Source organism: Scylla paramamosain, chromosome 41 (genome assembly GCF_035594125.1).
Source record: "Scylla paramamosain isolate STU-SP2022 chromosome 41, ASM3559412v1, whole genome shotgun sequence".
Classification (NCBI taxonomy): domain Eukaryota; kingdom Metazoa; phylum Arthropoda; class Malacostraca; order Decapoda; family Portunidae; genus Scylla; species Scylla paramamosain.
Genome location: NC_087191.1, coordinates 4,991,967 through 5,101,966, shown reverse-complemented (window position 1 = coordinate 5,101,966; position 110,000 = coordinate 4,991,967). Strand labels below are relative to the sequence as shown.

Below are 110,000 nucleotides of genomic sequence, written 5' to 3'. Positions count from 1 at the left end.
TTTTCCTAGCCTCCAATCCTTCTGCTTATGCTGTTACACTCTCTTCTTCGTTGGGCTCCTCCGATCACAATCTCATATTTGTATCTTGTCCTATCGTTCCAATCCCTCCTCAGGGTCCCCATAAGCGGAGGTGCCTCTGGCGCTTTTGCCTTTGCTAGTTGGGGGACCTGAGGAGGTATTTTGTTCATTTTCCTTGAAATGACTACTGCTTCCATCTCAGAGATCCGTCTCTGTGTGCCGAGCGCATAAAAGAGGTGATAGTGTCTAGCATGGAGGCGTTCATCCCTCACTCTTTTTCTCGATCTAAACTTTCCAAACATTGGTTTAACACAGCCTGTTCTCATGTTATACATGAAAAAAGAAGTGGCCCACAAAAGATACTTCTGCTTTCTATCATCAGAATTTCATGCACTTGATATTTCTGCCCAGAATCATGCCAAGTCGGTTCTCCAACTACCCAAAAACTCCTTCTTTAATAGAAATTGTCAAAATCTTTCAATATATAACTCCCCCTCGTGACTTATGTCATCTAGCCAAAAACATCTCCAATAACTTTGTTTTTTTTCCTTCCTTTATTTCAATCAGATGGCACCACTACTATCACACCTATCTCTAATGCTGAACTCTTCGCTGAAACCTTTGGACGATTCAGGGCTTGTTTCTCCCTCTCCTCCATCCTCTGACTATTTCATGCTACCTATTAAAATTCTTTGCAATGATATTTTCCATGCCTTCGCTGGCCTAAACTCTCGGAAGATTATAAACTTGATAGGGTCCCTCCTATTGTTCTCCGAAACTGTGCCTCCGTGCTTGCACCCTGCCTAGTCAAACTCTTTCAACTTTGTCTGTCAGCATCTACCTTTCCTTCTTGCTGGAAGTTTGCATACATTCAGCCTGTTCCTAGAAAGGGTGACCGTTCAGATCCCTCAAACTACCGTCCTACTGTATTTTTTTGCTGCTTATCTAAAGGTTTGGAACCTATCCTCAACAGGAAGATTCTCAAACATCTATCGATTGACAACCTTCTATCTGATCGCCAGTATGGGTTCCGTCAAGGCGGCTCTACTGATGATCTTTTTTTTTTTTCATGTAGGAGGGTCACTGGCCAAGGGGAACAAAAATCCAATAAAATAAAAATGCCCACTAAAATGCCAGTCCAATAAAAGGGTCAAAGCAGTATTAAAAAACTGATGGATAATTGTCTTGAAACCTCCCTCTTGAAGGAATTCAAGTCATAGGAAGATGGAAATACAGAAGCAGGCAGGGAGTTCCAGAGTTTATCAGAGAAAGGGATGAATGATTGAGAATACTGGTTAACTCTTGCGTTAGAGAGGTGGACAGAATAGGGATGAGAAAAAGAAGAAAGTCTTGTGCAGCGAGGCCGCGGGAGGAGGGGAGTCATGCAGTTAGCAAGATCAGAAGAGCAGTAGCATGAAAATAGCGGTAGAAGACAGCTAGAGATGCAACATTGCGGTGGTGAGAGAGAGGCTGAAGACAGTCAGTTAGAGGAGAGGAGTTGATGAGACGAAAAGCTTTTGATTCCACCCTGTCTAGAAGAGCAGTATGAGTGGAACCCCCCAGACATGTGAAGCATACTCCATACATGGACGGATAAGGCCCTTGTACAGAGTTAGTAGCTGGGGAGGTGAGAAAAACTGGCGGAGACGTCTCAAAACACCTAACATCAAAGAAGCTGTCTTAGCTAGAGATGAGATGTGAAGTTTCCAGTTCAGATTATAAGTAAAGGGCAGACCGAGGATGTTTAGTGTAGAAGAGAAGAGGGGGACAGTTGAGTGTCATTGAAGAAGAGGGGATAGTTGTCTGGAAGGTTGTGTCGAGTTGATAGATGGAGGAACTGAATTTTTGAGGCATTGAACAATACCAAGATTGCTTTGCCTCAGAAATTTTACAAAGATCAGAAGTCAAGCGTTCTGTGGCTTCCCTGTGTGAAATGTTTACCTCCTGAAGGATTGGACGTCTATGAAAAGACATGGAAAAGTGCAGGGTGGTATCATCAGCGTAGGAGTGGATAGGACAAGAAGTTTGGTTTAGAAGATCATTAATGAATAATAAGAAGAGAGTGGGTGACAGGACAGAACCCTGAGGACCTCCACTGTTAATAGATTTAGGAGAAGAACAGTGACCGTCTACCATAGCAGCAATAGAACGGTCAGAAAGGAAACTTGAGATGAAGTTACAGAGAGAAGGATAGAAGCCGTAGGAGGGTAGTTTGGAAATCAAAGCTTTGTGCCAGACTCTATCAAAAGCTTTTGATATGTCCAAGGCAACAGCAAAAGTTTCAACAAAATCTCTAAAAGAGGATGACCAAGACTCAGTAAGGAAAGGCAGGAGATCACCAGTAGAGCGGCCTTGACGGAATCCATAGTGGCGATCAGATAGAAGGTTGTGAAGTGATAGATATTTAAGAATCTTCCTGTTGAGGATAGATTCGAAAACTTTAGATAGGTAGGAAATTAAAGCAATAGGACGGTAGATTGAGGGATTAGAACGGTCACCCTTTTTAGGAACAGGTTGAATGTAGGCAAACTTCCAGCAAGAAGGAAAGGTAGACGTTGACAGACTGAAAGAGTTTGACTAGGCAAGGTGCAAGCACGGAGGCACAGTTTCGGAGAACAATAGGAGGGACCCCATGAGGTCCATATGCCTTCCGAGGGTTTAAGCCAGCGAGGACATGGAAAACATCAATGCGAAGAATTTTAATTGGTGGCATGAAGTAGTCAGAGGGTGGAGGAGAGGGAGGAACAAGCCCAGAATCGTCCAAGGTAGAGTTTTTTTAGCAAAGGTTTGAGCAAAGAGTTCAGCTTTAGAAATAGATGTGATAGCAGTGGTTTCATCTAGTTGAAATAGAGGAGGGAAAGAAGAACCAAAGTTATAGCAGATATTTTTGGCTAGATGCCAGAAGTCACGAGGGGAGTTAGATCATAAGAACATAAGAATATAAGAAATAAGGGAAGCTGCAAGAAGCGACCAGGCTTACACGTGACAGTCCCTGTATGAAACACACCTACCTATTTCCATCTGCTATCGCCATCCATAAACTTGTCTAATCTTCTCTTAAAGCTCTCTAGTGTCCTAGCACTAACAACATGATTACTGAGTCCGTTCCACTCATCTACCACTCTATTTGACAACCAATTTTTTCCTATCTCCTTCCTAAACCTAAATTTTTCAAGCTTGAACCCGTTATTTCTTGTTCTACCCTGGTTGCTGATCCTAAGAATTTTGCTTACATCTCCCTTGTTATAACCCTTATACCACTTAAAGACTTCTATCAGGTCCCCTCTTAACCTACATCTCTCTAAAGAATGTAAATTTAACAGCTTCAACCTCGCCTCGTAAGGAATACTCCTCATCCCTGTATCCTTTTAGTCATTCTCCTCTGTACTGATTCTAATAGACCTATATCTTTCCTGTAATGTGGGGACCAGAACTGCACTGCGTAGTCTAGATGAGGTCTGACCAGCGCCAAGTCTAACTTTAATATTACTCCCGGCCTTCTACTTTTAACACTCCTAAACATGAATCCTAGTACCCTATTTGCCTTGTTTCTGGCTTCTATGCATTGTTTCCCTAGACGGAGTTCAGAGCTAACTATAACTCCTAAATCTTTCTCGTACCCTGTACCTACCAGAGTTTGGTTGTCTAATGTGTACCTATTGTGTGGGTTTCCTCTACCTACGCTAAGCACTTTGCATTTATTGATATTAAATTGCATTTGCCATCTCTCAGTCCATTCATTCATTCTATCTAAGTCTGCCTGCAAGGCGATGGCATCCGATTCTGACCTAATTAATCTACCTATCTTTGTGTAATCCGCAAATTTACTAACATCACTACTAATTCCACTATCCAAGTCATTGATATACTCGTACATTAGAAATAACAATGGCCCTAATACTGATCCCTGTGGCACCCCACTAATTACATGACCCCACTTGAATTTCGAGCCGTTTATTACCACTCTCTGTCGCCTGTCACTAAGCCATGACCCTATCCAGCCTAACACCTTCCCATCTATCCCGTGTGCCCTAACCTTTCTCAGGAGCCTTTGATGGGCTACCTTGTCAAATGCTTTACTAAAGTCCAGATATAAGATATCATAACTATCACCATTATCTACTGCCTCGTACACCTTACTGTAAAAACTTAACAAGTTTGTCAGGCAAGACTTCCCCTTCGTGAAGCCATGCTGCGACTGATTTATCAAGTTATGTTTGTCTAAATGTTCCCTAATGTTCCTCGCTATTATTGACTCTAACATTTTACCTACAACTGAAGTTAAGCTGACAGGTCTATAATTAGACGCTAAAGTTTTATCTCCTTTCTTAAAGATGGGTACTACATTAGCCTGTCTCCACATTACTGGTACCTCACCCGACTCCAGTGATTTCCTAAAGACAGAAACTAACGGCTCACTAATAATCTCTTTACATTCCTTAAGTACTCTGGGGTATATTTCATCAGGTCCTGGTGACTTGAACTTTTTTAGCCTATCTATCTCCTGTTCCACTATCTCCCTAGTTATGGAAATATCTGTCAGCTTTTCATTCTCATCTGCTCTAAACACCTGTTCACTATCTGGCATATCCTGCATGTTTTCCTGGGTGAAGACAGTTAAAAAATAATCATTCAGAAGTTTACTAATCTCCTCCTCAGAACTAACCAGCTCCCCATCTGCTGCCTTTAATGGACCTACAGTATCCATATTCTTCGTCCTGTATACCTGATAAAATCCCTTGGGGTCCGTCTTCGCCTGGCTGGCTACCTTTAATTCATAATTGTCCTTAGCTTTCCTCGTTAACTTTCTGACTGTTCTAACTAATTCATTATATTGTGTCCTTAAAACTTCTTCACCTGCCCTTAATCTCCTATATATACTTCTCTTACGCCCTATATAATGCTTTAACCTAGCAGTCATCCATTTAGGGTCATTTTTTGTGATCTTATTGTTCTATACGGGATATTTGCTAACTGACCTGTATGAACTTTATCTACGAAATATTTATACAATTCATCTACATTAACTTCACCTAGTCCCCTCATCTCGTCCCCTACCATTCTCTCCACTCCCTCATCTACTCCCCTCGACCTCACCTCTCTCATTTCAGCATGACCTGACAAATCCAACATACTCACACCTAGCTCCCCCCTTCCTCTTTCCTCCTCCCTTCCGGACACATCTTCCCTCCTCTTGTCCTACACCCTCCCACCTCACCTCACCTCTCTCATCCTGCCTTATCTCTCTGAACTCCGTCCCTAACCTGACCTCACCCTGCATCCTTTGCCAGTCCACTCCTTGGAGGTACCTTTTTAATTCTTCAAAATCTCCTCTCCTAAAGTCAGGTATTTTACTAGTGTTTTTGTTTCTAACTGTTTCTTCCCATTCTAAATTGTACCTAATTTCCCTATGGTCACTGTTACCTAGCTGTCCTCCAACCTCTACCTGCGTGACTGCTTCCTCCCTGCTAGTAAGAGTTAAATCTAGAATATTATTCCCCCTTGTGGGTTCTACGACTACCTGTTTTAAAAAATTATCCTGAATTACCTTAAGAAATTCCTCTGCTTCCTTGTTACCCACCATCAGACTCCAGTCGATATTAATCTCCTACCACACATACCTGACTGTACCTGCCTGCTCTATTTAATTCCTGCCACAGTGAGGTGTTAATTTCCTCTGTACTGGTCGGTGGTCTGTAAACTACCCCTAGTACTACTGACTGCGATCCTTCTTTAATATCTACCCATATCGACTCTGCTTTGTTATCTGTTTTAATTCTACTGTTGATACAACACTGTAATGTGTCCCTAACGTATAACGCGACGCCTCCTCCTCTCCTGTTTTCCCTATCTTTATAGAACATTGTATACCCATCTATCTTAACCTCTGGATTAAATACTTTTCCTGACATATCTAACCAAGTTTCAGTTAAAGATCTTGAAAGATTTTGACACTTTCTGTTAATGAAGGAGATTTTGGCTAGTTGAAGAACAGACTTGGCATGGTTCCGGGCAGAAATATAAAGTGCATGAGATTCTGGTGATGGAAGGCTTAAGTACCTTTTGTGGGCCACCTCTCTATCATGTATAGCACGAGAACAAGCTGTGTTAAACCAAGGTTTAGAAGGTTTAGGACGAGAAAAAGAGTGAGGAATGTACGCCTCCATGCCAGACACTATCACCTCTGTTATGCGTTCAGCACACAAAGACGGGTCTCTGACACGGAAGCAGTGGTCATTCCAAGGAAAATCAGCAAAATACCTCCTCAGGTCCCCCCCAACTAGCAGAGGCAAAACGCCAGAGGCACCTTCGCTTAGGGGAATCCTGAGGAGGGATTGGAGCGATAGGACAAGATACAGATATGAGATTGTGATCGGAGGAGCCCAACGGAGAAAAAAGGATGACAGCATAAGCAGAAGGATTAGAGGTCAGGGAAAGATCAAGAATGTTGGGCGTATCTCCAAGACGGTCAGGAATACGAGTAGGGTGTTGCACCAATTGCTCTAGGTCATGGAGGATAGCAAAGTTGTAGGCTAGTTCACCAGGATGGTCAGTGAAGGGAGAGGAAAACCAAAGCTGGGGGTGAACATTGAAGTCTCCAAGAATGGAGATCTCTGCAAAAGGGAAGAGGGTCAGAATGTGCTCCACTTTGGAAGTTAAGAAGTCAAAGAATTTCTTATAGTCAGAGGAGTTAGGTGAGAGGTATACAGCACAGATAAAATTTAGTTTGAGAGTGACTCTGTAGTCGTAGCCAGATGGAGGAAAACTCGGAAGATTCAATAGCGTGGGCAAGAGAGCAGGTTAAGTCATTGCGCACATAAACGTAGCATCCAGCTTTGGATCGAAAATGAGGATAGAGAAAGTAGGAGGGAACAGAAAAGGGGCTACCTGACACCTGAGTTTCAGTGAGGAAAAGAAGATGAGGTTTAGAAGAAGAGAGGTGGTGTTCTACAGATTGAAAATTAGATCTTAGACCGTGAATGTTGCAGAAGTTAATGAAGAAAAAGTTGAGTGGGGTGTCAAGGCACTTAGGGTCGTCGACAGAAAGGCAGTCCGACCTGGGGACATTTATGGTCCCCTCCCCAGATGGGGACTCCGAGGCTGGTGTAGGAGTCGCCATGATGATTTTAAAATTTTTGAGTGAAGGGTGTATGTGTTATTAGGTGCATGTAGTTTTGTGTGGAGGAAGAGAGTTGTCTTTAGAGGGCAGGCTGTGACTGCCCCCTTGTGTTGTGAGACACAAAGGGAAACGTTCAGTGAGGTCACAGCTGGGTTTAATGATAAGTTCACAGCACCCCATGAACAGTGCCTTAGACCTCACTGGGAGTAATTATCGTTTCAACAGATGTCTACTGCCTCCTCCTCTTCCTATATATATATATATATATATATATATATATATATATATATATATATATATATATATATATATATATATATATATATATATATATATATATATATATACTCGTATATATATAGGAGGAGGAGGAGGCAGTAGACATCTGTTGAAACGATAATTACTCCTAGTGAGGTCTAAGGCACTGTTCAGGGGGTGCTGTGAACTTATCATTAAACCCAGCTGTGACCTCACTGTATATATATATATATATATATATATATATATATATATATATATATATATATATATATATATATATATATATATATATATATATATATATATATATATATATATATATATATATATATATACATACATATGTATATATATATATATATACTCGTATATACATACATATGTATATATATATATATATATATATATATATATATATATATATATATATATATATATATATATATATATATATATATATATATATATATATATATATATATATATATATATATTTCATTAAATGTGATTGCTAGTTTAGCATTTAATATTTTCTTTAAAAATATTTTCTTAATGTCTTATAAAAGTCTTGCTCTCTTTTGAAATTTGGTTGATGTCTTTGCCGTAGCTAGTCATGCTTGCTATATCGCAATTTTGAGTTCAGTAGCTGTGGAATGACTGGACACAGTAGCTTCTTTGATTGATTCGTGAGATACATGGACCCACACAAGCTATAAGTGGCCCATCTCTTGTGCTATTTCTGTGTGTCACTGCCATCGACACGTGCACACCCCAATTTTGGGCACCCACCAGATTGGTGGTATGGAAAGTGAAAGAAGGAAGTCGTAGAGTAACAGTGTTTTGAGCATTTATTAAAGAGTGGAAAGTACTTCATAGAGCGGAGGGACCTACAGGTTAATGTGAAATCCGAACTACCAGATAGTTCAAGGAAGCGAGTGGAACGAAAGGGTTTGTTGGAGGTGGCAAGTTTTATAGCAGTTGTAAAGTTCAAAAATACCTTTGTAGAGCAGATGGGAAATTTTTATTATAGTGTCCTCATCCGAACCATGGCAGAATAGTTATAGTGTAAGATAAAAAGGAATGTGCTGGAACGGAGTGGATTGTCAAAGTGCAAAGGGTCATAGTGGTGTCAGCAGAAGAGCAGCTCTGGAAAGCAGAGGAGCCATTTGTTTATAGTGACCTCATCCAAACAACTGTGAAAACTTTAGTCAGTGTGGGAAGAAGAGGGGAATGGAGTAGATTATAAGAGTGAAAGTTTGGCAGCAGGGCAATTGGAAGGAGGTCATCGAGTTATTGTGGCCTCATCCGAACCACGTAAGAAAAGTCTTAGATTGTGGAAAAAAAAAAAAGGGGGAACAGTGTGACAGCTGTACTTCCCTTTGAAGGGCGCAGTACACATCGGTATTGACCCCCGCAGCAGTGACCCCTGATAATTCATTCCTGACGTTGGTCACATACTAACGGGGCCCCAGCTGATCACAGCCCATCAGAGGTTGAAAGTAGGAGTAGTGACGTTAACTCTGGGTATTCTGAGTCCGGTCTATGTCTGTGTGCTACCTGGAGAGTTCGTACCTACGTGTGTACTGCGGTAATGTCTCGTAGTCATCGGTTACGTACCTCACCAGTCTCGCTGCGGATGTCCATCTGTCGCTGCTGTCTGCGTACCCATGCCTCGCTTCCAGCGTTCTGAGTAGGCCCATTGCTTCGCTGTTCAGTAGATAGTGGACGAGAGGTTTCTACATGCTGGAAGTTTGCCTACATACAGAGTGTTCCTAAAAAAGGGTGACCGTTCTAATCCCTTAAACTATTGTCCTATTGTTTTAATTTCCTACCTATCTAAAGTTTTAAATCTATCCTGAAGAGAAGGCAATAGGCATCTGCTAAAACGATAATTACTCACAATGAGGTCTATAGCAATGGATCAAGGAATGCTGTGAACTTATCATTAAAAACAGATATGACCTCACTGAACGTTTACCTTTGTGTCTCACAACACAAGGGGGGCAGTCAAAGACTGAACTCTAAAGACAACTTTCTTCCTTCACACAAAACTACAAACACCTAATTATGCACATACCCTTTACTCAGAATTAAAAATTATCATGGTGACTCCTACTCCAGCCTCGGAGTCCCCATCTGGGGAGAGGACCACAAATGTCTCCAGGACCACTGCTTTTCTGGTATTGACCCTAAAGTGTCTTGACAAAACCCCCCATAACCTTTTCTTCATTAACTTCTGGTCTTAGATCTAATTTTCAATCTGTAGAACACCACCTCTCCTCTACTAAACTTCATTATCTTTTCCTCACCGAAACACAGGTGTCTGAGGTAACTGATAATAGCCATTTTTCTGTTCCCTCCTACTTTCTTTATCCTCCTCTACAATCCAAAGCCGGATGTTGCGTGTATGTGCACAACGATTTAACCTGCTCTCGTGCCCACGCTCTTGTATCTTACAAGTTTTCCACCATCTGGCTATGACTACAGAGTCACTCTCAAACTAAATCTATCTGTGCTGTATACTTCTCACATAACTCCTCTTACTATAAGAATTTTTTTGACTACTTAACTTCCAAAGTGGAGCACATTCTGACTCTTTTCCCTTTTGCAGAGATCTCCATTCTTGGAGAATACAATGTTCACCACCAGTTTTGGCTTTCCTTTCCTTTCATTGACCATCTTGGTGAACTAGCCTTCAACTTTGCTCTCCTCCACGACCTAGAGCAATTGGTAAAACACCTTACTGCTATTCTTGACTGTCATGGAGATTCGCCCAACATTCTTGACATTTTCTTAGCCTCTAATCCATCTGGTTATGTTGTTACCCTCTCTTCTCCGTTGGGCTGCTCCGATCACAATCTCTTATCTGTATCTTGTCTTATCACTCCAATCCCTCCTCAGGATCCCTTTAAGTGGAGGTGCCTTTAGCATTTTGCTTCTGCTAGTTGGCGGGACCAGAGGAGGTATTATGCTGATTTTCCTTGGAATGACTGCTGCATCTGTGTTAGAGACCCGTCTCTTTTTGCTCCAAATGCATAACAGAGCTGATAGTGTCTGGCATGGAGATGTACTTTCCTCACTCTTTCTCTCGACCTAAACCTTCCAAACCTTGGTTTAACACACCCTGTTCTTGTGCTATATGTGATAGTCAACCTTAGTCAAACTCTTTCAACTTTGTCAACATCTGCCTTTCTTTCTTGCTGGAAGTTTGGAAACATCCTGTTCCTAAAGAGGGTGATTGCTCTAATCCCTCATACTACTGCCCTATTGCTTTAATTTCCTACCTACCTAATTTTTTTTTTTTTCTATCTTCAACAGGATGATTCTTAAACATCTATCACTTCACAACCTTCTATCTGATCACCAGTATGGGTTCTGTCAAGGCCGCTCTACTTGTGATCTTCTGGCTTTCCTTACTGAGTCTTGGTCATCCTCTTCTAGAGATTCTAGTGAAACTTTTGCTATTGCCTTAGACATATCAAAAAGCTTTTGATAGAGTCTGGAACAAACCTTTGATTTACCAACTACCCTCCTATGGCTTCAATCTTTCTCTCAGTGACTTCATCTTAAGTTTCCTTTCTGACCGTTCTATTGCTGCTGTGATAGACGGTCACTGTTCTTCTCATAAATCTATTAACAGTGATGTTCCTCAGGTTTCTGATCTGTCACCCACTCTCTTTTTAATATTCATCAATGATCTTCTAAAGTAGATTTCATACTGGATAATTATTGTAAGAGAGACAAGCAGCATAGAAATTAAAGTAAGTAGGAAATTTTGTACAAATCTTGTACATCTTCAATTTTCTTCAATTTTAGCTGCGTCCTCCTAAATTCAAGCTCTTCCCTTACAATAAAAACATTTCTGCTACTCCAACCACTACTCCATCTTTTAACTCCCACGCTGATGATACCACCCTGCACTTTTCCACGTCTTTTTGTTGACGTCCAATCCTTTAGGAAGTAAACAGTTCACGCAGGGAAGCCACAGAATGCCTGACTTCTGATCTCTCTAAAATTTCTGATTGGGACAGACCAAACTTAGTATTGTTCAATGCCTCAAAAACTCAGTTTCTCCATCCTTCAACTCAACACAGTCTTCCAGACAACTACTCCCTCTCCTTCAGTGACACTCAACTGTCTCTCTCTTCTACACTGAACATCCTTGGTGTGTCCTTTACTTATAATCTAAACTGGAAACTCCACATTTCAATTTTAGTTAAAGCAGCTCCTATGAAGTTAGGTGTTCTGAGACGTCTCAGCCAGTTTTCCTCATCCTTCCAGCTGCTAACTCTGTACAGGAGCCTTATCCGTCCATGTATGGAGTATGCTTCACATGTCTGGTTTCCACTCATGCCACTCTTCTAGACAAGATGGAATCAAAAGCTTTTCGTCTAATCAGCTCCTCTCCTCTAATTCACTGTCTTCAGCCTCTTTCCCATCTCCGCAGTGTTGCATCTCTTGCTATCTTCTACCGCTATTTTCATCCTAACTGCTCTCACTCTTCTGATCTTGCTAACTGCATACCTCACATCCTCCTGCAGCCTCGCTGCATAAGACTTTCTTCTCTCTCCCCTATTCTGTCCATCTCTCTAACGCAAGAGTTAACCAGCATTCTCAGTCATTCATCCCAAACTCTGGAACTCCCTGCCTGCTTTTGCGTTCCCACCTTCCTATGACTTGAATTCCTTCAAGAGGGAGGTTTCAAGGCACTTATCCTTCAATTTTTGACTGCCGCTTTGAACCCTATTCGGGCACCGGCATATCAGTGGGCTTTTTTTTCTTTTTTTTAATTGGATTTTTGTTTCCCTTGGCTGGTGTCCCTCCTGCATAAAAAAAAAAAAAAATAAGATAAATAAATAAATAAATAAATAAATAAATAAAAAATACCTAAAAGAATTCAACCCCAAGCTCAATGTACAGGCCGAGGATTTACAGGCCCTGCCGAACATGAGAAGAGACCAAACACCGCCGACACAGAGTAAGCCCACCATCCAACCGGAACCAACCAATCAGAGCCTCCCATCGCCCCCACATAACCTGCTTACCAGTCGCGCTGCACAAACCTATCAGCGCCTCTTACGGCCCAGAACGACGCCTCGACTCACGGCATAAATACCAGCCTCCCCAGCGTGTCCAGTCATTCCACAGCTGCTGAGAGAGAGTTAAGGAACCTGCAATCGTGTGTGTGTGTGTGTGTGTGTGTGTGCGTGTGTGTGTGTGTGTGCTGTAGAGGAAAGTGTAGACGCATTGATAAAAAATAAATAAATAAATAAATAAATAAACAGTTGATTAAAGAGTCCCAGACGTTACCAGTGAAAGGGGTGAAATGTGATATTACTGTATAATTATTGTAAGAGAGACAAGCAGCATAGAAATTAAAGTAAGTAGGAAATTTTGTACAAATCTTGTACATCTTCAATTTTCTTTAATTTTAGCTGCGTCCTCCTAAATTCAAGCTCTTCCCTTACAATAAAAACATTTCTGCTACTCCAAGCACTACTCCATCTTTTAACTCAAGACAATTTTCGGTGTCAGCTCTTCGGAGGTTGAAATATTTTTAGTGTGGTTGCTTCATATCAAGACTTTGGAGCTTCAGTAAAGGTTTTCCTAATGCGAGAGTTGCTTTTGGATGCAGTGATGCATTGCTTCAAAGCGATGAGGTGGAGCATCTGCCAAATCATTGCTTACAACGATGTTGTCATGGGCTTGTGCAGGCAGAAACCGACTGATTGCTGTACCTGGGTTACTTCACTAAACTTGTGTTTCCTCCTTGCCAGGAGGTGACTTGTGGATTTACCATAGGTATAGGGCGTTGTCTGCCCCTGTACTGCCACTTCCCAACGCTGGCAGTCCTTTGTTGGAGAGCCTAGTGTTGTCATCCATCACGGTCGCTCGCTTTCCTAATTTGTATCGGTAATGAAATTGTTTCAGTGGTATGAAGAAAATGAAAATATTTCATTATTTCTTTTTTTTTTTTTTTGCTTCTTAAATAATGTTATTAATGCCTGTCAAAAAGTCCTATATATATTGTTTTAAAAAGAGAATCCTCTTGGCGTTCCTTGAGTCCCACCAACCTTAAACATCATCTAAAAGTCCCTTCTCTCCTATGATTGGCCACATTGATCTATTGAACTGCTGGATCTGAACTTTTTTTTTTCTTCTTTAGGTTGTTCGCCAAGTACTCTTTGTTTTGAACGAAGAAAAAGGAAAATGTTCTTCTTAAAAAAAAAAATAAAAGGAAAGAAAAAACGGGTATTGAAAGCTGTTCCTCTTTTATTAAATAAATCTTTTTTTTCTTTTTCTTTTTTTTCTTTATAATGATCAGTATGATGCAAGTAAAAGTTTAAAGTCGTGTCACTTGATGTTTATTTACTTTCTTATTTCTTTTTATTTCTTATAATCTTCATGTATGTGTAACGCGTTGTCAAAGGCCGGTATTGAGAAACGTTTTGCTCTCTCACCACCACTATTTTCAAAGGCTACTTACCGGGGTAGATGATTACCCAAATTCTCAAAAATGTTTCTCCGGTTAATGATATACAAATATTATTGATATGTTACTACAATCATGTAAACACCCCTGAAAACCAGTGTAACTTCAACTAAAGGCTTTTGAATGTAGTGGAGGTACGGAATTGAAGAGTTTCGAAATATGGGCCTTAGTCTCACATGGATTCCACGATGGCGGCGAGGGCGGCAGTAAAGGCAGCATTGTAGTCACAAGCCACCTCGTTCTTCACGTAGTCGTGGCGGTCATCGTTGTAGCTACCATCCTGAGGAGCAAGGTTGTAGAGTAGAAATGTTACATCTTATCCACAGAAACAATGAACGCAGTCTGCTGCTTAATTAACTAACAATAAGGAACAATGTGTTTTACTCTTCTCTTCTGACATAATTTTGTGTAACAATATGCCAGTGTACCAGTAAGGTTGAAAGGATGATGAAAGAATAAGGCTGTAGAGTAGAAATGTTCAATCCCACCCACAGCAACAATGGATACAAACTGCTGCCTAATCAGCTAACACTGAGGGACATTGCTTCATACTCCTCTCTTCTGATACACTTACCAGTGTGACAGTGAGCCAGTAATATTGCAAGAATGGTAAAGGAGCAAAGTTATTAAACTGAAATAATGTTACATTCCATCCAGAGAAGCGATATACGAGTACACAGCCTGTTGTCTGTTTAACTAACACAGGGAGGGACACCGTTTCGTATTCTTTTCTATTGATACACTTCTTTTGCGTGCAGGAGGGACACTGGCTTACGACAACAAAAGGGAAAAAAAAAAAAAAAACTGAGGTACCAGTCCCAAAAGAAAACTAGCAATATACCGGTGTGGCAATAAGGTTCAGAAAAGTGGTACAGCGAAATACAAAGCGAATGACATACCTGGCCAGGACCTCCCACAAGGGCACCATACAGCGTCTGGGGATTGGGGCCACCCTGGTTCATAGCCCAGTTTCCGTCACAATACTCAGGCATGTTTGGGCACGAGCTGGGCAGGGAGGCATGGGCAGAGAGATCAGGATATGGAAGGCAGGGTTCAGAGGACGTAAGTGAGAGCTGCTATGTTATCATTAATCCTATTACTGCTAAATAACTTCCTTTTAATCACATCCCACTTCATCATCCAGGCGTCTGAAGTCTTTACACCCGACCAGAGGCAAAAATATTAATAAAAATAACAAGCACTTGACTTGAGGTTACTAGAAGAGGATGTCTTTGTAGGTTTTAGTTTTCTGAAATCTTTCATCTCATGGTGGTAAGCATTAGTATGTGTTGTAATGGTAGCAAAGTGAAATAAACAAGTAAGTTTATCACTACCAATTTCCTATCCTATTACCTTTTTTTCTTAATCACCTCTAACTGTTTAGAGTTATTTTAGAATTATTTTTTTTAGTATTTTCTCATAAGCAGCCTCTGTAACACAGAATAGACAGAACTTGCTTTCTATTCTCTTATTGTGTGTGTCTATGCAAAAATAACAGTGTTCTGAATTTTATCAAAGGACAGTCTTGGCAGTAAAACAAGTCATCTTTTATGTGATAACGAAATGAAAATGCAAGAACTTACTCATAATCAATTACATAGTTTTGAATCATAAAACACAATTTCAGTGAAAATCAAGATAAATTTGATGTCGTTCACATTGATCTCTCTCTCTCTCTCTCTCTCTCTCTCTCTCTCTCTCTCTCTCTCTCTCTCTCTCTCTCTCTCTCTCTCTCTCTCTCTCTCTCTCGTAACTCACCTAGAGCGGTGGTGGGGCCTCTGTGGACCGTTATTGTACCCTACCACGAAGGAGCGGCCGTAGGTGCCAATGATGTAATCTATCTGTCCCTTCCCCCAGCCATAGTTGGTGCCCGGATCGACTCCCAGCTTGTTTGCCTGAACAGATAAAGTGTCAAGGAGGCATAAAACATAATGAAATTAAATATAACTTATTAAAGCAGAGGAAGGAAGGCCTGCAGTTACCAAGAGGAAGCAATAGACATCTGTCGAAACGATAATTATTCCCAGTGAGATCTATAGCACTGGACAACATTAAGCCCAGCTTTGACCTCACTTAACGTTTTCCTTTGTGTCTCACAACACAAGCGGGCAGTCACAGCCTCACCTCTCAACATAACTCTCTTCCTTCACACAAAACTACATGCACCTAGTACTATACACACACACCGTTCACTCAAAATTAAAAATCAATATGGCGACTCCTACACCAGCCTCGGAGATCCCATCTGGGGAGGTGACCACAAATGTCTCCAGGTCGAACTGCTCTTCTGGTATCGACCTTAAGTGTCTTGACACCATCCCCCTCAACTTTTTCTTCGTTAACTTCTACAACATTCACGGTCCTAGATCTAATTTTCAATTTGTAGAACACCACCTTTCCTTTACTAAACCTCATCTTCTTTTCCTCACCGAAACACAGGTGTCTTAGGCAACTGACAATAGCCCCTTTTTTTGTTCCCTCATACTTTATCTATCCTCATTTTCAATCCAAAGCTGGATGTTGCATCTGTGTGCACAACGATTTAACCTGCTCTCATGCCCACGCTCTTGAATCTTCTGAGTTTTCCAGAGTCACTCAAACAAAACTTTTCTGTGCTGTATATCTCTTATCTAACTCTTCTAACGATAAGAGATTCTTTGAATACTTAACTTCCAAAGCACAGCATATTTTGACTCTTCCTTTTTGCGGAGATCTCCATTCTTAGAGATTTCAATGTTCATCACCAGCTTTAGCTTCCCTATCCCTTCACTGACCATCCTGGTGATCTAGCCTTTAATTTTGCTATCCTCTACGACCTAGAGCAATTGGTGCAACACCCTACTCGTATTCCTGACCGTCTTTAAGATATTCCCAACATTCTTGACGTTTTTCTAACCTCTAATCCTTCTGCTTATGTTGTTATCTGTCTTCTCCGTTGAGCTCCTCTGATCACAATCTCATAACTGTTTCTTGTCTTATCGTTCTAATCCTTCCTCAGAATCCCCTAAAGCGGAGGTGTCTCTGGCGTTTTGCCTGTTAATTGGGGGAACCTGAGGAAGTATTATGCTGATTTTTCTTGGAATGACTACTGCTTCCATGTCAGGGACCCATCTCTGTGTGTTGAGCACATAAGAGAGGTAATAGGGTCTGGCATGGAGGCGTGCATTCCTCATGCTTTCTCTCGACCTAAACCTTCCAAACCTTTGTTTAACATAGCCATGCTATACATAAAAGAGATGTGGCTCACAAAGGGTACTTGAACCTTCCATCACCTGAATTTCATGCGCTTTATATTTCTGCTCGGAATCATGCCAAATCTCTTCTCCAACTAGCCAAAAACACCTTCAAGATCTAACTCCCCTCATGACTTCTGGCACTTAACCAAAAACATCTCCAATAACTTTGCTTCTTCATGTTTCCCTCCTTTATTTCAACTTGAAGTCACCACTGCTATCTCATCTATTTCTAAAGCTGAACTCTTCATTCAAACCTTTTTCTAATTCAGGGCTAGTTCTTCCCTCTCCTCCACCCTCTGACTACTTTATGCCTCCCATTAAAATCTTTCACAGCGATGTTTTCCATTCCCTCACTGCCCTAAACCCTCAGAAGGCTTATGGACCTGATGGGGTCCCTCCTAATGTTCTCCGAAACTGTGCCTACGTGCTTGCACCTTGCCTAGTCGAATTCTTTCAACTCTGTCTGTCAGCATCTACCCTTCCTTCTTGTTGGAAGTTTGCTTATATTCAGCCTATTCCTAAAAAGGGTGACCGTTCTAATTCCCCAAACTACCGTCTTATTGCTTTAATTTCCTTGCCTCTCCAATTTTTTTTATCTATCTTCAACAGGAAGATTCTTAAACATCTATCACTTCACAATCTTCCATCTGATCACCAGTATGGATTCCGTCAAGGGCGCTCTACTGGTGATCTTCTGGCTTTCCTTACTGAGTCTTGGTCATCCTCTTTTAGAGATATGGGTGAAACTTTTGCTGTTGCCTTAGACATATCAAAAAACTTTTTGATAGTCTGGTACAAATTTTTGATTTCCAAACTTTCCTCCTATGGCTTCTATCTTTTTCTCTGTAACTTCATCCCAAGTTTCCTTTTCTGACCGTATATTGCTGTTCTGGTAGACGGTCACTGTTCTTCTAAATTTATTAACAGTTGTGTTCCTCAGGGGTCCTGTCACCCACTCTCCTCCTATTATTCATCAATGATCTTTTAAATCAAACTTCTTGTCCTATCCACTCCTACGCTTATGATACCACCCTGCAGTTTTCCACGTCTTTTCATAACCCTTCAGGAAGTAAACAGTTCACGCAGGAAAGTCGCAGAATACATGATCCCTCTAAAATTTATGATTGGGGCAGGGCAAAGTTAGTATTATTCAATGCTTCAAAGACTCAATTCCTCCATCTTTCAACTCAACACAACCTTACAGACAACTATCCCCTCTTTTCATTGACACTCAACTGTCTCTCTCTTCTACACTTAACATCCTCTGTCTGTCCTTTACTTATGAACTAAAACAGGAAACTCCACATCTCATCTCTAGCTAAAACAACTTCTATGAAGTGAGGCATTTTGAGTCGTCTCCTCAAGCTTTTCTCACCCCCATTCCCCACACCAGCTGCTAACTCTGTACAGGAGCCATCCATATATGGAGTATGCTTCACATGTATGGTGGGTGGGGTTCCACTCATACCGCTATTTTAGATAGGGTGGAATCAAAAGCTTTTCATCTTATCAACTCCTCTCCTCTGACTGACTGTCTTCAACCTATTTCTTATCGCTGCAATGTTGCATCTCATGCTATCTTTTACCGTTATTTTCATGCTAACTGCTCTTCTGATCTTGCTAACTGCATGCCTTCATGCAACTCTTTCAAGAGGGAGGTTTCAAGACACATACCCTTCAATTTTCGATGATTCTCTTGACATCTATATTGGATTTTTTTTTTTTTTTGTTTCTCTCGGCCAGTGACCCTCTTACGTAAGAAAAAAAAGATAAAAAAAAGAAGAAAAAAAAAATATATATATATATATATATATATATATATATATATATATATATATATATATATATATATATATATATATATATATATATATATATAGATATAGATATAGATATAGATATAGATATAGATAGATAGATAGATAGATAGATAGATAGATAGATAGATATCAGAAGAGAAGATAGCGTGAAAATAACGGTAAAAGATAACAAGAAACACACCAAAGAATAAAGTAATAAATGACACAAAATTTGTTCTGGACAGTTGATTTAGTGGTTTCTCTTCGTGAATTATTAAATTCTTGTTGAATTGGTTGCCCAACAAATTACGAAGAAAAATTAAAGGTAGGACTGTATTTTAAAACACTTCTGCGCTGCACCTCCACTACTTTCAAAAGGCTTTACTTAAAGCTAATCGGATTTTAAGTTTTTTTTTTTTTTTGTTCTAGTGACAAATTAACAAAATTTCTACATTATTAATAGGAAAAACACCCTTAGGAACCTGGCTAATCATCTCTGTGGTCTTTGAAAATAGTCGTAGTGAGAAAGCAGAGTTTCTGAATAAAAACCAATGTCAATCATCAGCATGAAACTATAGAAAAGTCTTGGCTGAGAAAATTATTTACGAGGAGTAGGAAAAAAGGCATGTGGCAGATCTCTGTAGAAACTCTGTGTTAATGTGATCGGAAGATCAGTGGTCATCTAGAACTGCAGCAACAGAACGATCAGAACGAGACTTGGGATAATATGCAGGGAGACAGATAGATGGATATAGAAAAGTGTATGAAGGTAAAAGATCGAAACCATGGTAATAAAAAGTACAAATTTTCGTTCATTGATACCAACTGTTAAACTTGTATTTGCCTGAACGGTAACTCTCTCTCTCTCTCTCTCTCTCTCTCTCTCTCTCTCTCTCTCTCTCTCTCTCTCTCTCTCTCTCTCTCTCTCTCTCTCTCTCTCTCTGGACAATTTTCTGAAACACTTCTGTCCGCACCTTCACTACTTTCAAAAGGCTCTACTTGAAGTGATAAGGGTTTTTAAGAGTGTTTTTAAAGTCCTGTCTCACCATGAGGGCAATGAAGGCTGCATTGGCTGCCTGTCTTGTGGAGCCCCACTCACTGATGAACACCATGCCGCCAGGAGTGTACGGGTTGTTATTCCTGATGTTGCTGAGGAAGGTGTTGAGGGCGCCCGAGTACTTGCCGTCCCCGTCCAGCATTGTGAAGAGCGCCTGCGCAAGAGTATACAAATGTAGCGATAAACAAGACGTGATACTGTTCGCCTGCGTGATACATGCAAGTACAGATGACTCTCAGCTCACACAATACATAGGAACTTGTAGGCATCGCGTAAACAGAAATCGTTAAAAAAAAAAAAAAAAAAAAGTAATGGGAAGAGGGAATTAGGGGATTTTGAGCTGTTAAATTCCACTATTTTGTCCTTAAATCTATTTACGTGTATGAAAAATTAATAATACTAATCCCTATAACTTATTCTTGTTTGTCAATAAAATTTTGGATATAAAAGCGAAAACAATAGAAATGCATGAGAAAAAGCTGGGAAATATTTACGTATGTACAGCGTGAATGAGCTGTTGGGTTGGATTATGTATATTCAATTGAATCTAATATATTTCAAGTCGTGTTAACCAAAGTTTGTGTAAAAAAAAATCGCATAAGACGAGTCACCTCTATAAGGATGAGCAAAACGTGATGTTTTTGCCTTGGTGTATGTACAGTTGTGTGTAATGTAGTGTTCAATAATTGCAAGCACAGAGTGTGTATGCGAGATTTCATTAGCTGAGTTCTTGTGTAATCCTACACTTCAGCATGGTGATCATATTCTTAGTATCATAAAATGTAGAAAGATGGAAAGTTTCGACACACGGAGTGGTGAAAGTGTTTTCTTTGCTTTGCATGCATGTGAGACGAAGACAGTTGGAGTTTCATATGACAGAAATAAGAATTATGAATAAAAAGAGAGCTCCAATAATTAAGTAGTGCGTACGAATTTGATCACGATAATCAGATTTTTATGATTGTAAAGCTTTAAAAGATTGACAGTTGTGTTAAATGCTGTGATGAAAATTGTTTCTTTGTTTTGCATATCTGTAAGACAAAGAAAAATCTTATGAGATATAAAGATAAGAAATGTGAAAAAAAAAAAAGACTCCACGAGTAGTATGAACTCCATCATTGTTGATGACAAAGGCCATATGTAATGAAATATGTGATAATAATCAATAGTTACAAGAAATGTTGAAATATGAAATGTAGTGATCATGCAGTAATCTGTACTGTCTGAAAAATAAAACTGTCATCATAGGAGGATGAGTGATCAAGTCTATGGTAGAACGCACACACTCTCTCTCTCTCTCTCTCTCTCTCTCTCTCTCTCTCTCTCTCTCTCTCTCTCTCTCTCTCTCTCTCTCTCTCTCTTACATAGGCTCCGGCGTTCTTGTTGTCCCAGGAGAATTCGCCAGGAACGTTGCCGATGCCGAACTCATCCCAGAACTGTTTGGCCTTGTCCAGGTACTGTTGCTCGTTGGTGGCGCGGTACAGCCACAGCGCAGACCAGCACAGCTCGTCCCCATAACCACTCCACGACCTGACCATCGGGCGCGGGGCAAATAATAATAATGATAATAATAAGGTAATTAGGTTCAGGTGGCATAGGGGGCATAAGAAAGGTGGCGTAAGCAAAATTCTCGGGATCTGTAACTAGGACAGAACAAGAAATAATGGGTTCAAACTTTAAAATTTAAATTAAAAAATAAAGTGAAGGAAGTGGTTCTCAAATACAGTGGTGGGTGAATGGAATGGATTCAGTAATCAGGTTGTTTGTGCTGCGTCATTAGGAAATTAAAAGAAAAAGATTAAACATATTTATGGATGGAGATGATAGGTGGAAACAGATAACTAGTTAGATTTAATACAGGGATTGCCGCGTGTAGGCCTGACTTGCACCTTCCCTTATATTCTGATGTTCTTGTGTCCTTAATAATAAAACGCTCATGAACGTTGTGGGTGGAGGTCAAGAGAGATAGACAGGAGTGTTGCTAGGCAAGTTTATTCTTTATTAGTTTCGCACTTGACTTTTCCATTGGAACTCCCTCTGAAGAAGGCAAGAGCGAAGCTAGTCTGGAATAATTTCGCCTCAACTAACCTTTTTGTCTCTGACTTGACACTTTATTCTGCGTACGGTACATAATTTTTAGTATGGCCTTTATACATAACACAAAAATAGTATCCTTAAAATTTAAATATAGCGCACTTATGTGGTAAAATAAGTATCGTATATGCATATTTTAAGGGAAAAGTGCATATTGAAATCTATAGGGTAAATATGAATGGATAGAATATAATAACATAAGAAAAGTGCATAATGAATTTGAGGAGATAGATATGTATGTATAGAACATAAGAGCATAACATGCACCATCCCTAACAAGGGATGGTGCAAGAAGCTACCAGGCCTACTCGTGGTAGTCCCTGCATGAAACATGCCTACCTTTTTCCACCTGTCATCCTCATCCATATATTTGTCTAGTCTTTTGAAGTCCCCTAATGACCCAGCACTAACAACTTGATTACTGAGTCCATTTCATTCATCGTCACTCTATTTAAAAAAATCTCTTTTTTAAATCTAACTTTATCAAGCTTGAAACCATTATTTCCTATCCTATCCTGATTTTACTGATGCTGATAATTTTGCTTATGTCACCCAGCACCCTAGCACACTACGTCATCAAGGATTGTAGTACAACCACGACCTTCATATACAGTAAACTTGTGACAACTATTCTGCCCTGTAAGGTTGTACGATTACGAAAATGTTTTAATAGACTGAAGTTTATATATATATATATATATATATATATATATATATATATATATATATATATATATATATATATATATATATATATATATATATATACATATATATATACATATTCTTTTTACTGCGTGAAAAATTCTTAAAAATTGCATTATCTAGAATTTTTTAAAGGATTGTTTTGTATATATATATATATATATATATATATATATATATATATATATATATATATATATATATATATATATATATATATATATATATATATATATATATATATATATATAAGGGCAACAGCCTTGGGAAACTATGGAAAAGAAAAAAAAAAAAAACACACTGAGGTGCCAGTCCCTAAATAAGGCCAAATGGGTTATCCAAAGCTGGAAGTTGTGACAGGAGAGAATAAACACTTGGAGGCTTCAAGGGAATTAAAAGTACAAATACAAGTGACTGATAAGGACAAACGTTCCTCAGGCTGTGGTTTTCTCTCACCTGTAGAAGTCTGCTGCCTGTGGGATCGAGTTATGGTACAAATCCCTGTTCTGATCAGCGAAATCGAAGAGCTGTCTGGCGTGGGTGAGCAGAGTGCTGGAGTAGCCGTCGTCCACGTTCTGCAAAAGAGAGAGAGAGAGAGAGAGAGAGAGAGAGAGAGAGAGAGAGAGAGAGAGAGAGAGAGAGAGAGAGAGAGAGAGAGAGAGAGAGAGAGAGAGAGTTGTTAGGCATCGGTATGTTTCTTTCTACATATTCATTAGTGTAACAGGTGCAGGATGTCAGTATCTCGGGTGAAGGGAAGCCATTCACTGCCGTAAGGATGAAACTTACCTTGAAAACAATGGACGCGGCGGCCATGGCGGCGGCTGTCTCTCCGGCCAAATCAGATCCTGAGGGGCGGAAATGTTCAGTATTGCCTTTAACTCTGCTATCATCATCATCATCAACATCTTCATTCTCCAGTTTATTCTGTTTCGTGTTTTATTACAGACCACACCTCAATCTAATTCATCTGCTACATTTTGTCTTGCTACCATCTTCGCCAAGCTTCCTTCCTCTGTTCATATTCTCTTCACTAACGTTTACAGTGAGATATATATATTTTTTTCTTTTTTTGTATGTGTGCGTAGAATGGTGCAGACTGAATTTACTTTCATCTACTTTATTTATGATTATAAGTTTATTTCTTTCATATCTGAGTCTTTCTTGCGTGTTATAAAATTTTGCACATAATAGTTTTAATCAGATTTGCAAAAATGATGGGCCGTATTCTTCATAAAGTTATGACATGTGTCATAGCTATGGCAGATACGTATCATAACTAGGAACGTCTATCATAAGTCGCACGTATGTCATGAGCTATGACTTGGGTCTGTCTTGAACGTCTACAATATGTAACGCTTATTTGGTTTCAGATATTAAAAGGCGAAGCAAAAGCTGCCGTTTATTACTGATACATAGTTTCTATAAATATTTCCCTCGTTTTTATGTATTGGGAGAAGAGACACAGTGGGAAATGTGATCCTGTAGGAGCACCTCAATGTAAACAAACAGTTTTCAGATGGTTTGCTGTCAAGGATGGATCTCTAGAGGATCCCCAAAACCATCACTGCTGCACAACTGCATTTTCCCAGTAGTTTTTTTTTTTTTTTTTCAGCAGTAGGATATCTAAATGTTATAATAGGGGGTAAAGGGATTTCTCCTTTCTGTGTTATTCTGCAAGGCTTCCCACACTAGATTACTGACAAAGAGAATACCTGCATGATCTAAAGTTGAGATAATATCTTCTGATGAATTTCGCCTAAATAATTCCTGAGCTGGAGATGTGGGGCGGCCATCTTGACAGTGGAAGCATCTTTCATAACCCGCTAAGGCAGGGTTGACCCAGTCGTAGCATCCCCCCGTGCGGATTTGTGACAAGCGAGCGCAGTTTATGACAAGAATGAGCCATTTTATCCTAGTTATGACACGTTTTATAGCTAAAACTCGCTAGCACCGCTTCATGAATACGTGCCCTGGTTATAAATTGTAATTATAGCCAGTGATCGACAGAAGTTATATTTGTCATCGAATTCAATCTGGTTTGAGTGAGGACATACTATCAGACACTATCACAGAGGTGATAGTGTCTGGCATGGAGGCGTACATTCCTCACTCCTTTCTCGACCTAAACCTTTCAAAACCTGGCTTAACACAGCCTGTTCTTCTGCTATACATGATAGAGAGGTGGCCCACAAAAGGTGCTTCAGCCTTCCATCACCAGAATCTCATGGGCTTTATATTTCTGCTCGGAACCATTCCATGTTTGTTCTCCAACTAGCCAAAAACTCCTTCATTAATAGAAAGTATCAAAATCTTTCAAGATCTAACTTCCCTCGTGACTTCTGACACCTAGCCGAAAACATCTATAACTTTGCTTCTTCTTCTTCTTTCCCTCCTTTATTTCAACCAGATGGCACCACTGCTATCACATCTATCTCTAAAACTGAACTATTCGCTGAAACCTTTGATAAAGAAAAAAAAAAACTCTACATTGGAAAATTCAGGTCTTGTTCCTCCCTCTCCTCCACCCTCTGACTACTTCATGCTACCTATTAAAACTCTTCGCAATGATGTTTTCCATGCCCTCGCTGGCCAATAGGAAGGACCTCATGATGTCCCTCCCATTGTTCTTCGAAACTGTGCCACCGTGCTTGCACCTTGATTAGTCAAATTCTTTCAACTCTGTCAATCAACATCTACCTTTCCTTCTTTGCTGGAAGTTTGCCTACATTCCTAAAACAGGTGACTGTTCAAATCCCTCAAACTACTGTCCTATTGCTTTAATTTCTTGCCTATCAAAAGTTTTTAATCTCTCCTAAACAGGAAGACTCTTAAACATCCATCATTTCACAACCTTCCTTCTGATCAGCAGCATGGGTTTCCTTAAGGCTGCTCTACTTTTGATCTTCTGGCTTTCCTTAGTGAGTCTTTGTCATCCTCTTTTAAAGATTTTAGTTAAACTTTTGCTGTTGCCTTAGACATATCAAAAGCTTCTGAGAGAATCTGGAACAAAGCTTTGATTTCCAAACTTCCCTCCTACAGCTTCTATCCTTCTCTATGTGACTTCATCTCAAGTTTCCTTACTGACAGTTTTATTTCTGCTGCGGTAGACTGTCACTATTCTTCTCCAAAATCTTTTAACTGGTGTTCCTCAGGCTTCTGCCCTGTCACTGCCTCTTCCCATTATTCATCAATGATCTTCTAAACCAAACTTCTATGCCTATCCTCTCCTACGCTGATGATACCACCCTGCACTTTTTCACGTCTTTTTGTAGATGTCCAACACTTCAGGAAGTAAACAGTTCACGCAGGGAAGCCACAGAACACCTGACTTCTTATCTCTCTAAAATTTATGATTGGAGCAAAGCAAACTTGGTATTCAATGCCTCAAAAACTTATTTCCTCCATCTATCAACTTGACACAACTTTCCAGACAACTATCCCCTCTTCTTCAATGACATTCAACTGTCCCCCTCTTCTACACTGAACATCCTCAGTCCGCCCTTTTCTTATAATATAAACTGGAAACTTCACGTCTTATCTCTAGCTAAAACAGCTTATACGAAGTTATGCGTTCTGAGACGTCTCCGCCAGTTTTCTCACCCTTCCAACTGCTAATTCTGTACAAGGGCCTTATCCGTCCATGTATGGAGCATGCTTCACATGTCTGAGAGGGTTCCACTCATACCGCTCTTCTGGACAAGGTGGAATCAAAAGTTTTTCATCTCTTCAACTCCTCTCTTCTAACTGACTGTCTTCAGCCTCTTTCTCATCGTCGCAATGTTGTATTTCTTGCTATCTTCTACCGCTATTTTCATATTAACTGCTCTTCTGACCTTGCTAACTGCATGCCTCCCCTCCTTTCGTCGCCTCACTGCATAAGACTTTCTTCTTTCTCTCACCCTTATTCTGTCCACCTCTCTAATGCAAGAGTTAACCAGTATTCTCAATTATTCATCCCTTTCCCTGGTAAAATCTGGAACTCCCTGCCTGCTTCTGTATTTCCACCTTCCTATGACTTGAACTCCTTGAAGTGGAAGGTTTCATGACACTTATCCTTAAATTTTTGAGAATTTTTCGGTCCTTATTCGGGGACCAGCATCTCAGTGGACTTTTTTTTCCTTTTTTTGGATTTTTTTGCCTTTGACTGGTGTCCCTCCTAGATAAAAAATAAATAAATAAATAAATAAATAAAAATAAATAAATAAATAAATAAATAGATAAATAAATAAATAAATAAAAATCTGCCTCTCCACTTGTTCATCTCTCAGCATGTCTGCAGGGCAGTGCATCAGAATCTAACTTGATTAATTTACCTATCTTCTTGTCGTTTCCAAATTTACTAATATCGCTACTAATTCCATAATCTAAATGTATATTATAAATAATAGTGTTCCCAAAATTTATTTCTGTGGCATTCCACTAATTACTTGTGGCGATGGGATTTACAGATATTCGTAGTAGTTTCTGTTGGCTGCAGCTCCTTTAATGTAAGTAGGGCACTGGTTAAGGGGCAACAAAAAGGGAGAGAGAGAAAAAAAATGCCCCACTGAGGTGCCAGCCCCTAATGAAAAAGTCAGAGTGATTATCCACAAGTGAAGGATAAATGCCTTGAGCCCTCTTTCCTGAAAGAGTTCAAGTCACAGGAAGAGGGAAATATAGAAGCCAGCAGGGAGTACTAGAGTTTAACCATGACCTGACTTAGACTAGAACTTTACCATCCATCCTGTGTCTTAATTTTGTTCAAGAGTCTTTCCTGGAACCCCTTATAAATTACTTTGCTAGCAGTTGTTAGCAGCGAATTATTGATTATGTATGGTGGTAGTCCATATTAATTATCCCGTCCATACCATGTGTCCTAATATTGTTCAAGAACCTCTGTTGGAGTACGTCATAAAATGTCTTGCTTACAGTTCTTAGCGGATGGTTACTGTTGTTTGATAGTGGTGGATATTGATCTATAACGCACCTGGAGCTCCTTGGTGGATCTTGAAAGCGGGACGATACATAGTCATATCCTCAGGGCGTCCCCAGAAGCCGTGGTCCGCGTAGCCGTCCCCAACCTGGCCATAGAACTCTCTCTCGGCTGTGTGGCATTTGATGAAGTAGTCAGTGGCCCAACGCACAGCGGCGCGCCCATAGTCCAACTGTCCTACAGGGAGAACGTGAGGGGTCCAAGGACCGTATTCTGGAACAGTTCTATCCGCACCTCCACAACTTTCAAGAGGTGACACGTGTTTCTAAGGGTGTCTTTACGGTTAACAAGATTTCTACAAATGAACAGGAGAAACTCTTGAAACCCGGCTAATCATCTCTGTACCCTATGAAAATATTCGTGATGAGAGTAAGGCGTTTCAGGGTATGGGCCTCTCTCTCTCTCTCTCTCTCTCTCTCTCTCTCTCTCTCTCTCTCTCTCTCTCTCTCTCTCTCTCTCTCTCTCTTGTAGAAGGATATAGTTGGCGATCTCAAGACGCCATTCTAAATACTGTGGTACGTGCACAAAAGAAAACAAAGGAAGTTGCAAGAAACCATAAAGCCTGGACGTGATAGTCTTTATATAAAACATACCTACCTATATTCACAAACCATCTCTGTCCATAAATTTGTCTAATCTTCTTTTAAAGCCCCCTAATGGCTCAATAGTAACAACCTGATTACTGAGACCATTACATTCAATCTACCACTCTATTTGAGAACCAGTTCCTATCTGTCTTTTTTTACACACACACACACACACACACACACACACACACACAACTCTCAGTGGTAGCAGCAATCTTACCAGCCTTGATGTGTCCCTCCGTGAAGTCAATGAGACCCCAGGACAAGACGGTGGTAGTGTACGCCATTGGGAATCCAAACTTGACGTGATCACCAGCTGTAGTGATGAGAAAAGAGAAATAATGAAGCTGTGATTTTGAACATTGTTTTTAAAAAAATAATAATATTAAATAAATAAATAAATAAAATTAAAAAATTAAAAATAATAAACAAACAAGTAATTAACAAATGAGTAAAAATACATAATTGCGAGTCCGTAGCTACAAGATGATATGAAGTAATGTCTTTAATCTACTTAAAACTTAGCCCATTACATTAGATGGATGTATAAATCTTCGACACTTTTCTTAAAGTGAAGGAAAAAAGAAAACAACGATAAATAGATAATAAATTAATCAATAAAATTAAATAAATGAAAGTCTGTACAAAGCCATATGAAGTAATGTTTGTTCTGTTTAACACGCTGTCTGTTGTTATGATGAATATATAAATTATCAGCAGATGCCTCAGTCAATTGCGAGATTACACGTACAGTACGTAACTTTCATCAGTTAAAACAAAAGAGAAACAACTGTAAGAATACAATGAATAGGTCTTGAGAGAGAAGAAAGAGTTCCACTAACCCTCCACACCCGTCTCTCTCTCTCTCTCTCTCTCTCTCTCTCTCTCTCTCTCTCTCTCTCTCTCTCTCTCTCTCTCTCACCGTCATAGTAGCCACCAGTCAGGTCCCTGCCCACGTCATTACCGTCGCCGAGCCCTGAGTTGCCGCGCCAGGTAACACGTTGATCGGGCGGGAGGTAGCCGGAGCGCTCCGCCTCATAGAATAGATAGGACATACACAGCACCTGAAAGAGGCGGTCAAAAGTGAAGTGCGTAGTCTGGAGCAGGTGATCTGAAGAAAGGTATGATAGTCCAGCTTTAGAGATAGAAGGAGCAAGTTCATTAGAGAAAAAAAACACTGCTGGGTCCGTTGGGCTCCTCCGATCACAATCTCATATCTTTATCTTGTCCTATCACTCCAATCCCTCCTCAGGATCCACCTAAGCGAAGGTGCCTCTGGCGTTTTGCCTCTGCTAGTTGGGGGGACCTGAGGAGGTATTTTGCTGATTTTCCTTGGAATGACTACTGCTTCCTTGTCAGAGACCCGTCTTTGGGTGCTGAGCGCATAACAGAGGTGATAGTGTCTGGCATGGAGGCATACATTCATCATTCTTTTTCTTGTCCTAAACCTTCTAAACTTTGGTTTAACACAGCTTGTTCTCGTGCTATACATGATAGAGAGGTGGCCCACAAAAGGTACTTAAGCCTTCCATCACCAGAATCTCATGCACTTTATATTTCTGCCCAGAACCAAGCCAAGTCTGTTCTCCAACTAGCCAAAAACTCCTTCATTAACAGAAAATGTCAAAACCTTTCAAGATCTAACTCCCCTCGTGATTTCTGGCATCTAGCCAAAAATATCTCCAATAACTTTGCTTCTTCTTCTTTCCCTCCTCTACTTCAACCAGATGGCACCACTGCTATCACATCTATTTCTAAAACTGAACTCTTTGCTCAAACCTTTGCTAAAAACTCTACCTTGGACGATTCTGGGCTTGTTCCTCCCTCTCCTCCACCCTCTGACTACTTCATGCCACCTGTTAAAATTCTTCGCAATGATGTTTTCCATTCCCTCGCTGGCCTAAACCCTCGGAAGGCTTATGGACCTGATGGGGTCCCTCCTATTGTTCTCCGAAACTGTGCCTCCGTGCTTGCACCTTGCCTAGTCAAAGTCTTTCAGCTCTGTCTGTCAACATCTACCTTTCCTTCTTGCTGGAAGTTTGCCTACATTCAACCTGTTCCTATAAAGGGTGACCGTTCTAATCCCTCAAACTACCGTCCTATTGCTTTAATTTCCTGCCTATCTAAAGTTTTTTAATCTATCCTCAACAGGAAGATTCTTAAACATCTATCACTTCACAACCTTCTATCTGATCGCCAGTATGGGTTCCGTCAAGGCCGCTCTACTGGTGATCTTCTGGCTTTCCTTACTGAGTCTTGGTCATCCTCTTTTAGAAATTTTGGTGAAACTTTTGCTGTTGCCTTGGACATATCAAAAGCTTTTGATAGAGTCTGGCACAAAGCTTTGATTTCCAAACTACCCTCCTACGGTTTCTATCCTTCTCTCTGTAACTTCATCTCAAGTTTCCTTTCTGACCGTTCTATTGCTGCTGTGGTAGACGGTCACTGTTCTTCTCCTAAATCTATTAACAGTGGTGTTCCTCAGGGTTCTGTCCTGTCACCCACTCTCTTCTTATTATTCATTAATGATCTTCTAAACCAAACTTCTTGTCCTATCCACTCCTACGCTGATGATACCACCTTCCACTTTTCCACGTCTTTTCATAGACGTCCAACCCTTCAAGAGGTAAACATATCACGCAGGGAAGCCACAGAACGCCTGACTTCTGATATTTCTAAAATTCTGATTGGGGCAGAGCAAACTTGATATTGTTCAATGCCTCAAAAACTCAATTCCTCCATCTACCAACTCGACACAACCTTCCAGACAACTATCCCCTCTTCTTCAATGACACTCAACTCTCTCTTCTACACTGAACATCCTCGGTCTGTCCTTTACTTATAATCTGAACTGGAAACTTCACATCTCATCTCTAGCTAAAACAGCTTCTATGAAGTTAGGTGTTCTGAGACATCTCCGCCAGTTTTTCTCACCCTCCCAGCTGCTAACTCCGTACAAGGGCCTTATCCGTCCATGTATGGAGTATGCTTCACATGTCTTGGCGGGGTTCCACTCATACTGCTCTTCTAGACAGGGTGGAATCAAAAGCTTTTCATCTCATCAACTCCTCTCCTCTAACTGACTGTCTTCAGCCTCTCTCTCACCGCCGCAATGTTGCATATCTAGCTGTCTTCTACCGCTATTTTCATGCTAACTGCTCTTCTGATCTTGCTAACTGCATGCCTCCCCTCCTTCCGCGGCCTCGCTGCACAAGACTTACTTCTTTCTCTCACCCCTATTCTGTCCACCTCTCTAACGCAAGAGTTAACCAGTATTCTCAGTCATTCATCCCTTTCTCTGGTAAACTCTGGAACTCCCTGCCTGCTTCTGTATTTCCACCTTCCTATGACTTGAATTCCTTCAAGAGGGAGGTTTCAAGACACTTATCCACCAATTTTTGACCACTGCTTTGACCCTTTTATGGGACTGGCATTTTAGTGGGCATTTTATTATTAGATTTTTGTTGCCCTTGGCCAGTGTCCTTCCTACATAAGAAAAAAAAAAAATATATATATATATATATATATATATATATATATATATATATATATATATATATATATATATATATATATATATATATATATATATATATATATATATATATATATATATATATATATATATAGCAAGGGCGTGAGGGCTCAGCTTTAGAAATGGAAATGAGGTTCGCAATAAGGAGGTAGCCACTCCGAAGAAAATACTTGGGAATGTCCAGAAAAGGTATGAAAATTCAGCTTTAGAGGTAGATGTGAGGTTCACAATATGGAAAAGCAGAGGTCTGTGAGAAAAACCATGCTCTAGAGATGGCACTGGTATGTTGCCTGGATGCAACAAGGGAGGGAAAGATGGAGAAGACATATTTTTTGACATGTTACTAAGTGTCAAAAGTTACAATCGAGAAGTGGATCAGGTAAGATTTAAATATTTCTGATTGAGTAAAGATATATGAAATTTTTTTTTCTCTGTAATGTATTAAAAAGAGCAGTCAAGAGCAAAAAAAAAAAATAATAATAATAATAATAATAATTAATTAATTTATTGATTGATTCATTAGATTAAAGAAACCGAACTTGAGTTTGGTTAATGCCGTGGTCGGTAGAATAAAGTTTTTAAAACTTCTACAGCGTCACGAAAGAAACAGTCATATGTTATTTGGGATACACGTACGTACATAAATCTAACACGAACTAAAATGTGATTAACAGAAAACACGAAAATGATGCAGTTAAATAAAATAGTTTGGTTCATTACTTAATGATACTCCACCCCTATTTTGTACACTTCCCTAATGTCAGTATTATCAATTTTTTATCCCTTTTTACTGATAAACACTTGAACTTTCTGCCTCCTTCTGTATTTTGTCTTTTTCTATGACTTGAACTCTTTCAAAAGGGAAGTATGAAGACACTTATTCTCTAATTTTTGCTAATCCATGTTTTTTTTTTGTTTATTTACTCATCTTTATTTATTTATTCATTTATTTTCTTTCATTTTATTTATTTTATTTACTTATTTATTTATTTTTATTTATTTTTTTTTCAGGGGGGGAGGGACTAGCACCTCAGTGGACCCTAATTTTCTTCTCCTTTTTGTTGCCTTATGCCAGTATTCTTCTAACGTAAATTACAATTATCTTTTCAGATAGAGGAAATGTTTGTACTAAAGTCATTATGAACTACAGTCTGTCTGAACTACAATAGAGAAGGAGCATATACTTACTTGCGTCACGCTGATAGGGAGCAAGTTGCGATGTTCTATGTGTTCAGCAGTCGTGGATGTTAATGTTGGTAATCGACAGAATGGTCTATTGTCATGTTAATGTGCTACGATAGAGGACAATGTGTTAAAATTATTCCCCTCAGGAAGAAATATGATAATTTTCAGAATTTGTACATATGACAACCCGTTGTGGGGTGGGAGGATAATAAATAAGGCTGGGGAGAGGAGACTGAGATGGTGCGGCCACATCCTGAGGAAGAGGACCGCGTTGGAAAGAAGACAACAGAAGCAAAAGTACATGGAAGAAGAAAGAGATGAACATCTAAAATAAAGAGGTATATCGACCGATAAATGAAGGAGGGGTGTAAGATAAAAAGGGATCGACAAAGCAGAAGCATACAATATAACCAAGAAGAAAGTTCATCCCAAATCCGAAACAGTGGTGGCAGGAGTTCCCGCCAACCAGCTTCCTACGCTGAGGAACACCGCCCACGTGACTTACCTGCGAGTAGCTTGATCCACCACAGGGGTTGGGGATGTTCTGCTCCTCAGGGTCCAGCGCGGACCCTGCGTCAGAAAAAAAAAAATATATATATATATATATATATATATATATATATATATATATATATATATATATATATATATATATATATATATATATATATATATATATATATATATATATATATATATATATATATATATGACAGGTGTCAGAAAAAACATATGTAAATTTGACAATAACAATAATGATAATGATAATAATATTATTATTTTTAAAAGTATATAAAAGGTCTTTAGTCCATACGCTTATAAATATTTTCATGAGCTTGCATGAATCCACTGCGATTAAGTACCCAACTCCAGTTCTAAATATAATGCATTTTCTGAAGCATGCTTGCTTCAGTAATGTACAAACCAGCGTGCAGGACAGCCAGACACAGCAACAGTATTTTCATTATGAAGCCCACCACATAATGCCACCTAGTCCTCCACGCTCCCTTTTATACCTGTAGGCCCTGATGATGCGGCACTTTTTGCGGGCTGAGAGTCACTAAGCGTTGATAAGAGGGTGGGAATGACGCCGATGGTGGACCATTTTTCTTTCCCTGTTTTATATACTAAACTTCTCTTTTATTTTGACAATACTTAAGTGTACATGAGCATAGTGAAAGACTGGAAGGGCACTTGGATGTTAGAACAGGTCGAGGCAGTACATGTAAGACAAAAGGTGCTGGTGTAGGTCTATGAACAACCGAAGTAGGAAGACTTAAACTAGAAGACATGGAGGCTCTTCTGCCAAGGCCATCTCTTTAGATGCTGTCTTCAATAGACATGAAACATCAAAAGAGAGAGAGAGAGAGAGAGAGAGAGAGAGAGAGAGAGAGAGAGAGAGAGAGAGAGAGAGAGAGAGAGAGAGAGAGAAAGAGAGAGACATTGACAGAGAGAGCCTATGAAAACATTTTCGTTGACAGCCCTGCAGCGAGCCAGTCTAGCTTGAATGCCTCTTCTATATTCTTAAGTTTCGGGGTTATCATCAAGTAGTGGCTCTTTCATGGGGATTCTTCTTTGGATGCACATGTTGTGCAACTGCATACATGTAACTGCTTTATGAGCAATTTTAACTGGGTGATACTGCAGTACCACCTGACTTAAACAGAAAGCGGAATCTGGATTCGTGTCCCACATATCTGCTGTATCATCACACGTGTCTTTGTGTGGCTGTTGAAGGCGTGCTTGCCTGCAGTTTTTAGCTGGCTCAGGAGTCATTAGAAAAGGGCTCTAGAGGATAAAGGAATCAGCTGCAATGATAAAAGCACGTGTAAAGGATTAATCAAAGCAAAAAAATAACTTTAAAAATCTTGTTCATAAACAATTAACCATCACATTATTCTAATACCCATTTTTTCTTCATGAAATTAATTTTCACTTCACTTTCCAATCTACATACTTTTTATATAGATTACCCTTTTTCCCCTCATAAGAAAAAAATTCATATTATACAGAAACAATTTAGCTTTTCAAGTACACTTGCTCAATAACTTTTATATTTACTAGAGACAGACTTAAAATATAGTGTGATAAAAAAAAAAAGTTCTTCATAGGTGACACTGGTATGCTGACAATTACTTCCAAAATTTTTGCTGAGATTTTTTTTGCACCAATTTCGTAATGCATTATCACTAAAACTAAACTGGTTATATAATTTGATAACTAAAGAACATAGTAGTTACTTTCAAAGTTTCATACACATCAAGTGAAAATGAATAAACAGAAACAAATGAAAGGTTACTCACCAAGGAGTCAAAAGATGCAGGATTTCATGGTGAGGTAGATATTCAGTGGATCAAACCAATCTCTGAAGATTCTTTCCCTGCACACCCTGTTGTGTTCTATGGCCCACAGGAATTCTATGAAGGTTGAAAAAGTTTGTTTTATCAACAAGAATGTTCTTATTTTATCTATACTTTTAGCTGATAGTAATGTTTATCATAAGCACAAAAAATTATATATGATTAAAGTCAGTTTAAAATGCAATGTTAGTTACAAAAGCTTTAGTAACTTGTAAAGAAACAATAACTTTTGTCAGGAGTAATGCAGCTTAAGTAATATTGTTCATTACTATATTTTGATTTTAATTAATCCAGAACCATCAGTGCATCCAACTTATAATCATTCCTTTTTCATCTCTGGCTTCATACATGTTAACTTATAATTATACCTTTTCAATCATTGGCTTCATACACATTAACATAAGCAGCCTCACTTATCTATCCTTTGTTGTTCCTACCACACACCACTACAAAATTCTGTCATCACAATCGCATACCATCTCCATCATCACCACCACAAAATTATGTCTTACTCTTGCTACCCAAACCACACACCATCATCACACTTACTTCTACAAAGGTTTCTCAATAAATAATGAACATCACAATACATACACTATCACACTTGCTGTTTCTCACTCCATATATATATATATATATATATATATATATATATATATATATATATATATATATATATATATATATATATATATATATATATATATATATATATATATATATATATATATATATATATATATTATTATTATTATTATTATTATTATTATTATTATTAATTAATTAATTAATTAATTAATTAATTAATTAATCACTACTACACCTGCCTGCTTTGACTCGACAAGTCAAAGTTAATTATATATATATATATATATATATATATATATATATATATATATATATATATATATATATATATATATATACTGTTACGATTCGCTCACGATCACTTACGATCCCGGTTATCTTTCCAGGAAAGTGGCCGTTACACTGATCCCGGAAAGTTTTAAAGGTCTGGACTTTTAAAAGATTCGAGCGCCTACCCTACCTATCCGAAATCGCCAGAATTACACCCTTTCACTGTACCCTTACCTTGACACAGCACACCAGGAATCACCTCAAATACCAGATCAATGTTGGGGGAGTAAAAAACACGATTATTCTATGTTACAACATTATATATTAATACTAATTATAATTCACAAACAAAAAGGTAGTACACATTAATATATGCCGTTTTCGTCACTACACACAACATCAGAACCCGTTTACACCTCCACCGGCACTGAAATATTTTTCTCTGCGGCAGGAATTTACCCAGACGCCATCGCCGCATCCCCAAACAATAATTCCCGTGTTTCCTCACCTCACACCTCGCAAGACATCATCATGATCAACAAAAATCACCTACAACACCATAACACCACCCCCAAATTCACCAATACACCACAACACCAGCCTCCAAGGACAACGCCAGCTTCCAAGGACAACACCACAGCCTCCACTCACAAAATGGCGGCCGGTTTCACCTATGCTCCCCTCAAGCCAGCGTCACTGGCACAATTCACCAACCGAATTTCAGCGGACAAGAGCTCTTGGTACCACAAAAGATTAACTAACCTGATCCTGGATAACATCACTAATACTTCCATATACTCACTTCATCACCATTCCACATCAAAATTTCCTCCTGGGAGACGCCTCATTTCTGTTCTACCTCAAGACCTCAGGACGCTCTGTTTTCCCCTCTCCGGAATGTGTTGTTGCCCACTCAAGCTCCCCTCATTTCAACATATTTCCACCTCAATTACACTTCCTCCCTTACACATACAAACATATGGGGGACTTAAATTATGAAGAGAATAGTATCTCATGATATAAAATGAGTAAATAAGCCTTATACTAACTTATCACTAAGAATCAGGATAATGTCTGAAAGGCAGGTAAACGGAACATGGGGTACACTAAGAAAACGTGTTCCTTTTCAAGGTAAACTCGGCCAATAACATGACAATAAATAAATATATATATATATATATATATATATATATATATATATATATATATATATATATATATATATATATATATATATATATATATATATATATATATATTAATTGAGTGATTAAATAAATAAATAAATAAATAAATAAATATCCCCTGCCTCCCTATACATTTGGCGCGCGCGCACGCACACACACACACACACACACACTTTAAAAAATAGCAATGTGGTCTGCCCACAATCTTTAATCTACTACTTTCCTTCAATGTCCTTCCTTTTACTTCTTCTGTCCAAACTCTTCAATATTCTCAATCTTTCTATAAGCAAAGCAAAAACAAAAGCAAAACCTATATATCTTGCAGCCTGTTCCCCGCATCACCATACACACCCTCACACATCTGCTGGTTATTTAAGTGTTACTTTCATCTCAAGGTCTGGACCAGTGTAATGAGAGTGATTAATAACAATAAAAGCCACAAGACAAGGGATAACACGGATAGCGCTGATGACCTGTGACTGCTGCCTCTGTTGTCTTCATAACAATGTACTACGTACACACATTGCTTTTGTTTGTCAGATGTACTCAATACTGAACTCATCCAACGGTCTTTTCTACCTAAGTAATGTTAAAACAGTCACGATCCCGGTTATCTTTCCAAGAAAGTGGTCGGTACACTGATCTCAGAAAGTTTTAAAGGTCTGGATTTTAAAAGGCCTTGAATACCCGACCTATCCGAAATCGTCAGCTATTAAACCCTCTCACAAAACCATTACCTTGGCACAGCACGCCAGGAATCACTTCAATACCAGATCAGTGTTGGGTTAGAAAACACAATTATTCTATATAATAACAGAAAATATTAATGATAATGTTAACTTACAAATAAATTGAGGTAGTACACATTAAATGAAATTAGGGAGCAAATTTCTACCCTAGACCAACAAAGGATAATTCTTACACTCAATTACCATACGTATCTCTTATTATATGCCTCCCTTATTGCTTAAAGGTTTTGCACACCAATATATGACATTCCCATCACTTCACAAAGCACTAAAACCCTTTTACTCCTTCATAGGCAGCTGAAATATTTTCCCCGGCTTTAGGAATTTCCCTAGACGCTGTCATTGTGTCACTAAATAACAATTCCCGTATTTTACCTCCTCAAACCTCACAAGACATCACCACCATCACCATAGATCACCTATCACCACCCCCAAAGACACCAATAACACCACAACACCACCACAACCCCAACCACAAAATGGCTCCCTCTCAGCCCCAATACTGCCTCTCAGCGTTAAGTCACTGACACAACTCACCAACCAAATTTCAGCGGACAAGAGATCTTAGTATTATAAAAGACTCCCCAACTTGATCCTGGATATCAGGATTATACCACCACATCACTAATACCTCCACACACCCACCCAATCACCACACCACCACCGAAATTTATCCTGTGAGGATGCCACCCTTCTGTTCCCTCTCAGGGCCTCTTGCGTTCTGAAATTCTGCTGACTCAGACATGAAACACAAATTCGGATCGCCCCTCGCCTTCAAACATCTCACCCAAAATACACCTTTTCCTAACATATACATACATATAAATTATGAAGAGAATAATACTACATGATATAAAATGAGTAAATAAACCTTATACTAACTTATAACTAAGAATAAAGATATGTTTTGAAGGAAAACGAAACACGGGGGACACTGACAAAACGTATTCCTTTTCAGGGTAAACTCGGCCAATAACATGACAACACCTAAAAGCAGTAGACACCTGCCGAAACGATAATTACTCCCAGTGAGGTCTAAAGCACTGTTCAGAGGGTGCTGTGGACTTATCATTAAACCCAGCTGTGACCTCACTGAACGTTTCCCTTTGTGTCTCACAACACAAGGGGGCAGTCACAGCCTGCCCTCTAAAGACAACTCTCTTCCTCCACACAAAACTACAAACACCTAATAACACACACACCATTCACTCAAAAATCTCAAAATTATCATGGTGACTCCTACACCAGCCTCGAAGTCCCCATATAGGGAGGGGACCATAAATGTCTCCAGGTCGGACTGCCTTTATGTCGACGACCCTAAGTGTCTTGACACCGCCCTCAACTTTTTCTTTATTAACTTCTGCAACATTAGCGGTCTAAGATCTAATTTTCAATTTGTAGAACACCACCTCTCCTCTTCTAAACCTCATCTTCTTTTCCTCACTGAAACTCAGGTGGCTAAGGAAACTGACAGTAGCCCCTTTTCTGTTCCCTCCTACTTTTTCTATCCTCATTTTCGATCCAAAGCTGGATGTTGCATTTATGTGCGCAATGACTATAACCTGCTCTCGTGCCCACGCTCTTGAATCTTCCGAGTTTTCCACCATCAGTAGTTGGGAAATTGCCATGGGGGTCGCCCCCCCTGAAAAGGCTTGCCATGGAGTCCCCATTTCATGGGGTCTCCCATGGCAAGCCTTTTCCGGGGGGTCGACCCCCCTGGCAATTACCCGGAGTGGCGATCCATTTCAGGATGGAGACCCTGGCTGTAAATAGGGTGTTGGGGGATGGGAGAGGGGAGGGGGGAGGGGGGAGGATGGGGATCCCACCCCCACCCCCAGGAGCGACTCTGATGGCATGTCATATTGCGAATGGGGACCTGATCAAGTTGCAAATGGGGAACCTGGCAGCAATTTTCCGTAGACTTCAGTGGCAGTCCATTTCAGGATGGAGACCCAGGCTTGGGAAGGGGAGGGGGGTGATTCACGACGGACACACGGGGGGGGGGACGGTGACGGTGACACTGTCGGAGAGGTGGGGGGCGTGTGTCCTTATCCTTCGGCGACGATGGAATGACTAAATGAATCAAATGATGGTGGCGGAAAATAATTGAATGAAGAGGGGGGTGGACTGGCGGCCAGACGTGGAAGCCACCCACCACACACATGTGGTTTAGGGGACCCTCTTGGCAAGCCATGTAGGTTGCCTTTTCACTCACGTGAATCCTGGAGGGTGGGATGACTGAGTGTTGCCATCGCGTGTTCCCTCCGACACCTCAGTACATTCCAAGGTCGTCACCGCTGGATGGTCAAGGTCGGGCGAAAAGGGAATGGGGTGGGGGAGGCCTGCACGTGTCAGAAAAGTGGCAGGTGACGCCGCCAGGCCCCATGCGGCCTTACGCCGCCAGGAACCATGCGGGCTCTTTTTCTTTTTTTTTTTGGGGGGGCGGGAACGGGAAGTTGAGGGCTATAGAATGGACCGCCGCGTGGACGTCACGCGCTAGCTGCCCACGCGGATCCTGGACGGCCTGGGTGGCGAGACTTGCCATCACGCGTTCCCTCCGACATCTCAGTACATCCCCTATGGTCAAGGTCATCGCGACTGCCCCACGTGGTCCCGTTACCTGCCCATCCTTTTTACCTGGAGGAAGTGTCTGTGATGGCCGGGGCGGAGCGGTTGCCTCCTCCACTTTCACCGACCACCAGCGGCGTGGCTGACGTAATACTTATGCCGGATGGCCTTATTATTATTATTATTATTATTATTATTATTATTATTATTATTATTACTATTATTATTATTAGAAAGGTTATGCAGAGTCGATGGGACATTTTATTTTTATTAGGACAAATACGGCTCATTGCCTTATTAGGGCAAATACATCTCTTTCATTCAAAACATTTGCGAATTGAAGGCGAAGAGATCATCGTCATCGCTTTCAATGACAGGCGTAGTTTTAATAACTCTAGGAATCAGCTTCTTACGAGGGGCGGCTGGAGCAGCAGGGAGTTTTGGTGTGCTGTCATCCTCTGGCGTGTTAGGGGGAATTATTATTTTTTTTTTTTTCTGTTTTCCTGCAACTTCTTCACCTCCTGACCCTCTTTGCCGCCTACTGCCGACTCATCTGACCGCCGCGGCTGTGTTTTGGTCGGAGGCGGCATCAGCGACTCCTGAGATGGCGGCATCGACTGCTGAGCTGGCTGCTGCTGTTGCGACTCCTGTCCTGATGGAGCATCAGGAGGTGGGCTGACCGGCAGCAGCGACATGTCGTCATCACTAAAGATCAATTTCTTCTTTGCAGGTTCTGACATTTTCTCCACATTGACATCCTCATGATCGGCACGGTTTTGCTTACCCCCAGCATCGCCCAGATAGATATCAAAGCGGAAAGAGATGCGTTCTGTAACAGACAAAAATTAAAAAAAGGATGAGAACAATGGAAAAGTTTTTATTTTCCCCTTCCCCTCTCCCTCTTCTTATTCATTGGCAAAGAACGTTAATGTAATTTACAATGGTGAAGATGCGAGATGGCATGCAAGGCAATGGTGTACTCACCCGCAGTTCCCAAGATGAAACGTTTGTCAGCTTGCTCCATTCTTGGAGATGAGGCTTTGACGTCCGACTGGGTTGAGAGGTGATGGCGAAGTGACGCTTATCCGTCAGCAATTACCCCATATTGACCCCCTTTCCCACCCCCTCACAATCTACCTTATTACCGTTTTACAGATGTTACGACATCTCGCTCGGCTGCTGGCTGGGCAAAACGTAGGCATGCAATGGGGCATTTTACAAAATATTACGAAAGCCATACGAGTAATTTTTTTGTCATTATATAGATATTGATGCTTTTTGAAGGTGACGTGAATAATACACATTGCACGTTTTAATGTATGTCAACTCAGTAGAAGGCAAAAGAACATGCAATAAATGCCGCACATGAGGGAATGCAACCCCTGAAGTCGATAATTTAATGTGCTAATTTTCATATGTGGACGAGTTTGCATAAAATAATGTAAGACAGCGGAATTGTATTTGGGGTGCAAGTTATAGCTATCATAATAGCCTATAGTCTGACTTTGAAAATTAAGATAAACAGTAATCCAGTGGCCCATGGTCTTTGAGTCACTCAATGTATTTAGAATGAAAACGCATGGCTTCGCCTGTTTTCTGGCAAGATTTATCAGATCTGTCACACGGCGATGGTCGTGACAGCCTAAAAAATAAACTCGATCGCCCAAGATGCCTGCTAGACCGGCCTGTATTTCACGTGCATTCATGACAGCTTATGCGCAGACAATGCAGTGAATGTGACGATAATGATCAATTTCTATGACGCCAGTAGTGTTGGTGAAAAACATGATGACGTAGTTGTGATTATGTCCCTTAGCAAAAGACAGATTAATTCTTAGATTTCCTGATTTATCCAGAGGGATGGCATTGTGCACGTCCTCCATCACAAAGTTAAAGAAACATACTGTCCGACCTTTATTAAAAGCATCAAATGTTAGGGAATTACGTGTGTCCAATCCTAGTGACTCAAGGGTCATGTAAAACAATTTTGACGCGTGATGCAGGAAAGAGCTGCGAACGTTATAAATGGTCGCCCCGTTCACGGTGATATGTACATGTGACAGATCGGCGTGTTGAAAATATAAACCATTCTTATCAATTACGCCTTGTAAGCTGTCCATATCAACTATTACCATGGTCAAATTTTGAGGTATGATTTGCGCGAAAGGTAGGGAGCCGCCGTGGTACAGTGGTCCCGCGTGCGCTTTGGGGGCCAAGTGGTCATCAGGTGCACGGGTTCGAATCCTGGCTACGGTCCGAGGGTAGGAAGGGCATCCACTCGGGGTAACGGTTTCCAAATGCCAAATCCAAAAGTCCTTCATCAGGAGGCACCGTCTCAGCCCTAACAGACTAGGGAAAACTAGACGTTAAGAAAAAAAAAAAAAAAAAAAAAAATTTGCGCGAAAGGTAATTCGGCAATCAAAGACATTTGATTGGCGGCTAACACATACGTTTTATTGAGCGTTCTATTAAAAGTGTATTGCATTGGATTTAGAGTCAAGGAGTTATTTAACGATTCTAAGGCGGGCGGATGTGGCGTGACGTGGTCAACCCATAACTTAGCCATCTCGAGCTTAAATTTGAAACTGCTGGCATCTTGGTGTAAATTAAGAATCCATGTTTTGTTACCCAATTCTAATCGAATTCTCACATCAACAGAGTCAAGCAGATAAGCGTCCAGACTTGATATATCCGAAAACAAAGGTGCAGTCATCGAAATGCCGTGCGTTTTACAATCTTTTATCATTTGCTTCTCGTCTTTATTCCCCCCCGTGAAATAGTCTTCATCAAATTTATTGATTATGCCTTTTGATTCATCATAATCGCAGTGGTAGAAGGCGACGCGACCGATAGAGTCAATTTTATCCTAAGGGATTGTTGTAATCATTTTAATGAAGGCATGGTAGTTGAACAAAGAGGATGACTTCACAAGCTGTTCGTTAAAATAACAAGCGCATGACTTAAACATCATATTATTCAAACCATTACTAAAAACGACGTGATCATCATCGTCTAGTGGCGCGCCATCTGCCTTCGTCGCGCTAACTCGCAATTCTAGAGACAGCGTTGATAGATCCAAAAATTGCCCTGGAATACCAGGCAGTCTAAATTCAATGTAAGGATCGTTAATCCCCGCATGATTATTAGCATTAGCGTCTAAATTAACAGGTAATACGTCCAACTTTCCCGTCGCAGCGACTGACGATTCGATGGTATGCAGGCGATTCACCCGCGGAAAATTCTCACTCACGGCCGTCAGATAATTGCTCAGGGGGTTGGAGGTCGCTCCACCCTGCACATCCGGTCCGTAATGAGTCATCTTCGCGACTAAGCTAAATATTGGAGATATCTGCTTTATAGCAAGTCTTTCTTTTCAGTTGCCTGGTTGGTGGTTTTCTCATTTTTTTTTTTTCCCGACTCCAACTTTCCTCTTTTCATTACTCGTCCGCCTCGAACTATCCTTTCCCCCACGCCCTTCACAGCTGCAACACCTCTATTTCTTAATGATCCGCGAAGTCGCTTTCCCTCTAAAACATCTGTTAATAAACCTTTTACCATTTGGAGCACTTCGGGTGCCACAGTGCACATGAGAAAGGGAATTGGTCTTTTAGCAAAGCCACTCAAAACAGAAAATAGGCCGCCACCTCTTCTTAAATGGGTGGAATAAAAACCCGGATGTCATCTAAACCTCCACCTTTGCTTTGCATAAAAAGCAAATCGTATTCCGCTCGAGTGGGAGGTGTGAACGCTCTTGTCATGATGGATGTCACGTCATGAATAAGACATCGAGCATAATCACCGGCTATTTATTTCTGTCTGATATGCAGCAAGAGTGTAATCGATTTACCCCTCCCAAAGTGAATGGCTCGGCCAACTTGATCCGCGAGTTGACTCGCAATCTAATCGATAATAGTTTTACTGAGCGATTTATACGCAGTCTTTAGCGTTGCCCAGACTCGTCAAATACGGATAATGCTCCGCTCCCGCCATGACCAAAATAAATAATAACGGCCACCCCAATTAAGGAATACATTTATACTCGATTCGTCAAACACACATCAACTTTATTTTAAAATTTACATGATATAGTTATTCAGACTTCCTCACCAGAATAGTTTCAACTCCAAAAGGTTGAAGTCGCTGCGCCAGCCCTTCCACCATAGGCAGGTAATTATTCCTCCACTCATCCTGGCAGCGACCTCTTCATCCCAGTCCTTCCGGGATAATAATTTGCTCTACTTCAGCGTTCGCCATGGCTAGCAGGGCAATCTTTTTCAGACAATTCTGGAAGTGTTGGCGTCAGTTCACGCTTGTATCCATCTTGAGTCCTTCCACGTAAGGCAAATCCTTCGACGTCGCGATTGCCTGTCGTGCCTTCTCGTTACCCTCGACGGCCTCGTCCCAACCATACTGAGTCACGCAGGCCACCAGGTGAGGGAGATTTATGCTTCCTGTGGGAGGCGCGTGGATAATGATACGTCCTGGGTCATCTCTCGTGTCTGCCGTGGCCCGATGAAGCGAGTAGAGTCTCTTTCTAGCTGCATGTGTATTCTTGTATGAGTAAATCGTTTTGAGATCCCGCGCAATCCCGCTCGGTTTGGTGGAGACAGTATTTACTGAGTAAATGATATAACAGCGGCAGTCGCGGAAGATGCCATCGGTCAGCTTGCCCTCAACCACCTTCATCTTGACGAGTAATTGGAGGGCTGATCCACACGTTGAACCCTCTGTGAGAGGAGTGAGGGGGAAATGTGACATCGCGGACCTTTATTCGCACGTATTGGTCGATATTACACCTCTTGCGTAGTAGAATTTATTCATTCAAATTGACACAGGTGTTATTTTTTTTTCCTTTGTTGGTGGGAAGGGATGGAGGGCGGGGAACGTATTATTTATTAGGGGATGTGGGTGATGGGGGCGAACCTTTTTTGAACATAACCCTTATCAATTATCCATCCGTGGGCCTGCACCTCTGACGTGCCTAACACGTGCTCTCATGTATTATTGATGTACTTACTCGTTTACAGAGTAAGACGGGGGCCTTCTCATTTAATATGCTTCCCAGATGTTACCGACCCCGCCGCCTATCAGTTTACTTCGTTGAGTCATATTTCTGATGGCATCCACGGGGAGTTGCGCCATGCGAAGTAGCAGTGATAATTTTTTTTTATTTTTTTTTTTTTTTTTTATGTAGGAAGGATACTGGCCAAGGGCAACAAAAATCTAATAAAAAAAAATGCCCACTGAAATGCCAGTCCCTAAAAGGGTCAAAGCAGTGGTCAAAAATTGGTGGATAAGTGTCTTGAAACCTCCCTCTTGAAGGAATTCAAGTCATAGGAAGGTGGAAATACAGAAGCAGGCAAGGAGTTCCAGAGTTTACCAGAGAAAGGGATGAATGATTGAGAATACTGGTTAACTCTTGCGTTAGAGAGGTGGACAGAATAGGAGTGAGAGAAAGAAGAAAGTCTTGTGCAGCGAGGCCGCGGAAGGAGGGGAGGCATGCAGTTAGCAAGATCAGAAGAGCAGTTAGCATGAAAATAGCGGTAGAAGACAGCAAGAGATGCAACATTGCGGCGGTGAGAGAGAGGCTGAAGACAGTCAGTTAGAGGAGAGGAGTTGATGAGACGAAAAGCTTTTGATTCCACCCTGTCTAGAACAGCAGTATGAGTGGAACCCCCCCAGACATGTGAAGCATACTCCATACATGGACGGATAAGGCCCTTGTACAGAGTTAGCAGCTGGGGGGGTGAGAAAAACTGGCGGAGACGTCTCAGAACACCTAACTTCATAGAAGCCGTTTTAGCTAGAGATGAGATGTGAAGTTTCCAGTTCAGATTATAAGTAAAGGACAGACCGAGGATGTTCAGAAGAGGGGGACAGTTGAGTGTCATTGAAGAAGAGGGGATAGTTGTCTGGAAGATTGTGTCGAGTTGATAGATGGAGGAATTGAGTTTTTGAGGCATTGAACAATACCAAGTTTGCTCTGCCCCAATCAGAAATTTTAGAAAGATCACAAGTCAGGCGTTCTGTGGCTTCCCTGCGTGATATGTTTACCTCCTGAAGGGTTGGACGTCTATGAAAAGACGTGGAAAAGTGCAGGGTGGTATCATCAGCATAGGAGTGGATAGGACAAGAAGTTTGGTTTAGAGGATCATTAATGAATAATAAGAAGAGAGTGGGTGACAGGACAGAACCCTGAGGAACACCACTGTTAATAGATTTAGGAGAAGGGTGAAAGTCTTTTCGCGACCGAGTACTCATATGAGATCAAACATGCTTATGCCCGAAAATGGCGGAAGTAAGTTACCGCGATCATCCCATGAAATCCCAGGTTTACCCTCCAATAATTTCAAGAGAGATAAACCATATTCTCTAAAGGAAGGAGGAACAGCAACTCGAATCCAATCATCCAAGGGCGGATTGACAGGCGCACGTGGTAGTGGTGCCACGGTGGTTGTGTCGGGGAGGGCGGTGGTCGGCGGCGGAAGTGAAGTTTTTTTTTTTTCTTGACTTGTTTTGACGTGAATCGGTGCTGAGTTGCGCTGTCGGCCGGTTTAAATTTACACCTCTCAGCAAGTGAGACAGGAACTAAACAATATTCTTTCATCTCTGTAGTAAACTTGTTATTGCCGACACAGCTATCGGGAGTAATGCGGCCAATATGCTGCCACCTTGTTTGGAGATTAGAATGGCTTTCTTCTTGTACACGGGCGTCTTCTTCAAGGCTACAGTGCGAATATCACTCTTGAATTTTTTCAGGCGGTTAATGATGGTATCGTCGTCCGTCAGGCGTTTCTTCAAAAAGTTGGCGAATATTTCCGAGATGCAATTGACTTCGTGCTTATTCAAACTCTGCAAGACCTGCTTCCGCAATTTAGGGGTGACGTGCGAGAGGAGGAAAACCAAATCCTTGTTCTTCAATATCAATGGTTTTTCCTCATCCATATCTTACTAAGTCGTCCGCATCTATCCAGCTGTCAAATTTATCTGGATACCCACGCCAGTGGACGAAGTACTTTTTCTTACCTCGCTCGACCTTCGATCGTAATATATCGACCTGGTAATGTGAAGGAAGAGAGGACTTGATTAATTCTTCCCTGTAGAAAGCGCCAGTCACGTCCTGCCCCGCCAAATCCCTTATGTAATAAATAGGGATTTTATGTGAGTAATCCACACGACTTATCTTAAAAAGCTCCTCGGTATTGTTGACGGTATGACCCTTATTGAATTTAAATTGCGTTCGGGAAGCATGTTGCAAGCGTACAATGTCTCCCACGTCTAATTTATGACTGACAACTTTCTTTCCCCTTGGCCGATTTAAATACATTCGTTTAAATTGGCTCCTGACTTGTGACAGCTCGCGGAAGCGGTGAACCTGGGCTGGCGTTTGGTTGCCGCCCAAACCGCGGTGTGGGGTGTGATTGTACGTGTTTATTAGGGTGGGCAAGACGTTAATATACGTCAGTGTATTGTTCTGCGTGAGATATTTATATATTTTTGCCTTTATGGTTCGGATGACCCTTTCTGCCAAACTCACCTTTGTTTCACGCTAGTAATTGGAATACAAGGTAATACCTTTCAAAGTTAGATATTTTTTCACTGCTTGATTATAAAATTCGGATCCCTGATCGGTAAAAAGACGCGACACACCTGTAAAACTCCCCGACTCTAAAACTTTTTTCAGCGCTTGCAAGCTACTGCGTCCGGGTTTACTTGTCAGCGTTGCCACTTTCAAGTACCTGCTGAAGACGTCCAGGCAAAACATGACGTATCGGACGCCGCCATTGTGTCTGTGCAGCCTCGCAAAATCAGCCAAATCGCAAGTTAAAATGACGGACGGTTTAGGAGCGAGAATTTTTCGTCGCGGAAAACGTTTCAGCATCGGCTTGTGAAGCATATAAGTGCGGTTGCCCTGCAAAAATGCCCTCACATCGCGGAGTGTTAGATTCTTATCCCTTTTCTTCCCCTCTCTGTAGAGTGCTTGCACACCTCCTAAAGCCGCAGGATTCGTCATATCCCGGTAAAGTTCGTCCAAAACGGCGTTCATAGCAAATAGACTTTCTCACAGGGTAGCTCATCCACAATATTCGTGCGCAGTTGAATTTCTTCGGGTGCATTCGGGGATAAATCACACAACAAATAACCGTGATCTCGTCTAAGCACGACATTTTTATAAATTTACACAAAGTGTTTGGCGCACTCCTTTCCATAAAGTTGCCTGCCCAGACATTCAATTTGATATATATCTCTGTTTTTCATAAGAATGTAATGTGAGGCATTTAAAGTTATCGTTCTAGCATACTTTCCGGGGAAAAGACATTCTGTGCTATCATTATAACTGACAAATTTTTATGTCTCCCTTTGGTGAAAGCCTCTGCTATCGTTTGAGAATTGCCAGCTGTGAGGAAATTGTCATCTAATATCAGGAGTGTGTGTGTTTGCAGGTCGGCGTATGGGCTGTCATCATCCATCACGGGATCAATAATTTTCTCATGCACTTCAACCTTATCTTAAAAAGTGGAATTAATAATAATAATAATAATAATAATAATAATAATAATAATATCAGGTTTATTTATCAAGAGGCAGCAGACAATACAGTGAAAGTCGCTGAAGGGGTCTTGATTTACATGGTATACATATTTACATATATATATGGTATATATATTTACATGGCAGCAGCTTCACCGCTTTTTACTGCTTTTTACTGCTGCAGCGAATGCGATGAGACGCTACAAATGATAATTCTGTTAAATCCATGCTGATATTTCTTTATAATTTTATTGCAGAGGTGTGTTTTGCCGGAATTTGTATAACCTGCAATAATTATGCGTGCAGGATATCTGAAGAGATTCAGCATCTCTTCGCTAAATGTCTTGTCCATGTTAAGTTCAGAGGGTTACTAAAAGACGCTACAATATGTTTACAGTATTTATTGCTTAACCTTTATTTACATGGTCATGTAGGTAACAGCATAATTAACCTCCCAGCTGCATCCTCATCCCTGCCTTCTAATTATGATGTGGATCTCCCCCGACCCACACCTCTTCCTCAACCTCCTCCTCCCTCTCCTTAACCTACCAAAGTACAAATGTTCTTACATTACCTCCTCTTCTTCCACCTCCTCGTCCTCATCCTCCTTATCCCACGTGGACAGTACAAATGTTCTTACAGTACATGAACAATCCCCTCATTCCCCTCCTTAACCACGTACTCAAAACAAATGTTCTTACATTACATGAATGGCAGCTGCTAGCGGCCGCGTTCTCTCTCCACCCCTTAATTATGACGTGAATAATGTCATGGAAGGCCACTCCCGATCACGTCACAGCCCACTCATTAACCCATCCTCCGCCTCCCCCTCTTCCTTAGCCTACGTGGTCAGTGCAAATGCTTTTTTTTTACATTACATAAAGGGCAGCTGCTAGCAGCTGCGTCCTCTCTTTCTCTACCCCTTAATCATGATGTGAATAATGTCGCGGAAAGTCTCTCTCGATCACGCCACAGACCACTCATTATCCCATCCTCCCCCTCTTCCTCCCCCTCTTCCTCCTCCTCCTCCTCCTCCTCTTCCTCATCCACCTCCACCTCCCCACATCCATCGCCACCTCCTCTTCCATCTCATTCTCCACATCTCTTTCCTGCTGATCATTGTCGGGGTGATAATACGCCCTTGAGGTATAGCCATCGACGTGAAAGCGCTTGTCGTCAAAATGTGACAACGTACGCTTTCGCATACGAGTGGTACAAATTTGTCCTTTCACATTCCTGATATTATATCAATCCACCATCCCACATGCGACATTATTAAGTGTTTCCCTATACTGCTGATGCAATATATTTTGCTGAAGGTGAGTTGGAATGCCTTTACCTCGAGATACTTGCTTGTCATCTTCCAACAGCAGCGAATACATCTTTGGCTTTAATATAATCGCCTCTTTGATGAGCGTGGATCCGGTTTCAGATTTCAGCAAGCCTAGTTGACCCTTCCACTCCCCATTAAAACACGGGTGATCTGAAGCAAAGTTACTGGTGTTGAGAAAATTTGCCATGGGTCCATGTTTCAGTTCATCATTTAAGTTTGTAGGTATGTGCAGACTGAAAATGAAACTGTCAGTATCTTCATAAGCTAATTTAGCTCTCTCCCCATAATTAGCTTTGATGACGCAATACCAAATGTTGTACATGTACTTCTTTGCCACTTCTAAAATATGGTATCCCAAGTAATTTGGCTGCCTGATTTTAATCGTATTCTTACTGTTGACACATGACTCGGTAATTGGTGGACCCTTTTAAAGGATGGATTTCTTGCATACTTCAGGAAAGACTTTCTTTTTGTCACTAATTTCTGTTGGAGGCCATACTTCACTTCAGTTAACATGGATCTGCCATAAACTGCGTTTGACGTCAGTTTGCAAATGCGATTTTTAATGGCACACGACTCATTTTTACGCTGAGCGACGTTCCTTTCTATGAAAGGTTTCAGGTATGGAGCCTGTCTGAAGCTATATATAGCATGAACACATTGTATTTCCAGTCCAAGTGAGAGTAAAAGTTGCAGCAATTCCAGACTGATGAGATGATCTTTCAGTCCCTTATGACTGGCCACGAGTTTACGATTTTTCCTCCCCAGCTTACGACCCTCAGCTTCTAACAGTCTTTTACTGTACAGCGAGATGTCATCTTCTGTAATAGTCATGTGTGCGAGGCACAGAGGGAACTCGTCCGTGATCCGAGCCACGTCAGGGGAAAACGTCACAGCTGTCCAAATGCAGTCAGTAACCGATGTCAACATCTGTCGCATGATTCTGGATGCCAACTTCAAAAAAAATCATCCATCTCTGACTGAGAAAGTTTTTTGATGTCATCCATAGGCAGGGGGGAACACATAACGCTTGCATATAATGAATTATAGTCCAGATAGAACACATAGGTGCCGGGTCCACCGTCGGGTTCGTGGTTTGACTGCAGGTGTGGCCTGACGCAAGTTACAAAGCCTCCTCGTACATTTCTTTTGATCAGGTGATACATGTTAGGGTCGTAAGGTGGATCAAGTTGAACGCCTGTCGACTTTAAAAAAGCGTCATAAGCATAAGAAGACAGTGACACGTAATGTGCCACGTCCAGCCCATAAAATTCATGCAGGTATGATCTATATTTGAGATATGTGTCGGCTAATAATCCCACATCAATCTCACAATACAGTCTTATGTAATCGCCTAAAGTGCGGCAGGATGTCATACTCCACACGCTTTGAGCGTGTTCATATTCTCCAGGTGACAGAGCCTTCCCCTTGAGCGTGTCATAAAATGCTTCGCGAGGTGGCAATTGTCGATTTTCTAAGCGGCCAAGGTCGGTGATGTACTCATAACAAGAAACTGTTTTTGAGTGCAAATTACACGCCTTACATCCTCGGGGAGGTAATTCACCATTTCCTGGGTGTAACGCATGCTATAGCCCGCCTGCACGTGACTCTGAGCGAGATGACCGAGGCCGGCATTCATAATGGAAAGCGTGTCCTGAAACTGCAATTCCTTAATCCTTACTTTCAATAAATGCGATTCTGACTTGGCAAGGATGTCCACGTGCGACTCTGGCAAGTGAAGGTCTTTTATGAATAAGGAGACGTCAAAGCTCATATTATGTGCCAGAGTGATGAGATATTTCCTCATGTCACGACACTGGAGGTTGCATCGCGCGCACAATGCCCCCTTGTAATTATTTTGTGGTAATGAGTGGTCGTGATGTTTATGAGGTGGGGTTTTCACATTAAAGGGTTGATGGCAGAGCTCGCAGTGACGCTGATGTTTGAAGTGGACTTCATCCTCCGCAGACATGCTAATTGGATAGCTAACTACACTTTCCTTGATGATTCGCCAGGCTTCGGATAGGCTATCAATGAAATTATTCACGGGATCTTCACTGAAATAACTTCTCTTTTCCACGACATCTCCATGCCTATTGATGATGAGATACGAGTATCCAATTGCGTCATGTTCAGCTATCACACTCCTATTCTCCTTAGGTTTTATCATAGTTTCAAAATAAAAAAATGCTAAGTAGGCAGGCTGATAGGTGTAGGCAAAATTTTTTAATTTTACTTCTTCGCCGTCACCTGGAAAGAGAAGAGTTTGAGTGAAGTCGCAGTGACACTCGTGATCGCTCAAACTGACAGACTTGGGAACTGAGCTGAAACATATTTTGCAAAACTGATGACCCTCTGGGGTGGGACAGCTTCTCGTCAATTTCCGGTGCAGCTTCTCCACGTCTTTAATGAGCGTCATATGTCTTCTGCCTAGTAAAAGAAGTGAGACTACAGTTTTATACTTCCGCGAGCCTTTTCTTGATAATGTTAAATAGTATATCTCACCGCTTTTGGTCAGTGTATAAACATCCAGAGACAGGCGATTTAACCTTTCTAACTGATTCAAGTTCTCCCAAGTCACTGGACTCTCTACTTTTTCCGCGCGTGACGTATTTCTCTCCGCCATGCCGTCTCCGTAATATTTTTGGAATTCTTTTCCAAGGTACACCTCGAGCATGAAGTCTGAAAGCCGCCAAACACTGAATAACACAGGATGAATGTCGGCCATCAGGATTGAAAATTTAATTCCCACCTCGCACGCCTCTAGGATAAGCAACATAATCTCCTATGCCACTACATGCAACGTGTAAGCAATAGTTGATGAAAAAATTCTGCACTCCTGAAATGATAAAACCAGATCCTTCAGTCTTGCTGGTAAGGCTTTCCAGCCGACTGTTCAGCTGATGGATCCATAAATCAACAAGGTCAGGCACATCTTGATAGGTGATCAGTCGTGCTCTAAAAGCAATATGAATGACTCGATGTTCATCCTCGCCTATGGTAGAGAATTTCACTAGTAACAGAGAAATGTGTGAAAATATTTTCAGGGTGGGGGGGAATGGCGAGCCGTGTGGCGTGAAATATGATCTAATTTCCCGTATAAAGAACTCCCTGTATTCGGTAAGTAGGCCGAGTGGATCTCTGCTTACATGATCAGGTATGTCATATTGATGTCTGGTGAAGCTCCTCATAAAATTTTTCCTCGAGTCAATTAACCGCTGTTCTTCCGGCATCCCGCGCTCATCAAGGTCTGCATCTGCTGACTCTCCCGCCATGCTGCGCTCATCGTGGCCTGCCTCCGCTTGTGGCGTGTCTGGGAAGAAAAATAGAAGTAGCAGCGACAGTTTATTATTATTATTATTATTATTATTATTATTATTATTATTATTATTATTATTATTATTGAATTGATATTTACCTTGTGTAGGTAGTGAAGGACTTGAAAGTCTCGGAAGAATTGAATACGTTCCCCGATAATCCACTCGGTCCCGGCCGTGGCGAGTCTTAAAAAAAAAGAATATTAGTAGTGGCGGTGGCACCGTATTTATTGGTTTATTATTTGTAGTATTTTTTTTTTCTCACCTCTTCCCCGCCTCCGCGTGGGATGTCGCCTTGCGACGCCCGCCGACGTGTGTCTTCTACGCCGCCGTTCTGCTCAACCTCAATCGAGTGTGAGCCTGTACAGGAAGATGTGCTCAGAGCTCAAACTTGTAAAGATTGACAGTCATTTCATCTTTATTATTATACATTCCCGCCAAAATAAGTAATAATGCTTACCAGAAGAAGCAGGATTCCCAACTTCGCAGGTGTGTTCTGGTGGAGGATGTGGAAACAGAAGTCCACACCGCTCGCATAAATCACACTGGTCTTCCACACATGAGGGGCAGGATGGATTAGTGCACCATCTCCCACACACTTCACATAAAAGCTGCGCCTCTGCTGTTCCACAGTGAACACCCATTTTCTTTTCTTTTTTTTTCTATAACATTGTCAACACTTTTGTCCCGGCCGCCATGCCGCGCGGGGAAACACTGAAGCTTCCCGCGCAGATGGTCGCGAGGCGCGTGACTTGTCTCGGAAGTAGGCAACACCTGCCTGTTTCATTATCCTCCACTCCACCCATTATCCCACCTTGATCGATTCTCTTCAAAACTTTACGTCCGAGATGCAAAGTTAACGTGGTCTTATATGTAACGCGCAAGTAACAATGTTTTCCCCATCTTCAAACTGAATAGGTTTGCCTCTTTGATTAGCAATTTTGATAGCCACACTCTCTATAGTTGATAAAGAAAGTGGTTTATACGTAATTGAATTCGCGCCTTTACTGGTGCTGTCGCCGGGGAGTGGTATGACGTCTAATATATTAACTAGTTGGTTACCAAATCGCGTGGGGGAAATGATGTCGGTATAAACGTACATATAATCCGTCCCTGCATCAGCTCGCGGTACGTATTGAGCGAATAATTTTTTGGGCGATGAGGAGGAAGTTTCGCTCGCGCTGGAAGATGAAATGACGTCGCCAGATCTTTGAAAGTAGACGGTGTAGCGAAAATTTGGATTGAAACCCAGAATGCGAGCTATATGCGATGCAAATTTTATACTTATATCATTGTAAATACGATTGTCATTAGGAGGGACAATCACGTTATTCACAACGACCCGCTCCAAGTCGTGGTCATAATAAATGATATCCGAGTAAGGGAAATAGATCTTAAAGGAGTCATTCAAGATTGCTTGAAGTTCTCTAACTATCTGTCCATTAATCGCCTTAGTTATGGCCGGTATGTTCTTATTGGTAAAATTGGAGATGATATTCCTTTCCGGTAGATAGGTATACATATTATATTCATACATATCAAAGTCTGACTGCTTAACCCGACCATAGAACGATATACTTGAATTTGGATCCCCTTCCGTAATGCAGTAGAAATATTTAGGGAATAAAATATTACACAGGCCGACTTCATAATCCCTGCCAGTGTCTAAATGAATGGGTAAGATTCTGTTTTCAAATTCTGTTGTTGTGTTTTTTGGGAAATGACTTACCACCTGCAAGAGAAGATAGGTATATGTATATATCGTCACTATCTCTCAATGACATGTTTTTAAAACCCTGTCAACTAACAGACTGATTTTAAACTTTACTTTTTCATGACATATATATGTCGACAGACTGGAGATTATAGCGGTACAGCGTGGATAGTCACGGTGACCTTGACCATAGGGGAATGTACTGAGATATCAGAGGGAACACGTGCCGGCTATAATAATAATAATAATAATAATAATAATAATAATAATAATAATAATAATAATAATAATAAGGCGACCATCCGGCATAAGTATTACGTCAGCCATGCCGCTGGTGGTCGGAGAAAGTGGAAGAGGCAACTGCCCCCACTCCCGCCATCCACGGATGCCTCGTCCAGGTAAAAGGATGACAGGTAACGGGATCACGTGGGGCGGTCGCAACGACCTTGACCATAGGGGGGAATGTACTAAGATGTCGAAGGGTACAGACCGTCCAGGACCCGCGACCTCCCATTCTATAGCCCCTCAACTTTCCCATTCCCACCCAAAAAAAAAGAAAAAATTCGGTGAAAGTGTGAGGCGGCCGCCACCCGCTCCGGTCATCCACAGACGCTTCCTCCAGGTAAAAAGGATGGGCAGGTAACGGGACCTCGTGGGACAGTCGCGACGATCTTGACCATTTGGGGGGGGCGGGTATTGAGGTGACGAAGGGAACACGTGATGGCAAGTCTCGCTGCCCAGACCGTCCAGGATTCGCGCGGGCGACTAGCGCGTGGCGTGCACGGGCTAGTCTATAGCCCTAAACTTCCCGTTCCCACCCAAAAAAAAAAAAAAAAAGGAAAAAAAAAAGTCCGCAAGGTTCCTGGTGGCGTAATGCCGCACGGAACCTGGCGGCGTTACCTGCCACTTTCCTGACATGTGCAGGCCTCCCCCACCCCATTCCCCTTCCGCCCGACCTTGACCATCCAGTGGCGACGACCTTGGAATGAACTGAGCCGTCGGAGGGAACACGTGAGTGAAAGGGCGACCTACATGGCTTGCCAAGAGAGTCCCCTTAAACTACGCGTGTGTGGCGGGCGGCTTCCACGTCTGGCCGCCAGTCCACCCCCCTCTTCATTCAATTATTTTCCGCCACCATCATTTGATTCATTTAGTCATTCCATCGTCGCCGAAGGATAAGGACACACACCCCCCACCTCTCCGTCAGTGTCGCCGTCACCGTCCCCACCCCCCTTGGTGTTGCCGTCGTGAATCACCCCCCTCCCCTTCCCAAGCCTGGGTCTCCATACTGAAATGGACTGCCACTGAAGTCTACGGAAAATTGCTGCCAGGTTCCCCATTTGCAACTTGATCAGGTCCCCATTCGCAATATGGCATGCCATCAGAGTCGCTCCTGGGGGTGGGGGTGGAATCCCCATCCTCTCCCCCTCCCCCCTCCCCTCTCCCATCCCCCAACACCCTATTTACAGCCAGGATCTCCATCCTGAAATGGATCGCCACTCCGGGTAATTGCCGGGGGGGCGACCTCCATGGCAATTTCCCAACTACTACCATCTGGCTACAACTACAGAGTCACTCTCAAACTAAATTTATCTGTGCTGTATACCTCTCACCAAACCCCTCTGACTATAAGAAATTTTTTGACTACTTAACTTCCAAAGTGGAGCACATTCTGACCCTCTTCCCTTTTGCAAAGATCTCCATTCTTGGAGACTTCAATGTTCACCACCAGCTGTTTTCCTCTTCCTTCACTGACCATCCTAGTGAACTAGCCTTCAACTTTGCTATCCTCCACGCCCTAGACCAATTGTTGCAACATCACTGCTATCACATCTATTTCTAAAGCTGAACTCTTCGCTCAAACCTTTGCTAAAAACTCTACCTTGGACGATTCTGGGCTTGTTCCTCCCTCTCCTCCACCCTCTGATTACTTCATGCTACCTATCAAAATTCTTCGCAATGATGTTTTCCATGCCCTTGCTGGCCTAACCCTCGGAAAGCTTATGGACCTGATGGGGTCCCTCCTATTGTTATCTGAAACTGTGCCTACATGCTTGCACCTTGCCTAGTCAAACTCTTTCAGCTCTGTCTGTCAACATCTACCTTTCCTTCTTGCTGGAAGTTTGCCTACATTCAGCCTGTTCTTAAAAAGGGTGACCGTTCTATTCCCTCAAACTACCGTCCTATTGCTTTAATTTCCTGCCTATCTAAAGTTTTTTAATCTATCCTCAACAGGAAGATTCTTAAACATCTATCACTTCACAACCTTCTATCTGATCGCCAGCATGGGTTCTGTCAAGGCCGCTCTAATGGTGATCTTCTGGCTTTCCTTACTGAGTCTTGGTCATCCTCTTTTAGAGATTTTGGTGAAACTTTTGCTGTTGCCTTAGACATATCAAAAGGTTTTGATAGAGTCTGAGACAAAGCTTTGATTTCCAAACTACCCTCCTACGGCTTCTATCCTTCTCTCTGTAACTTGATCTCAAGTTTCCTTTCTGACCGTTCAATTGCTGCTGTGGTAGACGGTCACTGTTCTTCTCCTAAATCTATTAACAGTGGTGTTCCTCAGGGTTCTATCCTGTCACCCACTTTCTTCTTATTATTCATTAATAGTCTTCTAAACCAAACTTCTTGTCCTATCCACTCCTATGCTGATGATACCACCCTGCACTTTTCCACGTCTTTTCATAGACGTCCAACCCTTCAGGAGGTAAACATTTCATGCAGGGAAGCCACAGAACGCTTGACTTCTGATCTTTCTAAAATTTCTGATTGGGGCAGAGCAAACTTGGTATTGTTCAATGCCTCAAAAACTCAATTCCTCCATCTATCAAGTCGACACAACCTTCCAAACAACTATCCCCTCTTCTTATGATATCTTATATCTGGACTTTAGTAAAGCATTTGACAAGGTACCCCATCAAAGGCTCCTGAGAAAGGTTATGGCACACGGGATGGATGGGAAGGTGTTAGGCTGGATAGGGTCATGGCTTAGTGACAGGCGACAAAGAGCTGTAATAAACAGCTCAAAATCTGAGTGGGGTCATGTAATTAGTGGGGTGCCACAGGGATCAGTATTAGGGCCATTGTTATTTCTAATATATATCAATGACCTGGATAGTGGAATTAGCAGTGATGTTAGTAAATTTGCGGATGACACAAAGATAGGTAGATTAATTAGGTCAGAATCGGATGCCATCGCCTTGCAGGCAGATTTAGATAGAATGAATGAATGGATGGATAGATGGCAAATGCAATTTAATATCAATAAATGCAAAGTACTTAGCGTAGATAGAGGAAACCCACACAATAGGTACACATTAAACTATCAAACTCTGGTATGTACAGGGTACGATCAGCAACCAGGGTAGAACAAGAAATAACGGATTCAAGCTTGAAAAATTTAGCTTTAGGAAGGAGATAGGAAAAAATTGGTCCTCAAATAGAGTGGTAGATGAGTGGAACGGACTCAGTAATCATGTTGTTAGTGCTAGGACACTAGAGAGCTTTAAGAGAAGATTAGACAGGTTTATGGATGGGGATAATAGATGGAAATAGGTAAGTATATTTCATACAGGGACTGCCACGTGTAAGCCTGGTCGCTTCTTGCAGCTTCTCTTATTTCTTATGTTCTTATGTTATGTTCTTCAGTGACACTCAACTGCCCCCCTCTTCTACACTGAACATCCTCGGTCTGTTCTTTACTTATAATCTGAACTGGAAATTTCACATCTCATCTCTAGCTAAAACAGCTTCTATGAAGCTAGGTGTTCTGAGACGTCTCTGCCAGTTTTTCTCACCCCCCCCCAGCTGCTAACTCTGTACAAGGGCCTTATCCGTCCATGTATGGAGTATGCTTCACATGTCTGGGGGGGGGGGGGCGGTTCCACTCATACTGCTCTTCTAGAGGGTGGAATCAATAGCTTTTCGTCTCATCAACTCCTCTCCTCTAACTGACTGTCTTCAGCCTCTCTCTCACTGCCGCAATGTTGCATTTCTAGCTGTTTTCTACCGCTATTTTAATGCTAACTGCTCTTCTGATCTTGCTAACTGCATGCCTCCCCTATTCCCGCAGCCTCGCTGCACAAGACTTTCTTCTTTCTCTCACCCCTATTCTGTCCACCTCTCTAACGCAAGAGTTAACCAGTATTCTCAATCATTCATCCCTTTCTCTGGTAAACTCTGGAACTCCCTGCCTGCTTCTGTATTTCCACCTTCCTATGACTTGAATTCCTTCAAGAGGGTGGTTTCAAGACACTTATCCATCAGTTTTTGACTACTGCTTTGACCCTTTTATGGGACTGGCATTTCTGTGGGCATTTTTTTTTTACTGGATTTTTGTTGCCCTTGGCCTGCCACATAAAAAAAAAAAAAAAAAGGTGAAAATGACAATATAACACCGCAGCCAGCCACTCACACAGTGAACCACAGATCAAGTTCTTTACACGGTCTCCTGCCTTTATTGTGATTGTTGTTACATATGTACCGACTCTTGCAATAACTGGGATTATCACAAATTAGTATTCATCTTCAGAACTCACCTATATAATATAAGCACCTAGAAGATTAAATTATTCTCCAGTTCACAGCTCTCCTGCATCCTCGTAAGTGAGATGTTACCAGCGCCGGAGAGCAGTCATAACATGCCAGGCAAGTTACCAGTCATCAGTGTTTGCAGGTCATCAGTGATTGCTGACAAGCAACTTATCACGTCTGCGGAGTTACCAGGAGTTTGGTCTGCTAAATGCTTCGATGAATCCACCCTAGGTTATAAAATCTGTGGTGTGGTGGCAGTGTATATATCTACATAAGGAATGTCTTATCAGCCAATATCAAGGACTTAAATGTCCCCAAACAAGAAGGCATTGAAGATTTATGGGCTACCGTACAATGCCGGTAGTTGCCAGCCATAATTATTGGCTGCATGTACCAATACCCTAAAGCCTACACCACAGCATTTTAATACATACAAGACGTGTTTAGATTAATTAGTATGAAGAATAAGACATTCTTTATCTTGGGTGATTTCAGTGATAACTTACTTGTTAGTAATAGCAAAATATCAAAGATAATGAAAAGGAATAAGCTAACTCAAATAACTGACAAACAAACAAGGGTTACGTCATCCTCATCTTTATTAGATCTTTTTATTACAGATAAGCCCGATACTATACTCTTATGTGATGTGCCTCAAGAAGTTGATGATCACGACCATATAAGTGTTACAGTAGAAATCAGTAAACTTAAGAGATCGCCTATCATTCAAACATTTCGACACCTAGGCCTGGATTCATTAAACTTACCAGCTAGGCCCACTTAGGAGGACCAAGTTACCATGCCGCTACCAGAGATAGTAAATCGCTATTCAGGAACGATATCGTAACAGCCTGGTAAGGTATGAGAGCTGTTGCAGCTGGAAGCCGCCAGAGGGCTCTGGTGGCAGGGAAAAGCCAATCACCTCCAAGCTTACATAAGATGTGATAGGTTTACATGTGCATGTGTTTACAAACACATATGGCTTGTCATTCAGAGTATTTCAGTACATGGATGTATAATATCTCTATAAATATAAATATATATATATTGTTGCGCCCCTACTCCTCCTCTAAGACGACGAGACTTACCACTTGCTGTGTCGGGAGCTGACCTACCCTGACACCCTCCTTCTCCACCGTTCTATAGCTGATCTCCGTGGTAAATAAGGGGAAGAGACGAACAAGGATCACCACGATCTTCCACGCAGTGACAAGAAAAATGTGTAGTTGGGAATGGATGATTGATGAGAAAAAACAACGACGATAGCTTAAGCAACACCGTCTATTCAGGGTAAAAGACACACAGATAACACAACGCAATTAACACAATTGAAGGATGTCCTAAGAGGAGGAATTCGTCAAGAACACGAACCCACCTTCCTGACTATCACTATTAACCACGTGGTTACCAAAGCGGCTCTCTCTCACTCAATGCGGCCTGGGCAGGACGTTCCTCTCTCATCCTCCCTGTGCTTGCCGAGAGAGCTGCTTTGGTAACCACGTGGTTAATAGTGATAGTCAGGAAGGTGGGTTCGTGTTCTTGACGAATTCCTCCTCTTAGGACATCCTTCAATTGTGTTAATTGCGTTGTGTTATCTGTGTGTCTTTTACCCTGAATAGACGGTGTTGCTTAAGCTATCGTCGTTGTTTTTTCTCATCAATCATCCATTCCCAACTACACATTTTTCTTGTCACTGTGTGGAAGATCGTGGTGATCCTTGTTCGTCTCTTCCCCTTATTTACCACGGAGTTCAGCTATAGAACGGTGGAGAAGGAGGGTGTCAGGGTAGGTCAGCTCCCGACACAGCAAGTGGTAAGTCTCGTCGTCTTGGAAGGGTGTGGCTCTGAAGGAGCGTTGGAAGCCATGCGGCGGCTGGCACTACGCGTGACCACGCACACAGGCGATACCTTGGGTGGCATAGGGTCAGGTGGGTCCCCATGGTTGGTCGAGGGAGCTGTTTGGCCTGGCATATTTTCCACCGTCACATTCCCTAACACCAGAGATACTCCATCCACTGGGAGCTCGTCCACTATACCGGCAGTGATGTAACCAGACACCACAGGTGACTGCAGGTAAATCCGACACAGGGGTACCTCACCCTGAGAGAAGAGCCCTTTGACCCGTAAGGAACCTCCTACCTGGCACTGTGAGAGAGGAGGGACTACCTTCCGCAAAACAAAATTATGGAGAGCACCCGAATCCCTGAGTAGAGTAATAGGTATGGAAGGTTGGGAATCACCATGCAGAGACACTGAACCACTAAAACAGTATGGTTTATAATATTCATGAACATCAGAGGGGACATTATTACAAATATTCTGAAAATTATGGACCTTGCCCAAAGCAGGAATATCACCCGATGGGGACACCGGCTCCACCAAAGGATCATTAGTCTTGCTAACCAAGAGAGCGGGGCTGGCATTATACTTTCCTCTTTTGGGGCATTTATCTTTAAGGTGACCCGTCTGCTTGCAATAGGCGCAGCGGCTCACAAGAAAACATGTGGCAAGAGTATGATTGGGCTTCTTGCAGTAGGTGCAGCCAAGTTGATTGGTAGGGAGTTTGTTAGAAGTGGAACCAGCCGTACGCACATCTCGATTAGCAGACTCACCTGAAGCAGATGGGGTGAACCTGGGTCGTCCGGACAGATGAGACGTGGAGGCCGATTCCCTGGATCCCATGACAGTGGAGTTAGGCTGGAGGGCTGACTGACTGAGAGGCACCTTGCGGCTGAAATGAACATTTGGGTTTAATATGAGATAGTGGTCAGAAGCTGGTCCAGCAGACTCCAGGTCATGCTTTCCCAGCCCCTCCAGATAAGATTGTAATTGAGGAGGCATGCTGGATTTCACTTCTTCATACACAAATAGCTCTAAAAGTTTCTTATAACTTCCCCCAACCCCCTCACTGTCTACCCAGCGTTTTGCTTGGGCCATTTTCTCCCTGAAGAATTCTACGCAAGTCTGGTTGGGTTGTTTGAGAGTGGATCTGAAGATTTTCCTGTAGTGCGAGGGGACACGCTCATAGGCCCTCAAGACAGTGGACTTGATTGTAGAGTAGTCACGGGATTCTTCGGCTGTCAATGCAGTGTACGCCTGTCTAGCTGCCCCGGTGAAGACATTGCTGAGGAGTGGGGCCCAGCGATGGAGAGGCCACTGATGTATGGAGGCATTCTTCTCGAATTGCGAAAAAAAATCCTCTGGGTCTTTCTCACAGAAGGGAGGGACGTACTTCTCAGCTTTATCATCCCGGGACATCTCCCGAGCCCTATTTTGCTCTCTCAGGAGTTCCAGACGGATCCGATCCCTCTCGATGCTGAGCTTGGCCCCCTCAGTATCCCCAATGAATGCAGGGAAGGCTTCTTCTACCTCCTCTTGGCTAAATATATTTTCATCGACTAGATGCTCGAGGACGATATTTTGAAGATGAGCCTTGTTGAACGAGGCCCTGACTTCCAGCTGGAAGTGGGTAGCCAAGCGGGCCCACTGACTCTTTGGAAGGGGCACAAGAGCTCCAACTGAGGGATTCTCTATAAACTCCTCCAGATCCAACATGTTTGCTAATAAAGAATAGAATTCTAGAACAACTAACTAGCTAGCTAATGGAACAGCCACAAAGAAAGGAACACAAGTAGAAATCACGAAATGATATCAATATGAAGTGATTTGGTCCCTAAAGGGATAAAACTTAAGCTGCACAGCCACCAGATGAGAGAAGCAGAATGATACAGCTAAAAAGTAAAATGCCAACAATACTAGAATACAGTTACTGAAAAACACTGGAGAACACAGATAAAGGAGCACTGCACCAAGTAGACTACCCCCCCAAAACACGTGGGATGATACAGTACAGCAACTCACAAAATCAAAAGTGGATAACCGAAGCACTGATTTATATTATTCATCCATCAAGAAAATCACATCCCGGTCAGGCCCCCATTTGTTGCGCCCCTACTCCTCCTCTAAGACGACGAGACTTACCACTTGCTGTGTCGGGAGCTGACCTACCCTGACACCCTCCTTCTCCACCGTTCTATAGCTGAACTCCGTGGTAAATAAGGGGAAGAGACGAACAAGGATCACCACGATCTTCCACACAGTGACAAGAAAAAATGTGTAGTTGGGAATGGATGATTGATGAGAAAAAACAACGACGATAGCTTAAGCAACACCGTCTATTCAGGGTAAAAGACACACAGATAACACAACGCAATTAACACAATTGAAGGATGTCCTAAGAGGAGGAATTCGTCAAGAACACGAACCCACCTTCCTGACTATCACTATTAACCACGTGGTTACCAAAGCGGCTCTCTCTCACTCAATGCGGCCTGGGCAGGACGTTCCTCTCTCATCCTCCCTGTGCTTGCCGAGAGAGCCGCTTTGGTAACCACGTGGTTAATAGTGATAGTCAGGAAGGTGGGTTCGTGTTCTTGACGAATTCCTCCTCTTAGGACATCCTTCAATTGTGTTAATTGCGTTGTGTTATCTGTGTGTCTTTTACCCTGAATAGACGGTGTTGCTTAAGCTATCGTCGTTGTTTTTTCTCATCAATCATCCATTCCCAACTACACATTTTTCTTGTCACTGTGTGGAAGATCGTGGTGATCCTTGTTCGTCTCTTCCCCTTATTTACCACGGAGTTCAGCTATAGAACGGTGGAGAAGGAGGGTGTCAGGGTAGGTCAGCTCCCGACACAGCAAGTGGTAAGTCTCGTCGTCTTAGAGGAGGAGAAGGGGCGCAACAATATATATATATATATATATATATATATATATATATATATATATATATATATATATATATATATATATATATATATATATATATATATATATATATATATATTTATATTTATAGAGATATTATACATCCATGTATAATATATATATATATATATATATATATATATATATATATATATATATATATATATATATATATATATATATATATATATATATATATATATATATATATATATATATATATATATATATATATATATATATATATATATATATATATATATTTCAGACGGTTACCTCTAGTGTGTAGCGGTTCCAGGACTCATTTAGAATACTAGCAGAAATTATTACAAGCTCCTCGTTAGACAGACACATATTAGTTTTTTTTCCCCAGATAGCAGAGTGTATGTCACGTGATTATGTTGCTCTAAATATCGTTCCATCATGTAGTATGTAGAATTCCATCTAGTTTCTACATCCTGAATAAGTTTTTTTTTTTTTTGAAGGTTGCTTGTGCTGCTCTTGCACCTGCAGAAGCCTATCAGAAGCCTTCACGCTGTGATGCAAAAAAAAATCTTACGTCTTTATTTTATTTTATTTTCTATTTATTTATTTATTTATTTATTTATTTATTTATTATTATTATTATTTTTTATTTTTTTTTTTTTTTTTAGCTTCTGGGTTCTTAATGAAATCCTGAACAACTAGATTAAAAGTGTGTGCAAAGCACGGGATATGGTGAACATTCATTTGTTTTATTGCTTCAAGTCATATTAGCAGCATTGTCAGTCACAGTTGAGTGAATTTTATCTAAAATGTTCCATTTATTGCAGACAAGTCTTATCTCTTCTGCAATATCATCTGCTGTATGGCACTTAACCATACGAACAGTATCAAGCACAACAGACTTGAGGACCCACTCTGGAGATATATAGTGAGCAGTCACAGTGATGAATGCCTTTGTCGGGATGTCCATATGTCTGTTGTTAAAGCAATACGCTTAGCTTTCCCCAGCTCTTGACGGACTCTCTCTACCTCTCATTTATAAATAGAAGGTAAGAGAGTCCTACCTATCTCTCTGCGGCTTGGCAAGTCATATCTGGGGTTGAGTCCAATTACTAATCTCTTGAATCCCTTGTCTTCAACAACAGATAGTGGTTGTAAGTCTTCCGCTATCATCCTGACAACCAGATCAAGTTGTTTCTTTTTATTCTTGTATGACTGAACCCTAGTGATGGCCTCGACCAGTGTTGACTGAGAAGAGGTAGATGGTCTGGGGTGTTTGGCAGCAATTTCCGTACCTGTATCCTCCTTGATCTCCGCATATCCAATATAATGTTTGGTGCGCAGGTGTTTTTATCATGTTCGATGTGTTTCCACCGTACTTCGGCTTATCTTTACACATCAAGCATACAACGACGTCAGACGACGTATGCTCCATATACGTCCACACTGGAGCTGTTCTCTTCCGCTTGGATGCCATTGTTTTGCGTGAAATTTGGTTTAATTAATAAGTGAAATGTACACCTCCGTTCTGTATGCTCTGACACTGCAAAGTAGGTACAAACACGATATGTGCACCTTTAGCACGTTGCCTTTGAAAAAGACTTGGTGCCTGTAAAAATATTACGTTATAATGTGAGAAGAAGGGTTGGAGTACAATGTGCAAGTAAATTATTTTGAGTGAAAAGTCTCCCTGCATCTTCCTGTGATAGCCTCGCAGGATTTCAACAGGAACCATGAAGATTATTATATCATCGCGAGCCTAATAGCAACAACAGTAACAAGCCATTCCACAGCTTTTCCAAAAAGGAGTTCCTGACTCGTTTCAGCAGTTAGGGCGAGGTGAGGCATTATTGCTGGCTCACTCATTCCGTGCCTCACCGGCACGATGGAGTAGGCGTGGAACGCAGTGACATCTGGTCAAGGCTGTGATTACCGTTGTCAGGAGCATCATTAAAGTCAGAAACAAGTTCACTGACATCAAGGAGAAAAAAATGTATAACTTAACAGGGAACAGCTACAGGTGAGAGAGTTGTTACATATTTTGACATATCAACAATAATGTGGAGGAAGTGCCTCCACACAACTAAAATTAAATGATAATTGGGAAAGAATGACTCATCTCATTTTTTATATATATATATATATATATATATATATATATATATATATATATATATATATATATATATATATATATATATATATATATATATATATATATATATATATATATATATATATATATATATATATATACATATTATATGTATCACCACCAAATATATGAAGATGTTTGGTTAGGATACACACTTTTATTTAGGTATTGTTTGCTAAATAATTTAAGTTTTATGTTTCTTATTCATAATACTCTGAATTTCCCATAGGTGAAGGGCAAAGCACAATTGGGTCCAACAGGGTGTGGGCATGTCAGTCAGTCAAGAAGCATAGCAGAAGGTGGTAACAGGTAATTAATTGATGCATCATGCATTTTATGTCAGTACGAGTATATCATCTATACTGAATTAGGTATATGCTAATTTAGCTACAGTTTTTTTTTTCTTTTTTTTTTATAAGAAATCAGTACACTATCCCTCCCACAAATGGTTTATGTCCTTATTGTGGATTAATATATCAGCCTACAAAATTAACTGGTTGTTGGCAATATATGTGCTTTTTATAGCCCTTCTTATTTAAGCCCTGCATCCCTTGTCTTCTTCCAAATAATATAGACTGTGAAGGCACAACTGTGAATCATTAGTGTAGGACCTTATATCAACATTATTAATCACTCACTAAATAATCTAGCAGTTCTCCTACAGCTAATTTCAAGAACTCATAAGATAAAAATGATAAGAAATTTTCATAGTCACCATCTTTGGTTTAATTTTTTTTTTAAATGAATAATGGTTTGAACTTTAATGAATATGTTAACTGGATTCTTTCCATGATTTCCATGAATATGTATAATTATTATATTGATGGTTCTTCATTATTTTCAGTCAGAGAGAGAGAGAGAGAGAGAGAGAGAGAGAGAGAGAGAGAGAGAGAGAGAGAGAGAGAGAGAGAGAGAGAGAGAGAGAGAGAGAGAGAGAGACTATGAAAACACATTTTCGTTGACAGCCCTGCAGCGAGCCAGTCCAGCTTGGATGCCTCCTCTGTATTCTTAAGCTTCTGAGACATCATCATCAAGTAGTGGCTCTTGAATATTCAAGGGAATTCTTCCATGGATGCACATGTGCAACTGCATCTGTATAACTGCTTTATGAGCACTCTTAACTGGGTGGTACTGCAGGGTGCCACCTGACTCATACAGACAGAAGAATCTGGATTCCAGTGTCCCATATGTCTGCTGTATCACCACATGTGTCATTGTGTGGCTGTTGAAGGCGTGCTTGCCCACAGTTCTTGGCTGGTTCAGGAGTCATTACTTCATAGGTGACATTGGCATGCTGACAATTACTTGCAAATTTTTTGTTAGAAATTTTTAGCACCAATTTTGTAATGTCTTACCACTAAAACTAAACTGGTAATATAATTTGATAGCTGAAAAACATGGTAAACATGAAAAACATGTAAACATGGAAAAACATGGTAAAACATGGTATTAAAGTTTCATACACATCAAATGAAAATGAATACACAGAAACAAATGAAAGATTACTCACCAAGGAGTCAAAAGGTGCAGGATTTCATGGTGAGGTAGACATCCATTAGATCAAGCCAATCTCTGAAGACTCTTTCTCTGCACATCCCGTCGTGTTCTATGGCCCACAGGAATTCCATTAAGGCTGAAAAAGTTAATTTTATGAACAAGAATGTTCTTATTTTATTTTTATTTTTAGATGATAGTAATGTTTATAAGGAATAAGCACAAAAATTATATATGATGATTAAAGGCAGTTTAAAATGCAATGTTAGTTACAAAAGCTTTAGTAACTTGTAAAGAAACAATAACTTTTTCAGAAGTAATGCAACTTAAGTAATATTGGTCATTATATTCAAGAAATTTTAATTTTAGTTAATCCAAAACCATCAGTGCATCCAATTTATAATTATTCCTTTTCCATCTCTGGCTTCACACAAGTTAATTTATAATTATACCTTTTCATTCACTGGCTTCATACACATTAACTATTGCAGCCTCAAAGGAGGAGGCAGTGGGCACCTGCCGAAACAATAGTTACTTCCAGTGAGATCTGAAGCACTATTAAACCCAGTTGTGACTTCACTGAATGCTTATCTCTGTGTCTCACAATACAAGAAGGCAGTCTAAAGAAAACTCTCTTCCTTCACACAAAACTACAAGCACCTAATAACACACACACCCTTCACTCAAAATTCAAAATCATGGCAACTCCTTCGCCAGCCTTGCAGTCCACATCTGGGGAGGGAACCACAAATGTCCCCAGGACAGACTGATCTTCTGGTACTGATCCTAAGTGTCTTGACGTCAACCTCAACTTTTTCTTCATTAATTTCTGCAACATTCGTGGTCTTAGATCTAATTTCCAATCTGTAAAACATCAACTCTCCTCTAATAAACCTCATCTTCTTTTCCTCACTGAAACACAAGTATCTGAGGCAACTGACACTAGCCCTTTTTTTGTTCCCTCTTACTTTCTCTCTCCTAATTTTCAACCCAAGGTTTATGCGCACAATGACTTAACTTGCTCTCGTGCCCACTCTCTTGAATCTTCCAAGTTTTCCACCATCTGGCTATGACTACAGAGTCACTCTCATACTAAATTTATCTGTACTGTATACCTCTCACCTAACTCCTCTGATTATAAGAAATTCTTTGACTACTTAACTTCCAAAATGGAGCACATTCTGACTCCCTTCCCTTTTGCAGAGATCTCCATTCTTGGAGACTCCAGTGTTCATCACCACCTTTGGCTTTTCTCTCCCCCTCACTGACTATCCTGGTGAACAAGCCTTCAACTTTGCTATCCTCCATGACCTAGAGCAACTGGTGCAACCCCCTACATGTATTCCTGACCGTCTTGGAGATGCATCCAACATTCTTGACCTTTTCCTATCCTCTAATCCTTCTGCTTATGCTGTTACATTCTCTTCTCTGTTGGGCTCCTCCAATCACAATCTCATATCTGTATCTTGTCCTTTTGCTCCAGTCCCTCCTCAGGATCCCCCTAAGGGGAGGTACCTCTGGCACTTTGCATATGCTAGTTGGGGGGACCTGAGGAGGTATTTTGCTGATTTTCCATGGAATGAGTAATACTTTCGAGACAGACACGTCTCTGTGTGCCAAGCGCATAACAGAATCAATAGTGTCTGGCATGGAGGCGTACATCCCTCACTCTTTTTCTCGACCTAAACCTTCCAAACCTTAGTTTGGAAGTCTATTCTTGTGCTATACATGCCACAGCCTGTTCTTTTGCTATACATGATAGAGAGGTGGCCCACAAAAGTTACTTGAGCCTTCCATCACCAGAATCTCATGCACTTTATATTTCTACCCAGAACCATGCCAAGTCTGTTCTCCAACTAGCCAAAAATAATAGAAAGTGTTAAAATCTTTGAAGATCTAACTCCCCTCATGACTTCTGGTATCTAGCCAAAAACATCTCCAATAGCTTTGTTTCTTCTTCTTTCCCTCCTCTTTTTTCAACCAGGTGGCACCACTGCTATCATATCTATCTCTAAAGCTGAACTCTTCACTCAGACCTTTGCTAAAAACTCTACCTTGGACAAGTCAGGGCTTGTTCCTTCCTCTCCTCCACCTTCTGACTACTTCATGCCACCTATTAAATTCTTTGCTATGATGTTTTCCATGCCCTCGTTGACCTAAACCCTCGGAAGACTTATTGACCTGATGGGGTTCCTCCAATTGTTCTCAGAAACTGTGTCTCCATGCTTGCTCCATGCCTTGTCAAGCTCTTTCAACTTTGTCTGTCAACATCTACCTTTCCTTCTTGCTGGAAGTTTGCCTACATTCAACCTGTTCCTAAAAAGGTTGACCGTTCTAATCCCTCAAACTATCATCCTGTTATTTTAATTTCCTGCTTATCTAAAGTTTTTAATCTATCCTCAACAGAAAGATTCTTAAACATCTATCACTTCACAACCTTCAATCTGATCACCAGTATGGGTTCCGTCAAGGTGATCTGGCTTTCCTTACTGAGTCTTGGTCATCCTCTTTTAGAGATTTTGGTGAAACTTGCTGTTGCCTTGGATATATCAAAAGCCTTTGATAGAGTCTGCCTCGCTCAAACCAGACCAAAGTCTGCTTTGATTTCCAAACTAACCTCTTATGGCTTCTATCTTTCTCTCTGTTTCCTTTCTGACCGTTCTATTGCTGTTGTGGTAGATGGTCTCTGTTCTTCTAAATCTATTAACAGCGGTGTTCCTCAGGGTTCTGTCCTGTCACCCACTGTCTTCCTATTATTCATGAATGATCTTTTAAACCAAACTTCTTGCCCTATCCACTCCAACGCTGATGATACCATCCTGCACTTTTCCATGTCTTTCCACAGACGTCCAACCCTTTAGGAAATAAATAGTTCACACAGGGAAGCCACAGAACGCCTGAATTCTGATCTCTGTAAAATTTATTATAGGGGCAGAGCAAACTTACTGTTATCCAATGCCTCAAAACTCAATTCCTCCATCTATCAATTTGAAACAACTTTCCAGACAATTATCCCCTCTTCAGTGACACTCAACTAGCCCCCTCTTCTAAACTGAACATCCTCGGTCTGTCCTTTTCTTATAATCTAAACCGAAAATTTCACATATCTCTAGCTAAAACAGCTTCTATGAAATTGGGTGTTTTAAGACGTCTCCGCTAGTTTTTCTCACCCCCCCCTGCTACTAACTCTGTAAAAAGACGTTATCCGCCCATGTATGGAGTATGCTTTACATGTCATACTGCTCTTTTGGACAGGATGGAATCAAAAGCTTTTCGTCTCATCAACTCTTCTCTGACTGACTGTCTTCAGCCTCCATAGCGGAATTCAGACGCATATAAGTATCAGTACCCGATCCTCCATGACAATGTAAATGCTCCAAATGGGAATGCATATATGCTTTCAACTCTATGTATTGACAATAAGATGCTGGTGATAAATAACTTGAAGACAGAAAATAGTTATTACAAGAGAGGCATGACTTATCAGAAAGGTGGAAGGTGGATGTCAGAACTCGATGTTTGTTTGGCTTCGTATGGAATTGTAAAAGATATTAACTCTTTATGTCCATAAGGAAGAATACTTACCATTGGATCATGCTCCTATAAGGATTAAGGTTAAAGTTCCAGGTATCAGCCTAGACTGCTTATAGTGTCGTGCGTGCCACCTTGGAGAGTATATATGTTCACTGAGCCAAGAGGAGCATGTTCCGATGGTATGCAGGCCCATCAAATTTACCTCTATTAATAATGATGTACAGTAAAATCCCTCTTATCCGGCATCAACAGGACCCCCAACATGCCGGATACTTGAAGCATGCCGGATACTTGAACAGAAGTGAAATTATGTCCACAATCACCACCCTACACTCACGCATCTTACCATAACAAAGATCAGCTGATCGCTGTGCCACGCGTCACCACCCACGCTGCCACTTCACACTCACCAACACACAATACTACTGTACTAACATTCTCTTTAATACTTTCCTCTTATAAATAAGTTGATGGGTTACAAAAATAAAGTACATATACACTTATTTGCTTTATTCAATATTAACCAACATATATAGCATACAATAAAGATATGAAAATGTACGAGTGTTTGTGACACTTTTTCGCTCCCCACACCTCTCATTCAACACCCTCCGGGTCATCATCATCATCAGATTCTGTACTTGTTTGCCCCACTTCTTTTCCCTTACAAGCTACTTTAAAATGGTTTCTAATGTCTCCTTGTTTGCAGCTCCTTCTTCTTTGCAGCAAAACTCATTCTCAATGCAGTGAAGGGTCATAACATCTCGGGTTGACATGTATGTGCACTGCTCAGCAAACCTGACAAAGCCAGCTATGTGTTTCGCAGCCTGTTCCCAAGTTACTTTAGGTTCATTATCATCATCATCATCACTATCATCACTAATTTTCTCTAAATGATCTTCTACTACAGCGTTGATAAGTTCCTCGTCTGTGAGAGTGAATGTTACGGCCTGATTTTCATCCATGTCCACCCATTCCTGTAACGCTTCATCTGTCACTTTAAGTTGCACATTTCCCCCCATTTCCCTTAGCTCGCTCACCCCTGAATTTTTCATGCCACCTACAAACCCTTCAAACTCTTCATCATCCTCATCATCACACATCATCAAAGGGTACAATTTGCGCCAACATCGCATCAATGTTTGCCTTTTAACGTCTAGCCAAGCAAGTGAAGCCATGAATATCGCATCCTTAACATTAAACTGTTTTTGGAACTCGGGGATTGTGCCGTCCTCATAATTAATCATAATTTAATCGATTTTATGAGTACACATTGATTTTTTATTGATTTTAAGGCTCAGGGAATAATGTGCCGGATACTTGAAGCTGCCGGATACTCGAATGCCGGATGAGAGGGATTTTACTGTATTTTGTCGCAATATGAGTGATATTGATGTGTCAAATTATGAGTATGTTAATGATGTGAATACTTTTGCAGAGAGCATATCTGATGCCATATATGAGTGTGTCAGAGAGCCGCGACTTCGGCGTGATGCACCGTGCTGGTGACGCTGACGCCAGCCTTGCTAACCGGTGGAACAGGCTGTTGCAAGATAGAGACGATAAGCGGGTGGTGCAAGCCATTAACTGGAAAGGTGACATTAAATGTACTTTCTATTTCTTTATTTCCCTGTAGGCTTCCTAGAGTTGGTTACTAGTAATTTCACATACATTTATTTCTGTAGACCTGCTATCCCTAATAAGAACTTGTTCCCGGATTCTGAGTCCTGTGCATTATTCTTGGAACATATTCTAACCCGATCCCTGCACTTACAGATGGTTCAAAATCTGAAACTTGAGTCAGATATGGTGTTATCTTTCCTTCATTCTGTCATGGCAGTAGCCTACCCAGTGGTGCCTCTGTTTTTACACCACAGCTTTCTGCCACCATCCAAGCTTTGAGAATTATTTTTATCTCATCTTTTACAACTGTTAGCGACTCGTAGTGTTCTTTCTGCTGTGAAACATTCAGTCCTTCCCTTCATCTCTTGTTTTATCATTTCTTAAGTGGCTTCAAGTTTTATGATGTAGATGATACCATGCTGGGTTTTGCTGAGTCCCACCACATCAGGAATGAGAAGGTCGATAGGCTGGCTATAGAGGCAAGAACTCGGGTTGCTCCTTTCATTCCCATTCCATTTTATGACGTATATATATATATATATATATATATATATATATATATATATATATATATATATATATATATATATATATATATATATATATATATATATATATATATATATATATATATATATATATATATATATATATATATATATATATATTCCATTATAAGGGTGGTAGTTCTTGCCAGTTGGCAGGGCAGGTGAGAGGCTTTGGTTACCACCACTAAGATTATTAATGTTACTTTCTATTCATGGATGTATGTCCATGTGCAGGAATGCCGCTCAGAGACAGCACTGGGCCCTGGCCCCTCCTCCGGATGGGTCACACTCATCTCACTCATGGTTTCCTCATGTCCCGGGAAACAAACATTTTGTGATGCCTACTTAGTTCCCCTTACAGTACAACTATTTCTAGTTGAGTGTGCTAGTCTGGTGGAGCTGTGGGAGCGATACCTTTTCCATTGTTGCGATGAAGTTGGGACTTTCCAGGGCCCATATTAATAAAGACTCCCCATATTAATAAAGACTCCCAGGAGTACTCCTAGGAGCACTCCTAAGAGTGGTATTATACTTGACTTTGCTTCTACAAGCTGCTCCTAGAAACAACTTTTACTTTCAAAGTAAAAGTTACTCCTAGGAGTAGACATACTGCTAAAGCAGCAGCTTTTTTAAATGTAGCAACATTATTTTGAATCAGATATCACAAGATGTCGCTCTTTTGGTGGTAGTTTATGTTTGTGAGTTAATCTTCAATATATATATATATATATATATATATATATATATATATATATATATATATATATATATATATATATATATATATATAAGTAATTCTAGAGCATTAGTAAGAGCGTTATGTAATTTCCAGACATAACGATAATTTGACAGATGTAAACAAAGCGCCGCTCTCCTTGCCAGCCCAACATGCCGCTTATCCTTAAGATCGATGCAGAGGACGGCAGCCGGTTCGAGAGTGAAAGAAATTAGTGCAGCTATAAAACATTACTCCTTGTAAACCTTAGAGGAAAGAAAAGTATAACAAAGGATAGAAATTATCCGGAAGTGACCTCCAAGCAAAAGAAGACTGCATGGGCAGACATTGTTGCCCATCTATATTCTACATTAAGCTTTCATACATACTCGTACATATCATATGCATTACACATTCTCTCTCTCTCTCTCTCTCTCTCTCTCTCTCTCTCTCTCTCTCTCTCTCTCTCTCTCTCTCTCTCTTCTACATGAGTTAGGAGGGAAAGTTTTGTCAACAAAAGCGGAATATACGTACATACAGTAAAATCCCTCTTATCCGGCATCAACGGGACCGCCGACATGCCGGATACTTGAAGCATGCCGGATATTTGAATAGAAGTGAAATTATGTCCACAATCACCACCCTACACTCACGCATCTTACCATAACAAAGATCAGCTGATCGCCGTGCTGCGCGTCGCCACCCGCGCTGCCACCTCACACTCACCAACACACCATACTACTGTACTAACATTCTCTTTAATACTTTCCTCTTATAAATAAGTTGATGGGTTACAAAAATAAAGTACGTATACACTTATTTGCTTTATTCAATATTAGCCAACATGTATAGCATACAATAAAGATATGAAAATGTACGAGTGTTTGTGACACTTTTTCACTCCCCACACCTCTCATTCAACATCCTCTGGGTCATCATCATCATCAGATTCTGCACTTGTTTGCCCCACTTCTTTTCCCTTGCAAGTTACTTTAAAACAGTTTCTAATGTTTCCTTGTTTGCAGCTCCTTCCAGAAAAAACTCACTCTCAATGTAGTGAAGGGTCATAACATCTCGGGTTGACATGTATGTGCACTGCTCAGCAAACCTGACAAAGCCAGCTATGTGTTTCGCAGCCTGTTCCCAAGTTACTTTAGGTTCATTATCATCATCATCATCATCACTATCATCACTAATTTTCTCTAAATGATCTTCTAATACAGCGTTGATAAGTTCCTCGTCTGTGAGAGTGAATGTTACGGCCTGATTTTCGTCCACGTCCACCCATTCCTGTAACGCTTCATCTGTCACTTTAAGTTGCACATTTCCCACCATTTCCCTCAGCTCGCTCACCACCGAATTTTTCATGCCACCTAGAAACCCTTTAAACTCATCATCATCCTCATCATCACACATCATCAAAGGGTACAATTTGCGCCAACAGCGCATCAATGTTTGCCTTTTAACGTCTAGCCAAGCAAGTGAAGCCATGAATATCGCATCCTTAACATTAAACTGTTTTTGGAACTCGGGGATTGTGCCGTCCTCATAATTAATCATAATTAATCGATTTTATGAGTACACATTGATTTTTTATTGATTTTAAGGCTCGGGAAAAAATGTGCCGGATACTTGAAGCTGCTGGATACTCGAATGCCGGATGAGAGGGATTTTACTGTACATGCTTTCACATCTGTGTGTGTGTGTGTGTGTGTTTGTATATATATATATATATATATATATATATATATATATATATATATATATATATATATATATATATATATATATATATATATATATATATATATATATATATATATATATATATATATATATATATATATATATATATATATATATATATATATATATATATATATATATATATATATATATATATATATATATATATATATATATATATATATATATATATATATATATATATATATATATATATACGAGTATATATATATATATATATCTATATCTATATATATATATATATATATATATATATATATATATATATATATATATATATATATATATATATATATATATATATATATATATATATATATATATATATATATATATATATATTTATTTATTTATTTATTTATTTATTTATAAGTAGAAGGCAGTAGACACCTGCCAAAACGATAATTACTCCCAGTGAGGTCTAAAGCACTGTTCAGGGGGTGCTATGAACTAATCATTAAACCCAGCTGTGACCTCACTGAACGTTTCGCTTTGTATCTCACAACACAAGGGGGCAGTCACAGCCTGCCCTCTAAAGACAACTTTCTTCCTCCACACAAAACTACAAGCACCTAATTACACACACATCCTTCACTCAAAAATTTCAAAATCATCATGGCGACTCCTACACCAGCCTCGGAGTCCCCATCTGGGGAGGGGACCATAAATGACCCCAGGTCGGACTGCCTTTCTGTCGACGACCCTAAGTGTCTTGACACCTCCCTCAACTTTTTCTTCATTAACTTCTGCAACATTCGCGGTCTAAGATCTAATTTTCAATCTGTAGAACACCACCTCTCCTCTTCTAAGCCTCATCTTCTTTTCCTCACTGAAACTCAGGTGTCTGAAGCAACTGACAGTAGCCCCTTTTCTGTTCCCTCCTATTTTCTCTATCCTCATTTTTTATCCAAAGCTGGATGCTGCGTTTATGTGCGCAATGATTTAACCTGCTCTCGTGCCGACGCTCTTGAATCTTCCGAGTTTTCCACCACGACTACAGAGTCACTCTCATACTAAATTTATCTGTGCTGTATACCTCTCACCTAACTCCTCTGATTATAAGAAATTCTTTGACTACTTAATTTCCAAAGTATAGCACATTCTGACCCTCTTCCCTTTTGCAGAGATCTCCATTCTTGGAGACTTCAATGTTCACCACCAGCTTTGGCTTTCCTCTCCCTTCACTGACCATCCTGGTGAACTAGCCTACGACTTTGCTATCCTCCATGACCTAGAGCAATTGGTGCAACACCCTACTCATATTCCTGACCGTCTTGGAGATACGCCCAACATTCTTGACCTTTTCCTGACCTCTAATCCTTCTGCTTATGCTGTCACCCTTTCTTCTCCGTTGGGCTCCTCCAATCACAATCTCATATCTTTATCTTGTCCTATCGCTCCAATTCCTCCTCAGGATCCCCCTAAGCGAAGGTGCCTCTGGCGTTTTGCCTCTGCTAGTTTGGGGGACCTGAAGAGGTATTTTGCTGATTTTCCTTGGAATGACTACTGCTTCCGTGTAAGAGACCCGTCTTTGTGTGCTGAACGCATAACAGAGGTGATAGTGTCTGGCATGGAGGCGTACATTCCTCACTCTTTTTCTCATCCTAAACATTCTAAACCTTGGTTTAACACAGCTTGTTCTCGTGCTATACATGATAGAGAGGTGGCCCACAAAAGGTACTTAAGCCTTCCATCACCAGAATCTCATGCACTTTATATTTCTGCCTGGAACCATGCCAAGTCTGTTCTCCAACTAGCCAAAAACTCCTTCATTAACAGAAAATGTCAAAACCTTTCAAGATCTAACTCCCCTCGTGATTTCTGGCATCTACCCAAAAATATCTCCAATAACTTTGCTTCTTCTTCTTTCCCTCCTCTATTTCAACCAGATGGCACCACTGCTATCACATCTATTTCTAAAGCTGAACTCTTCGCTCAAACCTTTGCTAAAAACTCTACCTTGGACGATTCTGGGCTTGTTCCTCTCTCTCCTCCACCCTCTGACTACTTCATGCCACGTATTAAATTTCTTCGCAATGATGTTTTCCATGCCCTCGCTGGCCTAAACCCTCGGAAGGTCTATGGACCTGATGGGGTCCCTCCTATTGTTCTCCGAAACTGTGCCTCAGTGCTTGCACCTTGCCTAGTCAAACTCTTTCACCTCTGTCTGTCAACATCTACCTTTCCTTCTTGCTGGAAGTTTGCCTACATTCAACCTGTTCCTAAAAAGGGTGACCGTTCTAATCCCTCAAACTACCGTCCTATTGCTTTAATTTCCTGCCTATCTAAAGTTTTTGAATCTATCCTCAACAGGAAGATTCTTAAACATCTATCACTTCACAACCTTCTATCTGATCGCCAGTATGGGTTCCGTCAAGGCCCCTCTACTGGTGATCTTCTGGCTTTCCTTACTGAGTATTGGTCATCCTCTTTTAGAGATTTTGGTGAAACTTTTGCTGTTGCCTTGGACATATCAAAAGCTTTTGATAGAGTCTGGCGCAAAGCTTTGATTTCCAAACTACCCTCCTACGGTTTCTATCCTTCTCTCTGTAACTTCATATCAAGTTTCCTTTCTGACCTTTCTATTGCTGCTGTGGTAGACAGTCACTGTTCTTCTCCTAAATCTATTAACAGTGGTGCTCCTCAGGGTTCTGTCCTGTCACCCACTCTCTCCTTATTATTCATTAATGATCTTCTAAACCAAACTTCTTGTCCTATCCACTCCTACGCTGATGATACCACCCTGCACTTTTCTGCATCTTTTCATAGACGTCCAACCCTTCAGGAGGTAAACATATCACGTAGGGAAGCCACAGAACGCCTGACTTCTGATCTTTCTAAAATTTCTGATTGGGGCAGATTGGTATCGTTCAATGCCTCAAAAACTCAATTCCTCCATATATCAACTGGACACAACCTTTCAGACAACTATCCCCTCTTCTTCAATGACACTCAACTGTCCCCCTCTTCTACACTGAACATTCTCGGTCTGTCCTTTACTTACAATTTGAACTGGAAACTTCACATCTCATCTCTAACTAAAACAGCTTCTATGAAGTTAGGCGTTCTGAGACGTCTCCGCCAGTTTTCTCACCCCCCCAGCTATTAACTCTGTACAAGGGCCTTATCCGTCCATGTATGGAGTATGCTTCACATGTCTGGGGGGTTCCACTCATACTGCTCTTCTAGACAGGTGGAATCAAAAGCTTTTCGTCTCATCAACTCCTCTCCTCTAACTGACTGTCTTCAGCCTCTCTCTCACCGCCGCAATGTTGCATATCTAGCTGTCTTCTACCGCTATTTTCATGCTAACTGCTCTTCTGATCTTGTTAACTGCATGCCTCCCCTCCTCCCGTGGCCTCGCTGCACAAGACTTTCTTCTTTCTCTCACCCCTATTCTGTCCATCTCTCTAACGCAATAGTTAATCAGTATTCTCAATCATTCATCCCTTTCTCTGGTAAACTCTGGAACTCCCTGCCTGCTTCTGTATTTCCACCTTCCTATGACTTGAATTCCTTCGAGAGAGTTTTCAAGACACTTATTCATTAATTTCTGACCACTGCCTTGACCCTTTTATGGGACTGGCATTTCAGTGGGCATTTTTTTTATTAGATTTTTGTTGCCCTTGGCCGGTGTCCTCCCTACATAAAAAAAAAAAGATATATACATATATATATATATATATATATATATACATATACATATATATATATATATATATATATATATATATATATATATATATATATATATATATATATATATATATATATATATATATATATATATATATATATATATATATATATATATATATATATATATATGATTACACAGCCAAGTGAAGGTGCTTGTCATCACTCTTATCTTGCACAGTTGTTGTCATTCCCAAAATCCCACGTAACAAACATACAGTACCAGTTTTGTTTGTCATGCTCCAGGTGCCTTCGCTCCCTCGCTGTGGTGCATCAAATGAGATGTTTGAGGCGCAATCTGTGGTGTCAGGCTGTCCCCACATCCCTCGATCACACTTCTCCTTTAATCATGTCTCTTAAGTCTGAACAAGATATCCACAACACGTTACTTGTCTAAGAAAGAATCCTTTGTGGGTAATGATCCTTTCCCGACTTTCCACAGAGTATTGGAACTTAATGCTGTCACACTGGATTTTCCGGTATCGGAACTTAATGCTGTCACATTGGATTTCCCGGTATCAGAACTTAATGCTGTCATTTCATGGCAATGGGCATATGTGTTCTTATCAGGATCAAATAAAGACTTTCCATGAGAAACTGCTAAATCTCTCTTTTCACATAATGCATTCCAGCTGGAAGGCCTCATTCCAGTTTTTACCGAGGACTCAAATCTGATGGTGGCTTCGCCCTTGCAGCCGCCTGTCCAGAACTTACCCCATTGTTTCTAAACTTATGGTGTTGGAATAAATCTTAAAGGATGCTGAGAAATGCTGTTTATATGGCAGTGTTCTTCAATGTTCCTTGAAAGCTATACAAAAGTATCAATGGGATACTTCTTGGCAAGCATTTGCTTTTTATTTGATCAAGTGAGTTAATTAATGCACTGTAGCAAAGTGATGGTAAGCACTACATTTCTGCGAACATTCCACACTTTGGTAAAAATTCTGCTTCACTAAGCTTTGTGGTGCACTTTATGGGTGGTGGCTTTTTTTTATTTATTTATTCCTTTTTTTTTTTTTTTATGTAGGAAGGGCACTGACGAAGGGCAACAAAAAATGCAACAAAAAAATGGCCCATTGAGGTGCCGGTCCCCGAACAAAGTTGAAAGCGTTAGAAAAAATGCAGGATAAGTGTCTTGAAACCTCCCTCTTAAAAGACTTCAAATCTTAGGAAGGTGGAAATACAAAAGTAGGAGGGGGGGCATGCAGTTAGCAAGATCAAAAGAGCAGTTGCTATGAAAATAGCGGTAGAAAATAGCAAGAGATACAACATTGATGCGATGAGAAAGAGGCTAAAGACAGTCAGAGGAGAGGAGTTGATAAGACGAAAAGCTTTTGATTCCACCCTGCCTAAAAGAACGGTATGAGTGGAAAAAAACATGTGAAGCATACTCCATACATGGACGGATAAGGGCCCTGTACAGAGTTAGCAACTGGGGTAAGTGAGAAAAACTGGTGGAGACGACTCAGAACACCTAACTTCATAGAAGCTGTTTTAGCTAGAGATGAGATGTGACATTTCCAGTTTAGATTTTAAGTAAAGGACAGACCGAGGGTATTCATTGTAGAAGAGGGGGACTGTTGAGTGTCACTGAAGAAGAGTGGATAGTTGTCTGGAAGGTTGTGTCAAGTTGATGATGGAAGAATTGAGTTTTGGAGGCATTGAACAATACTAAGTTTGCTCTGCCCCAACCAAAATTTTTTATCAACGTAAGAGTGGATAGGACAAGAAGAGGGGCTGAGATCATTGATGAAATATAGAAAGAGTGGGTGATAGGACAGAACCCTGAGAAACACCACTGTTAAAAAATTTAGGAGAACAGTGACCGTCTACCACAGCAGCAATAGAATGGTCAGAAAGTGTGGTGCCAGAGTCAGTTAGCAACTTATTTTGTTTTAGTTTTGTTTTTAGTTTTCATTAAGTTTTACTTTAAAATTTTCTTTACCTTTTAACTCTACTTAATAAATGCACAACGAAATCTATAAAATCATTACTTTACCTTGCATTGATTTTTTTTTTTTTTACTTTACATTTGTTACTTGGTGGCATGTCCGAGCATTAAAGATAATTATTTGGTAGCGTTACCCTTATTTTGTTTACAGGCACTGATCTGATATCTCTTCGGATTAATGAATTTATAGGCGTAATTCTTTTTTCTTTTTTTTACGAAAGGGTGCAACTGGGATTAAGAATGACAACTTACGTTCTCACAAAATAAATTTATTTAATTACTACTTCACCGTAATTAAATCACATGAATTTATGAGAACAAGAACAAAACTTAACACCAAAATTTTCACCATACACTCCCAACTAACTGACAGGCATTTCCTGCCTCCTAAAAATATAATATAATCTAGAATTATCCTCCCAGGTCGAAAGTTTGAGGCAATCATATATATATATATATATATATATATATATATATATATATATATATATATATATATATATATATATATATATATATATATATATATATATATATATATACTCGTATATATATTCACACTATTACATCTTCAAGGCATTTTACCTACAAGACAGAAGGGGAGTGGTGAGTGGCGTCATAAGACACGGCTGGGGTTTGTCTGCCCACGACACGCCAGCGCATCCCCTCGCCGTCTCTCTTCCAAGTTGTCTCAGTAACATTTAATTCCCTTTCTCCTCTGCTTTGCTATACAACTTTGAGATCTATTATCCCATCAGTAAAATCAATCAAGGAAAAAATTTAGTGTCAGGGGCAAAAATAATTACTGGGGCTGTTTTTAATAGTTTCCCTTTTGAGTGACTGATATCTGATATTCCCGCCTAGTCAGTTGAGACATTAATTTTGTACTCTTTACCCAAATGAGCTATTAGATATACGCGTCAGCGGGTCATTTAAAACACTGTTAGATGGCAAGAAGGGCGGCATTACGAAAGGAAACTTGAGATGAAGTTACAGAGATCAGGATAGAAGCCGTAGGAGGATAGTTTGGAAATCAAAGCTTTGAGCCAGACTCCATCAAAAGCTTTTGATATGTCTAAGGCAACAGCAAAGTTTCACCCAAATCTCTAAAAGAGGATGACCAAGACTCGGTAAGGAAAGCCAGAAGAACTCCAGTAGAGCAGCCTTGACGGAACCCATACTGGCGATCTGATAGAAGGTTGTGAAGTGATAGATGTTTAAGAATCTTTAGATTGGCAAGAAGTTAAAGCAATAGGACGATAGTTTGAGGGATTAGAACGGTCATCCTCTTTAGAAACAGACCGAATGTAGGCAAACTTCGACAAAAAGGAAAGGTAGATGTTGATAAAGATTTAACTAGGCAAGGTGCAAGTACGGAGGCACAGTTTCAGAGAACAATAGGTCCATAATTATGCCTTCCGAGGGTTTAGGCTAGCGAGGGCATGGAAAACATCATTTTGAAGGATTGTAATAGGTAGCATAAAGTAATCAAAGGGTGGAGTAGAGGGAGAAAAAAGCCCTGAATCGTCCAAAGTAAAGTTTTTAGCAAAAGTTTGAGCGAAGAGCTCAGCTTTAGAAATAAAAGAAATGGGAATGGTGCCATCAGGTTGAAATAAAAGAGGGAAAGATGAAGAAGCAAAGTTAATGGAGATGTTTCTGGCTAGGTGCCAGATATCTTGAGGGGAGTTAGATCTTGAAAGATTGTTTAGATCTTGAAAAAAAAAATTTGGGCTAGTTGGAGAACAGACTTGGCACAATTCCGGGCAGAAATATAAAGTGCTTGAAATTCAGGTAGCTCAAGTACCTTTTGTGGGCCGCCTCTTTGTCACGTATAGCACGAGAATAGACTGTGCTAAACCAAGGTTTGGGAGGTTTACGGCGAGAAAAATAGTGAGAAATGTATGCCACCATGCCAGACACTATCACCTCTGTCATGCTCTCAGCACACAAAGACTCTCTGACATGGAAGTAGTAATCATTCCATGGAAAATCAGAATAATACCTCATCAGGTCTCCCAGATTAGCTGAAACAAAACACCAGAAGCACATCCACTTTGGGGATCCTGAGGAAGGACTGGAGCAATAGGACAAGATACAGATATGAGATTGTGATCGGAGGAGCCCAACGAGAGAAGATAGGGTAACACAGAAGGATTAGAAGTTAGGAAAAGGTCAAGACGGTCAGAAATACGAGTAGCGTGTTGCACCAGTTGCTCTAGGTCGTGGGGGATAGCAAAATTAAGGTTTTAGTTCACCAGAATGGTCAGTGAAGGGAGAGAAAAGCCAAAGCTGGTGGTGAACGTTGAAGTCTCCAAGAATGAAGATCTCTGCAAAAGGGAAGAGAATCAGAATGTAGTGCATCTTGGAAGTTAAGTAGTCAAAAAAATAAAAAAAAATAGTCAGAGAAGTTAGGTGAGAAGTATACAGCACAGATCGATTTAGTTTTGAGAATGACTCTGTAGTCATAGCCAGAAGGTGGAAAATTCAGAAGATTGAAGAGCGTGGGCATAAGAGCAGGTTAAGTCATTGTGCACATAGACGCAGCATCCAGCTTTAAAATGAAAATGGGGATAGGGAAATCAGAAGGGAACAGAAAAGGGGCTACTGTGTCGAGTTGATAGATGGAGGAATTGAGTTTTTGAGGCATTGAACAATACCAAGTTTGCTCTGCCCCAATCAGAAATTTTAGAAAGATCAGAAGTCAGGCGTTCTGTGGCTTCCCTGCGTGATATGTTTACCTCCTGAAGGGTTGGACGTCTATGAAAAGACGTGGAAAAGTGCAGGGTGGTATCATCAGCATAGGAGTGGATAGGACAAGAAGTTTGGTTTAGAAGATCATTAATGAATAATAAGAAGAGAGTGGGTGACAGGACAGAACCCTGAGGAACACCACTGTTAATAGATTTAGGAGAAGAACAGTGACCGTCTACCACAGCAGCAATAGAACGGTCAGAAAGGAAACTTGAGATGAAGTTACAGAGAGAAGGATAGAAACCGTAGGAGGGTAGTTTGGAAATCAAAGCTTTGTGCCAGACTCTATCAAAGGCTTTTGATATGTCCAAGGCAACAGCAAAAGTTTCACCAAAGTCTCTAAAAGAGGATGACCAAGACTCAGTAAGGAAAGCCAGAAGATCACCAGTAGAGCGGCCTTGACGGAACCCATACTGGCGATCAGATAGAAGGTTGTGAAGTGATAGATGTTTAAGAATCTTCCTGTTGAGGATAGATTCAAAAACTTTAGATAAGCAGGAAATTAAAGCAATAGGACGGTAGTTTGAGGGATTAGAGCGGTCACCCTTTTTAGGAACAGGTTGAATGTAGGCAAACTTCCAGCAAGAAGGAAAGGTAGATGTTGACAGACAGAGCTGAAAGAGTTTGACTAGGCAAGGTGCAAGCACGGAGGCACAGTTTCGGAGAACAATAGGAGGGACCCCATCAGGTCCATAAGCCTTCCGAGGGTTTAGGCCAGCGAGGGCATGGAAAACATCATTACGAAGAATTTTAATACGAGGCATGAAGTAGTCAGAGGGTGGAGGAGAGGGAGGAACAAGCCCAGAATCGTCCAAGGTAGAGTTTTTAGCAAAGGTTTGAGCAAAGAGTTCAGCTTTAGAAATAGATGTGATAGCAGTGGTGCCATCTGGTTGAAGTAGAGGAGGGAAAGAAGAAGAAGCAAAGTTATTGGAGATATTTTTGGCTAGATGCCAGAAATCACGAGGGGAGTTAGATCTTGAAAGGTTTTGACATTTTCTGTTAATGAAGGAGTTTTTGGCTAGTTGGAGAACAGACTTGGCATGGTTCCGGGCAGAAATATAAAGTGCATGAGATTCTGGTGAAGGAAGGCTTAAGTACCTTTTGTGGGCCACCTCTCTATCATGTATAGCACGAGAACAAGCTGTGTTAAACCAAGGTTTAGAAGGTTTAGGACGAGAAAAAGAGTGAGGAATGTACGCCTCCATGCCAGACACTATCACCTCTGTTATGCGCTCAGCACACAAAGACGGGTCTCTGACACGGAAGCAGTAGTCATTCCAAGGAAAATCAGCAAAATACCGCCTCAGGTCCCCCCAACTAGCAGAGGCAAAACGCCAGAGGCACCTTCGCTTAGGGGGATCCTGAGGAGGGATTGGAGTGATAGGACAAGATAAAGATATGAGATTGTGATCGGAGGAGCCCAACGGAGAAGAAAGGGTGACAGCATAAGCAGAAGGATTAGAGGTCAGGAAAAGGTCAAGAATGTTGGGCGTATCTCCAAGACGGTCAGGAATACGAGTAGGGTATTGCACCAATTGCTCTAGGTCATGGAGGATAGCAAAGTTGTAGGCTAGTTCACCAGGATGGTCAGTGAAGGGAGAGGAAAGCCAAAGCTGGTGGTGAACATTGAAGTCTCCAAGAATGGAGATCTCTGCAAAAGGGAAGAGGGTCAGAATGTGCTCCACTTTGGAAGTTAAGTAGTCAAAGAATTTCTTATAGTCAGAGGAGTTAGGAGAGAGGTATACAGCACAGATAAATTTAGTATGAGAATGACTCTGTAGTCGTAGCCAGATGGTGGAAAACTCGGAAGATTCAAGAGCGTGGGCACGAGAGCAGGTTAAGTCATTGCGCACATAAACGCAGCATCCAGCTTTGGATCGAAAATGAGGATAGAGAAAGTAGGAGGGAACAGAAAAGGGGCTACTGTCAGTTGCCTCAGACACCTGAGTTTCAGTGAGGAAAAGAAGATGAGGTTTAGAAGAGGAGAGGTGGTGTTCTACAGATTGAAAATTAGATCTTAGACCGCGAATGTTGCAGAAGTTAATGAAGAAAAAGTTGAGGGGGGTGTCAAGACACTTAGGGTCGTCGACGGAAAGGCAGTCCGACCTGGGGACATTTATGGTCCCCTCCCCAGAGGGGAATACATAATTTGTGCTTTATTTCCGTTGCTTCATTTTTTTTTTTTTTTTGTCTTTTTGTTATTCACTTAGTAAATAATATAATGTTGCTATGAATTACTTACTTTCCCTGTTCCTCTGTAAAAACTCTTAACTCAGTGTTACATCGTTTTCGGACCTAGAGACGCGTATATATAGTTTCGTGATTAGAGCTGATCGTAACAGTACATACTGTACTTATATCGGATATCAGTTAAGTCGGACACTTTTAAACGAAGAGGCAAGTGAGGAAGGGGTAGCACGAAAATCTCGACGAATCTATCTACAAATGGTACGTGCAAGAAAGAGTTGAAGTGCGCGGCCTGAACATCCAACATGCTGCAATGAGGCTTGCTGAACACTGTGCGGCCAAGGGTTCGGGTAAGTGGTGTGGCGGTTCTTACCGCGGGATCACACTTGTGTCAAATTATTAGTGCTGGGTCAATCAACAGACACTATCTTGTATCACAAGGGTCCTCTGTACCACGTTTACCTCTTGCATGGGCGTGAAAGCTGCAAGTTATACATTAAAATTAATACCTAACCACACAATTACTGCTTACATATGTGGTTCATTAATCTTCTTTGAAGGTATTAATATAATGCTTCACTATCTTACTGCGTAGGTACTAAGAAATTACGTACACATCTTAGGTAATGTTTCTTACCTATACACATAATTCACTTCTCTGTTTATATATGCATATTCTAGACAGTATAAAAATACGAAACATGGTAAATACCTTTTTGCCTTCAATGGGGGACGCTTAAACCTTAAATCTAAAGATAATCACTAGCAGCGCCTTTGTTATGGCTTACATCATGCTTTATAATAATAATATTACAATGAAAACTACATGCTTACATTCAAATCCTTTGTAATAAGCATGATGCTACTTGATCCTCTTATAATAGGATTCAATAGTTTATCCTGTGTACAAAAATAAAATGTCATTATAGAAAATTGATTTCTTTAAAGGTAAAATTGCCTATATATACTTAATGACTTTTACAAGTGGGAATTTTTAGATAAGTCGAATCAGTCTCCCCCAAATTACTCCAATTTAGCGATATATTACTGCAATACATACTGTACAGTTTGGACGCCAGAAATGCACTAAAACCAGTCATTAATGAGGAAACCTCCAGACAAATTGAGAGTGGAGGTCAAGAGAGAGAGCCGAGGTTAGGAAGTGCATCCACTTGGAGAAACGATTCCCAAATGCCAAAACCAAAATCCTGCATTACCAGGCACCGTCCTGGCCTTGAAACCGGAAAAAAAAAAAAAAGTCACAGAGAGAGAGAGAGAGAGAGAGAGAGAGAGAGAGAGAGAGAGAGAGAGAGAGAGAAAGAGAGAGAGAGAGAGTGTGTGTGTGTGTGTGTGTATTATGAGGTGTTCATTCACGACCAATTTCGCTTTTGGCTTCTTTAAGGGAAGTGAAAAAAAAAAAAAATCCCGTGTCGACTACGCATGAAACGAGTTTATTCTTGACTAGTTTACTGCGTCTCTCTGTTGACCTCCACCTGAGGGTGAGCATTTGAGCAACTCAAGAACTCGTATTCGGAAACGCTTTGCACTCTCACCACGACTATTTCAAAGGCCATAGGGACGATTACCGCGGTTACCAAGTGTTTATCCTGTTGATATTATAGAAATTTTATTAATCTGTCTCTAGGACAATAAATAAGAAAAAATAAATAAATAAATGCAAGAAATCCTTCAAACATTCGTGTAACTTCATCTAGAGTCTTTTGATTGTAGTGAGGCAGTTTTTTTTTTTTTTTTTTTTAAGGATACGGTATTATAACAAACGCAAATATTGTTATGCCTAAGCCGTGTAGGAGAGAGCAGGTGATCCCTGCGTTATCGTGGGACAGCCGTGCCCTAGAAATTTCAGCAGGTGTACTTACATATTTTACCTTTCTTATAGATAATGAGACGATGCAGCCATGGTAACACTTGCTTGTATAACATTCTCATACGCATACAGTTGCCTTGAACACTTCGACTACTGACTAGATACGAAGTAAACAAAACAGTGGGCGTTGATGAGTAGTTCTACAGATGTGTGTGTGTGTGTGTGTGTGTGTGTGTGTGTGTGTGTGTGTGTGTGTGTGTGTGATAGATATATAGATAGCAAGATAGATGAATATAGTTATATATAGATAGGTATATATGGCGAGAATAGAAATCAGTATGTGAAAGAAGGGGAAGGAGGGAAAATGAAAGTATTAGAACATGGATGAAAGAAATATTAGGATGTGGAGATTCTCATGTCGTATATGTTGTGTTGCGAGCCATACGGCCGCGATGTTGCGGTGCCTTTCTTTTTTTTTTTTTTTTATCAATCAATCAATATGTTTTGTCGTCATTAATTAATTAGTTTTAGTCATCAAATAATATGCATATATGTAAGTGTAACTTTAATGGCACACACATACATGCCGATCATTATTATATCCGTACTCAGAAAAACACTGTCTTTTCATGAGGACTATTTTCAAAAGCCTTAAGATAATCAGTTGGGTTCTCAAGGGTGGTTTTGCCTTTGACAATAGTGAATATTTGTTAAGCTATTGGTAGAATCATGAAAACAGTCTTGAAAACCATAATATAATCTGACCTAGAGTTCGTTAAAAGTAGTCGTGATTTTATTTTTTTATGCCACGATCAACAAAAAGTTCTAATAAAGTCCAGAGTTCACCAAAGCTATGACGTTACGCAGTGTCTGGAAATCCGAGCCTTAGTAATATTGATGTAAAATCCCGTCGCTGCCTTAAAATCGTCGCTCCTTACTCACGCACTCCCACAAAACTGCTGATCCAAGGAAGCTAGGGAGTGGCATGTGCTGACCCTACTTTCGAACTAGTCATACCCACACACTCCTCTTCTGCATGAGTCTTGTACATTATTATGTAAGTTTATCAAAGTCAAATGTCCAGGCTTCTGTGGACTTTCAATGGAAGTTGCCAAAATCTCAACAGACTATTGTAATTACGCATATTTTCAGCTGTTTAGCTGCACTTTCTCCAAATATATTGATTCTTACTGTCGTTATAGAACATTCCTGTGGGTTCTGAAAAAAAAATAGTTACGGGAGAGGACAACGCGCTTAAGAATGTGAAGCTCAGTGTCACAGTCATAATCTTGGAAAAAAAAATAAATAAATGTTTAAAAATGATGTTCGAGAAAACAGTCTGAAATATGGACATTATCAGGATGTTCCTGAAAGTCATATATTAAAACGTGGCAGATCGATTACATTACTTTCATTACCTAATGTATACACTTTAAACGTACCATGTGTTTGTGTTTTAATAAAAGAATAAAACACGACTCCTTCAATGTTGACACTCCTTGGAATTTTTCCCAAGATCTTTGGATTCTGGATGTCAACTTGGGATATTGTAATTTTTACTGTAAAATGCTACACGTCTTGGGATTTTCGGCATTTCTCCCATCTGTTTAGCTACTTTTCATCCAATTTGACAATATTTTTAATATTTTTTTAATAACAGAATCTAAGTGAAAAATACGTTATACTGTGAGCTGGGTGTACCGGTTGCATTCAGGTTTTTTTAAAGGATAGGGTGGAGGGGGGAAGGTTGTAGACTGAACATGTACTCTACAGGAGGTCTAACAAGACAGAAGATCGTGGCATCGTCCACGGAAAGTGGCCGTGCCCACTCAGTCCTGTCCGAATCCTGTTAGAGCCGCATTTGTGTCGTGTGACTCGTGTCCGATTAATCTCAAGGATGAGTGGCCAGAATGTGCAAGGAGATCCAGAATCTAGAGGAAGTGGTAGTAATGCTCCACCTCGGAAGAAAACCAAAGGATGGTATCACCAATCTTTTAACAGTGAGTGGCAGGAAGACCCTGAATTGAAATGTTGAATAAAATCAGTTTTACACTTCATTTCAGATATTTAATATTAATTTACATTTATTGTAAACCTTGGGATATTTTGGCCAATCTTGGAATTTTTCGAGGGTTAGTCTTGGGAATTATGAAATCTTTGGATGGCAACACTGAACTACTGCAATGTCCTTGTTTGCCTTCTTTTGGTGTTTTAACCAAGAAGATTATGCCTGTCGCTTGAACAGATGTTTTTCCACTCTTTCCGACGCACGATCACCTTGGCCTACTCATTAGCTATTATTATTATTTTTTTTTATTATCATTATTATTATTTTTATTATCATAATAATAATGAATGCTATTATTATTATTATTATTATTATTATTATTATTATTATTATTATTATTATTATCCAGGGCGGGGTAGATCTGCTGAGGTGATTATGGTACGAATGAGACGGCCAAATTTTAGTAATTACCTAAGAGTTACTTTCCATTTGAAATTACTCTTACGCACCCTCGATCCCCATTGTCACCAGCTGCTGTACAACACTCCCTGACCAGGCTCCACTCATCGACACAGCTTTACCGTTACGTCTCCAACAGTGTAAATGTACGACACATTCACTCCCAGCCACGGCAACGCACAGACGTCTTCAGCCGACACGATTCGACAGCAGCAGTAGTAGGCATGTCATGTAGGTTAGGTAATGTTAGGTTAGGTTAGGTATTGCTAAAGTAGATTAGTGTTCTATTATCTTGAAATCATCATTTAGGTTTAGGTGATGCTAAATTACTTTAATGCCCTATTATCTTCACACCCGAGCCATTCGTAGTACTGAATGGTTTAATAAGCTAAATAATCCATACCTAATACTTTAATTCCAATCAAAAGTAAAAAGAACTGATGTATTAACGATAAATTGTGTGATGTGGCAGAGAAGCTAACGGATCTCGGGCAACGCCCAAACATTCTTCCGAGGATAAAAAGAGTGTCCTTAATTAGAAGGAGTCCTGTGCATTGCCGTGGCTACGAGTAAACGAGTCATACGTCTGACAGTGAAAATAGGGTTGCTCGCGCACTTGGTCACTTGAAACAACACTGCCACAGCCAATTTTAACAAGATGGGGAAACAGATTTCAGCTGTACTTGACTACACTTCTGATTTGGACAAGTTTGAAGAAATCATAGAGTTTAGACGATATTGATTCTTCTACTGTCCGTATCGTGAATGAATTACTACAGGATAAAGCGCTGAACAATGATCGGTGCTACTTTGGCTTGTTATCTACAGAGAAAAATGTCTACACCATACTTTGGCTTGTTATCTACAAGGAAAAGTATCTATACCGCACAAATTTTTATTTTGGAATGGTAGAGGCATGGAATGGCATAGAGAAAATGTAATTAGGATATTAAAAACATTCTTTTTTTCATATTCTAGCGATGAACAGCACGTACAGTACATCGGCTAAAAATGCTAAATAGAAGTCAGGAGCTTTTTTCCTCATCATCCGCCAACAGAAGTATCTTGTCTCGGTGAGACTGAAATGGTCTTTGATTGATGCCTCACATTATTTTCAATATACGAATCTTCGCATCAAGCTAGGATCTTTCAGTTCCTTGAGTATGAACTCTGATGTTAGAATCGACGTAATGACTTACGGAAAAATGATGAAATTTTAGTTAATTTAAATTAATGGATTATAGAAACTTCAGCGACTTCTCTAAGAATAATTAGGTGAAGTGTCTCACGATCTCTTCTTTGAACTTCGACATTAGAACAGTCATTCGATCCACTCATGCTTCAGACTCTCTAACCAAACATTTTCTCTCGAAACTAGGACAAGTGTTTCCTTGTTCTTGATGTGTGTGTGTTTTTCGTCTAGTTTTCCCTAGTCTGTTAGGGCTGAGACGGTGCCTCCTGATGAAGGACTTTTTTTTTTTTTTTTTTTTTTTTCCTTGTTCTTGATAAGTGTAACTTTTCTTGTTGTAGATCACAATATAAAGTGAAGATTGCATATAAAAGTAAATTCATAACATGTAGATCGCAATATAAAGTGTAGATCGCATACCAAAGAAGATTCATGACAGGTAAATAACAAGACAAACTAGCACTCAATAATTTTGCATTTATTGCGTCAAACTATGCAAACCTTGCAGAGGTCATCATTGCACTGGAGAAAAAAAAAATCTACCTTTGGTTGATGCTTTGAAATGTTTTAGAGACTATCATTGCATATTTAAATACCACTTCTGGTTAAAAGGAAAGTCTGTAAGTAAGAAATGTGCCCGAGTCGTTGCTACTAACAAAGACCTAGAAAAAAAAAAAAAAAAAAAAAAAAAAAAAAAAAAATATATATATATATATATATATATATATATATATATATATATATATATATATATATATATATATATATATATATATATATATATATATATATATATATATATATATATATATATATATATATATATATATATATATATATATGCCTTTTTATGCCTATTTCGATTATTTATTTTACCTTTTTTGCCTGCCTATTTTGGAGTTTTTTTTGTGTCTAAACATCCGGGCTCTTTCCTTTCTCTCTCTCTCTCTCTCTCTCTCTCTCTCTCTCTTTGGGAATAACTTGACCACAGCGGCAAAAGTCTATGGGGCCTCTTCCTGCTTGGGAGCAGTAGGTAGATCATGAATACATGCATTTATGCACTTATGTATAGGAGTATTTCTTACGAGGCGAGATTGAAGCTGTTAAATTTACATTCTTTAGAGAGACGTAGGTTAAGAAGGGACCTGATAGAAGCCTTTAAGTGGTATAAAGGTTATAACAAAGGGGATGTAAGCAAAATTCTTAGGATCAGCAACCAGGATAGAACAAGAAATAACGGATTCAAGCTTGAAAAATTTAGGTTTAGGAAGGAGATAGGAAGAAATTGGTTCTCAAATAGAGTGGTAGATGAGTGGAACGGACTCAGTAATCATGTTGTTAGTGCTAGGACATTAGGGAACATTAAGAGAAAATTAGATGGCTTTATGGATGGGGATGATAGGTGGAAATAGATAGGTATATTTCATACAGGGACTGCCACGTGTAAGCCTGGTCGCTTCTTGCTGCTTCCCTTATGTTCTTATGTTCTTTTGTATATTCGCCACCTCAACAAGTGAAGATAAGATAGCAGTTCAAGGTCATCGTTTTATAAGCCTGTGGTTATGCATATCCTATTACTGTAATTTCAAACACTACCTGACAGAAGAAACTTTTACGTCTCGGTAGGCATTGTATATGAATTGCATGATGGATATCCACAACACAGCCAACATCAACCTCCTGACAGCCTCCTAGTGAAGGCCAAGCCAAAACCACGGCGAGACGAACACAGTAAACAAAGGTGGAGGGTGCCAGGCTGGGCAGCTGCTCTCCTCGTCCCTCGGCCTGTGTGCATGGCTACTGTTTGCAGGCCAGGGAGGTAGCGACACTGGGATAGAGGCCTACAGAGACATCATGCATGAGGTGAGGTTTGACATATTCCCGCAACACATCCAAATATGATGAATACGTGTCAGTGGAAATGATTCATGCTCGCGTGACGAGTGGAAGTGACGGCAGAGCAGCGAGTGATGAGTGTGGTAACCCCCTCCCCCCCAACTTCTGCCGCCTTCCTTTGCCTTGCTCTTTAGTGTTCAGTCGCCCTATACACGGCCACACATTACAACAGGTAGGGATTATTATGGAAGTAACCTTAGCCTATTTATTTCAGACTGGGCAGAGTGTAATGCCTTTACAAATCGTGATGTGCACAAAGAAGGATCAGCATTCAAATTAATAAACTGAATGAATATTAACCTAAACCAAATTAACATAACCAAGCCCTCTGATGAAAAGATTAATGTTGTGTCATTGTTAGCTAATAGTTCCTGCATTTGCTTGTTACCACCAGGTAGTCAACACATTTCGTGTAGTATTCTTAGTAAGGAATACAAATTTACGCTTTTGTAGTTATGTGATATCAGGAAGCCCTCCCACCCAAGAAAAAATGTAAAAAAATATGAATAAACCCAGAAAAAAGATGGAGCACACCTCTAAAGCATAACAAGTATAAGGTTACCAAACTAAGCCTAACCTAAACCTATTATCCATGCTGGGCTAATCTAGTTTAACTAAATCCCATGGACTATCAAGATCCTGCAAGTACTATAATCATACAATTGTAATATTGTAACTTATGGCATTTGTTCTGCAGTCAAGGTTGCTGTCATTGATGGGCACATACATAGAATTGTAAGGTATTGTGGAAATAGCCTTCATCTATTAATTTCAAGACATTGACTCTTTGTTTGTGGATAAAATTATGATTTTTTTTTAATAGTGTTCTACACAATGAAGGGATTAGCACTGAGATGAATGAAGCAAAGGCAGCCTTTGATGGAAATGCTAATGGTATTTCATTATTATCTGAATCATCTTGGGCAGTGATTCCCAAGTGTGAGGTGTACTTCATAGTGGGGATGTGAAGTCATCTAGTCAAAACTCATTGTTTTAAAAGTGCATATTGGAATAACTCCAATAAGAAAATGTTTATCATAATATCTTGTGTTGATGGTATTAATTTCATTTGCTTGTCCATACTTTAAGTTACTAAGGTAGCTGATTCTTAATATGTCTCGTTTTTCAAACTACGGTGTTAGTGTCAATTTGTTGGAGACACCAAAGATTCCTTGAATAATTGTTTGTGTCCTACTCCTCTCCAACAACAAACACCAATGATATTCATGATTCATATGAGATTGAAAGTTATGTTAAAAATATGATAATATATCAGTATAATTCTGTGCTAAAGGAAAATAGTATCCATCATCATAAGGAAGAGATTAAGGTGTTTATAACTGCATGCATTTGGGTGCCTTTACCCATGAGTTATGGTGCGTTTACCTTGTGTGGATCACCTACCAGATTAGAAGAGCTGTTGATTTCCATCACCTTCAAGGTTTACAGCATCTTCACATGATAAATGCAACATTGAAGTATTTTTAATGCACAAAACACTAAATTTTAGTTATTCTTGGTCAGAAACATGTTATATGCTCTAACTGGGCTTTGTCAAGCTTGGTCTAGCAAACAACATTACCTAGTAGATGTAAAAATTGTATTTATTTAACTATATGGAAAATCATATTGAGAATGTAAAATTTTGAACTGAATCAGCAGATAAAAACAAGGTAGGCTATATATGCTACAGGCATAGGAGATTGTAGGGTATGTAGTGGCTGGCGAGTTGGTTATTTTTAGCTGGAATGTACATACATCTCACCAGTTTCAATATGAAGCCATTATGGTAATATTCTAGATACCTCTCCCATGTTATTAATGATTTTTTTAAATTCCATTCTTTTGCAGACACATTTGAATAGTGTTTGGGGGTTAAAGGGCAGATGGCATTTCCTCACATTCTGTTACATTTTACATCTGTTCAAATGTGTCTGCGAAAAAATGGAATTCTAGAATATTGGCACCACTTTTTCCAGATTGATTTTGATACTTGTCAATTAATCTCATAATCACAAGCACAAGACTCCATAACTTGCCTCCAAACTAATTAAAGTAGTTGGCAATTAAAAATAATTTCTAGTATAGTTTTGAAAACTCTTGAAAACAATTATTTAATTGTATTCATTTGCAGGATATTTATAACTCCTTAATCTTGTGTATCAAGTTGAGGAAGTGAGGCTTCTCAGAAACAGCCAAATCTGTTCACATGTCTCTCTCAGGAGAGGCTCTCACCTGCCTGTACACTTCAACTACTAGATATTAGAGAATGTATGTACAACACCAATTACAAATAAAAAAACTATATATATATATATATATATATATATATATATATATATATATATATATATATATATATATATATATATATATATATATATATATATATATATATATATATATATATATATATATATATATATATATATATATAAAAATAAAGAGGAGGCAGTAGACACCTGCCGAAATGATAATTACTCCCAGTGAGGTCTAAAGCACTGTTCAGGGGTGCTGTGAACTTATCATTAAACCCAGCTGTGACCTCACTGAACGTTTCCCTTTGTGTCTCACAACACAAAGGGGCAGTCACAGCCTGCCCTCTAAAGACAACTCTCTTCCTCCACACAAAATTACAAGCACCTAATAACACACACACACACCCTTCACTCAAAAATTTTAAAATCATCATGGCGACTCCTACACCAACCTCGGAATCCCCATCTGGGAAGGGGACCATAAATGTCCCCAGGTCAGACTGCCTTTCTGTCGACGACCCTAAGTGTCTTGACACCCTCCCTCAACTTTTTCTTCATTAACTTCTGCAACGTTCGTGGTCTAAGATCTAATTTTCAATCTGTAGAACACCACCTCTCCTCTTCTAAACCTCATCTTCTTTTCCTCACTGAAACTCAGGTGTCTGAGGCAACTGACAGTAGCCTCTTTTCTGTTCCCTCCTACTTTCTCTATCCTCATTTTCAATCCAAAGCTGGGTGTTGCGTTTATGTACGCATTGACTTAACCTGCTCTCGTGCCCACGCTCTTGAATCTTCTGAGTTTTCCACCATCTGGCTACGACTACAGAGTCACTCTCAAGCTAAATTTATCTGTGCCGTATACCTTTCACCTAACTCCTCTGACTATAAGAAATTCTTTGACTACTTAACTTCGAAAGTAGAGCACATTCTGACCCTCTTCCCTTTTGCAGAGATCTCCATTCTTGTAGACTTCAATGTTCACCACCAGCTTTGGCTTTCCTCTCCCTTCACTGACCATCCTGGTGAACTAGCCTTCAACTTTGCTATCCTCCATGACCTAGAGCAATTGGTGCAACACCCCACTCGTATTCCTGACCATCTTGGAGATACGCCCAACATTCTTGATCTATTCCTGACCTCTAATCCTTCTGTTTATGCTATCACCCTTTCTTCTCCGTTGGGCTCCTCCGATCACAATCTCATATCTGTATCTTGTCTTATCGCTCCAATCCCTCCTCAGGATCCCCCTAAGTGAAGGTGCCTCTGGCATTTTGCCTCTTTTTCTTTTTTTTATGTAGGAAGGACACTGGCCAAGGGCAACAAAAATCTAATAAAAAAAATGCCCACTGAAATGCCAGTCCCATAAAAGGGTCAAAGCATTGGTCAAAAATTGATGAATAAGTGTCTTGAAACCTCCCTCTTGAAGGAATTCAAGTCATAGGAAAGTGGAAATACAGAAGCAGGCAGGGAGTTCCAGAGTTTACCAGAGAAAGGGATGAATGATTGAGAATACTGGTTAACTATTGCATTAGAGAGGTGGACAGAATAGGGGTGAGAGAAAGAAGAAAGTCTTGTGCAGCGAGGCCATGGAAGGAGGGGAAGCATGCAGTTAGCAAGATCAGAAGAGCAGTTAGCATGAAAATAGCGGTAGAAGACAGCTAGATATGCAACATTGCGGCGGTGAGAGAGAGGCTGAAGACAGTCAGTTAGAGGAGAGGAGTTGATGAGACGAAAAGCTTTTGATTCCACCCTGTCTAGAAGAGCAGTATGAGTGAACCCCCCCAGACATGTGAAGCATACTCCATACATGGATGGATAAGGCCCTTGTACAGAGTTAGCAGCTGGGGGGGTGAGAAAAACTGGCGGAGACGTCTCAGAACACCTAACTTCATAGAAGCTGTTTTAGCTAGAGATGAGATGTGAAGTTTCCAGTTCAGATTATAAGTAAAGGACAGGCCGAGGATGTTCAGTGTAGAAGAGGGGGACAGTTGACTGTCATTGAAGAAGAGGGGATAGTTGTCTGGAAGGTTGTGTCGAGTTGATAGATGGAGGAATTGAGTTTTTGAGGCATTGAACAATACCAAGTTTGCTCTGCCCCAATCAGAAATTTTAGAAAGATCAGAAGTCAGGCGTTCTGTGGCTTCCCTGCGTGATATGTTTACCTCCTGATGGGTTGGACGTCTATGAAAAGACGTGGAAAAGTGCAGGGTGGTATCATCAGCGTAGGAGTGGATAGGACAAGAAGTTTGGTTTAGAAGATCATTAATGAATAATAAGAAGAGAGTGGGTGACAGGACAGAACCCTGAGGAACACCACTGTTAATAGATTTAGGAGAAGAACAGTGACCGTCTACCACAGCAGCAATAGAACGGTCAGAAAGGAAACTTGAGATGAAGTTACAGAGAGAAGGATAGAAACCGTAGGAGGGTAGTTTGGAAATCAAAGCTTTGTGCCAGACTCTATCAAAAACTTTTGATATGTCCAAGGCAACAGCAAAAGTTTCACCAAAATCTCTAAAAGAGGATGACCAAGACTCAGTAAGGAAAGCCAGAAGATCACCAATAGAGCGGCCTTGACGGAACCCATACTGGCGATCAGATAGAAGGTTGTGAAGTGATAGATGTTTAAGAATCTTCCTGTTGAGGATAGATTGAAAAACTTTAGATAGGCAGGAAATTAAAGCAATAGGATGGTAGTTTGAGGGATTAGAACGGTCACCCTTTTTAAGAACAGGTTGAATGTAGGCAAAATTCCAGCAAGAAGGAAAGGTAGATGTTGACAGACAGAGCTGAAAGAGTTTGACTAGGCAAGGTGCAAGCACTGAGGCACAGTTTTGGAGAACAATAGGAGGGACCCCATCAGGTCCATAAGCCTTCTGAGGGTTTAGGCCAGTGAGGGCATGGAAAACATCATTGCGAAGAATTTTAATACGTGGCATGAAGTAGTTAGAGGGTGGAGGAGAGGCAGGAACAAGCCCAGAATCGTCCAAGGTAGAGTTTTTAGAAAAGGTTTGAGTGACGAGTTCAGCTTTAGAAATGGTAGATGTGATAGCAGTGGTGACATCTGGTTGAAATAAAGGGGGGAAAGAAGAAGCAAAGTTATTGGATATATTTTTGGCTAGATGCCAGAAGTCATGAGGGGAGTTAGATCTTGAAAGGTTTTGACACTTTCTGTTAATGAAGGAGTTTTTGGCTAGTTGGAGAACAGACTTGGCATGGTTCTGGGCAGAAATATAAAGGGTATGAGATTCTGGTGATGGAAGGCTTAAGTATCTTTTGTGGGCCACCTCTCTATCATGTATAACACGAGAACAAGCTGTGTTAAACCAAGGTTTAGAAAGGTTTAGGACGAGAAAAAGAGTGAGTAATGTACGCCTCCATGCCAGACACAATCACCTCTGTTATGCGCTCAGCACACAAAGACGGCTCTCAGACACGGAAGCAGTAATCATTCCAAGGAAAATTAGTAAAATACCTCCTCAGGTCCCCCCAACTAGCAACTTGTTAGGAGGAGGCAGTAGACACCTGCCAAAATGATAATTACTCCCAGTGAGGTCTAAAGCACTGTTCAGGGGGTGCTGTGAACTTATCATTAAACCCAGCTGTGACCTCACTGAACGTTTCCCTTTGTGTCTCACAACACAAGGAGGCAGTCACAGCCTGCCCTCTAAAGACAACTCTCTTCCTCCACACAAAACTACAAGCACCTAATAACACACACACCTTTCACTCAAAAATTTTAAAATCATCATGGCGACTCTTACACCAGCCTCGGAGTCCCCATCTGGGGAGGGGACCATAAATGTCCCCAGGTCGGACTGCCTTTCTGTCGACGACCCTAATTGTCTTGACACCCCCCTCAACTTTTTCTTCATTAACTTCTGCAACATTCACGGTCTAAGATCTAATTTTCAATCTGTAGAACACCACCTCTCCTCTTCTAAACCTCATCTTCTTTTCCTCGCTGAAACTCAGGTGTCTGAGGCAACTGACAGTAGCCCCTTTTCTGTTCCCTCCTACTTTCTCTATCCTCATTTTCGATCCAAAGCTGGATGCTGCGTTTATGTGCGCAATGACTTAACCTGCTCTCGTGCCCACGCAAGGTGATGGCATCTGATTCTGACCCAATTAATGTACCTATCTTTGTGTCATCCGCAAATTTACTAACATCACTACTAATTCCACTATCCAAATCATTGATATATATATTAAAAACAACAATGGCCCTAATACTGTCCTGTGTGTCACCCCACTAATTACATGACCCCACTTGGATTTAGAGCCGTTTATTACAGCTCATTGTTGCCTGTCGCTTAGCCATGACCTTATCCAACCTAACACCCTCCCATCTATCCCGTGCGCCCTAACCTTTCTCAGGAGCCTCTGATGGGGTACCTTGTCAAAAGCTTTACTAAAGTCCAGATATAAGATGTCATAACTATCACCATTGTCTACTGCCTCGTACACTTTACTGTAAAAACTTAACAAATTCGTCAGGCAAAACTTCCCCTTCCTGAAGCCATGCTGTAACTGATTTATCAAGTTATGTTTGTCTAAATGCTCCCTAATGTTCTTCGCTATTATTGATTCCAATATTTTACCCACAACTGAAGTTAATTTGACAGGTCTATAAATAGACACTAAAGTTTTATCTCCTTTCTTAAAGGTGGGTACTACATTAGCCTGCCTCCACATTACTGGTACCTCACCTGACTCAAGTGATTTCCCTAAAGACAGAAACTAACTGCTCACTAATAACCCCTGCATTCCTTAAGTACTCTGGGATATATTTCATCTGGTCCTGGTGTCTTGAACTTTTTTAGCCTATCTATCTCTTGTTCCACTACCTCCTTAGTTATGGTAATATCTGTCAGCTTCTCATTCACAATTTTCAATTCTCATTCTTCAAATATCAGGTGAAACCCTTCATTTCATATTCAGAGCTTAAACCTGCTTATTTATTTATTTATTTATTTATTTATTTATTTATTTATTTATATTTTCAATGCTTGCCCAAATTGAGGTGCATCTTATAAGCCCATATGTCTTATAAGCTGTCAAATTCAGTGTGTATATATATATATATATATATATATATATATATATATATATATATATATATATATATATATATATATATATATATATATATATATATAATAGAACAGGTTTTTAGTTATAAATGAGATAAGCATGGATACACCAGACTTCATTCTTCATTTATTGTGTGGCGGGATGCTTTGCCCACTGCCTGCATTCTATTCTCCGGTCCCCTGGGACCTGACACCAGCCTCTGGTCACCTGCCTATCACCACGTGAGGGTGAGGTCGACCCTCACGCCCTTTGTCTCTGGATGCCAGTCAGTGTCTGTCCAGTCATGCTGGTGGACATTTGTAGTCTGTGTCCGCCTGGCCTCGGTGGTGGACATGGGATACTTGGACAGCTTCACCTTATTATCATTTTGTACAGTTTTATTATATTAATACATTGCAGTTGATTATTTATCACCATGTTTGTTTAGCCACCTATACTCAGTACTAGAAACAGATTTAAATAGTACATAAAAATTAGTGGGAGGGGTGTGATGGAGTCAACGCCACATGGGCCTCTTGGCCCATGTGACCTGCCTGCTTGTTGCCAGCTACTCCAGCTACGTTCATTGCCTCTGGGTAACCTGCCAAGCTGTCACCGATGCATCTCTGCTAGACACATATATGCTACACATATATGGTGCTTTCTTCAAGCTGCTTTCAGGGCCTCTTTCAAGCTTTTTATGCTGAGCTTGCCCCACCAGCCTGTGTCGGTATGACTTAAAGCTGTTATGGACGCTGCCCCTGTTTCAAGTTTGGACTTTTAAGCCATCACTGATGCAACTCGACTGCTTTGCTGCTTATCCCATTGTTCCAAGACTTTGGATCTCATGCCATCAGTCTTTGCATCTGCAAGTTTTGGTGTTTCCTGTCTATTTAGTTTTTCATGCTTGTGGCTTCCAGTGCATATCTGGCATGATCCACCACACTTGAAGTTATTATCACTATCATGTGCATTATTAGTGCAGTGTTATGATTTTTGCAGTGTATTGTTGTTATTTTGCAATTTATTGGCATAGAAACACCTTGTTCTTTTGTTTTATGGCCTCTAGTGTTGTCCTAGTTTTTATTGGCTTCTTATTTACTGTGCTGAAGTTACAGCTAGTGTGAGTTTTGTTTTTGGGCACTGTGCTCTCTTTTCTGACGTCTCTGCTATGTAAGTTTTGTGATTTGCCAGTGTGTACTTACTTTTACGATGTCTTTGTTGTGAGCCTTGCGATTGGGTATAGTGTATACGTCACGTGTCTTACACAGCTAATCATGTCTTTATTATGTGAATTAATTCAGTGTGCCTGCATCACCCCATATGCTTTGTTCGCTATGAGGATGCACCAAGATAGGTGGCTGAGCAATGTGGCCAGATTCTCCAGTCCCCTGGACTATATATATGTATATATATTTATGTATATGTTTATATATATATATATATATATATATATATATATATATATATATATATATATATATATATATATATATATATATATATGTGTGTGTGTAATAATAATAATAATAATAATAATAATAAACGGTTTATTCTTTAGGCAGTCAACAAACTGAAAATGTACATTGGGTGTGGGAAAATACTTGACATTCATCCTAAAGGTAAGTCAAATCTAGAAGAGACTATTGGTTGATGGCTCGCACCATGGTGGGAATCACACTGAGTCTGTACCGGTCCGTACGCGGCGCCTTTAGGGGCGTTATCTTGTTGTGGTGTCTGGTGGCACGGGCCGGGCGAGGCGCGTCAGGCGGCAGCATGTTTCTGAGATGTGGATGATTCAGAATTCCTTTTCCAAACTTCTCCAGAGCCTCACGGTACCTGGTGGATAGTCTGGACAGGCTCAGGGTGTTCAGGGCTTCTTCATAGGTGGTGTATGCAGGGCCAAGGATGACCCTGCACGCCCTTTTCTGCACACTCTCCAACTGTAGCTGTTGAGTTTGTGTGAGGGAGGAGGACCACGCTGGGGAGGCGTACATGAGTTTGGGGAGGATGAAGGTAAGATACACCCCCCTTAACTCATCTGTCGGCGTCCCCAGCGACCTGAGTCTGCGCAGCATGTACAGCCTGTAGGTAGCTGATCTTATGGTGCTGGCGACATGCTGTTTCCAGGTCAGCTGATTGTCCACCGTGACTCCGAGGAGCTTGGCACATCGGACCACCTGGAGGGGGTGAGGGCCCACTGAGAGCTGGGGAGGGGGCACTGGTACAGAGGAGGTACAGAAATGCATCACCACAGTTTTGCTGTGGTTGATGGTCATCCTGCTCTCCTCCGTCCACGTCTGCAGCCGCTCCAGAATCGCTTGCAGTGGCGAGTAGTCCGGGTTCTTGGTGGAAACTGGGATGCCCACGGTGCAGCCGTCCACATACTTCCAGTGATGGGGGGTGTCAGTGAGGGCGTCGTTAATGAGGAGGAGGAAGCATAGAGGACCCATCTTGGTCCCCTGGGAGACTCCACATGTCAGCTGTTGGAAAGTAGAGACAGAGCCCTGATAGCGAACGGCCTGACGCCTCCCTGTGAGGAAGTCGGTTAGCTATGCTGTCAGGTTAGGAGGGAGACCCAGACTCACTGCCTTGCTGATGACAACAGTGTGATCAACAAGATCAAAAGCCTTTTTGAAGTCCACAAAAGCAACAGCTAGAGAGGTGTTTCGCTTGTCCAGGTGGCTGTGGATGAATTCAAGGAAGCTGGTCAGGTAATGGGAGGTGGAGGTGGCTTTAATATTTCCAAACTGTCTGATATCCACGGTATTACAGATTTTGGTGTAGGCCCAGTCATATACAAAATCTTCACAAATAAGGCTAGGGATGGGAGTGATAGAGACTGGCCTGAGGTCATTGAGTGAGTGTGGACTGGAGGTTTTGGGGATGGGGGTGACGTAAGATGTCTTCCAGTCCTTGGGGCAAGAGTGTTGGGAGAGTGAAGCGTTTATTATGGAGCATAGCGGTGTTGCTAGCTCTACAGCAAATTCCTTGTAAATTTTTATAGGGAGGTCAGTGGGAGTGGTGGATCTTGGTTTGAATTTGAGTATTCTCTTAAAAACATCCACCGCCTGGACACTGGGGGGATGAGAGGGGGCTGGAAGATAGGCAGGAAGCAGAGTGGTGTGGAGGGGAGGAAAGGTTTGACAGATAGCAGCAAAGTGATCGTTCATCTCCTGAGCCGCGAGAGTAGCAGGAAGGTGTGAGGTGCAAGGAAGAGACGAAGTGTGCTTTTGTAGGCCACACAAAGCTTTGATGTGTGTGTGTGTGTGTGTGTGTGTGTGTGTGTGAGGTAGGCAGGGATACACCAGATTTCCTTCTTCATTTATTGCAATGTTTCACCTTCACAGAAGGCATCATCAGGCTAAAAAACTAAAAATACTAAAAATACTAAAAATAAGTATAAAGACAAATATTATAAAATATCACATCACATTAGGGCCAAGATTAAAAAAAAAAGTACACTTTTTTTTTTATGTAGGAAGGACACTGGCCAAGGGCAACAAAAATCTAATAAAAAAAATATGCCCACTGAAATGCCAGTCCCATAAAAGGGTCAAAGCAGTGGTCAAAAATTGATGAATAAGTGTCTTGAAACCTCCCTCTTGAAGGAATTTAAGTCATAGGAAGGTGGAACATAAGAAATAAGGGAAGCTGCAAGAAGCGACCAGGATTACACGTGGCAGTCCCTGTATGAAACACACCTACCTATTTCCATCTGCTATCCCCATCCATAAACTTGTCTAATCTTCTCTGAAAGCTCTCTAGTGTCCTAGCACTAACTACATGATTACTGAGTCCGTTCCACTCATCTACCACTCTATTTGAAAACCAATTTTTCCTATCTCCTTCCTAAACCTAAATTTTTCAAGCTTGAACCCGTTATTTCTTGTTCTACCCTGGTTGCTGATCCTAAGAATTTTGCTTACATCTCCCTTGTTATAACCCTTATACCACTTGAAGACTTTTATCAGGTCCCCTCTTAACCTACGTCTCTCTAAAGAATGTAAATTTAACAGCTTCAACCTCGCCTCGTAAGGAATACTCCTCATCCCCTGTATCCTTTTAGTCATTCTCCTCTGTACTGATTCTAATAGACCTATATCTTTCCTGTAATGTGGGGACCAGATCTGCACTGCGTAGTCTAGATGAGGTCTGACCAGCGCCAAGTCTAACTTTAATATTACTCCCGGCCTTCTAGTTTTAACACTTCTAAAAATGAATCCTAGTACCCTATTTGCCTTGTTTCTGGCTTCTATGCATTGTTTCCCTAGACGGAGTTCAGAGCTAACTGTAACTCCTAAATCTTTCTCGTACCCTGTACCTACTAGAGTTTGGTTGTCTAATGTGTACCTATTGTGTGGGTTTCCTCTACCTATGCTAAGCACTTTGCATTTATTGATATTAAATTGCATTTGCCATCTATCCGTCCATTCATTCATTCTATCTAAGTCTGCTTGCAAGGCGATGGCATCCGATTCTGACCTAATTAATCTATCTATCTTTGTGTCATCCGCAAATTTACTAACATCACTACTAATTCCACTATCCAAGTCATTGATATACATTAGAAATAACAATGGCCCTAATACTGATCCCTGTGGCAACCCACTAATTACATGTCCGTCTATTGTCCATTGTTTATTGTCCGTTTATTACCACTCTCTGTCGCCTGTTACCAAGCCATGACCCTATCCAGCCTAACACCTTCCCATCTATCCTGTGTGCCCTAACCTTTCTCAGGAGCCTTTGATGGGGTACCTTGTCAAATGCTTTACTAAAGTCCAGATATAAGATATCATAACTATCACCTTATATAACTATAAGGAGGAGGAGGCAGTAGGCACCTGCCGAAACGATAATTACTCCCAGTGAGGTCTAAAGCACTGTTCAAGGGGTGCTGTGAACTTATCATTAAACCCAGCTGTGACCTCACTGAACGTTTCCCTTTGTGTCTCACAACACAAGGGGGCAGTCACAGCCTGCCCTCTAAAGACAACTCTCTACCTCCAGACAAAACTCCAAGCACCTAATAGCACACACACCCTTCACTCAAAAATTTTAAAATCATGGCAACTCCTACACCAGCCTCGGAGTCCCCATCTGGGGAGGGGACCATAAATGTCCCCAGGTCGGACTGCCTTTCTGTCAACGACCCTAAGTGTCTTGACACCCACCTCAACTTTTTCTTCATTAACTTCTGCAACATTCGCGGTCTAAGATCTAATTTTCAATCTAGAACACCACCTCTCCTCTTCTAAACCTCATCTTCTTTTCCTCACTGAAACTCAGGTGTCTGAAGCAACTGACAGTAGCCCCTTTTCTGTTCCCTCCTACTTTCTCTATCCTCATTTTCGATCCAAAGCTGGATGCTGCGTTTATGTGCGCAATGACTTAACCTGCTCTCGTGCCCACGCTCTTGAATCTTCCGAGTTTTCCACCATCTGTCTACAACTACAGAGTCATTCTCATACTAAATTTATCTGTGCTGTATACCTCTCTCCTAACTCCTCTGACTATAAGAAATTCTTTGACTACTTAACTTCCAAAGTGGAGCACATTCTGACCCTCTTCCCTTTTGCAGAGATCTCCATTCTTGGAGACTTCAATGTTCACCACCAGCTTTGGCTTTCCTCTCCCTTCACTGACCATCCTGGTGAACTAGCCTATAACTTTGCTATCCTCCATGACCTAGAGCAATTGGTGCAACACCCTACTCGTATTCCTGACCGTCTTGGAGATACGCCCAACATTCTTGACCTTTTCCTGACCTCTAATCCTTCTGCTTATGCTGTCATCCTTTCTTCTCCGTTGGGCTCCTCCGATCACAATCTCATATCTTTATCTTGTCCTATCACTCCAGTCCCTCCTCAGGATCCCCCTAAGCGAAGGTGCCTGTGGCGTTTTGCCTCTGCTAGTTGGGGGGACCTGAGGAGGTATTTTGCTGATTTTCCTTGGAATGACTACTGGTTCCGTGTCAGAGACCCGTCTTTGTGTGCTGAGCGCATAACAGAGGTGATAGTGTCTGGCATGGAGGCGTACATTCCTCACTCTTTTTCTCGTCCTAAACCTTCTAAACCTTGGTTTAACACAGCTTGTTCTCGTGCTATACATGATAGAGAGGTGGCCCACAAAAGGTACTTAAGCCTTCCATCACCAGAATCTCATGCACTTTATATTTCTGCCCGGAACCAAGCCAAGTCTGTTCTCCAACTAGCCAAAAACTCCTTCATTAACAGAAAATGTCAAAAACTTTCAAGATCTAACTTCCCTCGTGATTTCTGGCATCTAGCCAAAAATATCTCCAATAACTTTGCTTCTTCTTCTTTCCCTCCTCTACTTCAACCAGATGTCACCACTGCTATCACATCTATTTCTAAAGCTGAACTCTTTGCTCAAACCTTTGCTAAAAACTCTACCTTGGACAATTCTGGGCTTGTTCCTCCCTCTCCTCCACCCTCTGACTACTTCATGCTATGTATTAAAATTCTTCGTAATGATGTTTTCCATGCCCTCGCTGGTCTAAACCCTCGGAAGGCTTATGGACCTGATGGGGTCCCTCCTATTGTTGTCCGAAACTGTTCCTCTGTGCTTGCACCTTGCCTAGTCAAACTCTTTCAGCTCTGTCTGTCAACATCTACCTTTCCTTCTTGCTGGAAGTTTGCCTACATTCAACCTGTTTCTAAAAAGGGTGACCGCTCTAATCCCTCAAACTACCGTCCTATTGCTTTAATTTCCTGCTTATCTAAAGTTTTTGAATCTATCCTCAACAGGAAGATTCTTAAACATCTATCACTTCACAACTTTCTATCTGATCGCCAGTATGGGTTCCGTCAAGGCCGCTCTACTGGTGATCTTCTGGCTTTCCTTACTGAGTCTTGGTCATCCTCTTTTAGAGACTTTGGTGAAACTTTTGCTGTTGCCTTGGACATATCAAAAGCCTTTGATAGAGTCTGGCACAAAGGTTTGATTTCCAAACTACCCTCCTACGGTTTCTATCCTTCTCTCTGTAACTTCATCTCAAGTTTCCTTTCTGACCGTTCTATTGCTGCTGTGGTAGACGGTCACTGTTCTTCTCCTAAATCTATTAACAGTGGTGTTCCTCAGGGTTCTGTCCTGTCACCCACTCTCTTCTTATTATTCATTCATGATCTTCTAAACCAAACTTCTTGTCCTATCCACTCTTATGCTGATGATACCACCCTGCACTTTTCCACGTCTTTTCATAGACGTCCAACCCTTCAGGAGGTAAACATATTACGCAGGGAAGCCACAGAACGCCTGACTTCTGATGTTTCTAAAATTTCTGATTGGGGCAGAGCAAACTTGGTATTGTTCAATGCCTCAAAAACTCAATTCCTCCATCTATCAACTCGACACAATCTTCCAGACAACTATCCCCTCTTCTTCAGTGACACTCAACTGTCCCCCTCTTCTACACTGAACATCCTCGGTCTGTCCTTTACTTATAATCTGAACTGGAAGCTTCACATCTCATCTCTAGCTAAAACAGCTTTTATGAAGTTAGGTGTTCTGAGACGTCTCCGCCAGTTTTTCTCACCCTCCCAGCTGCTAACTCTGTACAAGGGCCTTATCCGTCCATGTATGGAGTATGCTTCACATGTCTGGGGGGGCTCCACTCATACTGCTCTTCTAGACAGGGTGGAATCAAAAGCCTTTTGTCTCATCAACTCCTCTCCTCTAACTGATTGTCTTCAGCCCCTCTCTCACCGCTGCAATGTTGCATATCTAGCTGTCTTCTACCGTTATTTTCATGCCAACTGCTCTTCTGATCTTGCTAACTGCATGCCTCCCCTCCTTCCGCGGCCTCGCTGCACAAGACTTTCTTCTTTCTCTCACCCCTATTCTGTCCACCTCTCTAACCCAAGAGTTAACCAG

The 110,000-nt window shown here is 40.8% G+C and overlaps 2 protein-coding genes and 1 long non-coding RNA gene across 11 annotated transcripts in view; 1 reads left to right on the top strand and 2 right to left on the bottom strand.

Moving 5' to 3' along the window:
• Positions 1 to 13,654: 13,654 nt before the first annotated feature.
• Positions 13,655 to 34,079, bottom strand: LOC135092854 (endoglucanase E-4-like). Its single transcript, XM_063991602.1, has 12 exons — positions 33,988 to 34,079; positions 33,568 to 33,632; positions 29,265 to 29,406; positions 28,563 to 28,658; positions 27,750 to 27,932; positions 23,570 to 23,628; positions 23,240 to 23,358; positions 21,349 to 21,514; positions 19,974 to 20,138; positions 15,651 to 15,787; positions 14,792 to 14,897; positions 13,655 to 14,172 (listed from the first exon to the last, which is right to left on the bottom strand). The coding sequence occupies exons 1-12, from the start codon at positions 34,025 to 34,027 to the stop codon at positions 14,065 to 14,067; spliced, it is 1,386 nt and encodes a 461-aa protein (XP_063847672.1). The 5' UTR covers positions 34,028 to 34,079; the 3' UTR covers positions 13,655 to 14,064.
• A 1,283-nt stretch (positions 34,080 to 35,362) lies between these two features.
• LOC135092827 (uncharacterized) lies at positions 35,363 to 72,705 on the bottom strand. The gene is made up of 3 exons (XR_010263086.1): positions 72,355 to 72,705; positions 68,635 to 68,757; positions 35,363 to 35,479 (listed from the first exon to the last, which is right to left on the bottom strand). It is a non-coding gene; the product is annotated as an uncharacterized LOC135092827 (long non-coding RNA).
• Positions 72,706 to 94,466: 21,761 nt separating this feature from the next.
• The window catches only part of LOC135092853 (nuclear hormone receptor HR96-like), a 211,426-nt gene continuing 195,892 nt past the window's right edge, over positions 94,467 to 110,000 (top strand). For 2 of the 9 annotated variants that reach the window (XM_063991594.1, XM_063991595.1), the window contains exon 1: positions 94,479 to 94,737. The gene's annotated coding sequence lies outside the window, so the exon portion shown is untranslated. Of the gene's footprint in view, positions 94,738 to 94,794; positions 94,943 to 110,000 lie in introns of those variants that run through there. The other 7 variants (XR_010263092.1, XR_010263094.1, XR_010263095.1 and 4 more) reach the window with 6 other exon arrangements.

What these genes read in the sequence shown, in the direction of transcription:
- LOC135092854 (XM_063991602.1), bottom strand. Translation starts at nt 34,027, where the DNA reads ATGAAAATACTGTTGCTGTGTCTGGCTGTCCTGCACGCTG. An exon ending in GACTGGTGGCTACTATGACG is followed by an intron (nt 28,659 to 29,264) that starts GTGAGAGAGAGA and finishes TCATCACTACAG; the next exon opens with CTGGTGATCACGTCAAGTTT. An exon ending in CAGGCAGCAGACTTCTACAG is followed by an intron (nt 21,515 to 23,239) that starts GTGAGAGAAAAC and finishes CCCGATGGTCAG; the next exon opens with GTCGTGGAGTGGTTATGGGG.